The 128,777-nt window shown below is 40.6% G+C and overlaps 2 protein-coding genes across 4 annotated transcripts; both read left to right on the top strand.

Annotated features, from left to right (window-relative positions):
* Positions 1-21,181: 21,181 nt before the first annotated feature.
* On the top strand, positions 21,182-81,836 carry LPGAT1 (lysophosphatidylglycerol acyltransferase 1). The gene is made up of 7 exons (XM_086629238.1): positions 21,182-21,419; positions 47,527-47,645; positions 54,959-55,054; positions 58,196-58,469; positions 67,209-67,335; positions 76,864-76,970; positions 81,509-81,836. The coding sequence occupies exons 1-7, from the start codon at positions 21,182-21,184 to the stop codon at positions 81,658-81,660; spliced, it is 1,113 nt and encodes a 370-aa protein (XP_086485364.1). The 3' UTR covers positions 81,661-81,836.
* A 35,519-nt stretch (positions 81,837-117,355) lies between these two features.
* NEK2 (NIMA related kinase 2) lies at positions 117,356-125,365 on the top strand. Of its 3 annotated transcripts, XM_086629221.1 has the most exons (11): positions 117,356-117,451; positions 117,659-117,876; positions 119,002-119,239; positions 119,942-120,024; positions 120,245-120,371; positions 121,183-121,402; positions 122,326-122,380; positions 122,463-122,533; positions 123,192-123,194; positions 123,438-123,485; positions 125,111-125,365. In XM_086629221.1, the coding sequence occupies exons 1-11, from the start codon at positions 117,356-117,358 to the stop codon at positions 125,335-125,337; spliced, it is 1,386 nt and encodes a 461-aa protein (XP_086485347.1). In that variant the 3' UTR covers positions 125,338-125,365. The 3 variants fall into 3 exon arrangements, with proteins under 3 accessions (XP_086485347.1, XP_086485354.1, XP_086485338.1); XM_086629228.1 differs by lacking the exons at positions 123,192-123,194; positions 123,438-123,485 and having other exon boundaries at positions 125,117-125,365; XM_086629212.1 differs by lacking the exons at positions 123,192-123,194; positions 123,438-123,485.
* Positions 125,366-128,777: the final 3,412 nt, after the last annotated feature.

The raw sequence follows: 128,777 nt of genomic DNA, 5'->3' as shown, positions 1-128,777 counted from the left end.
CCAAAAAAAAAAAGGAATTGATTATGGTAGATTTCATAATATCTTAGTCAGGCTGTAATCCTAAGCAGCAAAGATAATTGGGATGCAAGGTGGAAGTAGAAGACTCACAAAAGTGATGAAAAATTCGCTCACACCCTTCTTAAATCTGATTTTGTTTTGTGCAGGAGACAAACTACCATTGTCTTTAAGCTAGCTGAGGAAAGTGTTAGTTTCTTTTTTCACGCTTTTATGGTTATACACTTAGTTTTCTGTGTGTTTATATATATATACAGCTATATATGCACACGTGCGTAGGTCTACCTATAGCTACATATAGTTATATGGTCCAGAAAGAGGTGATTCACAGTCTTGTGCATAGTCTGTCAGATTGAAGATCTGAACTGTTTGTGGTTGGGTTTTTTCATTCAAATCATAGATCAGTCATAACCACAACACCCTCCTTACTGTAATGCAAAAAAAAACCCAAACCACCCAAATGAAAAAACCCAACTGTTTGACCTCTTAATCTTTTTCTTTATCCTGCATAATAAATGTGTGTTTCTTGCTCTGTTATTGACCAGTATGTTGCCAGAAACCTGTGATGGCAGCATTCCAGAAACAACTCAGAAATTAAATGAAACTTCCACACTGGGGAGCAGTCTTTTCTCATAAGTCATATGATGTTCACAGTGCATAGCTAAACTTAGGAGAAGTCTAGTAGAAAAAAACTTCGTGAGGGAAAGCCCTGACCTGGCCTGAGGCTTAATTGTCTGTGAGCCAGTAAGATTAACCCTGCTGCAGTTGAAAAAATTGTTCTTTCTCCATACAAGTTTGTTCACGTGATCTGAGAGGCTTCTAGAACTGCAGGAACTATTAGCAACTTTGGAGCCAGACAAATAATAACTGAAGTCTGAAAATCTGGATGCTAGGCATGGGAGATTGAGGGGTGAGGGTAAATATTTTCTGCAAAATGGCAAGTAGTATTTATTGGAAATTAGCTTGTATAGGAAGGTGGCTTGCTGTGCAAGTATCTGAATTTCCAACAAATGCTGAAGGATTTCTCATGCTGGCTCACTTGCAGATTAGTTATATATACATGCTGATCAGAAAAGACCCTGGACCTGTTACTAAATTGTCCTTTTACATAACTACAGTGGTTTATGTTTCGTGGGGTTTGTAGTGAGGTTATTCTTTGGGTGTTTGTTTTATTTGTTTTCAAACATTGTCTATTTTTATTCCTATTAACACTGTGAAATACACTTGGCAAACAGGAACCAAGATTTTCATAGAAATCAATGACTCGAAGAGAAAAAGGAAGGGTGGTGTAACAGTTACAGCAGTGTACAGAAAGCTGCAGTTGGAGCTATCAGTAGTGAATGTGATCCTTAACTATTAATAGAAGCAGGGAGGTTATCTTGCTTGAATCCCACGTTCTGTTTCTGATGCCCTGTACTTGAAGATGTGCAACAAAAGCTCTTAGAAAGTACTTCTATGATATGGACCCAAGTTAAATCTCCTTAGTGTTTCTCAATAAACAAAGCAGTAACTTGATCACTATGCATAGCTGCACACTGATAATGGAAGACAATTCAGATGTTTTTCACTGACTGGCAAAAGAAAGAAAATATTCAGTGGCTAGACATTGGTCTTGGGACTGCTGCTAGGAATTCAAACAACCAAAAGTCTTACGCAGGCAGCTACATCATTATCTAGTCTTGATGATTAAGATACGCTTTCATCTAGCTTTGATAAATTTTTGGGCTGGGGAAGGGTGGAGATGATCAAATTAAGATGACTGGAGGTATTCATAATATGTGTGGTTCTGCATTAAGCCAATAGTAATTGGTGCTTAGGCCCTAGAATTTAATCTGGCTTCTCCGTGGGTGATGTAACCAGTTACCCTCGGAAGTACTTAATACTCACGTTCTTGTGAACCTGTGCTCTGACACATACCAGAAACTGTCATTTCTAGATTCCTGGCTGATCTCTTGCTTAGGGCAATGTGGAACTCATCAAGGGGTAGAGAAGGAATTTCCCCTGTCAGATTCTACCTTGCTCTGGAATTTAGAGTGTAATCTCTTGCGAAGGTCATTAAAGTGTGTTCCACAAGTGATTGCCTGAAGTTGCACTCGTTGTGGGTATTCACGGCATCTTAAGACTTCCCATTCTTCCCATTTTTGTTTCCTTGCATATGCTCTCCTTTTACCTGAGAACTGAAATGTCTTAATTTAGCTAAGGTTTTTGTATTTGGTAGTAGATATATGTGTATCTTTCACTTAAATACTGTGAAACTATATAGGAATTGGACAGGTCTAGAAGCAAGTTCTTTAAACATATGCCTAAACTTTAAAAAATATTTTCCTTATTGATGTCACAACTTAAAAAAAAAAACAAAACCACAACACTGAAATAATTTATAGGATTTGAATGAATTATGTTGTGTTCCTAAAATATCTTTTGAAGGATGTTCAGCATGTACACGTGTATGTATATAGAGATGTCATATAACACAGTATGGAACCATCTTGCCTTCAAGGAAGCTATATTTCTTTTCTCTCTTTTCTTTCTGCTGACCTACAGTGCTTTGCTGTTTTTTCTTGGTCAGCGTATTTACACATGTGCAGTATCTCCTCAAAACGGCCTGTTCCTTTTGTGGCAGTGCAGGTGTATTCAGGTACCTGCATTGTCCAAAGCAAGAGGGGGGGAAAAATAAAGGAAAGTAGGGGCAGGGACTTAGGAGCCCTGCCAGCTCACAAAGCAGTTCTGAGTTAAGTAAGGCCCAAGAGCTGGTGGTTCTCTCTGTTCCAGCTGTAACCCAGCATCTAGCACTGTTGAAGCTGCTCTTGCTTCACCCACACAGATGCCTCCAAGGACACAACCTTAGATGTGCAGCAAACAGAGACTTATCCAGAATCTTGCCCTATTAACTTCCAAAGCAGAGAGAATGATAGAGACAAAAGCACTTCTTGAAAGCGAGGGAAAAACAAGTGTTATATCACTTTTCTTTCAAGATATATTGTGCAGTGTTGCAGTTACTTTCTCCCCAAGTGAATTTTAAAGCCAGGTGCTGTTTCATAGTATTGGGAAGCAAGCCTGTCTTAGTGGTGACCCTAGATAGCTCCACAGTTCTTTGTACTCTAAGGGACATCTCTCTGACAAACAGCAGCCGCTCAAACTTGCTGTCGAAATCACAGATTACAGGTATTTCAGTGAGCAGTCATCCCAGTTGTTCTGCACACTTCAGGAAGTTGCTCTTCTCTGCCGATTGTCAGCATAGTGCTGAGAAATAGGAAATACGTTCTTGATGTTCTCATTTACTTTTAGGATAAAGTCTTTACCTCTTGCTTGCCCACCTCAAAGCAATGCTATCAAAATTAAGGACAGCTTGGATGTACATTAATGGAGTTTCCAATTAGCCTCAGCCTCCTGATCCAAGGATCTTAAGGTAAGAAGAGCATTGAATGAATTGTGAGAGAAAAATCTTTCTCAGGCTAGAAAGAGTCTGTGACAATGTCTTAAACTCTGTGGTCCACTGGACACCGAACTATAGTAAAAAGCTAACTTTTTATCAGTGCTGAACAAGAGACCCAGCAGAGCAGTCAAGGAGGTACTGCGCTCTTCTGTCAAAATAAACCTTAAGCCATAGCCACTTTGCAGTCTTAAAAATCATCACTTTTTTTTTCTTTTCAATGGATAGGGAGTCTTACATTCATGTTCCCTCAGATTTGAGTTTGATGTGGTTTTCAAGAAATCTTAAAACTGATTAATAAAAGCAATTGTTTGTATTTTTTTTATGGGTATCAGTAGTGACTACAAAGCTCCAAAGAAGATAAAGACTTCTGTGGGTTGTCTGATTTAAAATACCTTTGCTCAACAGTTTAAGAATGTGACTTGCTGGCAGTCCGTCTTAGATCCCTTCCCTGCTTACTAGAAGTACTAAATTTAGGAATGCAGTTAATTTGAAATTAATAGCTGTCCATCCTTAACACACAGCTTCTAACTACAGGGCAAAACAATGAGTAGCAGTTCAACTAGAAGAGACTGTCTGTGAAAATATAAGCTAAATGGTATAAAGATGGGTGGATTCTGCCAAAGGTGAATCTTCAGGGTACGATTTCATGCTTCACTTAACACAGTCCAGGTGTGTGGTGTTGCTGAAAGGGGCTGAATCAGCAGGTTTGTCTTGGCTGACTGTGCAGCAACTTGATCAACAGAGCCAGTACAATGAAGGTGCTGGGGAAAATGTATGGTGTATCTTAGAAGTAATAATCAACTGTTGCACTGACTGACCATGCATCTGTGGTGTATTTCTGTATTTAACACAAGTCTGGAGGGAACAATCTGTTCTTATACCTCTGAACTGTGGCATTTCTGCATGGCCGGTTTGAGAGGGCAGAGATCACTGCAGTAGTTACCAGCCAGCTGTCTGGCCTTCCCATCTGCTGTGAGTCACCACACACAAGTGAGGCAGCAGAAGGGAAGAAATGTCCTTGTGGAGCAGTGGAGGAGGCCAAGCGTGCAGTGAGTTGTCACTCTTTGCTCTGGAGTGGGTGAGATGTGCTTGAATATGTCCTGATCTGCCAGCAATGCATATGGGCAGTAGCCAACAGTTGTGAGCGATGACAACTGCCTGACTTGCCTTGTTTAACAAAATCCTAAAGCGTGCGGATGTCAAGGTTCTGATTTCACGTTATTTTTTAGCTATACTGGCATTATTCCTACATGAACACTTTGAAATTTTGGCTAAAGCCAGGCTTTTATCACTTAACCTTAAATCCACTGGTACTAGTTTCATGGGTACATATTTGCAGAAATCAGTCTGTGCAAATGACGATGTTCAAACTAGATCTTTTTCCACTGAGTAAACTGGAAAACCAACATGGATAGAGATCTCTTGGAGCTAGTCACTCACCTCAGACAGATAGGAAATTCCAGGAGTTGTAATAATTGACAAAAAATGTTGTCTGACCTCTTCGTAAGGTCTCTTTTCATCCTTCCATGAGGGAGGAACAAAAGCTTTTGTAATTAATTATGCTAATTGTTGTAACTCATTTAGTGAAGCTGTCACTCTGACACATTTTTTCCTAAGCAGTGTGAATTGATCCTGTGTGCAATCTACAAACTCTGATAGTTTATTTCCTTTGTGTTTCTCTATATGTCACTAGTAAAGAATTTATGTGCATTTTCATCCTTGCAGAAGGAAAGACTTAGCCTGAAAGTCTTCTGTGTCCTGTGAGAGAGATGCAGAACTTTTCCTTCTTTCACCTGTTGTAAGGGTTTGCGTGTTGATGTGGGCAGTCTTTGTGAGTTGGGTAGGAATTTCTCAGAGGACTAATTCTGAGTGCATCTGGGTAGTACAATCCACATAATGGATCCCCTAGAGAGATTTGTATTTCTGTTAGCGTGCATACGTTGTGTTAAGAACAAAAATACACTCTGATCTTTATTTTTTGAGGGAGTGGAGCACTATAGGTGAAACATAAGGATAACTTGAAGGCTGTAAGTTTAGTTGTCTGTCTGATACTTTGGCCTAAGAAAAGCATCTAATTACTGTGTGCTGGTTTTCCCATTTACACAAAAAAACCCCAACCTAACTCCTTATGCTTTGCTGTTCAGAGTTTTAGAAATTTATTGGTCCTATGGAAGTATGGAATACTGTGCCGCTTTTTTGTGGAGGGATATTTTTTCTTTTTGTATAAGAACAAGGAGATCCCAACCCACGGTTATTAAGTGTGTTGCTACACCTACAGTAGTTCAACTTAGCAAGATAACAAAACCAGTGCAGAACTTGCATGGTAATAATGCTTTTGAGGAAAACTATTTTAAAATGCCATGCTTATGAATCAATGTCTTCTCTGTTGTGTTTTTTTTTTTTATGGAAACTTTTCTTGAGAAAAAAACAGTGTTGCAGATCAGGTACTCATGTTTAGGTCTGTCCTTTAATGATATGAGTGTACTAAATGGCAGATGGGGATGTTGATGATTCACTAAATATATTTATGTATATATGTAAACATACATCTACCTCACCAGAAAGCAGCTTACCAAGAGGGATATGGTAACTTAAATTTGTTTTCAGTGAAGCCCATGCTGTAGTATAAACATAGTGAGCCCTTGCTGTGACAAGACAGATGGGAGAGCCCTCTGCTATGCCTGCCTAACCACCTGAAATGTGCCTGTCTGTTTTTTTGGGGCTTTGTGCTTTCTGGGCACTTCCATCATGACTAATAACAGCATTTACAGGCTAATAATCCACTGTCGAGTCAGCCACTGTTTACCTGTGGTGTAATGTAGTTTCTCTGATTCATGAGTTCTTACCTATGTCTGACCACTTATCTTCTGCTGGCAGACATGAGAAGATGCTGGGAGCTTGACGCCCTTTTCCTGCTGTAAATCTTAGACTGCTTCCATCAGCTCCAAGGCAGCCCAGGGAGCAATTGGCATTGGTCACCTCAAATACTCTGCTATGCAATCTGAATAAATTTTAAAAATGCCACTTTTAATCTCTTGAGCTTTTACTTTCAGCTGTTTCTCCACTATCATGATAGCCATAAATCATGCTTTGCATAATCTAATTCATCTTTTTTTATTTTTAGTACTTGACTCCAGGAAGCATGGCTTAAAAATAAGTAAATAAAAAATACCAAGAATCAAACGTTCAGTAAAATCTGTCCTTCTGACAATATTGTTAGACAATTCAATTAGCTTTGATTTGGTCTTCCAATGCCCAGTCTTGCTGTGCTTTGCCTGATGTATTTGACCATTCAAGGAGAAAAGGAACAACAGAAGAGGAAATTAACAGAAGTTATACAAGCCAAGTGTCTTCCACTCAAACCTGTAGAAAAGGAAGTGTGGGCGGGAGGTGGGGAGCACTGGTGTGAGCAAGTTGCAAGTTGACAAAAGTTGATTGCAAGTTGCAATTTAAAAATGTATCACTGTAATTATTACTTGTTTTATTTCTTCATCACCTTTTGGAAGACAAAAAACTCAGCACCCTCTGATTGTACTTGTAGAAGTTATTACAACTAATAAAGTTACATATCCAGTAAACTACAGGTTTGAAATATTTTGATCACTGGGAATAAAAACATAATTCATCTTTTCCTTTTCCTTTGCCTTCAGTGAAAGACTGGCCAGATTTCCAAAGCAGCTATGGAACCTGAGTTAGTCATAGCAGTTTAGCTGTTTCAGCACTGATTCATTTGTGCCTGTTCTTAGTACTAGTTGCAGTGTTGGTAGTGAAAAATTGATGGCTGAAATTACAGAAGGACAGAGATGGAAAGGGCCTTGTCCAGCAAGAGAGCAGCAATCTACAGCTGTGCTGCCTGAGACATAACTTCTTTTCCAGTGATTTGGTTATTTGAGAGGCTAGATGGATTCACAAGCCATCCACAGGAATCAAATTTCTAAACAGAATGTAGACAAAAGTTTCCTTCAATGGAGGACAAATCCTGTTAACACTGTAGTAGGGTTGACACAGGGCGCAGGATCTCTGCTGTGGTTCTGTATTGGACTTCTGTTAAAACAAGGTACATAATTCATGCTCAGCAGGGACAGTCGAGACCATGACTCATTTGTGCCACTCTAAAATATTAAAACTTCGAGGCACTTCAATTACAAACCTGGCAGGACATACAACGTGATACAGTGAAATATTTAGCTGTGTTATCCAGGCAATGGCAAAGAAATCCAGTCATTGCGAAGAATGCTACTTGTGATTAATGATGTCATTATTTAAATTGTTTCTTTCATTATTTTGACTACCTAGAAGTAGAAGGAGCTACAGTTGAGTGGTGTTCCACTTACTAAAGTAGTTGGAGATGCATGAAAGCTTTGTACCTTTTTTTTTTTTTTAAGAATTTAAGTCTTTAAAGTATTTGTGTGTCTGTAAGCAACTGCTACTTTGAAGGGGGAGTAGAAGAGAAGAGAAACGGGACAAATTTATACTTCTGTAATGGCAAAGATTAAAGATGAATTCTAAAAGAGAATTTGAAAAGGATCTTTGAAGTATTTGAGTTTCTGGGGGCGGGGGAAGAGATATTAATAGTGCATTTGAAAAATAGAGGCTTTCAACTAAAGTAGCAAGTACATAGGTTTTTTCTGTGACACTCAACACTTTCCTGTCGGAACAGAATATTAATTCATTGTATTTTGTAAGGATAATTCGTTTGTCATCTGTTTTTAAAGATAGTGACCAGAGACAGTGTGAGGTTTTCGCAGCTGCTGATCTCTGGACTACAGGATTGCAAGAATCACGTTGCAATTCAATGTTTTTATCTCTTTTGTTTTGATCGTAAAGTCAAGTAGTGGTGTTTTCTAAGGCCTCTGGTAAATACTGGTGAAGAATGACTGCTTCTGGGTGTGTTGGTTAAAGCAGTGATTTGCAAATCTTCCTGACTTCCTGCTATGGTTTAGGCTTCTCCAGAGTGTGTCATGTAGTATGTTTGAGCAATCTTATGTAAACACTTGATGAAAGTTTTTTCTCTACAATCTATTGCCTTCATTCTTCAAAGTCACAAGTGGATTTCTACTCAGTTGTGTCTCCATCCAGTTACTAACTTGCACCTTTTTATCCATCTTCTCAAGACATAATCCATAGCTTCTAACAGGCCATGCTGTACAACAGTGTGTGCACCCAGTCCTTTCGAATATACCTAGTGGTTCTTTTTTGTCATTCCCTTAAGTTATCTTTGCAAAAGCTGTGAGACTTAGGAATTTATGTCAGAGAGAAGGAAGAGCAGAGGGAGCTAGGAAATGAGGTCTGTGTGTGTGGTGGGGTAACAGTAGGGATGACTCTTGCTGTTTTACAGCAAGCAACAGCCTCTGCCTGACCAGGCTGTGTTAGAGCTGCTCTCTTCCTTTCTCAGTTTCCCTAGGAAAACTGAGTGGCCAAGAGCAAGTGTTAAGGTGGCTGGCAGCATAATGAATAGCAGAGATCTAAGTGCACTTCCTCACCTGGAATGTGAGCCTTTCTGCTACAGATTGGGACATGCATAACTTATGCTTGCTTGCAGTCCTAGATACTGCCTCTGCCATCCGTGAGGGTGGATCCTAGGGACTGGTTTTGGGTTTCTCAGCTTTGTTTGTTTGTTTTTAACGTGTACCTCATCCTTAGGGGAGTGATGATCAATATTTAAGGTATGTAACAACTCCTATTCTACCTCCACTTGGAGACAGAAGTTACCACAATAAGAGTGTGTGTTGTATGTGCAATATAATTTGCATGCTTCAAGTTTCTGGCCTCCACCCCAGTTTGAGACAGCAGTAGCTGATGTGGGACTAGAAGGTGGTGAGCCTCTGCTTCCACTCCTCCCTGCCTTCAGGAAAAGAAACAGTTTATAACTGGGCATGGTAGATCCTCCTGCAGATTCTTGTGACCAAGACGTTGCCCTAGCTAGGGTTGCTCCCTACTAGGCGACACTTGGTAGTCTCAGGCACCAAAATAGTCTGGGATTAAAGTACCATGCCATAGTATGTCCTGTTTCTTCACCACTCAAGCTTAAGAATTCTTACTAACAAGCTGTAACAAATCCAATATGATTTGTTCTTCAACTGCTGGATTTTATTCTTGTGTTTATATTTAGTAGTTCTGCTTTAGTAAGGGTCTGACTCCAGTCATCGCTGAGTATTGACAATGGAATGGAGGATGCTAGGCTGGTTTCAGGAGGCAGGAATTCCCTAAAATACACAAGTACAGAGAAAAGAACATTGAATAGTAGGTTCAATACCTAAGCCTACACTCTGCTGTATCTAGCTACTTCTCTAGCATATTACTGGTTTGATCCTTACTTACAGTCTGCCAATCAAGATGCGTTTTATAACAAGATAGCTTTTTACTTACTTTTTTCATATTCTTGCTCTGACTCGAACTTTCTGCTTCTCTGAAAATTTTTGGCCTAAAAGGTTTGAATTAATGTCTCCTCTTTAGACAGATGCTGCCATTTAGAAATGTTATCTAAAAGACATGCAATTAAATCTTGACCTCAATTAAGTCAGTACAAAGTTCTCACAGCTTAGTGTGATAAGCAGTTATGGTTCTATGATACTGAATTTGCTGTGATGTATCATTTTACCACTCAGCATTAACACAAGGCACATGTTGTTTGATAATTTTTCAGAACCTCAACACATCAGCCTGTCCTCTTCTCCCCCTGTCGTCTCATCCCCTCCCCCACCATCTAACTACAGTGGCTTTCACTGCCATCCGTCAGTCTTGACAATTATTAGTGGAAGCCTGAGTTATACCAATAATGAGACTTTATTTATCAATCTCACAACTTCATTTAACTAATTTAACTACCGTTTTTTAACCCTCAAAGTCGGGGATGCATCCCCATCTGAACAACGTGGTCAGTGTCCTGGGGTGAGTATGGGGCAAGTACTGTGTCCTACTCAAATATGCCATTAGACCAGGTTGTGCTCTTCTGCCTCCTTCTGCTCTGGGCTCTTTTGGCCCCAGCTTCCATTTGAACCCTTGGGATTATAGAGCACTAAGAGGTGAAAGAGACAGTTTGAGGCACTAGGCACAAAACAGTGGTAGGCTGGATCAGCCACAACTTGGGCCAAGTAGGATGGGCAAGGGTGTACGTGTCCAGAGGAGCTCAGTGAAACTGGGAATATTGAGGGCAGAGTATTTGTATAGCGGGGAAAAATGGGATAATAGTTTAGCAGATTTTTGAAAGGGTCTTTTCTTTTCCCTTGCATTACTTCTGTGTAGTAAAAGGAGTTTCTGTTGTGGTTTTGTGTAATCATTTTTTTCATGAAGACATAGTAGATTAATAAATCTAAGCAAAAGTAGCGTTACAGTTATGTCGTGATCATTTTGAAACCTTAGTTTTGTTTCCCTCTGCCCTTTTGTTATGAGATTTAGGCTGAGCAAATCAAGCTATGTAATCCCTTGTGGTCTGGCTGGATTCATCCACGCCATTAGGATTGCTTTTCTTAGCCACAGTTAACAATGGAGTAATGGCTTTTACAACATTTTATTAAGTTAAAATACATCAACAGCACTAATGATAAACAACTGTGGTATTTTAGGAAGAACAATTTCCAGCACTTACGGCACATGCCAACCTGCAGAGCTTTTGGGCAGCACTTGACTCTAAGGCATGAAAACACGGAATGTTTGTTCCTCACAAACATGTCTGTGCTGTGGCACAGACTTAAGGAAGCTGGTCTTGGATGTCTGTGGTAAGAAGTATATAAAAGCATTACTTTCTAGATTAAAACTCCTCTTTCACTGATGATGACTGTTGCTTAAGTCTTTGCTGCTAGCTAGCATAAATTGGGACAAAGTGGCCTGGCTTGGATTTGCTGCAGGGAGGGTGGGAAAGGGCCTTCTTGTTGATGCCAGTCATATGACATGGCAGTAGTACTGCAGCCTGCTCCCTTCCTCTCCCCTCGATGCATGTTGGGACTGTCCTTGGCTTAGGGTGATAACGTGAAACAACTAAGATGTGTAAGGAATTCAGCCTCCCCCTTCATCTTCAAGTCTGGAGGGGGGTGGGGGTGGGGGGGGAAAGCAGGTTACCTTTTCATATCTAACTAATAGCGTTATCTAACCTAATTAATGATTACTGATTAACCAGTGCCAACAATAGCTTTAACTGAACTTTTCCCAAGGAAATTATTAATTGCTGTTAACAACTGACAACAGTATTCTACTACATTCAGCAGAGTCAGCAGTATTGTTTTTCAGCTGTGAAACAAGCAGCTAGTGAGACTGCAGAGGATGTGGGTGAATGTAGCTTAAATGCAAATTATGATGCGACTTCTCCTCTTGGATTTCCCAACGTTGTGCTGTTTTTCTTTAGTCAGCTTCAGCTTGTGCAAAAACTGCGTAACTGGCTCACAGCACGGACATTTTCATCATTACCTTCTTTTGATAACCAAGTTAAACATAGTCTTGAGGAAGCTAAGCAAAAGAGTTGCAAAGCTGCATATGGCATCATAAGACGAGGTAGCATGCTAAATTGGGGGAGGGAAAACGAAGCATTTTTTGATAGACCTCGGTCCTGATCAAACTTCAGTGACGGTATTTATTTTACAATACCTACTTCCTGGAAATGCGGAGTGGACCTTGGATCAGATCTGATTAGTTTGTCTCCTGTTCTTCAGTCAGCTCAAATGGGATGAATCTTTGCACTTTGCACAGTGGTGTTTGAAGTCGCTGGAATTCAGCACATGGACAAATAGACTCCCCCACAAAGACAGCTGCTGTTGTTACATTGGACTCTCTACTTTCTTTGTCAACTAGAAAAAACACCACTTTTCTGAAACATCAATATTAATTTTAGCTTGTAATGATATAGAATCCAATGAACATAAGAAGGATGAAGTAGTCTGAATACCTCTTTAATTTTATAACAAGCTATTCACTAAGGATTTAAGTGTGAGAATCATCTTAATAACTGCATTAAGTATTTATTTAGCTCTCTTGCATTTGTGGTTTGATCTACAAACATTTACTGGGTGTTGATAAGAGTTTACCAAAACCCAAGTTAGTCAGTCTGGTAAATGTTCACTTGAAACGAACTTGAACAAGTTTGAAGCAAATAGGAGCTTCATCTGATGACTGACCTCACAGCATGTGATCTTTATGATAAGGACCATGCAGTGTAGTGCTTAATTTGCCAGTACAAATGGAGGAAAATGAGAGATTAATTCAGTGCAGTCAAGTCCTTGCTTTTGCTACATTCTTTTTTTTTTTTTTTTGAACGGCTATCGCAAAGCAGTGTGATAGCTAGAAAGCGTTAGGAGTCCCATCTGCCTAGCGGCAGGTTGGCTGCGTCTTTGTGTTTGTACTATGCTTCCATATGCAAACTTTATGGGCTTATAAAAATCTTGCAAAGTCCAAGCTTATATATAATCAGCATATCATTATTGCCAGAAGTAATACAATTTTGTAGATATGATTGAACTAAATAAATTTGTTATGGATAAAAGACTTCATAACCAAGCTAACACAGAGGTTAGATTCAATAAATAGTTGAAGTAACTCTAGAGTTCCTTCCTTTCAAAAAAACCCCAAACAAAAACACAAATAAGCCTCAGACAAACCAAAAGCAAACCCTCAGCTCAAACTTACCTTGGTGACAGTAGTGTCAATGTGTGAAAAACACCTGTGTAACCGAGATGGGAACCCAGCTTTGTTGTGTTCTACTTAAGCCGCCTATTGATGGACACAGGCAGCATGGCAGAAACACAGTATGTGCAGTAGCAAATGAAAGTGTTGCTCGCTGACCATCTGGTTGCATTGCAGTGTATCTGTTATCCATCTTTAATAAGTGGTCTCTGTTGAAGTCTTCAGTTTAGTTTTAATGAGAAATTAAACACCTCAAAACATCTGAATTATTCAGCTCACAGGTACAGGTGTTGGTATGGGAAAGCTTAGTATGGTGTAAAATGGCATTGTGATAGGAGGAACAACAGTTTCTGTTCCTGTTGGGAGACATATGTATCAGGTTACTGCAATGTTGAGAGTCACATCAAAATATTTATTTTGTTGAAACTGACAAAGTCACAAATCTGAGACTCAAGGCATTGTCCCTCTATGGTTAATACTAAGTTCTTGCTTATCTTATACCCTTATGAAAATTGTAGCCAGAAGAGGGAACTTCAGGTTAACTTCCGCATCTTTAAAGGAGACTGAAATATCTTTTGAAGCGTTTAGCTGTTTAAAAGCTAACCTTTTTTTTTTGAGAGCTAACCTCTCCGTTTTGAAGGTGATACTGATTTGGACAACTGGTGAAATACATTACAAGGAATCTTACTAGATCTGCATATGACTTACAGAACACGTAGCTGCAACAAGAGGACTTATATTCCTGATACGCTAGACCAAAAGCAACAAAAAAAATTACAAAGATGATTGTATACATTGTATGTAAAACAGATTGAGATGGAAAATCCAAGAGTGACATTGTGTAAAAGTTAACAAGCTCTGCCTAAGTGGAAAATTATGAAATTTGCATATAGCTAGTAGAAGAAAGAGATGGTTGCATCTGCCTCACCTTCTGCGAGTCTTGGCTAACTGGCAAATTGTTCAGATATGATGTATTCTGTTTTTTCACCTTTCTTACAAATGGTGAAGGTCATGAACAAAGATGAGTGTGCTGTACCTATCCAGCTCCAAACATCTTTGATTCGACTATGGCGTAGAAAGAGTAAGTACATTCAGACATGAATCTACCCACATTCTTTTGGGAGATCAGGATAGCCTTGACTGAAGCCTCAGAAGGCTTTGCATCCCCCTCTGTAGCTTATACTTAGAACCTCTTTAGATTCTTTGTGGTGAAAGTAGATACTGGTTGTCACACTGCTCTTGTGCTACAGAGGAAATAAATGTGTCCCAAAATAGTTAAAAAAACCCCCTTGACAAATCATAAATAACACAGTACTTCTAAATTTTAGAACATCATCTGCACCTGAAAAAGTTTACAGCCTTTCACTTTGTATATGTCCATATTCAGGAAATCTATTTTGACACTGTCTTGGCCTCAGGAAACCATTGGAAAAGACACGATAAATAAGAATTAGCTATCAAATGTGACAAAAATATATTCCTAGGGAGAGTGCCTAACTATGCTGGCCAATTAAATTGAGCAGCAGTAATCCAACAGATGAGCTCAATCTGAGGTGCAGAGCAGGGAGAGTGCTGTACACATGTTCCTGAGATAAAGATCCATTCTGCTACAGGACTTCCTAGACAGAGTGATGGGACCGTAGCCAGACCCAGCATTAGATGTGAGTGGTCTCTCTTCCCCTGTAGCACACTTGATAATGGGTACTTGTCCTGATTTAGCGTAGCTGTGTCTTCCATGTCATATCGCTTCCTTGGCTATGGCTTAGCTTGTTCTCCCCAGAAGCTCTGTGTCTAACTTTAATTTTTATTTTATGTCAGACAGAATTTCAAGCATTGTACTGGAGTGGAATGTGAGGGGATGTTTCCTCACTGGAGCCAGAGTTTTCTTCTGTCTATGTCTAGCTATACAAAATTCGCTACAGCAAAATTACAAATGCAATAATACCTGGTTATAAAATGTTTTACTAGGTCTCATGTAGGCTTACAAAAATTTTGGAATGAAATATTAACTCCAAGAACTATGTAACAATCCAACTTGCATAATATTTAATGATTCCTGATTAAAAAAAAACCAAAACATATTTGGAGTGGAACAACGTAACAGTGCTACTTCAATGCTGTTTCTATTTACTCATAAGAAATACCTTCTGCTTGTTTAGTTTATTTGGTTGTGTGTTTATATATATATAGACTCTTTGTTTAAAACCAGGAAATCTTCTTTGCCACCTTCTCCCAGGAAAAAAATGGCCCTAAAACAACTCAAGGCTTTAACTTGGCATCATGCAGTCCTGTTAGAACTAACGACTGTCTGAGGTCTAACGTCAGCTCAAGATAGTAGAGGAGGAGGGGGAAAGCATGCTTTTATCATAAGCCTGAAATTTTTCGTCACACTTATTACATATTTTCTCTGAGGCCTGTAATTTTTTAATGCAAAACACCTTATGCTCTCAGCCAAGAGCTTAAAATATTAGAGAAAATGAGCGAAAATGACAACTCTGTATGCCAGAACTGGCAAGGCTGACTTGGCAGCTGGCTGGTTTTGGTGAGGGATACTGCATGTGGGATAGGGAGGGGAGCTTGTTAGGGGGCTGAGCCCTCTGTCAGGTCAGTTAAAGCCTTTTTACATAAATTCAGGAATGTAACAGGTATTAAAGTCAATGCCACAATTTACTTCCATTTTAATGGCTCTTCATGTTACCCTGAAGTGTCCTTAAAAGAATTAAGATGAAAATAAAAGCATCTTTGACCTAAACGTGTGATAACATTTACTTGCCAGAGAAAAAACAGAAAAGGAAAACGGCCTGGTTTTTGCATTTGGTGTGTGATAAGTGGGTGTGAGTCTTCAAAAGGAATTCATGTATCTAAAAGATTACCGAAAGCAGAGCTTTTAAAAAGCGTGGTGTCCTGTTGGATGAGAGAAAGGACCCAGGAACAGCTTGCCGCTAAGATCAAGGGACTTTAACAAGCATGTTTCCTCCATTCCTCCTGAGGTACAGCTGGTAGAGATGGAGTGGCTGATACTGTCCTTTAAATTTAAGAATTACCTAGAGAATGGAGGTGGTTTTGCCTCTTGTACAGAGGATGTAATGGAAGGTACTGTTATAGAATATTTTGGAAGGTTATGGAAGTGTTATGAAAATGATTGAAATGCTTAATGTTCTGAAGACAGCAATGCAAAAATTCTCCACACCAGGGTATTTGACACCCTGTAAAGCAGCTCAGCATTGGAGGTTAAAATTTAATTCTATCTTTTTTGATTTTGTGGTTTGGTTTTTGTTATGTGTGTGTTTGGGGTTTTTTTTTTCTTACTAGTTCTTTTCCCTTCTTTCTTTATTGCAGCCTATGGAAAACATAGTTGTTAAGTTCTTCTTGGTGCTTCTTTAAACTTTTATTTTTCCAAATCCAATGCTAGCTACTTAATTCACTTGAGAGAGTTTCTAGATCTATGCTCCCTTGAGTGTATGCCCTGTTTCGTGTTATGTATCTTCCAGCAGTCTGTGCTCTGCACACGCTTCCATCTTTGTAGTTTCTCATGGCAGTTTGGTCTACTTTCATCTTTTCTGTCATGCTATTTTTTTAATAAAATTTTATACAATTTCTCAAGTAGCAAGTTGCTCTGGGAGGTTGGAAACAGCAATTGTTTTCTGCTCTGTAGAATTTCTAAGATTTCTCAGGGTATTTTCTTGTCTTTTCTCTCTATATGACAGGCCTTTACAATTTTTAAAGGCAATTTTGGTTTTAGTGTCATGAGCACAAGTGCGTCTTCCTAACCCTTTGCTCTCTGATCATCTGGCATCTGTGACTTCAGTTTGCTACAAGTAAAGCAAGCAGGGAGAGTCTGGTCAGGACAAATGAGAAGCATTTTATTTCTTAATCTTTGACCCAGACAGAGGTTCAAAAGCATTCCAAAACTTGCTGTTTCTGAACTCCAGAAACACATCTTTTAGCTGGTTTGGTGTTTATAGCTTTGAACCTGCATTTCATTATGGTTATCCAGGCCTCTGTGACTCGTGGACTACTTGAACGTCTGCAATGCATTCCCTCCTCACAGGTACGCTTGCGGGCGGCTCTAATGCTTCGGCAAAGTTGGAATGCAAATATGTGCCATTGAATGGTAGGGTATGAGAATGAGGGTGGCTAATGACTTCTTGAAGCACACCCAAAGACAAAAAACGTTATCTTCTTCCAAAGTCTCTCAAGGAATTCACAACTAAAACCTGACTTGAATCTTGCAGCCAGATACAGAGATCAAATCCAGCCTGGGTGAATTAAGAATCTTCCAGACTGAGCAGCTCCCTTGCAGTAACCTATATGCTGTTTAGGGAACTTTTTTAAGTAACTGAATGTAACAGATGTGTTTGTTTATCACTGTGTAACATGCCCACCTCAGTAATAACATGTTTTTCCTTCTTAGAGGCAGGAATAAGTCTAACCTTCTTTTTCTGTGTTTTTGGTTGGCAGGTTTTTCGGAGGTGAGTGGGAGACGGCTCCAATACTTATTTATCTGCTCCAGCAATCCTTGACATCAGTTAATCACCTAATATTACCAATGTTAGTATCTGTATCTACCAGTTAATAAGCACATTAAAATGTATTTTTATAATAATCTGTAGTGACATCCCTGGCAGTATTTTTGTGAGGCTGAAAAGACATAGTTACAAGAGGCTATTCAGTCAAAAAATATGTAAGCTTTAGAGAAATGGTTAAAAAAGCCACAAATTGACAGTTGCTTATATTTTCCTTTTTCCTTTTCTGCATTTATAATAGTAAAATGACAAACAATATATAATGAAAGCTTATGAAGCTCAGAGATTATGAGGAATTGCTTCCAGAAAACAGATTTAAAAAAAAAAAAAAAAAATCAAAACTAAAAACTAGTTGTGAAACTTCTGAGCTTAAGAATTAAGTTATTGACCAAATGAAAAAAATTTCTACTGCTTAGTTGTTTCATTCTTTTGTTTGCAGTAATGGCATATATACACGTACATGTTACTTTACACTAGAGAGGATTCTTCAGAGGCTCAGATTGGATGACAGACGGCAGGTTTCTCAAGATCCTTAAGGGGAATTTCATTGTTCACGCTTCCTAGGACTTGGGTTGTCTATGTGAAGGCCAGGAAATGAATAGGGGTGGGTCTTTGCTACTAGCTCATTCAGCAAAATGCTAAACCACAGCTTCCTAAACTTTAAGGCAGTCCCTCTGACAAAGGATGCTTTGTACGCCTGCTTCCCCATGTGCAATTCCTTTCTGCAATATAAATTGCCTAATTCATCAGTTGTCTAATGCAATTTCTGCAGTCCCTCATCTTGATACATCAGATTATATTATTCCAAATTGTACAATGTGAATAAAATTATTAAGAGATACACAACATTTCATTAAAATGAATTATAATTCGTATTTTTTCATCCTGGAATAATATATAAACAAGGCTTCATTTTGCTGTTGGGATGTAAAAACTAAAATGTAACTTTAATCATGGCCTAAAAATTGTCCTTTTTCTAACTGAGGATTTTGGAGCAAAATTTTGCTGAGAATAAGTTTAAGTGTATGCCGGAGTTGTTCACATGAGATATTAAAAAAACGTCAGCCAAACGAAAAAAATAAACCTCAATTCTTACTGAAGCTGGTAATGCTTCAGAACTGCTCAAGCTGACTCCATAATGATTACTGAGTGCAACTGTCAGATTTAACCTAGTAACAAAAATAACATAGAAAAACACCCTGACTTGGAAATGCTTATGCGAGGCATATCCTTTTTTTGTCAAGAAGGTCAGCAGTTTCGTTTTGCTCCAATAGAACATGATAGCATTATTTGGTTGTTTGCATTTTTAAATTCTCAAATGAAATTTATCTGCAATAACAACTTTGTTTTCTTCCTGGAATGGAGGTTGGGATTTAATTTTGTTGCTGGTACAGTCATCTCTGAAGACTCATTGTCTAGGAAACAGTGGACTAGCTTTTCGCATGGCACGGTTTGTATGTGAAAGTGATACATTTTTCAGTTTAAGTATTACAATTTGAATTTCTGTTTCCAGCACAAAAGACCTCCTAGCTTGTCTCTAAGTTGTAGTTGTTTTTTTTTTCATCTGCTTCTATTCCTTAAGAACCCAAACTGAGTTAAAATTGTATGCACAAACCATTCTGGTCAGTGTAGGTATTATAATAGTTGAACTAAGCTGTCGAAAACAGGCTGGTCAGCCCAGAGAGGGCTGGAGGAGGTCTGACCAGTGCTCCTCCAAGGCCTGTACAGAGAAGACAGGAGCAGACTTGTTTCTGACAGGCACAGTCAATGGACAAGGGGCAAGAGTCCAGTATAAGGGATAACGCAGTTACACAGAAGGCAAAAATTCATCACCCTGGAGTGTTTTTTTCGGAGTGCAGGTTGTATAGAGGGGGACTGTGAAGTCTTCCCCCCTCAACCCGCTCTGAGCTGGAGTTAAGCATTGCTGTAGCTTGCGCACCTCCAGAGGGGTTTTCTGGAAGTAGAAGATGGTGTTTGTGGCTGCAGGGAAGGGATGAGAGAGAAGGAGAAAGCTGGAGAAGTTGATACATAAAAAGCATGTGAAAGGGACTTAAGACTACAGGGATCAAACAAGCGATGTTGCTGCCGGGCCCGGGGAGGGTCTTTCTGGTGGTGCTGAGGGAACCTGTGGCAGTGTCCCCTCTTCCCCCTTCCCTGTTTCCGCAACATTTAGCAAAACAGCTGGGAAGGGAGATTAAAGCAGCAGGTCGCCAAGGGAGGGTGTGGGGCCGGCCCGGGCTGCTTCCCGGCTGCCCCGGTCTCGCCGAGGCCGGGCTCCGGGCCGGGAGCAGAAGCCTCGGGGGGCCGCCCATGCTTCTGCCCTCTCCGCGGAGCAGGGGTACCCCGCGGGCCGGTTCGGGAGGCACTCCCAAGGGCGGTGGCAGGCGCCGGGCTGCGGGGACAGCCGCGGCGTGGCCGACCCCGCTCCGCTCGCTGCTGCGGAGCGTTTGCGTGTGTGAGGGGGCGGGGGGCGCAGCCGCCCGCGCTCTCCGGCGGGGGCGGCGCTCGCTGCAGCGCCAGCCCCGCTCTGGGCTGCGGGCGGGCGGACGCGGCGGGGGCGGGGTGCGCGGCCTCAGCGGCCGGCATGAACGCCCGGCGGCCAGCGCTGCCCGCGGCGGGGACGGAGGCGGCGGTGTCGACGCTGAGGTACGGACCCTGCGAGGGCCAGGCCGGGCCCCCGCCCCCAACAGGTGCAGGGTCCTCCCTCCGCCCGTGGCACCCGCCTGTCCTTGCGGGGCTGGGGCTCGGCGCGGTCCCGTGCGCGGAGCCGAACAGGCAGGGAGGGGAAGGGGAAGACAAGGGGTGCCAGGCTCGGCTCGGTCCGACCCGACCCGGCCGCCGGCGCGGGAGAACCGAGGTGAACCCGCGGTCTGCGCCTGCCCGCCCGGCGCGGCGCTCCCGCCTCCCCGCTCGCCGGCCCCCGCGCTCACGCCGCCCGCCCCCCTCTCTCCGCAGGGAGCCGCAGGGCGAGTAGCGCTGCCGCGGCCGGGCCAGTCACCTCCGGGTCCATGAACCGCCGCCAGCCGCCGCTGCCAGCCGGGACTGCCGCCGCCGCCGCCGGGCCCAGCTCCCCCAGCCCTGCCGCCGCTTCCGCCGCCGCTCCACCGCCCTGCCGGAGGTGAGTCCCGCGGCCGGGCCCGCCGCCGCCCGCTCCCCTCAGCGCCGCCCGCGGGCCCCGGCTCCTGTCAGCAGCTGGGGCGGGGGGAGAGGCCCCCGGCAGCCGTGTTGGCACTCGTGACCTTTCGGGGCGGGGGGGGGAAGATGGAGGCCGGCTGGGACCGCGCGCGCGTCCCCCTCAGGGGAGCTGCGGGCAGGGGGTCTCCGGAGGTCGCTGAGGAGAGGTGGCCCCCGCTGAGGCGGCGGTCGGGGGTTCCATCGTGCCCTCGTGGGCTGCCATCGTGCCCTCCCTGCAGCCGGGGTAGTTCCCTTCCCCGGTGACTAACGGCGGAGGCGGGAGCGGGCTGGGTCTGGAGCCGGCGGGCGGGCAGGCACCCTCGCCTCGCCTCACGCCGCTCGGAAAGCGCTACCTGTGCCTTTATTTTTTGTTTCCCTCTCCCCGTAGGACGGTCCCGCACCCTCCGCTGTGGAGAGAATGGCCGTGACTCTAGAGCAGGCCCAGCGGGTGGGCTATACCTGTCTGAAAGCACTCCTCAGGTTCGCTTTTATGGTCGCCAATAACCTGGTTGCTATTCCGTCCTACGTCTTGTATTTAATTATGCTGCAGCCTCTCCGAGTGTTGGATAGTAAAAGCTTCTGGTATATCGAAGGAGTATTATTTAAGTGGCTTTTAGCTATGGTGGCTTCCTGGGGCTGGTGGGCAGGATATACAGGTAAGAATGCCTTATTAATTAAAATGTACCTATATAAAGACGTAAATAAGTGTTAAACCACAGATGTTTTATTTTGGGGACATGTAGGAAAATATGTAAACGTAATGGGTACGTGGGATGTTTTTCTTTCAGGTTTCTTACACAGATGCTTTGTATTTCTGGTTTGAGATGCTGGGTGTACTGAATTATTTTTTTTAAATCGTAGGTACAACCTTATTATGTGTTAAATAAGAGTTTCTCCATCAGTATTTTGTCTTAGGCATAATCAGAAACATGACTTTTCCTAAGTATCTTGATCGCTTTGCTTTAGTGTTACATGAAAAAGGTACATCTCCTCAAAAGAAGGTTGATTTGTGCTGCGCATGTAGCTGATAGAGCCAAACTTTTCTTTATTAAGTCTATGCGTCTCTAAACCATCTCCACTTAAAACTATCAGGACACAAGGCTAAGAAGTTTGACGGGAAGCTTGTGTCAGAAGAGTAGTTCTTCTGTTCTTTGCAACAGCAACTGTCTTTTTTGTTGCTTCAGATAACACAGTGTTTCTCAACTATATGACTCTTCATTTTCTGTTAGCAGAGCTAATTACAGAATCTGTAGGGTTTTTCCCCTCTGCATGCTTGCTTTGCAGTTATTGAAAATATTTTTGCTGGTTAGTATTCATAGGCTCATCAAGGTGATGAACTGAACTGAAATATTAAGGAAGGCTCTAGTCTTGTCCTCAAATGCACTGATTTTCATCCTGGCCACTGCACTTTGTGCAGGAAAACAGCCATCAATTCTTTGTATGTGCTTAGACCTTGGAAGGGGGAAGAAATGAATCAACTGAGTGCAAAACATGAACAGCCCTCCTAAAATTCTTTCCCTCTCTCCTGCCCAGGCTGCACCCGCAGGTCTTGTCCATGTAAACAAGGAAAAAAGGAATGGCAGCACACAGCTCTGGAGTCTGGTCAGACTCCTGGTTAGTCAGAAAGTCAGTATTGACCCAGATGGAACGCTCTTTTTGTTAGGCTACAAGAGCTGAAGCCTCTGTGGTAATGTGCTTTCTGGTACCCTGTCGTGTGCCTTTCCGAGATGCACAAAGTTTCTGTGGATACTCTAGGTGAGCTTCCAGTTCTTCTTAAGGAGATGGTGGCAGCAGCAAGCTAGATTCTGATCTATTGGGCTAGAACTGTCGCAACGTTGCACTGCTTCAAAATTGCCTTGCCTGGTACGGCTCAAGCTTTTCCAGATACGCTGTTTTAAAAATCTTTTTATATGTTTATATTTGCTCATTAAAAGAAGTCCACATAGTATTTGCAGCGGCAGGTATATTTTTGAAAGTCTGTTTTATGCCTTAAAGCACAAAGGCCTTTCAGAAGGGAGGATTGACTTTCAAGGTGTTGTGTGTATTATTAATTGGAAATGGGAAAGTTTATGGGCATGATGGTAATGTTGAAGTCATACAGCATGTGACCCCAGGGATTTGCTGTGTATATTGAATGTGCTGGTTAAAATTCAAGCCATTGTCCCATGATGATATGGTTGTCAATTTTTGAAAGCAATTTCCTTGGAATAGTTTTACTGCTGACTGCAGAACTGTGTGGTTTCTTTTGCCTATTGCTTGGAAAGTGGTCTTAGCATGATCTGCATATCCTAGAGTTGTCCCGAAGCATCTGTTGATTGGTGTTGCTGATGTATCTTGACAATTTGAAATCCTTTGTTTTACAGTCTTGAAATGTCGTAGTATGTTTTTTTGAAGTATCATTTACAAACAGCTACACAGAAGTGTTTTCTGGGATGATGTATGGGTAAGGAGGCCCTTCTTTTCGCTTTTCACTACAAAGCACGGCTTTTGTTTTGGGGAGGATTTTAAGCAAATGCTTGTACAAAGTCTCAGTTTAAATATATTTTATTGGTATGAAGACATTAACATGTTTTATACTGAAAGCTACAAAATAGCAAGAATAGCTTATTTCTTTGTTCTTTCTTTACCCTCATCAGTGCTCACCACCACATGCAGAACCGCCCTGGAAAGCATATCTTTCTGGCTTCAACATATTTAAACACAGTAATTTATGTGTCTGTTTCCAGACTGATAGATTTATAAAAGACTGTCACTAGGTCCCCTCTTTATAATTTATGGAGTACAACATAACTAATTCAGAACTGATATACTACTTTGTTAGAGTTGGTGTCTATAAGACTTGCAGTGGTGCATCTGAAAGAGACATTGCTCTAGAATTTTTCTGTTTTCAATTTCAAAAACTAAGTCAAGGATAGGCTTCGATACGTTGCATCTTCGCAAAAATAAGTACAAGATTGGTATACATGGGTTCATTGAGGAAGTTAAGGATTTTTCTTTTGAGTAGTAGAGCAGTTGACAAGTTGATTTTTTTTGTTTGTTTTTTCTTCTTGATTGAGAGAGTAACCAGCTAAATAAGTTTACTTGACTTTTAATTTGAGGTAGTGTTTTGCTTCAGTTGTGTTGAAGATGTGTTTCAGTTTTTTAATTTGTTTACTTTTTTCCCCTTCCTTTCCCCTTGGGTCATCTATTGGTTGAGAAGTGACATAAACCATTTGTAATTAGGGACTTAAACTCAGCCTGCGAAGTAGATTCAGGGCGGACTTTTTTTTTCCCTCTGTAAGTTTGTGTAGGAGAGAGCTCAACACCAAATGAAGAAAATATGGTGAGTGCTAGGTTTTCCTTCTGGACTTTGCTGCTGTTGCATAATTGTCGGTATGTTTTATTGAATAAAACTGGAAAAGCTGAGGAATACTCATGAACTAGGTCTGCCCTTCTCCTCCCCGCCCCCGCATAAACCTGCGTTTTCATGCTAGGATCCTAGAGGATTTGTCACAGAAATTACATGACCTGTGTCTATATCAGCAGTTTTAATCTGTGCTTTTTCGTAAACGTAGGTGTTTCTGTTTGCAGATGCACTTGATGTTACGTAAAGAGATAGTGCATAACTGGACAAGCAAAATAAAGGAAGGAACAGGGAAGAGAAATTGTAAAGGTCACTGTCTTTTCCCTAATCTTTTTCTTCTTAAGATCCGAGTATGAGGGAGAACTTGGGTATAATTGGTTGCCTTTGATTTTTAAAGGGCAGAGTATGATAAATATCTGTGTTGTTCTCTTGAACTCCGTAATGTTTCTTATGAAAAGGAAGAGCGAGTGTCTTTTTATGAAGAACGTTCAGATAGTTTAGCAATGTTATTTTATTTTTATATGCTTTCAGAAAAGCCTTCCTATAACTCTTCTAAGCCTTCTTTTTTAAGATTTTTTGTATAAATGTATTGCTCTTGTCATAGAAACTGTTTGGTGAGGACACTCGAATCTGCATTTTAGTGTGATTTGAAAGGCACCTTTGAATAACACTTCTAAATATTTTCCTGCATTTGTTGAAAGATGCATTCTAAAAAAAGCAAACTTGAGAGTGCTTGATCCTTTGTTGGCAAGTACCTCTTTTTCCCTACACTATAATCTGTTATTTAATATACAAGTAAACTAGAAACCACTAAACAGTGCAGTAGATGTAATGGGGGGGAGATGGAGCCTATCCACAGTGGTGAATTTCTGCTGACCTCCTCCTCACCTACGAAACTAGTTTTAAAGCAACCATCTTCTAGATTTGAACTTTTTTGGGCAAGTAACTATTGCAGACTCAAGTTTAATATCCCTATATCTAATCATATAGCTAAAAATATGGCTGCTAGAGAAAAACTTGTTTCCCTTAAATGTGCTTAGACAAACTGTTTTGTTGTCTTCTGCGGTCTAAATGCAGAAGTTGGCATCAGCTTATGATAGTGTTGTTGTGGTGTTGCAGTTGGAAGTCTCTACGACAGGCTAGCAATGCAGTCCTGATCCCCATGATGTTAGCTAATCTTGTGCTTCACTCTGCTCTGCACAGCTCGATCCCATTGCAGGGTGCGGTGGTGTGTGCCCAGCCTGTACCTCTGGCTGGGGACAGGGAGGAGCTGGTGGAGGATGAGCGTCCTCTCTTCGCAGCAACCCTCAGCGCTCCTCTGCCTGTCAGAGCACCAGAGGAGAGAAGTGGTGCAAGTGGTCAGCAGGGTTGTGTGCATCTTGAGAGGGAGTTTCCTGGAGACTTGTGCTTGGAGTATTTGGTACTCCAGCAGTGAAGAGAACAACTTGACAAACCCTTCTGTTTCAGCCTCGTGCCAACATATACAGTCTTGTAATAATGTTGGACAGGTTGCTGGGCTGTGGACTGATGAAAGGAAGAGTAATACGCCTCTGTTAGCCACACACAAAAAGTCTTAGTGGTGTGAATATGCTTACTAGTATAATGATGCAGTGCTTAATGAAGAGTGAACTAATCCTACGATTTTGCCTGTTGCTGTTCTGTGGTAGCTGGGAAGGTGGCATTTAACTAGTGTCTGTAAGAATATTCCAGTTTTGTTAAGAGAGGAGAATTCCCTTTGATTCGTTCTTTGTTATTCAACCAAGTAAAGTAAAATTGAGATTTGGATTTTTGGTTGTGTCCTCCCTCCTCTCCCCTCAAGTGATTTAAAATTTATTGACTGATTTGTATGTATGATTAAGCAGTGACTGTAATTTTCAGCAGTCATACTTTTTTTTCTTTAATTCAAATTCTTCTTTGTTTCCGTTTCATCAATCAACAGCCTCAACTCCTCTAATCTTCTAAGAATGTGAATATTTTTGTCTTCCAGAACTGTAAAAGATACAGGTGGAATTGCTGTGACAACACTTCCTCGGTGCAGACAGCGTGTACTGTCTGTGCTGCTTCTCATGACAAGTTGGCCCCTCTCCTTGGGCAGGAAGTGCAACAGAAGCTGGAGAACAGCAGATGAGATAATTTTTTTTCCTCAGATAAGGCAGGAGGTGTTATTTCAGGAGACCTATCTGTGCCTCTAACCCTGCATTTGCTTTTTACGCTCCTCTGTTTCTACAGTGTGATTTTTAACCGGCAATATTTTGATTTTGGGTCTGGTTACTGCTCAGGACTGGGCAGAGAGGGGCAAGGGGGAAACAGCTTGTGTTTTTGAGGTCAGGCAGTGTGTGAAATGGAGAAACAAAGTTGTTGTTTTGTGTTTTTTTTTGAATGTGCAGAAATACCTGATGTGTCTCAGTAGGTTTGGATAGCAACACACAACACAGAAACTTTCAGCTTATGCTATGGCTGTGTTGAGTTTCTAGGTAATCCCTGGCTTAGATGCAGCTTTCTCTGATATGTAGTTTATGCTAAGATCAAGCAGGGATCTTTTGATTTATTTTGCTGTTTGTAAGAGGAAGTTTGTGTGTAATTTGTGAGCTGTCTTGATAGGAAAAGGTCAGAGTTGAATGAGTTGGGGACATTGGAGCTGTTTCTACTGTGGCCTCAGAGCAAAGGCTCATTGTGCCTTTGCGTAAGAGGAGGTAAGCAGTACAGTGAACTTACTGTCAACTTCTTTGTACAAGTGATGTGTCTGCGTGTAAAGGGTACTATTCAGTGACCCTTGTCCTATTTTAATAATATATAAAATCACACCAGGAAATTCCTGTTTCTCCTTTTTGGAATATGAGTTACAGGCTTTACCATACTTCTTTGTAGTTCATCTAGTGTCAGCAACGCGTCAAAAGCAGTAAAGCTTATCTTTCGTTGAATCGTTTAACTATAAGGGATCATTCCAAAAGATTAGATATTGAGTTGCTTTCCAAATTTTGTTTTTAGAAAGCTACTGCTTTCTTCCACAAAACTTAGACTAAAAGCACACACTGTTAGGTTTTTTGCTAGTGATGTTTTTATTGTCTGTTACTATTTATGTACCCTTTTTTTTTTTTCTTTAGAGTGTTAGCGTCTGCTCCTGTTTCACCTACTCTGGATGATACAAAAACTATTGCAAGAATACCAAATCTGTCACATCTGCCTAAGAATAGTAAAGATGAAATTATTGAGGAATAACTATACAGAAAGGTGTGATTATTTACTTTTAAGTCTGGGAATGGCTGTGGGATCCTTCTGAATTAGCTTATGTGCTAACAGCCAAAGAAAGACATAGTTTTGGGAATTCCGAGTTCTATTCCTGCTTATGTCTGAGTTTGCTATATTTAGGATGTGTTTTCATCCTTCCTAGTTTTTCTGGGCCTTTGTTTTTAGCGTATCTATTCATGCTAGTCATCTTACTTCTCCCTTCGTTGCTGGTTGAGTGCCTGAAAGAATATGACTAAAAATACCTGAACGATGTCTCCGTTCTTTGTACCTTTTCTTGTTGTTTTTCTTGATGTTAGGCTTTTAGGAACCATGTGAAGTAACTGCAGGAAAGCTTTTGTCCCACTCTGTTTTGGAGAAGCTAAATCTTAGGGAGTTAAAATCTTTGTCCACAAATTCTTTGCAGAGTGTACAAAGGAGGAATTTTATTTCACTTCGACAATGTGATCGTGTCTGTATTGGAACGTATCAGACGTGATGCCTTTCTGTCAGAGATGCAATTTCTCATTCTCATTTAATATAACTGTTCTAAAGCATAGAGATTTTAGAGCTTTTCAAGAAAAATGGAGAAAAAATTGGATGTTTAATGTAGATTAACCCTATTTTCTCTGTCATTTTGTTCTGGGAAATTACTTTTTTAGAATGAAACTCAAACAGATGAACAGAATATGTCACCTTCCCTTTCTCTGTCATGGGTGTGAGGGACAGAGAAGTCTTGCCAGAGGTTAATTTGGCAAGGTTTTAAGCCGCCGAAAACAGGATCTTAAAAATGGAAGGGTTGTGCAACCTTAATTAGACAGGGTAGTTAGTAAATCCTTTATGGAATATAAGCTTAGTGGTGTAACTTTCCAGTGTGAACTGAGCCAAAATACAGCTCCAAGATATGTAATCTGCTTGCATTTATTACAGTGGAATATAAACTCTAATGCTCAAGATGACATGCCAAACGTGGATTGCGTAGGCATGTAATTGCACTGCTGTTGCAGTCACCACAGTTGGGGTAATAGTCCAGCCATTTGTATATGCAGTTACTGAAATAAATAAGGCTAATATGTTCACATTTCTAAAAAAGTTCCGTGACACCTGTCAGAGATTCTGCATATGAGACTGTATATTTTTTATTTTTTTTTACTCTCCCTGCACAAGCATTTCAAGCACGGAATGCTTCTGAAGAAAGCCAGTCCCAGCCTTTCAGACTTATCCTACTGCTGCTGCTTCAGTTGTATTGGCCAACGATTTTGATGATTAAGTGGTGATCTTGTTCATGGCCCCAATCCACACTAAAACTACCCACTCCAGTAGTGGGTGACTTACAAAACACAGTCCCTGACTCAGTTCATTTTGTGGGTATGGTAAAAGAAGGTGGGTACAAATAGAAAAGGGAAAGAGGAAGGAACTGCATCTTTTGGTGACAGTGCCAGCCTTAATGTATTTGTTGAACTACTGCTTATGGTGCCAATTTAAGGGAGAAGTCCTGTGCAGAATAGGGCTCTCGTATGTGAATAAAATGTCACTGAAGTAGACTTCTTCCACCTTTTCTTACTATTTTATTAGCTGGTTAACGTTGTTTAGATTGGAAAAGTGCCTTCTGCAAAGTTCCTTTAGAGAAGAAAACTAAGCATAAGGGGAGAACAAAGGGTTATCATAAACTGAAAACTGGGTGTTAAAGGAATAAAAAGACCAGCATTCATTTTGATGAAAGCTTAGCAGTGGGGTTCCTCTGAAGTTTTGTATGCATTCTGTTTGAGTTTGTCAGCTACAGAGACAATTGCAAAGCACGTCGAAAGTACTTAAGCTGCATGAAGAGCCAACAAAATGCAGAAGTTGTTCAGTGTTGAACAGTCCAAAGTACTAAACATTTAAGTGAAGCAGCAGTTGAGGAAAGAGATTAGTATCATGGTAGAGAGTTTAGGGAAGATTTTGTCTCAGTGCACAGCTATACCTTCTGTTATAAAACATGTAAAGAGAGAATGGGGAATAATACTAAAAATATCAGTCGTTCAACTTCACACTTTGCTGGTTTTGTCTCAGTTGTTTTAAAGCTATTGAAGAATTAAGAAGGGACTCTTAAGAGGGTTGACAGCTTCATTAGTGCAAGCTGAAATCAAATCAAACAATTTCATTCACAACGGAACTTGATTCAGAACTGAATTGGACAACTCAGTGATTCTGTTTCCTGGACAGAATAGAGTAGAAAAGATGCAATTTCCCTGCCTCTATGTAAAGAAGAAGGGAACTTTTAGTTCTATTAGAAGACAGAAAATTAAAGTCTTTGAGATTTAATAAAACAGCAGTGCTAGGGGTTTTTGTTTTTTTCTTAAATACTTTCATTGTGTCTTTTCAAAAATACTTACTTTGCAGGATACTGTCAATGGCGTTACTTGTTTTGAGTCATACAATGTGATCTGAAAACTTCTTGTTTAAACATTATAGTTCTAAAAGTTAAGGAATCGTCCCTATTTAAACTAGCTTAGAGATTCACCTTTCATAATTTAAGTAAAAAGGTAGAGGAAAGATTAATAGCTTTAATAAGAAAATTAATATTAAAGATTAATAGCTTTATTACTGCTTCTCACTTATGGAGAACTAAAAACAGAAATGGTGTTCTAAGACCAAGGGCCAGCGCTGTTACTGTTTGGGAGGAAGCAGGTTCTGGGAAGTTGAATCATTAGCATAATAGCATGAATACTTGTGGATGTGGTTTTTGGTGGCAAAAAGGAGGATTTTGTCTGAGGTTTTTTAATTTAGTGTCATTTGTTTTCTAGCATTATGAAGTTACAAGCATGTGCAATTTCTGTGAAAGTCTGTAGTGTCTGTGTTTGCTTGCCAGAACTGGAAAAAAAATTAAAATTAAGAATAGGTATTTTTGGTTAATTTAAGCATCAGTTATGTTTGAGTGTGGTGTTTAGGGTCACCATTGAACACCATTTTAGCGTAATACGGTGACTTGGGTATTTTATTATCTGTGTTGATAAATGTGACAGTGTTTAAGTGTAGTTTGCTGATGGGATTAAGCTACTCGTTTAACAGCTATTCTTTTGCCCCTCCCACACTTCTGATTTGCCTCCTTGCAAATTTGTCTGCGATTGACCAGATGATTCAGATTTGAGACATAATGGTGTGTCCTCAAGAGTTTCGTGAAAACTGGCAGCTGAGCGGAGGACAGAGACACCCAAGTTTGTGCCCCAGCTGAAGGTAACATAGGCAGATTTGGCCATTGTGCATCGTTTGACATCTACTGCATGTCCAATCAGTGCATTGATGGTTTTGGATTTGCCACAGTGCCAGCATATCTTGTCCAGCCCGTTGAGGAGAAAGAGGTTAGACAACAAGTTTTTGGGAAACTGGGCTTCGGTACTTCTGCCGCTTCTGGAGCAACACGTTAATCTGGTAGTGATAGTGTATGAAGCAGCGTCCTTTCCTATAGAAGGTATTTAGTCCACCTTTCTTATCATAGCCTTTTAGATCTGAAAGGCATATGCAGATAACTGTTTAGTCTTAGTATTAGGAAAAAGGATAAGGTAGTGAAAGAACTTAGAGTATTGTGTTTTTAAGACTTTCTATGCTGCATGTAAAACAGGAGTTGGCGCAGCCTCCTGAAAGAGTGACTGAAAGGGCAGCAGCTTGACTGAAACTCTCAAGAAGGAACAGTGATGCTCAGATGGCTGTAGGCAGGGCAGAGCAAAGAGAAAGTCAGTTCTGAATCTGACCCAGGGACATGTAGAAACGTGAGGCTTGAGGTGTATTTGAGTGCATTTGGGGAGACCTGGGAGAGACCAACGGTGTGGGTGGTAAGCAGCATGAGAGTCTGTCAGGTAGGGTTCTGTACCACCGTGTACCATGTGTGAAGGCATTATATTAGAAATATGGCCTCTTGAAGTTTTGTACCTGAACACATTCTATTTTGATATGCATAAATATATATAGATGGCTTGGCAGAACTCCAACTCTGGTAACTGCCAGTTTCCTTTCCAAATGCGTTCTTCTTTCATATCCATTTTTCTTTCCTGTGCTTGTCTCTGGCATAAAATTCAGTTGTTGTTCCTCCTAGCAACAGCTTCACTAGGAAAGCGATATAACTGTAGCCTGTGTGTACACTAATATAACATGAAGGACTTATGAAGTTCAGTTTACATTTGTAAAAATGTTTTCAAATGCAGATGTGGTTAATATAAATGTCTGTTAAGCCTCTTGCATGTTTGTATCATCAAACCTAATACTTTGGTCTTCTAACCTAGTAATGTAAGAAGGGAATGTGACAACAGCAGGGCCTTTGCCCAGGTAATTCTATTGTCTTGGCTCTATTTAAAGATCATTTGATGCCTACCTTGGGCTTCTGGAATTTGAGAAGATTGTTACAGGCTGGAGAAGCCCTTTTGTCCCTCATCTGTTTCAGAGGGAGAAAATACTGAAGCACTGAAGCATGCCTTCCCCCCCCCCTTTATCGCTTACATTCTTTTTGAATGTTTTAATAACCTACTAAGCCTTAAAAGCTAAAACACGGAGCTGAGTTCACGTAACCACTAGTGGTGTCGCCGTGCGTCACTGTAGGAAGGCCAAGGGTTGTTTGGGTGGCTGCTGTGGTGAAGAGAGACCGTAGTAGGTGGCCTGTTCCACCCTTTCCTGATACTTTGCAAAAGCAGTGTGGTAAATCTGAGTGTCTGGTCACTCCCTGGGTTTGCTTTGAGGCAGGGTTTCTTTGAGCAAAGTACAGAAGATTTAGTCCAGTAGGTAGAATTCAATGTTTGAAGTGTATTGACCAAAGCTCTTACCCTGTTGGGTAGAGCTGGAGTTTTGTAGCCTAAATAAATTTATTTTTGCCTAGATTTCTTTTTGTCTGTGGAAAGAGTAATTTGTAATACTTTTGGCAAGTGCTTCATGAGTAAGCCAAGGCACTTGTCGCCGCAGATCGTGACAAGTTGCCTGTGAAGTGCTTAGAGTGCCTATTGCTTCCCACAGACTTAGGAGTATTCACATTAATCATTTAATTGTAAAGTGGAATTTTGAGGTTCGTAATATCCTCTTGCATTTGTGACACATGGTACTGTATTTGAAATGGAGAAGTCCATTTCCACAGCCTCTTTCACAACTCTGTTGTTCAAGCCCTTTACTGGTGCTCTCCAAATAAATTGCTCTGCAGTGAAGCACTGTTTTAAATTGAAGTACTCTGAAGTCTGTTCTTGTCTTTTTTTGTTCCCCCAGGATTTGTCTGCTGTCATTTTTACGATTTGTTACCAATGTAGAGAAAAACTTTTTGATCTGAGATGTGGAATTTTTTTATTTAATGTGAAGAAGGAGAGAAGAGATAGGAAGAGATGCCTTAGTTACTGTCATTGCAGCAGCATATTTCAAAACTGGAACCTGAGTATTTCATTGAAAGGTACATTGAATATTAGTCTGTGCACTAAGGATGAAGGGTAGGTATTGGAGCCAGCTGTTCAGAATATTTGAATAAATTTGTTTGTATCGAGTCTGACCGTTTTATGTCAGTAAAAAGTACTACCGAAACTCCCAGTGAGACTGTCAGCCACAAATCCAAGGTATTTTTTGCAGCTATCAGCAGGTGTAAGAGGATTATTTGTTTTGTAATAGTAACGTATGCCAGAGAGCTAAACTTTTTTCAAAATTAGGAACAGTAAACTTTCTGCTGCTGCTTTGACATGTATCAGCTAGAATAATCTAATGAGAGAAGCTGTTTTTTCCTGCTAATTACTGAATTCGTGACAGTGCTGTTAAAGGTGTTGCTTCTGATTTTGTGATAATGGACTTCTGCTTACTGGCGACCTGCAACGTGGCCACATACTGAATTCTTAAGAGTCGTTGAACTGGTACAGGATAACCTGTGGTAAATTAAATTATGGTAAGATGCCTTGTTGGCTTGAATCAGTTGCTGCATCATAGCAACAAAAGTACGAGCTTAAGTTCCCGGCTAGAATTCTTGTTTCCCGGCTAGAATTCTTGTCATGTGCTTTCCAGCATGCTTTTCAAACTTACTGTGGCCTCTTGTTTTGATAATGAGACTTGCATAAACAGAAACATAAAACTGAATACAGGAATTTGCTGTTGTGTTAATCTGCATCATTAGCTTCTTATTGTTTGATGATTAGGTTATTTTTATTAAATTTGTGGTAACTGAACATCATTTTCTCCCAGCCTTTATAAAATCCATTATTTGAAAAAAAGGAACATAATATCTAAAAAGTCCAAGGAGAAATATTTTTACAGTTCTTGTCTATGTTATAGCTTCTTTGTTGTAAAGACACTTTTTTTGTAGTGTGGGTGAAAAGTTTAAAAGAAGTCCTTGAAATGTAATGGTGCAAACATTTAAGGCTTCTTTTAAAAGGTTTGTCCATCTGCTCCCTTGCATCTGTATCCAGTTATTTTTTGATTCTTCGCATGCCTTTCATTATTAAGTTTTCCTCTCCACACTGCAACTTAAATGTCCAATGACTCGATTCTGTTTTGTGGTATATGGCAGCACTAACCCACTGGAACTGGAGGATGGTGCAGAGATGTATGGGGGAAAGAGAGAATAATGCTGCAGCTATTTGATTAGTAGTCAGTTTTATTGCTTGTGGATGTTGATTTTTAGATTATGCTACTTTTGAAAACTCAAAATACACTGTTTGAATATGTATTTCTGTTCTTAGAGTCATTCAGGTGCTCAGTAGCTCTGTTTTTTCTGTCCAGAGTTGACTGAGTTGAAGAGATTTAAATGGTCAGTGTCCTTCAAATGGAGAGAAGCTCCTCAGTTCTGAGGTCACTGTAGGGAGACAGTAAATAAATGTGCAGAGTGGCCTTTTGCCTTTCTCATGTAGGCCATTTAAGAGAGAGAATCTAAAATTAAAGAGTTTTCCAAATACATCCAGTACTGCTTTTATGTGGTGATTATTTGTACTGTTGTCATGAGCTGGGCTGAAGAACTTCAGCTGTATAACAAGACAGCATCAACAGCGTTTTGTAGTAACTTAGGCAAGACCTGAAGAATATGAAGAGGTAACTGCAAAGTAACTGAAGTTGATTTAGATAAGCAGAAGGTAATGACAAGAGCTGGGATAGACGAGTGGTCTTATCACGTTGAGAATCTTGATTTCCAGTAATGGTATTGTTGGTTTTCTTGACCCGAACCTTCAGCCAGTGATTAAAGTCATGCAGTTTGCTTCTGTTAGGAGGAAAAAGTGATGAAGATCTGACTTTTTTTTGAATCAATATGCATTATTTAGAGGATATATGCAAAATCATGTTTTTCTGAGCCCAGTTAGATTTGAACACCGGGAAAACAATTTCCTTGCTCAGTTGTGTAATTATGGTTTTGGTTTTTTTTTAAACCCAGCACACTTTCTGAAAAGCACAGTCTTAGTTCTTAGCTATAGTCACTCTGGCAGCTTTTCTTCATATGTACCCTTTTGGCTGTAACCTTTGCCTGTGCTCAGTCCTGATGGTACAGTTCTAGAGCTAAGTAGTTGAATGCTTGGAGGCTGATCAGGTCTGTTCACCATGCTATTTAATCAGGCTTCATACGTAGAGAGAGGTGAATGCAAACTCTCACTTGGAGTTTTAGGCAAGGTCCACATCTTGTTTAAAGAAAAAGTAATGTTTGCTCACTTCTGGCCCTGGTTTTCTGGTTCCTGTATTTGATCAACCTAAAGGCACTTCAGAGAATTTAATTGGTACCAGACAACCCTAGATTTGTTGCCTCAGTAGCTATGATGTAAGTGCTTTATCAGCTTCATATGAGAAATTGCTCTCCCTCTGTGCAATCCAATTTTCGGTGTTCTGCTTGTCTTTTACCTGAAAGAGCCTCTTGTAAGCCCTCTGAAAAGTTTAGAGTCCCAAGATACACAGTAACTTAAAACTTGCAGTTAAAAATGGACATGAGACTTCCAACTAGCATCTTTTCATTGCTAGGTAGCCTCTCCAGTCCCTTGTGCAGTAGGTAATAACTAAATACTGTTGAGTTTTTCCACTGTCCCCAGAAAGACTTGGTATTCCACAGTCCTGGCATATTTTTTGTAAGAATACTGAATATGTCATATTATTTCTGCAGCTATGTTTTTTGGGAAGAACATCTGAAAAGCTTCTAGATGCTCTGGTTTCCTTGAAATTATACAGGAAGCTTGCAGTCTACAAATCTTAAAAGTAGAGGAAATGGCCATCGCTTCCTGAGCAGATGCGTTGCTACAAGCCACCAGTTACTTGCTCTTTAAAGCCGTATTTTGCACTGGCCTGACTTGGAAATCTAGACTAAGTAGGATCAGAGTCTTCCATATGGTAGAACTTTCCAAAGCCTTTGGCTTTCCAAATAACTCACTTTTTTTTTTCCAGTGAAGTCTTTGACCAGTTTCCTCAGTATTCGTATTTTTCTGGACTCGATTGCTGTTGTATCGAGAAGGAAGTTTGATTCCTGTGGTGTTGCAGCGCGCAGCTCTGCGTATGTGGCCGAACAGTTGAATGGAAACTGTGGGAGTGCTGTGGTTGGTCCTGTACGATGGCTTATTGATCATTAGTTTGTTTTAGCCAGCTTGCACTAGGCCAACTAGTTTGCATCGTATGTTTCTTCTGTTTCGATCAAGATTCTCAGAGTTAACAGCTGAGGCTGCAAAGCACATTTCAACCATTCCCCCTGCTTTGGAAAAGGTAGTCGTCTCTCTGGAGGAAACAGGACTGCTGTTTCACAAGTCGTTTACTTTGCATAGACCATTACCCTGATGGGATTTTTCACACAGTTGGTTTGGGTGTACTGTTTTTTGGTGTTGATTACACGATCTGCAAAGTATCCCTTTACTTAGGGCTATGAACTCTGGGCATTGTTTGCCCTGAAACCTGACTGGGAGGATCTGCTTTTGTCCTGTACCTGTTAGCTTTTTAAGGCTGTATGATATGGTAGCTGTAATTTTGAGCCACCTTGACAGCTGAGTGAGGTGAAGTACCTTATGAATGACTCTTTGGTATCACAGGGAATTTCACATCTGGAAAGAGGAGCAACAGGATCAAATTAGTAATGCATACCATTACCAGTGACTCAAAAGGAAACTGTAGTGATAGTATTGTAGTTCGCGATACTGCCCCTGGGTAGATTCTGCTGCTAGACAGTTGACTCTACAAAGCCAGCTCAGGTTATTGTTATGATGCAGTAATTTCACTGTGACAGAGGGCGTGCTTTCAGAGTGCTCTTTTAAGGAGAAAATATTTTATTTAATTTGCTTCCTGCAAACAAATCCAAAATGCACTGAAAAATCAAACAGCTGTCACCCTGTCCCTGCCTAAATAGCAGGTCTGTAGCGTCTGTAGCCCAGGGCTACAAAATTTTTATAAAAGGATGTTTACCTTTCCCTTTGGTACATAAGCTTACAGGGAAAAAGAGTGAGAGGTTGCACGTTTTCAACTTTTTCTAACGTTCTTTAAAAGAACAAAACTCTACATTTGCCATGGTCTAAAGTCCACGACATATCTAATAAGTTTGTTTGTTTAAAGAGAAATTAATAGCAATTTAGAAGGCAACTTAGGTGACTTGTGCTGGTTATGCTCTCCACATCGGGCCAACAGGACTTGCCTGGCAGGTCTTGCAGCCTAGCAGACCGCAGTTCCATAAAGATTCATTCTGGTCTAACTAGTGCTTTCTGCCCCATCATCCCACCTTCTTCTGATAGCTCTGATTGTGCTGTCTTGCTCTTCCCCCCTTCGCCCCCCTTTTAACCTGCACAGGTTGCAGTGGCTCTCTTTTGCTTCTCAAGTATTATACCAACTTGCCCCAAACAGGAAAAATAAGAGATGCCTTACATAAAGCTAGTAAGGGAAATAATTCTTTGCATGCTTTTTTTTTTTTTTGTTTATTTGCTTGTTACTACTCTAAGTTTTATGTTTAAGTAGGTGTCAGTAGCTATATCTGTGTTAAGTAGTAATTTGAAGGTCTTGGTGTTTGAGTAACTAAAGGTACCTTAATTTGAATGTAGCTGCTTGCATACTTCATGTTTAACATGCAGACAAAGCAATCACAATAAGTAGTGTAGTTTGCCATAGTATTTCATAATATAGCTAAAGATACAGGTAAAAATCTGAAGAGCTCAAGACTTTACATCAATGAACACAATGGCTTATTCTGGCTAAAGTGCATCTTTGCCTCAAGTTTGTGGTGTTGATTACTGGTCCCACCTTTTTGCCTGGGTCTCATGATCCAAGGTGAGTCATATTCTGATTCTTCCATGATTAAGGCTTGAACTATCCTTTGAATTTATGTCTTTGCTGCAGTTCTGCATCAGTAAGATAGAAAAACCTTCCAAGTTTGTATTTGCAGTATGTGCTTTGTGACTGTAAAGGCTGCTCTTTTTCATGCCACAGGATGAAATGGTAGATTTTGTTGTAGTTGAAGGTACCCACTAAGAAAGAATTTTGTTAACATTGGCTTTTTCCTCCTGGCGTCAGGCTGTAGATCACAGGACCACAGATTCAGAAGGGACCTCTGAGAATAATCAGGTCAAACCCCCTGCTCAAAGCAAGGACAACTAGAGCAGGTTGCCCAGGTTCATGTCCAGTCAGGTTTTGAAAGGACATTACACAACCTCATTGTGCAACCTGTGCCAGTGTTTGACCACTCTTATAGCAAAAAATTTATTGATTTTTTTTTTTCTTTTTTTCCTTGTGTGGAAGTGAGATTTCCTGTATTTCAGTTTGTGCTAGTTGCCTCTCAACTTGTCATTGGATACCGCAGGAAAGAGTCTGACTAAATCTTCTTTACTCCTCTGCCTGCACCCCCATCAGGTACTTACATGTGGCTAAGATTCCTCCTCCAGAGCCTTTTCTTCTCCCGGCTGAACAGTCCCAGCTCCCTCAGCCTCTTCTCATATGAAAGATGCTCCTGTCCCTTAATCATCGTAGTGGCCCTTTGTTGGACTTACTCCAGTAAGTCCGTGTCTTACGTTGTACTGAGGAGCCCAGAACTGGATCCAGTGCTCCATCTGTGGCCTCCCCAGAGGCTGAGCAGAGGGGAAGGACCACCTCTCTCCACCTCCTGGCAATGCTTTTTGTAATGCAGCCCAGGGTACTGTTTGCCCTGCCATGAGAATACATTTCTGACTCGTGGTCACCTTTCCCTCCAGGACCACAGGGCCTTTTCTGCAGAGCTGCTCCCCAGGTGTGAGACTCAGCTCTTCCCCTGTTGAACTCCCGGAGTTTCCTGTAGGCTCACTTCTCCAGCCTGTTTTGCATGCCTCTGAATGGCAGCACAACCTTATGGCATATCAACCATTCCTCCTGCTTCTGTGTTGTCTACAGACTTGCCTGAAATTTGCAGAGGGTGCGCTCTGTCCTACCTTTCAAACTACTAATGAGGATGTTAAACAGTACTGGTCCCAGTATGACCCTGGGGTACAGCCCTAGTAACTAGCCTCCAGCTGGACTTCGTGCTGCTGGAGGTGATGATTTTTTCTCCAACTTTTCTTCTTAAAGATCAAGTCCCAGTATTGACATTCTGAATTTCAGACTACCTTATCCCTTTTTTGTGCTCTCATTTCTCTTTCCTCCCATTTTATTTCTCATTCTTTTCAGATATATATAGAGGGGAGACCTACCTCTAACTCTTTCTGACTTGAACCCGGGAGGGAACCACTTCTCCAGCTCCAGATGGGAATTTTCATGAAGATGCTTATAATGTTTAAAGGGAGGGGACCAGCAGCCATTGCACTTATTATTGAGTTGTTCCTGTCTCTTAGTGTTGAATGTGTCAGACCTGTTTGTCAGCTCTATTGCTGCTTGGTTAGTTGCTCAGCATTAGTTATGGGGCAGATGAGTATGAGCAAAGTACTGTAGTAACCTGCTGAGTTCAAGTTATTAAAAACACAGAGCTGCAGCCAACTGTTCTTTGCTTGAAAGGGTGATAAAGGTAGCAATAACATCAGACTCTGTATTTGTAGCATTTTTTAGTTACCCAGCTGCACTGAGTATGTTTTTTGATCAGAGAAAAGAAACACATTTTCCTCTTGTCACTGCTCTTCTGTAGTACTTAACCTTTTACAAAGAGAAACGTTCTTGAATTGTTGTAGTTGCGTTGTATTCTGAAATGCCTTTGTTTTCAAAGTAACTTTTCTTTTTAATTCTAGAACAGCCAATTGTTTTTTAATAGTCGAGCTTAAGATGTATTTTGCATTGTAGCCATGCTTAAAATACTGTTGTTTCAATATACAGGACACTGAATATGACTCTTAAGACTGTGGTATCAAATTATGCAGATCTGATTTGGACTACCTTCTCATTAAGGGTAAACATCAATGTTATGGATGAGACTGCAAGAGTTTAACTCTTGCATTTAAAAAAAAATGGGAAAGTGTTCTGTGGATTTAGTATATAAAGTCACATTTAACATCTTTGTTGGTGACATGGACAGTGGGATTGAATGCATGCTCAGGAAGGTTGCTGACAATACCAAGCTGTGTGGTGTGGTTGTCGCACTGGAGGGAAGGGATGCCATCCAGAGGGACCTTGACAGGCTGGAGAGATAGGCAACCTTATAAAGTTCAACAAGGCAACTGCACATGGACTGGGGCAATCCCAAGCATAAGTACAGGCTGGGCAGAGAATGGATTGAGAGCAGCCAGAGGAAAAGGACTTGGGAGTGCTAGTTGATGAGAAGCTCAGTACGAGCTGGCAATGGGCGCTGGCAGCCCAGAAAGCCAACCGTGTCCTGGGCTGCATCGAAAGAAGCGTGGCCAGCAGGTCAAGGGAGGTGATTCTGCCCCTCTACTCTGCTCTGGTGAAACCCCACCTGCAGTACTGCGTTCAGGTCTGGAGTCTCCAGCACAAGAACGACATGGAGCTGTTGGAGCGAGTCCAGAGGAGGGCCACAAAGATGATCCAAGGGCTGGAGCATCTCTGCTATGAAGACAGGCTGAGAGAGTTGGGGCTGTTCAGCCTGGAGAAGAGAAGGCTCTGGGGTGATCTTATTGCAGCCTTCCGTACCTAAAGGAGGCCTACAAGAAAGCTGGAGAGGGACTTCTTATAAGGGTGTGTAGTGATAGGACAAGGGGCAATGGCTTTAAACTGAAAGAGGGCAGATTTAGATTAGATCTAAGGAAGAAATTTTTTACAATGAGGATGGTGAGGCACTGGAACAGGTTGCACAGAGAAGCTGTGGATGCCCCATCCCTGGGAGTGTTCAAGGCCAGGTTGAGTGTGGCTTTGAGCAACCTGGTGTAGTGGAGGATGTCCTTGCCCATGGCAGGGGGGTTGGACTAGATGACCTTTAAAGGTCCCTTCCAACCTAAACCATCCTATGATTCTATGTATTTGAGTGGTGAGAATCCATTTTCACTTGTAAAATCATTCTTGTAGAGAAAGAGACTAAAATGTAGGACCCACAGCCTTGTCTGACAAAAAGAGTCCATTTATGCAAATGCTGGACCTTTTTGTGTTGTCTGGTGTTGTCATCATTGTTACTGACCTGAGATTGAATGGCAGAAAGTGGAAACTGGTAGAAAAAGTTTTACGTCTTGATTCTTTCCCTTAAAATTCTCAAATCCGTAGTATCTGTCTAGGGAGCAATAGAACACGCGTTTACCAAGGTTTCTCAGGACATTTTTTCATGTAAGCAAGCTTGTGGCCCTGTGATTGTGGAAGCAGATTTCTCACCATGTAAAATTGCACAGTCTTAGTAAGCTGCAAATCTTGTCTTTGCTCTGGGTAACAACTTAGCTGAGATCCTTCTATTCAGAGTCTCTTCGATGCTTGTTTTACGGAAATATGTTCCTTTGCTTCTGTTGCTTATAGTGTTAGAGCTTTTCAGTCATCCCCAGAGTGTTTAGAAGCTTTTGACCAGCAAAAAGTAAAAGTTCATCTTTAGCTTATATACCTCTTTTGGGTTTATGGTCATCTTAAAGGCAGTCCTGAAAACTTTGTCTTTATTTGATGATACTGCAAATACACTTTTTTTTTTTTTTGAACGTAGATTGACACTGTGTGTTTCTACAGTGTAACTGGGAATGACCAAAATGGTACTGAAGATGAACTGAAGTGATAGCAGTTAGTCTGAAGTATATTTGCTCTTGGTTCATACTCCTCTGTCTTTCTGGGGCCTTGGTGACTATGTGCTTATAACTAGGTAATTTTTTGTGCATACTTTGAAACTCCTTAGGATTTTTAACTTTCTAGCCTGACTATTTGGTTTTAAGTATCCCTTAATAACTGTTCCTTGTTGTTCTGATGTTTCATTTCCTAAGTGTGTTAAAAATGTAAAAAAGTATTCTTTGGTGAGAAAAAATTGCAAGACTGCCTCGTTGTTTTGCTGCTGCTTCAAAGCTTCAAACAAACTGATTTTTTTTGTTTTTCCTCTGGCCATTATAACATCTGCAGTATGTAAGGTATTAGAGCTTTAGTATATTAGTTCATGAATGCATTGATGTTCCTCTGGGTAGTTAATACTTAATGTATTTTATCTGTCATCGGGGAGGAATGTGCTGTACAGCTTGCTCCATCTGCGAGTGGTCTGACTCATGAGCTCGAGGTACTTCAAAAGGATTTCAGCAGTCCATCCCTTTCTTCAGTCTTGCAGTTGCTTTTCTAATAATAGAAGCAGCAAAACAGACAGTGGAGTTGCTTCTTGGCTGCTACAGTTTGTTACCAGTATAGTCACGAAAGCTGACATCAGTTGCAATCTTCACATTTCCCAGTCAACGTTTGCCTGTGTGGCTATGAGCACTGTGTCTCCTGTACCACTCCCTGGAAGCAGTAACCACCATATACATCTGGGGTTCCAGTTTGGATGATCAGAACTATGAGCTGTGGGACTTTGGTGCCTGTACAATTCAGTTTTGTGGGAGCTGCGTAAAATAGCTGTTGGAGACCTCCAGCAAAATGTGGAGCGTATGTCCAGTGAAAGATGTCTTCTTGTAAGACTTAAGATATGTTGGAACTATTCCTTAAATATCTGTAGTAAGCATAGCTTGTGTATTCTGATAGAATTTGTTAACTTAAAAAGTTTTCTTATCATATAAACTGCGTGCCTAGCGTAATTGCAAAGAGGTGAAGCTCTTAAAATGATATTGCCTGTACTGAAGTGAGTGGAAGAAGTTTGCTTCACTGAAGGTAAGCTAAGGTTTTGCTTTTATTGATTCTCTGTCACATATGGGTAAAAGGAGCACTCTTCAGCCACAAGCATCATCTCTTGTGCCAGTGAATTATTGAGCTCAAGCAAACTGTGCCCATCAGGTCCTGAACAGGCACTCCAGGAAAATTATCAGTCTTCAGAAGTAGTCATTGCTAGGGCCTGCTTCCAAAAGGAACTACTGTACTTTAGGAAAAATGTGGTTCTTGGGTTGTTAGAAAGATGAAAGAGCCAGGGTAATTCTGTTGGAGTTGTCTCCTGTTTTTAACATCTCTTACTGTCAGTTAATTGCAGTGAGAGCGTGGGTTGACTTAGGGCATAAGTATTGTTACTGCTAAAGTCCTCCACAAAGCAGATGTGTCTGTAAACTGCAGAAAGAGAGGGTGGAAGCTAAGAAGAATGGAACTGAAAGCAAAAGGAAACGTGTGCTGTTTCCTACAATGACGTGAAGAGGCGCGCAAGATGGTTTGTCATATTAAAATGAAGATGGTGACTCGGACATCTTAAACCCAGTTCTTTTCTCCAAACTAGACAAGCCCGAAGTCTTCAGCTGCTCCTCATAGGACCTGCCTTCTAGCCCTTCCATCAGCTTTGTTGCCCTCCTCTGCACACATTCAAGTCCCTTAACATCCTTCTTACTTTGTGGCACCCAGAACTGCACAAGTGCTCAAGGTAGGACCGCACCAGTGCTGAATACAGCGGGATAATCACCTCTTTTGACAGGCTGGTTGTCCTGTGGTGCGCCCCAGGACATGGTTTGCCCTCTGGGCTGCCAGGGTGCACTACTGGCTCACATTGAGCCTGCTGCTGACCAGCACCCCCAGATCCTTTTCTGCAGGGCTGCTCTCCAGCAACTCCTCTCCAGATTTATACTTGTGTCCAACGTTGCTCTGCCCTGAATGATGCTAGTATGAGAATTCCATCTGATTCCTTCACCGCCTGTTTCCTAAGGGCTATTGAAATTTCTGACAGGAGGCTTTTTTTCGTTTGTTTGGATTTGCTTTCCAGTTTAGTAGAGAAATAAGAAATTAAAACTCAATACACTTTTAAATAATAACCCCAGGTATTCATTAGAACTTAAGTCATTAAGATGCCAATAAAATTTATGCCTATTCTTATGGCACACACTGTAGTGAAACTGTTAACTATAATGAAGGAGACAGGGTCGAAAATTCCAGAAGACTTTTGAAATTTTAAAATGCAGTATGCGAAATTAAGTAGTTTATATTAATTGCTAGGCAATTGTGCAGAATACTGCACTGCTGTTCTTGCCAGGTATATTCAAAAGTATATAAAATAAATCTACTGAATTATTAGTTAGCTGAGTAGTCATTTACCCAGCCTAATGACATACTGCAATTTAAGTGCTTGAATATTTATTTGTAGCATCTCTTACGTACACACAGTTATGTTAAGGACATGATTACAAAGCAGCCAAGTATTCTGAGAGCTCTCAATAGCTACATTTAGATATGTAATAGTTCAGTTAAAATATGTAAAAAAAAAACCCAAAAACTTTTAATTCTTTATTTTCTTCTTTAGGCTCTGCAAGGATTACCTCATAAAAAGCTCAGTTTGCAGCTCATTACATGAGGTATTTTCTTGATGTTTTAGAGACTTGTGTACATCTTGGACATCTTGTTATAGGAGAAGGATAAATCCTTCTGTCTTATGGCATGCAATTACAAGTAAATGTGTCTTCATCCTTTCCTGGAGAAGCCTTTTGCTCACAACACTGAGTCACAAATGAAGTATCTCTTACAGCTAAACCATTTCTGTCTGGATCTTGTGGGTAAAAGATTTCATTACTAACCAGGATTACCAGATTTTCTTGATTCTGAGTTTACCATGATTTCAAACTACCAGGTTAAACTGATTTCCTGCTCTTTCCTTCCTTTATGTTATTTCGCTATGTTGAACCCTATTTGCAGAAATCTAACTATGGTGAGGCCGTAGACACAAAACCAGTATCCTTATAAAATGTGTCCTGGCAATAGAAGGAAGCTGTGGAGGAATGTTTGCTGGTTCTCAGGCCCCTGAGTGACAAATACATGTCTTTGAGCTATTTTTTGTCTTGTTACAGTGGAGCAAAGCAGTGTTCCTGGTTCTGCAGCCATGCAGCTGAGGTTTTGATTTGAATGTTTCCAACGGCAGTGGACAAATGTAATAGCACAAGTATTTCTTAAAGCAAAAGGTGCTCCTTTTGAAAATTTCCATGCAGTGAGAAAATTGAAGACAGGCATTAGTTTCCCCCACTGAGTTTAAAGGGACACTGTGAACTTAAAATTTTTGATATTTGGGTGGGTTTTTTCCCCTTTAAAAATTTGTGGTAGTAGCAGTGGTTTTTCTGCACACTTTTGTGGTTTACTGTTCTGTTTCCAATCCAGAAATGCTCCGTGAAGGACTTGCTCAAACGGATTCTTTTCTCCTTGATAGTCAGGTCAATCAATTGACCATAAAGCGTTACTAAGCGCAAGAGACAGCCTGATAGCCTGAGGAGAAATGACAGAGGGAAAAGAAACTAGAGGCCGTCCAGCTGAATCACTAGGACTGAAGAACTTACTACCTGTCAGCTGAGCCACGGAAGTTGAGCTATTAGTCTGACCAGTTGATAGATGAAATAAATTGAGTAAATCATTTAAAGAATTAAATTAAACTTTTTTTTTTTTACCTTGCATTTGGAGTGGGATAACAGAGCCCATCTTTTTACTACTTCTCAGCTGAAACTTGTTAGTGCATTGTAAGCTCATTGTGTGTTTTTAGCCTCTTATATTTAACAAGAGTAGGTGAAATAGGTAACAATAGAAGCTTTTTTCCTGTTTTTCTTTGACTGTGGCCTATCCGAAAGTTTCAAAGTCGGACATTAGTCTTCACCTAGTATGCTAAAATGTACTTTTTTCTAGCAAATTAAGCTTCATAAGTTCTCCTCTTTGGTTGTGTGCTACTTTTCTCATGGCTTACATTTTGCAGTCATGAACTTTATTTTAATCCTTCAGAAAGTTAGATCTGTGAAACATTTTTGAAGATTAAAAATAGTTTCTTTTTAAACTGATCTACAGGAGAAATAATTAGTATAAATTGATATATTCCAGGGAAGTATACTGTAGAAAGTAATCAATTTTTTTCTGAGTGATCTAGAAATAAAACAGTTTTATTTGGAAATAATTAGCTACTTGTGCGAAACCTTGTTTTACAGATGCTTAATGTACTTAGTATTTAGTTTTTATTACTGTTGGAAAGCCACAGTTCAGTAAGACTACTGTATATTGGCTGCTTAATAAAGACACTGAAGTAATAATTTCCAAATCAGTGCATGGTTGATTCGTTTCCCTTTAAAACGCTTCTTGTTTCATCTTAGTTTCTTGCCTTGCGGGGTACTGCCATAGGTAGATATATGAAATACTTGATAAGGAGGGTGCACAGTCAACTATGACTGCCACATCCAGGTGTTTTTCCAACTTCCATGGAGTTAGAGAGGACATCAGAGGGAGTTTGCACCTAATCGAGGAAGAGGGATAAAGAGGATCATCCAAGTTCAGGTTGAGAAAAATAGGAAAGGATCTGTGCTTAGCTTGCCCAGGGAAAGGAAAGGAGATTGAACATTATGGAATGAATAGTCTTTTCCACTCGTATATCTCTAGCGTAATTCCATCTATTTATGACTAAATACAGCATTTTATTTTTTTACTTTGTGTTGAAGTCTCAATTCAGTACTGATTTGGGAACTGTTAGAAAGTAAGAGAAGTGGCAGTTTTCTAAGGCGTGATGCTTACTGAATTTCTGCAAGGACAGGGAAGCTATGCATGGATTGTTGCTTCTTGTCTTTAGTGTGTAGCCTGTTGCTTTTGCATCAATTAAACCACTGCTTGAAAGACAGATATTAGTAAAGTAAGTAATTGTCCTGTGATGAGAGTTGTTCACTGCCTGTTAATAACAGTACTAAAGATTCAGTAGCAGAGGTGAAGTATTTCCTTTGATGTCAGAAATGAAAATAATAGCCAGTAAGAACCACTTAAGATACCAAACAAACACGGAAAAATAATCGTATCCTACATGCATGGGGAATGCATCTTACTTTTCCTTTTGAACTTCACAGAGCCGCTCTGCCTGCCCGTCCTTTTCCTTTACTCTGCGTTGCAGTAACCCTCCCTTTTGCTGAAAAGGGCCAGACTCCGCTCGCTTGTCTCTTTACCCCAAAAACAGCGTTAGACGCATTCTGGTCTTTGAGTTACAACAGATTTTTTCTAGTTTTCCATCCTGTGTTCTTCTGTGGAAGGCGATTTTCTCTTTTCCAGTTACTTGCTTTGTGATGATGGGGCTAGCGATTTTAACTCCTTTTCCTTACCTCAGCATATTTTTGCTAGTCAGCGTAAATGTTGGATGATCAACAGCTGTAGCTTCCTCCTGACATCATTCTTGCCACTGGAGTATCTGGTTTCTGGTCTTACAAATAGTGACTAATCGTTTCTGTCATCTGAGCAGCATTTTCTGCACCCACTTTCTTGCCTATAGCTAACTTGTTTAGATTTGAATGACTGAGTTTGTTTAATGTAGCATTTTCAACATAATGATTCAACTACAGATTTTTTGTTTTGCTTTTACCAAAGTAGTTAATAACAGTAAGTGTAGAAATGGAACAAACTTGAGAAGTTTAAAAAAACAACGAAAAACACTTTTGACGACATGATTTTTTTTTTTTTTTTTTTTTTTTAATCTAATGAGTTGAGACAGTTGAATTTGAAAGCTGGGTCAAAAGCTTATGTAATTTTAAGACCCTAAATATAGAATGGTGTCATGACACAAAAAGATCAATCTCTGTGCACATGTTCTGGTAGAGTATTTTTGTTTTGTTCCTATTCAGCGCATGCAATTTAAAACTGAGCTGGATACCCTGTGCTTGGAAAAATGGTCTTGCTATTATTCCTACCTTATGCTATGTGCCAATTTAAATTGACATGTAGCATGTAGGTTTCTGTATTATGATTGTCTGGGTGTGGGGTCTTTGGGTTTTTTGTTTTGTTCATAGTTAAATTTTCCTATGTCGTTGTAAAATTTACCTTTTAATTTGTTTATTTTTAAATAGTAGTGGAATGGGGTGATGACGTTAAAGCAGTATCAGAAGATGAAGCCGTGGTGCTGGTGAACCATCAAGCAACGGGTGACGTCTGCACTCTGATGATGTGCCTTCAGGATAAAGGCACGGTAGGCTACAACCTGGGAGCGGGATAGCTTCTGTGTATGCGATCTGTTACCTTGGCTGTGCTTGCATCTGTGTGCAGTACCCATGACTTGACTTTTGTATTTGAATCTAGCAAAATACCCACTCAATCTCCTATTCCTCAATAGGAAGCTTTTTGCTTAGATTCGGTCTACTGTGACAGCCAGGAGGTTGAAGCAGGTTTTAGAGCATAAACATTGCTTTTGAAGAAGGTCAGATATGAGCTGAGTCAATGTGCATCCAGTCTAGGTTAACGTACAGGGAAGCAGATCTGCTTACAGGTAATCATCTACTTGGCTTTTTCCTCTCACCTCATTCCCTCGTGCAGCTCATTTCAACTTTGCTTAAACCAAAACAGATCTAGATTCTTGATTATGACCTTATTCCAGCATGGAGTTTTTCTCAAAGTTAGAAGCAAGTTACGTATCGGATTTTGGTAGGAGTTCAGAAGCTGCAAGTGACTTCCCTATGAGGGCATGGCCAAGCTAAGCTGGCTAGCTAAGGTCAAATTTGCTTGAGCTCTTTATTTCACAAACTCTTCAGCATTTCTTGGTGAGAAGTGCAACTATTGTCAATTGTTTTGCATACTGCTGATCGGAAAATTGTCATCTAGAGAGTGTAGTGCTGGAAACTAGAGCATGGCATCTAAACAGGGAATTAAATTTGTGTGCAAATCAAGAGGAAGGAGGTCTGTATGATTAGGTTAACAAAGGGCAGGAGACATACCTGGCAAGCTGAAAACATGCATCAGCTGTGTCTGTCTTAGTGTCGTCTTCTTTCTTGCAACCATATGGTGAAGAAACAAGGAAAACAACAACTGCTTTTTGTTACATCTGCACGATTTGTAACTGGCACTGTTTTTCTTAGTGTATATGAATACAGATTGTGTATACACTGTACCTCTGCCAGTGATGTAACTTTTTTTCAAAGTTTTCTTAGATCTTACTTATGGCAGCAGAGCTGATTAAAAAAAAAACAAACCTCAAACAAACCAAACTCAAAAAAGAAGGTATGAAAATGCCACTTAAGATTGAGCAGAGACTAATTTCTTTCTGTCAACTGTAGCCTAGGGAAGACTGTTTTAAAAGGACTTTTAATTGCTTTAATTTCTTTTGGAATTAAGGAAGTTAGGTATATATGGTATTCTGTGCTGTACCTCATTGAGGAGAATAACAGAATAAACACTCTTTAATTCTCTTCGTCAAAATTACAGATAGGACAATCTCGTAATGAAGATATGGCTGTGAGAGTATGGTCCTGTGGATACGTACTGCATATAATCTTAACTATTGATGTCCCAGGTGTTTTACACGTTTATACACTAGTGTATATATAAATCTAATCAGTATTTATCCTGTTTGACTCCATAGCTAAAAAGTTCCGGTCAAGACAGAGTAAGTTTCAGTGAATGGAGAAGATGTTAAAAATGGAGGAAGCCATTGAGATGACAAATAATCTTCACCATGGAAGCCATTAGGTTTCAGGGTTTTCAGAAAAGCAGAACATCCTTAAAATCAGTCAAATCAGTTGCAATCATTGCTCTTGGAATATACATGGCCAGAGCCTAGTATGGCTTTAATGTTTTTAGCTAATAAAGACATAAAAAAAGTACGAGCTTCAACACATGCTTAAAATATAGCATGAGTAGTATAAGTGGCTAAAAATAATGAGAAAGATCAGGATACTTTATCCTTGATAGAACTTGCTGAATCAGGTGGTTTTAAATAGTGTGCTTCATATTTCTGAACAGAAAAGAATTATCTTTACTTTCAGTGACTGTGCCAGCCAGAACAGACTGAAACCAGGTGTAATCTGCAAGCACTTACTGTTTAATGTTGCTTTTTAAAAAATGCTAATTTAAGACATCAGAAGTGTTTGATGTAAAGTTCTATGTATTTCTGTGTTATGAGGTAGAATACTGAAATGTTCTTGCAACTTGACAGTGTCATGTCAAGGGCTGTGTCAGGAGCTGTGATGGTATTTTTTTTCTAGTCTTTTACAAATTCTTGCATACAAATGATAGTGTAGCCTGTTTTAAGCAAATTTAATCTCACTAAGCAGTAATCTAAAATACGCACGTCAAGATGTTTCTTGTCTTTCAGATTCACTTGTGTGAATAAGGAAAGCATGATCTCTTACTAGGGAAGTGGAACTTAGCTAAAACTTATAATTTTAATGGAAAGACCAGACTGGTATTGTTTGACCAATATATGTTACCATAAGACAAGCCACACAGAGCAAGGTTTCAGCTGGATTGGAAGTGACCTAATTACACTTTTATATAGTTCCAGAAATTGTTCCAATTTGTTTGTGAAAGTAAATGTTAAAACAAACTTAGTAAGTTAGTGAAGGTCTCATAAACATTAAAGGTTATGTGTTTAACAAAGAGAAGTAAGTTAAAATGCTGCTGTTACTGCTTTCTGACTGGGTTAGGACTGATAAATGTGGCTATTTTTTCTGATTCAAAGCAGAAAGCAGTGCCAGGAAGGATGTGGTGGAGAGAAAGAAGTCGAGCTTGCAGCTGGGGTGCAAGTTTCAAGACATGCATTCCCAGGTTTCATTGCTAAGTTAGAAGCACTTGAAAGATGAAAGTCAGTCTTTCCATTTTGCTTTGTTATGAAATCTATGTAGAGTGAAATGAAAGTGGGCCTGTGAATAGGAGGCACCTAGATTTTTTGATAAAATTGGTGAAAGCTTTTTCTACATCCTGGACATACTTAAGCAGGAAGGATGAAGCAAAAAGGACCTGAAACAGTATCCACAAATTCTTTCAATCCATAAACAACTATAAACTGTGCACAAGACACTTGAATGTCTTTGCTTAAACCTACTTGAAATGCAAGTGATGAGAGGCTCATCTGATAAGCGTTGTCTCATTCCCGAGGATACTAAATGGAAGAGCCACCACCAGTATCTTGCAGTGTCCTCTGTTCTGCCCTTGGTAGCTGAACAGAATGAATATCCATTAATCTAGTTTGGCTTTCGATTGCAAACAAGATAATTGTGTTCTACTCTTTGAGCTCCTCCTTTTTGATTCTATGTGTTAGTGTGCGTGTATATATTCATTAATTTACACATTAAAATATTTGTATTTACGCTTTGTACTTCTCACCACTGCCTGGATTTATAGGCAGGTTTGTAATCACTGAGCTCTGAAGTTTGCCTCTTTGTATCCCACTTGCAGCAAACTGCCTGTATGTCTTGTCCGAGTTATAACTTGTATGTCACACTGATCTTTGACATAATCGCATCACTCCTCTTCAGAAAGACTGAGGAAATTCAGGGATGGTAGGTAGAAGCCCTGTGCCACCTAAAACATGGTGAGATGGCCTTAGACTCTGAAGAGCAATGATCAACTTCCAGGATAGACCTTCTGTCATCTAAATGCCCAGCTGGTACATGAAAATAAAGTGATATGGAAGGAGAGAAGCACCAGCATTGCCAGGCAAGAGTTCTTCCTCTAGGATTGCTGTAGAACATTTAGGGACCAATGTTGACTCCTCAAAAGATGCAAACCTTTTCTTTTCAAGGAAGCAGATTATTAGGCTTGCTTATCTCCCCCAGTAACATAGATTATGTTGATTTAACTTCTACTTGATATAATAGAACAGTATTTGCCAAAATGCCAAAGTAATAGATGAAGAGTCATATGGATACTGTTGCAGGCTGAATCATCATGAGTGGAATTTTGGTGGTGCTTTTGTCAAAGGATATGGTTCTCTACCCGAACTTGTCATCTTTGGGCTGGGGTGTTGGCCATGAATTTTTGATATTGTAGTGCCTTGAAGAGCAACACCACCTCTCATTTTTTAACTCCTGTCCTTAGGACACACTTTTTCTTTCTTTCTTTTCCCCTCCCCAAGGCTTTCTGATTTACTGAAATGGAAAGAGTATGAATTTCTGCAGAGAAGAATTTTTGCTTTAAGATCTTCTCTTTTATTTAACACAGGCCCAGGCAGAGCTATGTGAGAAACCATTTCACCAATATTAGTCTCGAGTGGGGAGTTATAGCTGGGAACTAGTTTTTCTTTTACCACTCACAAATACATAGTGTGTCTTTGTTTCCTTGGATGTGTACCATCTAGTAAGAAATACCACTGGCAGACAGGAAGGGATGCTAGCATGTCGCAGAGAAGAAATGGATGCTTGTTTCCGAAGCAAAACCTTTCATATCCTCCTGGCGACTATGCTAAGGCACATAGAAAACAAGGAGGTGATTGGTGACAGCCAACATGGCTTCACTAAGGGCAAATCCTGCCTGACTAATTTGGTGACCTTCTATGATGAGGTTTACAGCATTGATGGATAGGGGAAGAGCAACTGACATTGTCTACCTGGACTTATCCAAAGCATTTGATACTGTCCCACACGACATCCTTATCTCTAAACTGGAAAGACATGGTTTTGATGGATGGACCACTCGGTGGATAAGGAATTGGCTGGATGGTTGCACTCAAAGAGTTGTGGTCAACGGTTCAATGTCCACGTGGAGACCAGTGACGAGTGGTGTTCCTCAGGGGTCGGTACTGGGACCAGTGCTATTTAACATCTTTGTCAGCAACATGGACAGTGGGATCGAGTGCATCCTCAGCAAGTTTGCAGATGACACCAAGTTGTGTGGTGTTGTGGACACGCTGGAGGGAAGGGATGCCATCCAGAGGGACCTTGACAGGCTGGAGAGATGGGCCTGTGGGAACCTCATGAAGTTCAACAAGGCCAAGTGCAAGGTCCTGCACGTGGGTCAGGGCAATCCCATGCACAAGTACAGGCTGGGCAGAGAATGGATTGAGAGCAGCCCTGAGGAAAAGGACTTGGGAGTGCTGGTGGATGAGAAGCTCAACATGAGCCGGCAATGTGCACTGGCAGCCCAGAAAGCCAATCGTATCCTGGGCTGTATCAAAAGCAGCGTGGCCAGCAGGTCGAGGGAGGTGATTCTGCCCCTCTACTCTGCTCTCGTGAGACCCCACCTGGAATACTGTGTTCAGCTCTGGAGTCCCCAGCACAAGAACGAGTCCAGAGGAGGGCCAGGAAGATGATCCGAGGGCTGGAGCACCTCTGCTATGAAGACAGGCTGAGAGAGTTGGGGCTGTTCAGCCTGGAGAAGAGAAGGCTCCGGGGTGATCTTATAGCAGTCTTCCAGTACTTAAAGGGGGCCTACAGGAAAGCTGGAGAGGGACTTTTTACAAGGGTGTGTAGTGATAGGACAAGGGGTAATGGCTTTAAACTGAAAGAGGGGAGATTTAGGTTAGATATAAGAAAGAAATTTTTCACTCAGAGGGTGGTGAGGCAGTGGAACAGGTTGGCCAGAGAAGTTGTGGATGCCCCATCCATGGAAGTGTTCAAGGCCAGGTTGGATGAGGCTTTGGGCAACCTGGTGTAGTGGAGGGTTTCCCTGCCCATGGCAGGGGAGTTGGAACTAGATGATCTTTAAGGTCCCTTCCAACCCTAACCATTCTATGATTCTATGGTATCTTTGAGAGCTGTCCTTTTCTCTCAGACATGGTTTCCTTTTCCACTTTCAGTGATTGTAGAAGGTTCAGAAACTGGTGCTCTTGGCATTATCCAAGGTCTTCAAATAGAAAGTTTGCTAGTATTAAAACACTACAGAAGTTGAGGTGTTTTTAATGCTTTCTTAGCCAAGGATAGCTAGCCTCTAAATGTGACGTCTAGATGTAGCTGGGAGATCAGCTGTATGTCTGAGGCAGTAAAGTATCTTAAACATTCTTTGGCAGGTCTGTTCTTGCAAGTGTGTAAAAACTTTACTTTGCTGAGCATCCGGCAGCAGTTGTTTAAGGATAAGTAAAAGAAACAGGGTATGTGATAGTTACCTTTCTGCAAATATGTAACCCAGGATTCATTTATAGCTTCTGTGGTCAAAAAGGAGAATAGGTAATCAGAACACTCCAAGAGATAATTACATTTCTTTGGAAGAAAGATATACTGATACATGCAATTCCAGATACAAATTGCAAATTATTGAGCTGCTTTTACAAAACAGAATTCCTGCAGGAAATATGATTTACTTCTTCCTACAAATTCCATGTAGACATGTGAAAATGTGAAAACAGGTAAAAGTCACCATCCTCCACTGTATAAAAGTATTTTGTTAGAGGTATTGTTGGAGGCGTTTCAGTATTTCAGATACTGTGCAAGCCTCTAGTGTTTGGAGAGAAATGCAGAGTACACTTCAGAAGTAGATGTAATCAGCTAATAAATGAACAAAGCATTGTATTTTCTAGAGGAAGTATTGGGGTTTTGTTTTCTGCTCTATTTCTGTCTTGGCCCCAAATTATGTATCCAACTGAAAGATGCCAAGCAGAAAGTGCCTGACTACTGGAGAAATATCTGGAAATAGCTCTATATGTTTTTTTGATTGTGATGAATGGAAGAGTCCTATGTTACGTGACTTAAAGTTTCACTGAACTTGAATGTCTTGGTGCAGCTGTATAACACAGGGAAGAGTAAAGGCAGCTGGCCTCGTGTATGATTGAGTGCATGTTAGAGACACTGGATCTTCTGGTTTTGGAGAGCCAACTCCTACCCCTCTCAAAATCTACGTGTAGGAGCTATAGAGGGGAAAGACCTTGTGAGAGAAGAAGCTTTTCCCTTCTGTTATTTGCCTCTTCTGAAGTAATTCTTCTATTTTAAATCTCAAAGGGCTGAGCAGGTGTAATATCTGCCTCCGTTGCTCAACCTCTATTTTTGCCTTCTCACCATGCTTCTTGCCTAGGACAAGGAGCATGACTTAATGACATTTTCAGGGATGCATGTGGATGCTCTGCCATGAGAGAAGTCAGTATGACATGTGGGCTGTACATAGGTCTCAGTGAGTGCTGCTGTTCAAAGATAGAGTGAGCATGTGTTCATCAGAAGCACAAGAAAAACATGATCTCATCCCCAAAATCGCCAAGTGCAAAAAAATATAAGCAAACAAAAAATAAGGATCTATATTGTTTTGTGTACTTTAACAAGCACTGATTTTAGTTTGTAACTGGCTTAAAATTGTGGTGGTGTACTGATAAGAAGCATCACACTACCTATGTGAAAAGACGGAGTAGAAATTAGCATATGGCTAATAGTGTAGAAATGTGTATTATATTACAAAAAGGCAGCTATTTAATCCTGCTTTTGAGGAAGAAGTGTAGAACTGTGCTGCTTTATACTTTGGGGCATAAATGACTTCATTTCATGTATTTGCTAGTTTTATTGCTGTTGCAAGGATGACAAGAATGTGACCTATATTACGTAATTCCCTGCACTTGATATTTACTAAACTTTTGGGTTTTTAACTTTTCAGGTTGTCCGTCAGATGATGTGGCTGATGGATCATATTTTTAAGTATACAAACTTCGGCATTGTGTCTCTCATCCATGGAGACTTTTTTATAAGACAGGTAAATGGAAACACATAATAGTGCTTTGATTTATCTTTATATTTAGAACATTGTGGTGTTACGAGACTTAACTCATTACTTCCTGGATGGCTTGCAGGATGAAACAACTACGTTGTAACATGTATTTGGGTAGAGATGGATTCTGAAACTACTTTTTTTCCCCCAGCTTGTTCTATTATTCACCTAGACACAAATGTTTACAGAACCCAGTTACGATGGGAGCCTTTTTATGAGAGGTGTACAGCCAAAGTGCACGGCAGTCTTTTTTCTCTCCGCTTCTGACTGCTCATTGCTTGTGCCTCTCTTCTTTCCATAGTGACCTTGAAGCTCTGCAGTGAGTCTGGTTAGGTCACTGTTCTGACTGTCAAAGTTTCACATAAGGAAAGGCAGGACCATCCATTTTGATGGTGACGTGGTAGTAAACCAGTTTAAGGTGGTGAAGGACCTGCATAAATCATAATTAATTGATTCTTGAAAGTTACATATTACTTGAGCATCAGGAAAGAATATGTGTTGAGCCCAACATCTCAAATGTTAAGGAGTGAAAACCTCAGATTAGTTCTTAAAACCTGGGGTTTTTTTTGTTGTTTGGTAGCTTTGTTGATCAAACTGTGCTATAGAAGCTTAGAAGTACAATGTTAAGCATGAACCTGCTGCCAGTTATGTGAACTGTGACATCCAGCACACACGTTTCTTTCCTTTTTGTTTGTCTAGACTTAAAATGTATGGGCAGCAAGAGAGAATTAATCAATTTTCACTTTACAGAGACGGCGAAGCTAATTTACTTAGAATGAAATAAGGAAATAATCACAGCTACACACAGCTAAAGTGAGATTTCTCACTAAGACTAGAGGCATGGTTAGAAAACCTCAGGCAAAATTAGATAATAAAATAAAGGTCTCTAGAGATATACAACTGTGTACTGTGAGAGTATGGAAAGGAACAGGGTTTGATACTTCGTAAAATATAAATCGATTTCAGTAGTTAAAATTCACAAGATACACATTTTGAGGCACGCATGGCTGTCAGCTTGTGAATTGTAATTTCTGAATGGGGTGTCGAAATTATTTACAAAACCAAATGATTGCTTAGCTGCAAAAACTAAGGCGCTGCCTCACTTTATAAAGTGGCTGAGATATGCAACATCACAAATAAAATGACATCATCATAAGTCTAAATATAGACCAATTTAAAAGCAAGTGTGTCTGGGCTGTTAGCCTTTGGGTGTAGCAAAAACACTTGGAGTGAGTAATGATCCTTTGCCTAACTAGAATGGCCCTAGGAATGCTAGGAATGTTTGGATGAGCAAATACTTCATTTCTTTTTCCCCTGTAAAATAATGTAGTTTGATCATGGTACAACACATCCTATTTGTACCGTGTACATTGTACCATAATGTACGTGCATTAGCCTCATTTTCGTGAGCAGCACCAGTGGCAGTTTTAGGAATGCTTCTCAGGCGTATTAGAAGTTGACTAATGTTTCGTCTTCTGCCATTGAAAAGCGTATTGGAAACGGAGACTGTCAGTAACTTGCCATGTTGGTGGTGCAAAGTGCATGGCATCCTAAAGAGTTTGCCAGCAGTCTGCTGCTACCTGTTTTCTTTCCTCAAAAGGAAAGAAGGCTGAGCCACTTCCCTGTGATGGCGATCAGCTAGCCATGGTCTTCAAGAATTGGTTGCATTAAGGAGCTGCTTCTGCTTCTATATAACTTACTTTCTCTTCTTTCTGGACAGTATGTTAACTGTGTTTTATCTTCCAGGACTCTTCGATATTCTACTAGTCACGGTTGCTTTTAAACACTCCTCTCTTTCCCATTAGTCCAGTATATTTTTCTGTATGGCAGCAGCATCTTAAACCTCACAGTATTTGCTAAACTGCAATCTATACACCAGTCATATTTGTTAGGTTTGTTTAGGTTTTGGAGAGTTCTAATATCTAATGTGTGAAAAATTTGTTGTTCACTGCTCTTTTCTTAACTGCTGTGCTATCCTGGAATCCTGTGGTTTGAGAAAGGACTGATTTAACTGAGGAACTTTTATATTGCTCTTTAATTGCATTAATATGAGCAGGCAGAGCTTTTTCCTTCCCTTTCGTGAGGTAAGTGGGAAGTAATTGTAATTGTGAGATTTCAAAATCTAGGAGAAACACTTTCACAAAACTCACCTTCAGTAAAATACTGTTTCCTGTCTTCCACTCAACCCCAGTCTTTCCTCTTCTTCCCCCTGCCAAAAAAAAAACACCAACCAGCAAACAGTGAAAGGTTTTATGGCATTTTTGTTGATGTTTGAGAGAATTAAAATCGCCTTGGCTGAGGAGAGCTTAAATTTTGGGCTCCTTCGTCTTTTGGGTGATTTGACAAAGTCACTTTGCAGCACTCAAAACGCTAATGGATGTAAATTAGTTCCTGTGAAAATTTGGGTAGCTTGCGCTTGCTTTGTGCAGAGTTGGGAATAGAAGAGATTGTTGTTGAAGATATCAAAGATATTTCTGCAGTAATTAAGGACGAATCTCACTGTCTTAAGTGAAGTTGTGCTAATACATCAAAGGGGAGAAATGAAAAAGTCTTTCAAGCAGTACAGGTTTGGGTGAAATCTGTGGTTCTGCTGTGGTAACCCAGCTCGGGCCTGGTCTTGAGATCTGTCTATGTCTGCTGGTACCTCTGCAATTCTAATATGGGATGGCAGTGGGGGGAGAGGTGCACAGAAGATAGTGTAAGCAAAGATACTGTTTGGTTTGTAGAAATTACTGATGATACGTAGACCTCCAAATCAGAGCTTGACCACTAGCCTGTGTTTGCAGAATTCAGTTTAGCAAATTCAACTTTGAACCCACTAATAACTAGGAAATTCTGTAAATACATCCTCCTGTTATGTGAAGTTCCCACTTACAGTCTGGACGTCCCTCTTGCAGAGAAGTCATCAAATTGGGAGCTTCAACCTCAGTTTCGAGGGCTTTTTTTTCATCCTTTCTGTAAAGTGGCATTAATTAGACCACCAGTAGGTAGTCTGAGGAGAATATTGTTTCATATTGTCTTAGGAGCTTATTTGTATCTCTGAAAAGAGAAAGGTAATAATTATCCATCTATTGTTATATCTCTTTTAAGCATTCATTTTGTTTAGGTGATGTTTTATCCTTACAGGGAAGAGCACATCGTGACCAGCAGCTTATGTTACTTAAGGAGCACCTAGAAAAATATTACAGGAGCCGCAATCGGAAATGGATTGTTTTATTTCCAGAGGGTGGTTTTCTTAGGAAAAGAAGAGAAACAAGCCAGGCATTTGCCAAGAAAAACAATTTGCCATTTCTTAAACATGTCACCCTGCCAAGAGTTGGGGCAACACAAGTCATTCTGAAAGCGCTTGTAGCACCGCAAGAAAATGGAACTCCGGCAGGTGGAGACGCAGTGATAAAAGGTAAAGACTGTTTCACTCTTGTGGATAAAAAGCAAGTTGAATGTCCAAGATTTGAGTTAAGCAAAGCATTTTGTGTTGAACTGGTCTCCTTAAATGTCAAATATTTATTTGCTTTTAGTTCAACTAAGTTTATTTTTCATGTTGAGACACACACAAAAAAATCCCGTTAGTTTTAATTTGTTTTAGTCTACAGTGCGGCTGCGTGAATTTTTTTCTTGGTACACATGATGGGTAGAGCAGATACTGGAATGAGCACCCGGAGTGAGCAAGAAAGTGGGCTGCTCCTTTCAGCGCAATGGATGGTTTGCACTGGTTTATGTAGTATGGAAATATAGTAAAAGTAGTTCTGGAATATGCAAACTGTGTTCAAATTTTTATTCCTAGCTTTAAAAGTTTCTTCGTATCCAGTACTGTATACTTCATTCCTCTTCTTGGACTGTTTTCTGTTGAGTTCAACTTCTATTCTCTACCTGTTTTTATGATGACTGTCCCTGTTGTTGCTGGAGTTAACTGTCACCGATGACTAGATTTGAAGGATTGTTTTGGCTGTCTTATGTTAGAAGAGTTATGAAGGAATAAGAATGTTCCTGCAGCATTATTGTTCTGGGACACCTGGAACTGTAGGAGAGAGTATAGCTGGGATATAAATAATGCCTGTAGTTAAGGGACTTGGTGCTTTCAGTCTCTCAGTTTTTAAAATTTAACTTCTTGGCACATCAAGAGAACAGGGATAGATTTTACTTAAACTAGTTGTGGATTTCTGTTACTTATTATAGAAACAATGGTTGGGGATTGTAGAGGTTTCTTACTGATTGGTGGCGCTGGTATTTCCATAGCCAAATTATTATAATAATTTAGCAGTTTGAACCAAAGATCCATACTAATGAAGCTACATATGCAGGTGATGATGTTTTTTTTGTTTGAAGTTCAAATTTCAGGGTTAGCAGGAATCCTCATACAGAAATTGCTTCCAGATTTTTAGTTTTGAAGCTAATCTTGTCAACATAGGAAACGAGTGGAGAAAAGATTTTAAATGAACTGAAAATCAAGCTGTGGAATGTATCAGTGTTTCCTTTCAGGCTACATTCAAAAAAGAAAGGCTGAAGGAAAGCCCTTGTTGTCTTAGAAGGTTTTAGGTCTAAAAGAGAGAAACAGAATACCCCAGTCCTTGTTAAAAGTTTGGGTTTTTTTTTTAAGGAGAAAAGTTTGTCCTGTTCTAGTTCTATTTCTTGCTGTCTCAAAGGCAAAAAGGTATGAAAAGTAAGAAGTTCCATGAATGAATTACAGGCCTTCTTGTTCTGGAAGAGGACCAAAAGCACTCATCAAATACCAATTTTGTATTTTCATACTCTTAGATTACTATCAATTTAGCTGCTAACATCAAACCTGGCTACTTTTTTTTTTTTTTTTTTCAATAAGTGGCATTATTCAGACTCCAGAGGAATGAACATTTGAAAGTAGTTGACCTAACTGGATACTAAAATAAAGGAATTGTCTCAGAAATGCAATAGAACCACATCTGTCCATCCTACTCAAAAGACAAAAGGAAAGATAAGTAGACAAAAATAGGAAAGAAATATGTGGGTTTAGCTATCATTTTTTCAGAGTAATGAACATGAAAACATAATAAGAGATGAAAAAGAGAAGCGAAAGTAAATTTTATATGCTAGGAAAGCATAATATTTGATACTGAATGAAGCTGAGGTATTTTGCTGACAACAATGTTTCTAGCACGGTAAAACTTCCTTGTCAGAGATGTCGGAAAGTTGATTCTTGGTCTATGTCTTGTATAAAAGACGCTTCCTCTAATGGTCTGCCTTTCGAATGCTCTTGCTGTATTCTTGATGCTTTTTGAAGAATGTTTGTTGAATGAAATATAATTGTTAAATTGATAAAGTTATATTATAAAATTAGAAGCCTAACAAGTTAGCCATCATCTTCACTTTTTATCTCTTCTATCTTTCCCTTTTTTTAACCATGTGAAAAAACCCAGCTCAGTGAAATCAGACTTGCCTGTATACTCTTTGGGTTGCCGTCACTGACTTGTGGGTGCCAGAACTAGACGCAGTACATACAGTAGAGGTTTCACCAGTGTCTGGCATGGAGATTGCCTTTAAGCTTATTCCTGTACTTCTTTGCTTGGAAAGCGGCTTTTTTCCAGTAGCATCGCACTTGAACTTCATGGTTCATTGAAAACATTTTTCCTCTGTGCCACTTCTTCTTGTGCTCTGTACTGTCTTATTTAACAGTGTTCCTGGTGTCCTGGGTTACCAAATTATTCAGCGTTCTATAATCAGCTTTCTGCTCCATTATTTATCAGTCTCTCAATCTTTTAGTTACCTCCAAGCTTTAGTGGTAACGATGGGAGTTCACCTCCCTCCCCCACCTGATTTTAGTTAAATTGGATTAAGAGCAGCTCCTCCTCATCAAAAATTATGTTCCCTTGCTTTTGAAGTTTCCTGGGTAGCTGTGTTAGGGTGAGTTGCAATGCATAGTTGCGGTGTTCGTGAGTGCTGTCATTTTATTAGTACTCAGTTCATTTAAAATGATCCTTGTAGCTTTCATACCTTCGCAGATTTTTATACCATTCTACTCTCTCAGCTGGAATGGTGTATGATACTGGGTGAAAGAAGAAAAGATGACAAAAGCAACTATAGTAAAAGATGATTCATTCTTAATACACCTGTGCACTGCACCCTAGTTTGGTACAAGCCCATTTGCATACAATTGTTTCATCATGTCACCCCACTCCTCCCCAGCCCAGCTTGCTTTTCTACATCAAGTGTTACTGGAGTTGTGGCCTTCAAATAGTAGTTCAAAGATTGTGCAACAGCTAAATAGCTACATCGTCTGCCCTTCATCTATAAGGTCTCTGATCTGATTTCTCTCATCCCTTTGGTGGAGGTGCGTTTATGTTGTGAAGTGCGACGTTCAGTAGCCACCCCAAAATTTCATTAGCCTTAATTATGATACTAGTATTCTTAATATCCAATCTCCTTTTTGGTTTATTTTTGTACTAGTTATGAATTTACCACAGTTAATTACCTGATTCTTCCTCTGTAAAGTGATAGGAAAAACAAATATTTCTGAGCTAGATGATCAATACTATGTGGTCATTCTTAAAGTGATCAATTCTTTATTGGTTACTTTTCCAAGGCAAGCAGCCTCTATTGTCTTGATTTCCTCTTCCCAAGAGTTTTCCAAGCCTTCTTCCATATTTAAAGTCCCAAATACTAACCTTCATCAGGGTGAAGTTTAACTTATTGCCAGTAAATACTGAATTAAATGGCTAAAACAGTTTGTTGCTTTTGCTGCCTTTTGAAACACTGATTTAATTAAATGAAATTGTACAGTTTTATTCTTAAATAAATAGAAGGCTGGAAGAACATACCAGAAAGGTAGTGCTATCACTTGATGGCTTGAGTGCTTTTGAAGCTAGAAAGTACAGGCAATGTAGTTAAGTGGTGCCTGTCCCCAAAAAGATGGTGTAAGTTAATTCTGGTGTCTGATGAAAGCATCCCTCTGGGCAAATGTGCTGTGTCCCCCAAACAGAGCACTGCTGCCATCACCTGCGTTCCAGGAGAAGGTTTTAGAGCAGAATAGAAATATGGGCAGCATAAAAATACTAGATGTGTAGCTGTCATCACCTTAACCCTTTGGGGACTGATGTGTGTGTAGGGGAGTTATTTTATGGTTTAGTTTGTTTGCTTATTTTTTAACAGAACACTTAGTCTCTGACATAGTTGCAAGTACCATGTGTCTTCAGGTAATAAGAATTGATCTTCCTGTGAGTTTTAGAATGAGCAAAATGTTCTAAATGCCAAACAGCTGGCAATTCAAATGAGTTTGGAGCAATTTTTCAATGAAGATATGCATTCCAGAGCTTGTTTTTTGATGAACCTTGCTCTAGTATGTGGGGTTTTTTTAAAAAATTCTGCTCTATTTTATCATGCAGCAATATTTTGTCTCATAAGAGATTGCTGTGAGCTTTGTTGGAGCCATATTGAAATCTTATCTTACTGTTTTCAAATGCAGCACAGTACACTCAGTTCTGATGCCTTTTCTCAGAGGAATTCAATTTTCCCTCTGCAGAGCTGGGCACCAAACGTGTTGATTCACTGTTATATGAGGAATGTGACTTGAATAACGTGGGAACACTTTTTTTTCTATCCTGGAAAAGGGACGGCTTATTTCTTTCCAGGTGATTTGTTACAGAGAGACCTTGGGATGATGAGTAAGATGTTCAGTCTGAGAGCTAACCTTTGGGGAAAAAAGTTAATTTAAGGTCAGTGGTCCAGCTGATCACACAAGGACAAGTAGAGAAAAAGGAACAAGTTACAAGAATGTGTTGCTGTGCAAGGGGAGGCAACAGCCTCTTCTGACTGCATTTAGAGTGATGTAAGTGTTCAGGAAACCACACCTGAATCCTAGTGAATGCTAGTAAATATTTTCATTTTCAAGTGGAAGCTGTGGTCCTCAGGTTCACGCCTGGCTGGTGCTTTCTTTTCCACTCCGGATGCAATCTGGCAGTGTCGCACCTTCTAGAGCTCAGCTGGAGGCGAGGTTTCCTACTGAAACCTGCCTCTGTAACTTGCTGTTTTTCTCAGCGGTAAACACTGACGATCTACTGGCGAGTTTGAAGAGTCCTGTGCATAGTCAAATCCAGATTTTAGCATTGCTTGAGAGTAACCCCAGTGAGGACATAGAGGGGACGAAGAGAAGCTCTGAACCCCATTAAATTCGTGATTGTAGACAGTCAAGTGTCTGCTGTGAGAGGACCACAGAGGGTGGTGGAACATTGAATGTCTTGAAGAGGCTGATAGTAAGTTGCTTCACAACTGAATACGAAGCAACTTACTATCACTGAATCCACAGCTGGAAAAAAATACGGAAGAAAACAGTTATAAAGATTTGCCTCTGCTGGTGGTTTTTAAACAAACGGTAAGTTAGGAGACTGTTAAAATTTATTTTTTATTGTTGATCTAGGCCAGAAAGCTACTGTTACATGTGATTGTTCAGTCTTATCTTAGCGCTCATAAGGCAAGTATGTACCATTCATACTAAGGTAGGTCGTTATTATTTGGTTGGGATGCAACTGTGTAGGATAGATGCCTGCAGGCCTGTTTTGAACATTTATGTCCTGTTTAAAAAGAATCAGGCTGCTCATATTTTGAGGTGATTTGAGAAATCAAAATCCTCCACATGTGCTGGAAGTGGCAAACAGGCTGACACCACAGAAGAAAAACTAGTCCTCAGAGACATCAGCTTAAATTTGGCTTCTGCTGCAGTCTTTGGCACCAGGCTGCTCGATCTTTCAACAGGTACTAGACATGAAGGATGCGGGTCTCTTTTAATGGTAGGTAGAAAGTTCAAAAGGGTTTGGCTGTCAGAAACATCTGTGGCTGTGTTGGCCAAGCCAAACCTGGCTAGAAGAGCTCTTGAACAGGTATACTCAACTGCATTTTTTTCAGCTACAAGTGCCAGACCTGAGATTCACACCATGTTACAGCTAATGTAGCAATCTTTCTGTTCTGAGTTCCTGGTTGTGTGCTCCATTTAAAAAAAGAAAAGGGTTTATTCTTCTTCAAAGGTCTGCTTAGGCTTGAAAGCAGCATCCTTGGCCATACTGAGGTCCTACGTCTTTGTGTGGTGTACGGTTGTCTGCTGCTTTTTCAGTTTCAGGATCTGTTAGAGCTTTGTGGCTTTAAAATAAATATGCTCATCAGCAGGGCACAACACAGTATAACCTCCCAAAAAGGACAAAAAGATTTATTTCAGAATTAATTTTCTGAAATCCTTGGTGACTTAGGGTTCTTTGGCACTGTGAGATCTTGGATGATTATGTAAGTGTTATTTTAAACCAGACCATGCAGAAACATGCCGGTGACTGATTTGATAGCACATCTTGGTAATGGCATGTCAAGGTAGTTGCACTAAGACCTGCTTGCTCTAAAGGAGGGTTTGTGGAGACTGTCTTTATCTTCAGATTTTTTATTTTATTTGTCTCTAACCTGGGATGGTTCCTGGTGGGCTGTCAGAAGTGGGTTTTTCTCTCTGCCCTGCCCTGTCAGGGGCCAGAGGTGAGGTTGGAGCTGTTCTGAGGAATCCATTTAGTGGCTCTGCTCCACAAAAGCAGAAGGTAGGAAATCAGCACAGAAGGGGACTGTAAGAGTCTTCCTGCACTGAAATTTGAACCATTATCCACTGAAAGAGTAGTTTGAAATACTAGCTAAATATTTAATAAATGATTTTAAAACATTCTAACATTCTACTGTAAATAATAAGATACTGTGCCCATATTCATCTGGCACTTTTTAATTGCAATTAATGTTCTTTGTTGCTTACTCACTTAGACGATTTACTCGTCTTTATCCATTCTTACTTACATCTAGGAAAATAATAAATTGGCTTCGTTCTGAAATCCATTTCTAAATGAATACATCTGTGGATTTACTATTAATTTCATATTGGCTTTTCTCTAATATATTGCTATTTTTAATATGAAGGACTCTGTAGTTAGTGCTTTTCTTAAGAGAGACTTGACAAGCACTCTGTCATGATGCTGGCAAGCCTGGAGCCTCTAATGGGACCTATATTTTAAAATGCTCTACTTCCAGAAGGTGACACTGGATGTTTCAGCTTGACCTGTGTAGCTTGCACTTGGTTAAATTTTGGAATTGCACGCTACTAATAACTCATAGCCTAAGTATTGGGCAATACTGACTGGCCTTATTCAGGCAGTGTATTTGCATTTGTAATGAAGCAGTCCAGCTCCATTGTTGAGTAGACACCATGAGAACACTAGCAGCTTGCTAAAATAATTAATAGATATATATGATAGCTTTAATGTAATTGTCTTCTCACAATTAATTAAATTAAATGCAAATTAAATGAAATGCAGGTAGAAACTCGCGAGTCAGTCCTTGCGCGTTCAGGTACATACTAGTTGGTATTAATGACTGTGGCTTTTAGAGTGTGCTTCAGACTACGTTGCAGATTTCTTCATGCATGAAGTAGCTCTGCTCTAAAATTTGAGTGGCAATTTTGGGCAAGTCCAGACATCTCTAGCCCAGCATCTTCTCTGTGACTCCCAAGTGGATATCAGAGGAGGCATGTGAACAGAGCAAACATGCATCGTACTTCTCCCGCACGCTCTCCTAGCTTCCAGCTGTTTCCAGTGTGGTAGGTTTCCCCAGCCAGATGGGGGTTTCTGCCTGTTTAGTTAACCCTTCAACAGATTCTTCCATGTACTTGTCCAGTTTCCTCTAGGACCCAGCTCTTGGCATCTTTGATGTCCTTTGGCAAGGGATTCCCCACAGTTTTATTCACCTCTGCACTAGGAATTATTTCTCTCTGTTTGCTTTGAAAACTTTTCCTCTTGGCTTCATTTTGAATATGTCTGTTCTTGTACTGAGAAGGATGGTGAGCAGTGTGTTTCGATGCCCACAGTGTTTGTGTCAACCTCTGTCACATTTCTTTCATAGCAATCTCAGCTGCAGGCTTGAAGTCTCGTACATGCTTCTGCCAACAGGTGCCTGCTTTTCATAGTCAGCTTCTTAAATACTTTAAGATACCGCTTAGTATGATGTAAGCATATACTGGTGTATTAAGCATTAAGTCACGGTTGGACTTGATGATCTCTAAGGTCTTTTCCAACCTAGAAATCTATGAATCTATGAAAGTAAGCATGTTACTGTACTAACATGAACATAACGTAACCTCAGACACAAGGCAGCTCCAGTTCTCACAGACTAGATGTAAAATTGATAAGCTAAACTCAAAGTGCCATCTTAGCAATGTGCCCCTCCTTCCTGGTTTGCTTTCCAGACCTGCTGCTCTCCCTCTTTGCACACCTGTGAATTGAATACATCTGGAGAGGTAATGGCTAGGTTGATATATCTGACCTTGACTGTTGCTGGTAGTAACCTATGTTCAGGTTTAAATTTGACTCTGCTATTAATAATCCTGAATAATCTTCATAGCAAATATTTTCACCTCCTTTGATCCTTTTTTCAGTTTCTAAATATGCTGAGCAGCATGTGAACATGTACCGGTATCAGTCTTTCTGGGACCTTGTGGATGCAATCTCCACTCCATTGTGAAAACTGACCATCTTCCATGTGTTACTTTCTTATCTTTAATACTCAAAGTGGTGTATTTCCTCTTTATCCCGTAACTCAGATTTTTAAGAACCTTTGAGGGATTTCTTTAAAAAATGTCTTTAAAATCTAACTGTCCTGGTATGACATAAATCACTTCTAGCTGCTCGCCGTAACCCAGTAGTGAGGCTAGGTGCCCAAAGGGATCTGTATGGCTGTTGCTTCATCAGTGATCTGCACCTGTGAGCTCTTCCGAAGGCCCGGTTGTAAATGTGCTTAAAGTGCAGATCAAGAAAGCTGGATTTTTATTTTTGAAGTTTTCCTTTTGGTGAATGGGAGGAGGCACCTCACATTTGGGCCAACAATGTTATGTGACTGTTCTTACACCCAGTGAGTGAACTTTGTTCTGTTCTGTGCACTACAGTGTGTAAGAACAACAGAAGTAATCGTGAAAGTAAAATCTTGGTCTAGCTGAAGCTTGTTAAGAGTATTTCTGTGCACTTTAATGAAATTTGGATTTGATTTTTGGCTGTCTTATTTTATTTGTGTCTCATAAAGTAATATAAAAATGGAAAAACTATCAAATGACTGACCTGTGCTTCCTGATTACTGTTAATATAACATTTCTTTTTGTTCCTAGAGAGCAAATCAAAAGGCCCCCAGTGGGTGATAGATACAACAATTGCGTATCCCAAAGGTGAACCTATAGACATCCAAACTTGGATTCTTGGCTACCGACAACCAACAGTTACACATGTACATTACAGGTAGGAAATAAACCTTCTACTCTTAACATTGAACTAAAACATTAAAAAAACAAGTATTCACAAATTAATAACGCCATGTTTCAGGATATGGGAAGTCAGTAGCAATGTCTTTTTTATGTGCATCTCACACAGGTGGGCAACTCATATTATCTAAAAAACCACAGTTTTCTTTTGAAGAGTTCAGTGACTGTTCCATATCTTAGCACGTTTAAGTTTTTGACTAATGTCCTGTGGCTGAATATAGTATAGGGAATATATTTGATGGCTAGGTCATCTTTTCCACTTTTAATGTTAAAGTAACTGGTAAACCCAACTTGATTTTTTTTTTTCCCCTTAAATAATGACAACTTAAAAATCACAGTGTTACTTAATAACAGATTTCCTGAGAGATTATTGTATATTGTATTTAACTTTCTGACAAAGAAATGTCAGGTTTTCACTCAAAGCATACTCTTAATAGCTGAGCAGAGCGGTGCTCTGGAAGTAGTAGCAAATCTCAGTGATGCCTAGGATGGGATGCTATTGAAACTTTTCTCCTCAGCAGTTCTTTATCTCAGGACCTAAACTAATGGAGAAAGAAGTTGCATTTTGCTTTTGGTTTGCAGTTAATTGCAAGTCTGGTATCTCCAGAAATATTTTAACACTTCTTTTACCAAATAAGTTGATCACATTTTATCCCAAAATTGCATTGTTTTGTCTAACGTCCCTTTTGCTGATTCGGGGAGCTTTTAGACTTTTACAGTAAGCTTTCAGATATCCTTGTGTGGATGCCCTGGGTGTCAGTTTAACTGGGAATGACCTTCTCCAGCATCACTGCTGGGTCAGTGTTGTGTGATGCAGAGTACAGGCTGCTCACTGGAGCTCCTTTCCACAGCCATGTTTAAATCTGTCCCTGCTTTTTATAGAAATCTGCCTTCGAGTTTTTCTGAAGGTGAACATACCTACACCCTAATTATGTAAGATATCATGAAACCTGTTGTGCTTTATTCAGGTCACCTTAGTACTCTCTCAGATCTCTGAGATAATTGCAAGTTGAATGTATTTAGAATTTTACTGAAGAGTATTTCCAAAAATACTTCCTTTAAAAAAGAGAGAAAGTTACCTTGAATTAACTTCCTGCTTCTATATTCAAAACCTATTTTGAGCACGAGCATAAAGACGATGTAACCTTCCTTGCATCGAACTTAAATGTTACGGTCCTTGTAGTACGAAAATTCTAAGAAAAAAATAATAGAAATTGTTTATTGTTGGGTGTGGATTTATTGTGTTCTTCCAGAGGGTCTAAATCACTGCTTTAGTAGAGAGTGGCAAGCCTCTTTATTTGATTTACTTTTTTCTTTTTCTTTTCTAAATAACCTCTAGTTCTTATGGCTGACCCTGTAAAAACATTTGAAGCATGTCCCAAATGGAAACTCCTGCAGCGGCATGTCTCTGGAGGCTCAGAGCTGGATAGAATACCTCTGAAATGAGAACCGAGTGTCTTGGTTCTAACTGGAGCTTTGGCTGACTTTCCAGCCCTGGTAATTCTTAAATTGGCACACCAAGTGTAGGCACGTGTCCTCTGGGCTGTGAGGGCATGAGTTGGCTGCAAGGCAGTGGTTCTTAAAGACAGCTTTAGCAAAGTGCCCTGGGTCTGGCAGCAGGCGGTACAGCAAAGGGGTGGGAAGGCAGCCCCTGCACCATCCATCCCTCTGCGCGGGCATGTGGGGTCTGTAACGTGTTCTGAGCGGGCGTTGGGTCTGGATCACTCTGTGGTCCGGCTCTGGTGGAGCTGACCTGCGTGAACTTGTCTAGTGCCATTTTTAACCTGCTTATTCTTGGACTTCTACGATTTCCTGTGACACAACACGTAACTGTTCTTGAGGGTGGCAACTGGAACCGCTTCCTTTTTGTTGTGTTAAGTTCTCCATCTGATGCCTTCAGTGGGTGCACCCTGTTCCTCGTGTCCTGCCAGCAGTGGCTGGATCATTCCTCAGTGACTCTCTCTGTGACCCCTGATTTTACAGAACTTTCTCATATCCTGCCTTAGCTGTCCCCCTTATCCCTGTCCCCCTCCCAGCCTGACAAGTCTTGATCTGTTTGGTGTCTCCTTACACAAAAGCCTTTCCCTGATTATCTTGTTACTTTTGTCCACGCCCTTTCTAGTTCTGCTATGACTAGTTTGTGAGTTGACTGACTGACATTTTGAATTCCCAACAGTGATTTCGGGATCACTTACCGGAGTAATAGTAGCTAATCGTAGAGGCCGTGGCAGTGCATGTGTAGCTGCTGGTGCTTTTTCCTTCCCCAGTGCTCATTGCCTTGTGTTTACTGGGATTTCATTTCATCTGCAACTATTGTCAGGTCCTTCGGCAACTTTTCTTTTCGACTTCACAGAATAATTGTATACCAAAAAAGTCATATTGGTTTTGTATCCTTTTTTCCAGATTTAGCATATCATCTAGCTGTGATGTGCTAAGACTTTTTAATATATCTGGAATTAGAGCTGTAGTTTGGAATGAATACAGTGAATTTTCACCTTCAGTGTTTTTGACAATAAAATTTATTTTTAGATATTTTTATGTGGCTTTAAAGATATGTTCCTGTTTTATGTAAAGGATATATTTATCCATGGCAGGATTAGCAGAGAGCAACTGAACAGCGGGTGTACATAATTCACTCATGTTGCATCATCTTTTTCTATTGCTTATACAGAAATTTTCCTGTTGGATTCCCTTCAGGGCATTACAGCAACTGATTATTTTTTTAATTATTATTTTTTCCCAGTTCACCTGACTTTACTCATTAAGGTTCATTTTTTTAGCAGAATGGTGTAATACGATAGGCACCTTCAGGGTTTTGGCAACTTTAAATCATGTATTGATGATTTGAACAGTTGGTGCCACTGAGAACCTGTGAAGACTGGGTATGTGCCTGTGAAACCGGGGGTGGTGGACAGGGAAGACTAGGGAACAACTCTTCTCTCCTGGAGGGTTTCTAGTGTTAAAGAAAATCTTACAGCTCTGCTGTTGCTTTGTTGAACCTTCTCCAGGATTGAGAAGCCGGATAACTGAAGCCCAGTAGGCTGACATCAATTTCTTAGAGCTTATTTCTGAAGTTAAAGGTATGGTCAGTGGAAAACTGTCTCTCAGAAGTTTTCTGTGTGTGCCTCCTAGGTAGTGTCCTCACTTGTCCAGAAATGTCTCGAGCCTGTTTCTGTGTCAGATCAGGAGCAGTTCTGGAAAAACACCAAAACCCTTTACAGTGATTAAACAGTGCATGCTACAGCTATACTTGGTGACCAGCCAGCTGATCCTTGCCATGTCACCCTCCTTCTTCTCATCCCTGGCACTTCTGTTTGAAAATGCAGAGCTGCCTTTTAATGTGCTGAAGAGTGTTCTGGGAGGTTTCTGTGCGGTGTTGCTCCCTGACAGCTGGTCAAGCTGCAGGGCAGAGAATGAAACACCAGACCTGTGTAGCTGTACAGCTTGAACTGGAAACCTAGACTACTTCTTTAAGTTCATATTCCATGTGGAGAACAAAACACTGCTGTAACGGAGCCATTAGAGTATCTGGGGTTGTCAGCTGGGAATGCCAGTGCTTATTCTGCAGGTCACAAATATGAGGTGGTTCCTCAGTAATTTTTGATTTTGATAACAATGGGACATTAGCTACTCTTTGTCCTTAGCAGTGCAGGCAAGGATTAAATCAGTGGCTGAGGTTTGAAAAGGCCTGTCCTGTGTTGAGCCCTGAGATGTCCCTGGTAAAGTTGGCACATTTCTGTACCTCTCTGAAACAAACTCAGTTACAAAGGAAAACCCAAGGCAAAGCAGACTTTGTCTTTAAAAAGATGGAACTGTCGGAAATGTCTTCCAAGGACAGAAAATGTCAGAGGTGTTTCTGTTTTTCTGCATTTGACATAGATGTCCTCTGAAATTTTCATTAAATATATATTGAGTATGCCTGGGATTGTTGTTATTCCCTCTTTTCCTTCGTTTAGCGCAATAAAATTTTGCTCATTGTTTGTAATTTGGAATATCTTGGGAGATTACATTTGAAATAAATTTTAAATAACTGGGGAGAGAGAAAGTTCTGCATGAGTCTCTGTGTTCCAGTGCACTAGTTTCTCATTTATCATTTCTTTTAACTGAGTTACAGCGGAAAAAAAAAAAAAAAAAAAATCCGCCTTGGAAAAAGTAAAGAATAGTTTTGACCCGGTGCTGTCTCTACTGGATACAAGGAGAATCAGGATTTAAACATACTTTTCCCCTTTTAGAGTAGTCTAGAGTGAGGAACTGATGCATGACAGCAGTGGGGCAAAAAGCAATGTTTTCTGTGCTCCTGGAACTGGAGCAGAGGGGCCTGCAGAGCCTCTTTTGTTCTGGGTGCTCAGTCGGTCCTTTCTGCTGTTCTCCTTGGTCACAACCTGTCCCTTTCTGCCTTGCGGTCTTTCCAACCTAATGTTTTCTTTTTTTCGTATCCTGTCCTTTTACTGCAGGATGATTTCTTTTTCATCCTACTTAGGGAGCAGCAGAGGAGCGTAGAGGATGCAGCAAGCAGCCTTATGTTTTCATTTTTAGATGGTTTTCTAGCTGATGGAAAGGGCAGAGAAGGTTCGGTTTAATCCAGTAATCTCTCTCTGTTTGAAAGCTCAGTTTTGATAATGAGATGAAGCTTGCTTTTCAAACTGCAGTTTTCTGTACAAACGACATGGTTTTCAGAAGTTCGTAATTAGACGAAGCTGTGGTCTGATTTTCCTCAGGATGTCAAGACGCTTCCCTAGAAAACAGGAGGATTACTAAATTTCAGATTGTTCAAAAGACAAAGGTGTGAGAACTTACCCTTTTACCTATCGGATAATTTTTTGACCCCAAGAGGTTTGTCTAAAAACTCGTTGGAAAGTGCTGAAAAACTGGGTTTGCTCTCTGAAGCATAACTACTGAAGGAAAATATCTAATTAAGTTCTTCTAGGTCAAATGGCACTGGGATTTTTTGGGGGAAATTTCAACCCATCTGTTAAAGGAGTAAGCACCAAAAAAAAAGGCCTGGAAGGTGCAAGACATCTCTAACTAGAGGCATCATTATGAGACCTGCCTTTTAATGAGTCTGTTGGAGAGGTTTATTTTCTCTTCTCAGAACGGTTTAGCTTTGTGCTTGGGTCACTTTGTGCCATGCATTGACCACAAATCTAGATTCACTGCAGCCACGCTCGGCAGAAGTAAGCCGAGTGGCTCAGTGTCTGTGTAGCAAGGCTGCATACTGGCTACTCCTCTCAGCTCCCACCGTTTCCTCCACAGTCAGTTGAGTTTTGGGATTATTTCTTTTCCTCTTATACCAGTCACTTCTTTAGTCTAACTGGTTTGGTGTTTCTCAGATGGTCTCCAAGTTTCTCTAACAATAAGATTTCCCACGTGCTGCAGTTCTGTTGTCAAAACCCAAGAGTTAACAATTGGAAAAACCCCTGGGTATGCAGTTTGTTGGATGCGTAGCCTCCCCTCAGTCAAGAATGGTGTGGGGTTGGGTTTTTTTGCCTTAGCTTCCCGCTGGCTCGTGCCTTTGTATGACCATCTCCCGCATTTGCACTGTGCAATAAGGACTGTGGTGTGGAGGCCCTGGAGTCAGAGGCAGCCGCAGAGGATACCTGCGTTTACGCTGCATGGAAGTACCGCGCCGTTTCCAGCTAACTCAGCTATCCGTGTGCCGTAATGCGGATGAGTACGCTGTCACCTTTCTTCCTCGTACCAGTGTTTGCGCTGTGCTGCTGTTGAAACAAGCTTTCAGCTACTGAGGAAGTTCTTTTTTCGTATCTACATTGATAAAGATTTATTGAAATAGAGTAGGCTCCTGGCTATAAATAAGCTGGAATACGTTGTGGTTGCTGAATGAGTTTTGCAGAAATGTCTATGAAGGGCATCCAGTTTGGCAATATGTTGTAATAGGTTTTTTTTATGCAAGTAACTTATTTTTGGCCGTGACTGAGATCTACCAACAACCTACCTCACGCTGAGTTTATTGAAGGAGTCATTGAAACAGTAAATGATACTGTGATTTAGAAGGTGTAGTGGGAATAAAGAACTTTTAATTCAGGGTAGGACAGATGATGAATGGCAATTAGTACTTAAAGGTAGTATCTGTGGACTTTACAGAATTGGAGCTTGTTTCTCCAATAAGAATCTTTTAAAAGAGATTAAATGTTTGTGAAAATGCTGTGTTTCTGAAAATTATTCATTCGGGAAGTGGCCTATCACTAGGTAAGTCTCCACAATTTCCTACATATGCCAACCTGTCTTTGGCAGTTACATGTCCTTTTTTTAAAAATCCGTTCATCTTCCCTGGACTGTCGTTTATGATAATATATTCTGGTCTGGGACACAGAAACACATTTGTGTAGTGGTTTAAGAAAGCTGCTGTCCCTCAGTCAGCTACGGGGAGTGTCCCATCGCCGTTGTCACCTCACAGCTGCAGATAGATAACCTCCAGCTAGAAGGTAGCACTTCGTTACCGAGACAGCTTTGCAGACTCCCATCAGAGTACATCTTTGCTTCCATTGCAACTTTTCACTTCTCAGGGCACAGCCTGTGGCGGCACTGCTTTTATTGAGGTTTAGCCCCTTCCCCACCTCCCCGTGATGATTACAAAGGGGCTGTTCCCTTGATGAGAAATGAAAGAAGGAGGTGTTTCCATTCCACTTGAATTTTATGGTCACACCAGGAACAAAGACATTCTTCTTTTTATGCAGTGTGAGGTTAGTTTTGTCCAAAAGCTAGAAAGATTCAAGTGCCCAAGAGAATCTTGAAGCTTCAGATGTAGCATGTTGACCTTGATTCCTGTCAGGACAGTTCAATGTGGCAATAACATTTTATTTTCCTGATGACATCAGCAAACTGTTCACTTTCAGTGGTGTTCCTGCTGCTGGATATCCAAAGGTGGGGTAGAGCCAAGATGATGCTTGTGCTGTGACCACATGGACAGCTATTTATGTATCTCATTGAAAAGAGGAAACTATTTCCTGCACCTTTTAACAGTAGACCTGGCAGACCTCACAGCCAATGGTTGTAGATGGTCCTGCTGCAGTTAGAGCAATGGCTTTCCGCCGTCGTTCTGAATCATTTGTGTAGAGAGTTTTGTAGCATTAGACTTTCTCAATTTCCTTTCCTGAACTCAGTCTCCTTAAAGAGGATGTTCTTTTAAAACACAGATGCTAAAGGAGCCCTCCAATGGGCAGAGAATGATGATAGTGGCAGCTTGTTTATTATAAATAAGGGGAGGAAGGGGCTAGCTTCACCTTCTCTAGTACAGGAAGGACTTGTTGCCAGAGTTTTAAGGATTTTGTTAAACATTTAATCTCTAATTTAGCTCGGTCCGTTAATAAGAATGTCCTGCTTGTAAAAATAACTCTGGATAATCTGAAAATATCTTTGAAAATGCTGCTAAATATACTAGCATTTACCGTTGCTAAATTGTGGCTACCGTTGTAGCATTATTGCAAAACCAGTTTTTTTCCACTCGACGTCGATATTCATTCAAAACAGATGTAACGGTCATCGCTGCTTAAACTTCTGAGAAGTGGAGTTTGTGTCCCGAGATTGAAGTGTGCTGGTGCTGTATCGATTCATACAAGAGCCTGGATGGATTCAAGCAGGGAAGTGGTGTGCTGCGTTCCATTAGTCTCTCACAGGATTGGTATCACTTACGCCATTTTGCTACTCCATTAAAGTGCCGGCTCATAAATTGTTTCTAATGAGTATCTTGTCAAATCTCGTGAGAATGTTTTCAGACTAGTAGGTATGTTCTTGGAAAACTACCAGGCTTAACTGGGTTGTTGAGCTCTGGAGTTGTTACCCATCAGGTAACCAAGAAGTGAAGGTGAGGAAGGTATTCCCAGGCTTCTGTCCTGAGCCCACACGTGCGTTCTGTTAGTTCTGAACCATCGTCAGACTTGCGTAAGCAAGCATCTGTCCTTCAGAACTACACTGTGAAACACAATATTCCATTGCCGAGTCCTTTTATCTCTTTGCAGCAGATAGGCAGAAGTGAGTAAAAATAGGGCTTGGCAACTGAGTTGTGTTTGGGGACAAAGAGTAAATCCTTCTTCGTGTTATACCCTCGAGGAACATGGTTCTTTCTCTGCGGGTGTGTTTTTCACTTGCCTCTCTGTGTTTTAATTTTGATCTGCTGTACGACGTCTGGGCTTTAAGATAAAGCAGTTCTTTATTACCTGTCCTTGTCGTTGTTCTTAATATGCACGCTGAGGACTTGAGCTATTTACTGGGCCTTCAACTATTTCGTGATATTTTTCTTTGGCCATATGCTTTTCTCCAAACTGTGTTTTGCCTGAGGTAACAGTTGCTAGTTTCTGGTTACTGAGGCTGGCTTTACTAGAGCACAGAGAACTCCGCAGTGCGAGGATGATGTAGGTAGAAACGCTACAAAGGCTGCAGAAATACCTGAGTTCATGTTGATGCCATAGTTGGAAAATAAAGTTGTTTAACTCCTTAAACTGAAGTTATCTGTGTACACTGAAGCACCGTTATTTTTAATTAGTTCATTAGAGCAATGCTTTGCTGCTTTCCTCCTCCTCTTACAGCTTATTTTTCCATGCATCAAACTGAAAGGAGGAGGTACAAATGATTTGGTGACAAAGCCAGCAAAGATGTTGAACACAGTAACAGCAACAAAAGCATTCTTCACAAGTGTCTTATTTCATGGCAGATACATAGGTTCTTGTATGTATCACAAGGCACTTAGGGTCTACTGAGGAGATTAACAATTATTGTAAGAGTTGAAACTCTATTTTGGAAAAAACCCAAAGTGAAGTATAGTGGGTTATTTAGGAATCTCTGTATGTATGTATCTTGGTGATTTCTGCCCTGAGTATCTGATTTTTCTAAGTAGACCCAGTGTTCAGTGTAGAAGTACCAAAACACTGGTAATTCTTCCATTTGGGTTTTTAAAATAGAGCAGCAATATTTGAGTACACTTACTTACATGGTCAGTGCTCAGTGTAAAACTTGCCTTAGAAAATTCAGACCAAGATGCTGGCATCCTTTGAAAAGCTCACAGGACTCGTTTTTCTGGGATACAGAAGAGCTATTCGTACTTAGAGATGTTGTTACGTAGCTTCTGCCTGTTGAAGAACTGTTTCTTCAGAACCGTGGATGAACCTTCTCAGTCTTTTGTTTCTTTCTGTTTCAGTGCATGAACTTCATAGTTTCTTGGCTTTATGTTGGTTTTTTTTTTGAGGATAGTAATATAGTGTGGTGGTATTCTATTTAAAAAAAACCAAAATAACAACTTAGTACCTTAATCAAGAAGCTAATAATGCCCATGTCTTCTGTGTGCATCTGGCTGGTAACCTGGAATATTCCGGGTTTGTATCCTTAGTACTTGTGTGATCTGTGAATCAACGAAAGAATGAAACATTCAGTTAGATTTACACCAAACTCTTGTTCTCTATGTTTTGCGGTGGGCTGGGGCAGAAGGGCAGAGTTTTGTTCTTCCTGTACAGAGTGCATTTTCTGAGTTTAATTATGTTTGTTTCTTTGGTAGGATTTTTCCACTTAAAGATGTACCTGTAGAGCCTGAGGCTCTTACACACTGGCTGTATCAACGATTCATTGAAAAGGAGGATCTCTTGACACATTTCTACGAAACAGGTAGGATGATATCTAGCAAAGAGAGTTGTCCTTTGCTAATGTGTTTTCTTACAAGGATCTCAAAATGGTTCAAGAACACATATACATACTTCATATGAATACAATAGATACAATAATCAATACTTCTTATGTGGCAAAAAAATTATGATAAGAAATGGTCTAGGAAAGCTAAATTAGCCAGGTAACATTAGAATATGGCGGTGTTTGGAAGCTGGAACATTCAAGACAGATCTAAGGAAATACTCTTTTTTTTTCTGCAATAACATACAGTTCAGCCATGAAACTTGCTGCCACAGGATTTCATTGAGTTGGAATAATTTAGCAATATTCAAAGAGGTACTGACCGTTTCCTTGCATAGCAAAAGTGTTCAGAGCATATGTTAAGTTTGGAAGGGACATAAAACCTTCAGGGTTTAAAATGAGCGAGTTCTTGATTAAAAGGGATTAAATACGGCTCTTATGTGAGGCAGGTCATTTTATCTGCTTAGTGCAGCTATTTAACATGTTCCTCTGGCACTTGTACTGTTAGAGAAGACCAATCTAAGCAGCCTACAGGTCTAATCCAACACCATTGTCCTCCTCTGTTTCCTGTTAAACTGAACAGGAGGATGGTCTGACTGGAAGGATCTGTAAGAATCACATAGCACAGAGTCTCTGGAGTCCTGGTCTGCAGCCCTGTGCTGTTGGTACTGACCTCCTTGCTGTGACATACCGAGGATCACTTCCATCATAACACACTTTTTCAGTGTTAGTGGATCAGAGGAATCTAAATAAATTTATGGCATTAATAACATTACTGAAGGGATACTGGCAAACATGTAATTTAAAGTATCAGGTAAATGCTATAAAACCATAGCTGGAGAGTTGTTTCCTCAAGGCTCTTTTTTTTCCATCCAGTTGTTGATACTGAAGCGTGTCGTCTGCCCTCCAGCAGGTGCGGGTGTGTGTGCTCAGAATACGAAACAGAGGAGTTAATCGTCATTAAAAAAAAGAAAAAAAAATCCAGAGAGTTAAAAATAGAGTTTTATTTAGATGTACAGGAAGGGAAGTATATCAAACACAGACTGAGTAGGAAGACTCCAGATGAAATGATGCAACTTGTCTCTAAAGAAAAATAATCTCCTCTTTAGCAAGTATCACAGTCGCTGAGGGGGAAAAATATTCATTCTTGTGAATCAACTGAGGCCATTGTTCCAGAGCGATGACATTAAACAAATCTACTTCTATTAGATGATCTATTGCAAAGACTGCTTTAATTTAGTTTTGAGTGCTGAGTTTATCAATTGCAGGGCTTAAAAAGATTAATAGAATTCTTTAACAACCCAGAGCTGTATTTTGCTTTATGAAATACTGCTGTCACTCATCCATCATTGATGGCAAAAGTCAGACCCTGCCATAGAAATTGCATCTAAACGCGTGTATTGGACTTTAATTATTAGACGAATCATAGAACCATAGAATGGTTAGGGTTGGACCTCAAAGATCATCTAGTTCCAACCCCCTGCCATGGGCAGGGACACCCTCCACTACACCAGGTTGCCCAAAGCCTCATCCAACCTGGCCTTGAACACTTCCAGGGATGGGGCATCTACAACGTCTCTGGGCAACCTGTTCCAGTGCCTCACCACCCTCAGGGTGAAAAATTTCTTCCTTATATCTAATCTAAATCTGCCCTCTTTCAGTTAAGTTTGTGAATCTGTTTAAAGCTCCAAGCAGAGTCAATAGGCGCTAAGAAATTCTTATTATTGAGACCTTATTTCACAAATACCGTTAAAATAAGTCATACCCCCAAAAAATCTTAACTAGACCAGAATTTCAGACAGTGTGATGAATATGATCAGATTTATTCATTGAAATGCACTTCTAAAATAGGATAATTAGTTATAATTTGCCAATGTAATCAGTATGCATTAATAGGACGTGTTTTAAATGTAAATGCTATGACATAGGGCCTTAGTAGGCATAAATTAGCATAATTTAAAGTTTCTACTATTCACGCCAGTTGAGCACTTGCCTGCATTGCTTTCCTTGGCTTACTGCAAAAGTGCCCTTACAGTTTCTGGAAACTCCCTGGGAAAGTCCTGAGGCCTAATGTGAGGGGAATCCCCAGAGCTGCTCAAGAGCCAGCTTTGTATTGACATGTTAACATTGTCTCAAGTTGGCATGGTTTTAAGATTTAGGGCTGTTTCAGTGTTCTGATTTTATTTTTTGTGTGTTGGTTTTTTATTTTTTTTAAATACGCGCCGCTTAGGAGCTTGTCTCAGTTTCTGAAGCTTACCTCATGAAGCTGGAGTAACGTGCTACGTGAAACTTTAAAAGTTTGTATTGACAGTGTCATCGATAGGAATATATTCTTTTGGCATATTTTTATTTGGGAGGAGGAAGAAACAAAGCCTAAAGCACCTTTTTCCTTTTTGCCATGTTCTTAAGTGTTAAGAACTTTAATGGATCTGGGGAAAACCTGTAATATTAGACCTGTTAAAATTAAACAAAAAAAGTGTCTGCCTAGAATTTGGATATGAAACCGTCCCCTCCTTTCTTACAGGTGCATTTTACACGTTTCCTTTATAAAATTAAAACCGTTTACAGTTAATACCTGTAGGTATAAGCAACACAAAGACTCCTCTTTTAGCAGTTAGTGGAAAGCTCGTGTTGGCAAGTTCATGATTTCTCTGAAGTCTTCAGCAGGACGACCTTGAGCACTGCAGTAACACAAATGAGATTATGTTTAGCAGGACAAAAGCACTTGGAGACTAATTAAAAAAAAACCCTATAAACTCAGAGCTTATCAGTTGGAAATGAGTAATTATGTACTGAAGTCATCATGCTCCTCGTTCACTCTGATCATGAGCCAACTGGTGTGATGTCACTAAAAGAGTAAGCAATGTCACCCTGCAGGGCAACAGGAGAGGCTTTTCACCAGTGCTATGGAAATACTCTTCACTGTACCAAATCTGAAACCTCATCTGGAAATTCTGCATGCAGGTCTGTCATCCCCGTTCAAGAGAGATGAGTTGAACTGGGAAGAGAGACAGATAACAGGTGCTGAGGTGATCAAGGAGAAGGAGGAGTCGTTACTGTGAAGGACAACTAAAAGTGCTTGGCTTGTCTCAGCTGGGAACGTGCGGGAAGGTTTTCTCTGTAAGATACAAGTCAGTTTGGGAGAGGGGGAAGAGACAGTTGCTATCTGTACCAAGGAAAAAGGAAAGTTATTTAAACCAAAGGTCTGTCTTGGTCCAGGAAAACAAATGGGCCGTGGAAGAACAAATGTAGCAAGAGTGGACCAATAGAAGCAGCTCAGCAGTGAGAATTACTGGGGAATAAATGGTGTGGCAAATCTGCCCACGTGTGAAAATACATATCAGTGAGAGGAGGATGGGACTCATCAAGGGATTTTTTAGGTTTTTGGGGTGTTTTTTTAGGTGGGTTTTTTTTTTTACTTAGGAGCATTCATACAGGAATAAAAGCTTTGTTTTAAACGCTTGATTGCAATTCCTCTAGTGATTGCAAATGTGAAGCGTAGAGGTAGGTTGCTGATGGTGTCTAATTGCCAAAATGGTGTGGTTTTAAGGTTAAAAATTGACACTGCTGTATCTTTACTCTTTGAATCATTCATCTCTTGTTCTTTTATGAGTAGTTGTGACTCCATAATGCTGCAACAAGTACATAATCTTCTTCTCTGGTATATTTAGAGTTTTTATATCCACTCTTCAGGATTACCAGCAACAATAGTGGTTCATATCATCTAGGCTTTGTGAGTCCCAGTAAAATGTAACGCGAATTATTTAATATGCTGATGGTAAATACGTGCAAACAATTTGCTTATGATCATAACTCTCAGATGTATTCAGACACACGTAATTTAGTTTTTTAAGTCAGAAAATGTCAAAATAGGGAAAAATGAACTTTTTAATGGTGTCAGCTGTATCTACTGTCAGTCTTTCTCATCTAAACAGGCATTTCAGTAAAACCTTCCTGGAAGACTGTGTGGCAAATTACAACACTTCCTTAGTCTGTATCACTGACTGGCCAATGAACAACATGTCGAAACTGTTATTTGACAAGAAAGTGTGCATGTGTATATGTTTATATTTTCAAGAGGAACCTTGAAGAATGTATATGTTTTCCTTCTTCACAGTATATAAAACCATTACCAAGCAGCTGTAAAATTTAACATGGAATCCATTCAACTGATCATACAGATGTTGATAAAACCTCAAAAATAACACAGAAAACTTAGTCGAGGGTCGGATCTCCTGGCAAAGCTCGAATACAATGATGATAGCTGCTTTTAAGGAATGTTTTGAAGTTTATGCTTAAAGTTTATATCCAAATGAAATGAAAATTGTTCTTAATATAAGTTTGGGGTTTTATTATTTTTTGAAGATAACTGATAATGCCAGAGAATCTTTTGAAAGTTTAAGAGCACAATTTAGAAGTAACCAGTTGTTTGTGGGCACTGTTTCTGGGACAAACTGTCATAGTAAAGAATCGTCCCTGCTGCAGAAGCGTTGAATGTGTTTTCTTTTCTGTTTTAGGAGCTTTTCCTCCACTGCAGGGTCAAACAAAAGCTATTTCTCGGGAGATGACCCTCAGCAACCTGTGGCTGGTCGGCATACAATCACTTGCATTTTTGTCAGGCGGTATGTGGTACTGCATCTTTCAGTATTTTTATCATTGCCTATTTTAAAAGTGGAATGGGACCTGAGGACAAAATGGGAATCCAGGCTCTTGCAAATGAGTATCATGTTGTATGTGCAAATGTGAATATTCAAGAGAAAAGGAAAATACTGGACGGACTCTTACCTCTCTTTGGGGAGATTTTAAACTCCACTAAAAGTGAAGATCAGTAACATAGTGACCTGATGATGTATTATTTTAAGAATTGTCTGTATTTTTAAAAATGTATACTCTCACCCACACTTAAGCAACTTCAGCATTTGGACAAAAGGTGCAATTGTACAACCACCGTAGAAGAATGTCTGTGACAAGAAAGCTCTGTAACCACCAGTATCTCTTGGCATTGTAGTTAGAGCTCAGAAATTTCAGCAACTTGTCTCTTCAGTAGTCTGTACAGCGTTGGTGTGGTAGAGATTCCTCATTTGCACAAACTTGTACTTTATTGCGACTCATTGTGCTGGAGTCAGAGATACTCGGCAGAGCTGGCGGCGGTATCTTTGCGGCCACGCAGCCGGTGGTTCTTGTATTAGACACGTTGATCTAAAACCAAGACCCAAATGAGGTCCAGTGTCAGGTGCGTTCCGTGAGGCATCAGTCCTCAAAAAAGCATTGCAGCATCATAGTGTGATTAAAAGCTGTCCACTGATGAATCAGCCCATCCCTGCTGTGGTCTCACCATCAGCTTGCTGAATTCCGTGTGCTACCAGTATCTTGTATTATGAGGAGACTTGGAAAATACAAAGTCACTGGTTTTATTTTCCCTTTTTGTTCTAAATGTGTCTCAACCATCGTTACCAGTTTTCAAAATGCACTTTTAAAGGTGAAAACACAGTGAAGGAAAGACATAAAGCTTAGACAAAAGGGGAAAGCTTTATTTGTCCCACATTGGAAGACAGAGCAGTTCTAGCTGTTTCTGAAGGTCTGCCGGTGCTGCTGGTGATTTTTAGCCTTTCTATTTTGTATACTGCAGTCCAACCAAGGTGACCTTTGAGTGGTTTATAGAGGCCTTTTTCTCCCCGCTAGTTGCAACAGCGCTGCATATACTTGTGGGAGAGTTTAAAGAATTCAATGCCAACCATCTTAATGTTTTTCTAAGGAGTAATAGAAGAAAAACTAGTTTCTTAAAAAGAAAAAATAGGTATACTTACTATCATAAATCTATAGGAAGATACTACTGAAAAAAAAAAGTATGGTAAATACTCTGAATACTGCATGGAGGACAGTATTAATTAGCTCACCACTGCTAAAAATCTTAGTGGAGGAAGGATGAGCTGAATTTAAAGGCAAACTGGAACAGAAGACACCTTCAGATGTGTAACACAGGATACTTTTGAAAGGATGTCTACGATGTACAGGCTTACTTCTGGCAGGTCTAGTTGGCATCGTGTTTATGTGATTATGCACAGATTTGAGAGAGCTGTTCCTAAAATAAAACTAATCTCTCTAAATACTAGCAGGATAGCCAGAACTTCAGATGTTGGCATGCTGCCTCTTACAGAGTAATTTCACTGAGAACAAAGCAAGCCCTCAGTAGTTTTGGCTCTGAGATAGCGATATCGATCCACCTGCTCTCTCCCTCTCCTGCTATGTGCATCACAGTGGGCGGTGTGCAGAATACAAAACCCAGCCGGTGCTTCCTTTGCGAGGGGAGCTAAGAGGATATGAAAAGATGAGGCAATGCCAATTTCCCTGACTTAATGGAAAAACACCTAGCACCCCTATCATCTCAAAAGCAGTAGTTTTATCCTAAGGTAGCTTAGTGGGGATGGTGCAAAATGATACACCAGGTAAGTTCCCCTGAACTGCAAGTCCCTTCATGGACTTGAAAGAGCCACTGCAGCCGGGAGGCAAAGGACGGTGGTTGCCTACAGCGTGACGTTTTAGGTAAGATACTGTTTGTAAATCCTGTCTCTTTACACCCAGTCACACACCTGAATTTTTGTGTGACACAAAAATCCGTCTAAAAAAAGGTATTCCCTGAGAAGGAGGCAGTCTTGGGAGAATTTTTTTTCCTGCTGTTCTTGCTAAAGTACGGCTGATGGAATGAATGTATTTAATCTGCCGTTTTACAGGAGGGTGTTGGGGCAGCCCAGTGCCGTTACCACATAAGTGGTGACGTCTGCTGCACGTGGGCGTAAATGGACTCTCAAAACTGCAGAATGCAGATGGCAAGCTACTCATTTCTGTCCTCCACCAAGTGGTTTGATGAGAACCACAGAGGTGCCCATAGTACAGCCAGTTTTGTTTTGAGCTGGGACAGACTGGAGCAATACAAAAAGGGAAGTTTATAGCAGATTGCACAGCAGTAACTCACATCGGGAGGTTGTTCTTTATAGACCCTGTGAACTCCATGGCAGAGCACACTGTTTTTCCAAATGCAGTACGTTTTGGTTTTTTTTTCCAGTGGATTGCAGTCAATAGCGAGTGTTCACATGCTGCCTAAAGAAATTAGTAACACGCAATAATGTTTCAGATAATCATTTGACTGATCTGGTCCTGCTCATTTTCAGTTTATTCGTCTGTAGTTGCTACTATTGCAAGACATTTGTTTTCAAGCACTGATTGTTGTTTTGGTAGGGTGAGTAAATAGTATTAGGTCTTAGGCTTCTTGCCTGCCTGCACTGGATAATGTGAAGAGAGCCTGATGTTTTGTCTCCTTATGGCTGAGTTGCTGTGGATGACAATGGAATGAAACCGTTGTTCAGAAACTCTGCGTTACCCTCCCAGCGTGAACTTGGATGCTGCTTCACGAAAGAGAATGCATCGAATAAAAGAAGCTTTTTCTATTAAGGGAAAAACACAAAAAGTATACAATATGTAGGAAATTCTGTGCTAAAAATACCGTGCTGGTCAAGACTGTTCGGAGTGTAGCAGGCTGGTTTGCAAAACACAAATTCCTGTCGGTTGCAGTTTGATTCTACCTTCTGGCGGTTGGCCAGCATTATGGTCGTGGTGGGCATTTTGCCACGCCATCCACGGAAAGCTTCCTCCTCTGAAGAGTTCAACGTGCGTTTGACAGAAAATGTTGGTGTTAATGAACCATACAGTTGATCACAAAATGGTTGATTAATCCAACTTTGAATTTATGTTTGGAGAAATATAGTGGAAGAATGTATGAAGTGATACCGGATTAAAAGATCACAGAGAAATGGCTGACTGAAAGCTGTTGCGCACGGATGTGAGAACATGGCGAGTTAGAGCATGTTGCGGGTAAAGACGGTTCTCTGCCGGGGCTGCACACAAAACGCCCGTACGTTTCTGTGTTCAGTTGTTCATAAAGAAGTTGTTACAGTCGAAACGATCTAAGTCCTGATGGCTTAACGTTACTGCTCTTCGGATCCTGTTCTCTGAGGAGTTCCTGCCCGTTCACGACCAGCAGTGTTTTCTTCAGTGCCCTGTGGCGAGTGCACCTTCCTGACAGGTTCTCTAGTATTTTACGTACGCCTCTATCAAGCTTTTCAACAATGATGTCTCTTGCAGGAGGGCTATATATTTTTTTTTTTAAGTTGCTTTCATCAGATTTTGAAAAGCAAGATTTGGATTTACCATGCTCACTGGAAAAATTAAACGCTTCCTTCTCCCTCCTGCACCCCCAGCATCAAAAATCAGATGCATCTTATTGCAGTAAAAATAGAATGAACACTGTGGTACTGCTCGTTACTCACTCTTTTTCAAACAATGTAACTGGTTTTGTTCTGTCTGACACTGCCATAAAGTGCTGTTAACTTTTTTCACCTGTTTGTACAAGATAATGCAGATACCGATCACTGTGTGTGACAGGATTCAACTGCTCCACTTTGCCTTGACATAAAATTTTGGGACCAAAGGTACTTAAAACTGGGATTTCCGAGTCATGAGACCGGGGTTAGGTGCATTCTCTTGATAGTCAGCTGGAGATTTTGTGGTGATCTGACACAATCACGCAAAATAATTATACATCTGGGGTACTGTATTGTTTGGAAATAATGGAGCCATATGAAATAAAGGGTTATTTTGCAAAATTGCATATTTGATAGTTTTTACACTTTTTTTTTTTAAAGAAAGAAAAAACACAAAACATTTGGAAGAGTGAAATTGAAACCATACTCTGGTTTAAAATGCCTGCATACATTATGAACACTTCTGAGCAGCTTTATTTTTTCTGTGTAAACTGTAGACTACGTGGCTGTGATACAAAAGAAGTCTTTAAAAGGATTCTATGCATTTTAAAGCTAAACCTTTTATTTTATCATTGGATAATGAAGTAATTATACACTAAACAACTGTCCTATTAAAGTGAGTGAGTTCCTTAAAATTGCTTCACAATGGTGTTCATTTTATATAGTAAAAACTCGTTTTCTCGATACCAGTTATATTCCCCTCCAGTTTTCTCCTTCCCTCCTGTATTACCTGCATTTTTATTTTGCACAGTAAAATGAATGCAGAAGCCTATAGTGACTCAATGATTTTGCAAAGGGCTGGTTGTGTTTGGAATTATTTTACTGAATTTACTTCATTGTTTTTTTTATCAAATCTTTCCAGCAGCCAAGATGTCTTTCAGAAAGGTAGACAGATACCAGAAGCAGGATTTCTCTACGGAGATTATTAGGTGTCTTTTCCTTTTTTTTTTTTTTTGTGCATGTGTGGCAAAAATAAAGTTGATTTTTTTTCAAGATTATTTCATGTGCTTCTACTCCTTAATAGATGAGATTATTTTCTTTGGTTGTATGTATTGTGCTTATTTCTAGTAGATACACAGTCTCTATTGTACTTAACTGTAAACACAACAAATAGCAAAACAACGCTTTGGTTCACTGTTCAGCTGCGGCGTCAGTTTGTGGTAGGTAATGTTGCTTCTGAGAGCCGTCAACGGGAAGGACACACTGTTTCTATGCCAGAAGCGGAAAGGGGAGGAGCGGAGGAGTGGGGAAAGCAGCTTCTGCAGCCCTCCTTCACTCCCAACACCTGCTGGAAACTTTGCTGGCGCTCAAGCTACAGAGTTTCTCCGCAGGTCACTGCATGGCAATGATTCCCCTGGAAGTTTGAGAGCTGAGGGCACCCCACGAGCAGAACCTGGGCCCCACTCAACCCCGGACTGCCGCTGTCCTAGAAGGATGTGCATCCAACCTTTTTGCAAGCAAGGCTGTAACCATTTTGTAGTTATGTGTGGTTTTTAACAGTGGTCTGTTCTTAAAGTGCTTCCGCAAGGCAAAGCGGTACCGCGTGGAACAGCGCCGCTCGTTCCGTGGCCCTGGCGTCTCGCTAACGATCGCCCGTGGCTCCGTGTCACCTTTCGTGTTCACTGCTGGTGCGTAACACTGGGACACAGATGAAAGGAAAAGGGAACTCCTTGGAGCACAGTAGGACATCTTGCACAGTTTCCAAAACAGCTCCATGGTTGTAGTTACGTCTACCTCTTTGTTTCCCTGTTGGGTTTTGTCTTGTTCCTCTGTGTGGTGTTTTTCTGTGAGGGGTGGGGGAATCAGGGAGGGGGAGGGAAAACTTGAAATCTGAATATAAGGCACTGGTGGGGGATCCAGTGCTTACCAGCCGTGTTGTCATATTGAAAAAGCCATTGTTTTTAACTCCTGCCTAGTAAGAAATGTTTGTTTTAAAAATCCTTCCTGACGGAAAGAAAAATGTATTTTTAAAAAGAAAAAAAAAAAAATCCCTCTTTTGGCTATGAGAATGTCAGCTGTATGAGTTGTGACCATATCATGACATGCTGATCAGATATAAATAAATTTTTATCTCTCAGGCCTCTGTCTTGTATTGTTACTCTTCTGGCAACTGTCACAGGTTTTCTGAAAGGATGCTCTGCATTTTTGAATCTCACTGATTTCAACTGAGGCAACAAATAAAAAGGGTATCTGAACGTCGTGTGTGCATGCTCCGGTTTACAAAGAGTCGATTTAAAAAAAATGCACCTTGCTGAAAGGCTGCAGGTTAGCTCAGGGCACAGGGGAGTTGCTGCTGTGAGGATCCAGTTCCAGGTGTTTCCCTGCCTCCTCCTCCCCGTGCCGCTCTGAGCACTGCAGTGAGCTTCGCAGGTACCATAAAATAGCATGTGATATTTTATGCCCGTGGGGCATACGGAGAGAGTACAGAACGTTCCAGCTGATTGTGAATGGGCGGCTTCTAGTTAAAGAAGTTGTAGAGTAACGGGCACAGCTGTGAGAACGGGGCTAACAGTGGACCAGGGGTCTTCAGTGCGGGCAGACACGGGCACCTGGGATGGTTGGACGTGTTAATGTTCCCTTGACTTTGGAGATCGCCGTATCTCCTTTTGAAAAAAAAGTCTTTCTTGTTGATATCTTTATAGATCAACTTAAATTTTCCTTATGTCCTTAGGCTCTCTGTGCAATAAGGAAGAGGTCTCTTTGGTCAGTTGTCCTTTCTAACATCAGTCTGGTTTTGCACTGAGTTGGCCAGTTGGTTTGATGAAGACTTTTCCATGAGATCAGAGAAGTGATACATTAGGAACTTCAGAGCAGCTAGTGCTACCATCTAGTGCAGATCCATAAAGGTGCTTACGTTTTTACTTAAAAAAAAAAAAAAGTAGAATTTGTTGTAAATGATGCTATTGCACAAGCACTAAAGGCCGACAAGAATGGACAGGTTGATCCGTGCGTATTAAAGATGGTGAGGAGCCCACTGGATTGTGATGCACAGGGTTTTTTTTTTAAATTGGGAAAGTGGGTGTTGTGACAGATGAAACTGCAGGTCCATGCAATGAGTAAACAAGAAGCCAACCTCAGTACAGCCAGCCAGCGCAGCTTTGGGGAAAAGCAACAGTGGCTTTGCTAAACTCAACTACCGGATTAAACTTGGATGAGATGGCAAGTGCGGCTGATTATTGTGTGACGGAATGTAGCTGAGGCTTTGTACTCTCACTTGAGAATCTGAGAAGAAATATAAAAGGTCAATTTATATTGAACTGCTTTTGATGAGAAAATTTTCCATTTGCAGTTGACTAGTATGATTCTCTGCAGATCTGTTCAACGATATTCAATATTTTCATAAATTATATTAAATAAAATACTTTTTTATTCTACCAATTTGTTATTTATGAGGACAAGTCACTGAGGAGTCCAAATCACTTAGTGAAGAGTGTTTGACAGTACACATCATAACAGAGGCAAAAGGAAGGTCATCTAGCCACAAGAGTTAGATGAAAAGTCTATCAGGAGGAGAAATTGTCCCAGATGACAGTGACAGTGAAAAGAACCAAGGCGCTCTGGAGGCTGCATGAGAGTTTCCATTGTGAATAAATAAATATATATATATATATATAAAAAAGAGTAGATCTGACCCTTTGAGCAGATACACCAAGTAGGAGCAGAAGGCAGTGGGATTTCTGTCTGCAGCACTAGTGAGACCATACGTTGAATATTGGCTCAAAACAGCTAGGCAGGATGGAAGAAGAAAATTTCTAAACCAGTGTCTTGCTCTCCACAGTGCCCTCATGTCTAAGCTGGGTACAGCTGGCCGGCTGACCTTGAGTTGAAAGAACTGCTGCCCAGTCCCTTAGTAAGGTTTTCTTCACTTCTGAGGAGTGGCTGGCTGCTCACTGCTCCTTCCAGCTCTCTTGCCTTTGGTGGAACTGTACGCTCCCAGCTCTGAGCTATGGCTCTCTCTCACCAGCTTGTTACACCCTGGACCTTCTTTTTTTTTTTTCCTTTGCCCCACAGTCTTGGTTGGTTTTTAAGGAAGAATTGTTCCTCGTCATCCACTGGCTCTCCCCTCAGAAGTAGGAGACTCCATCGCACAAGAGGTTAGAAGCTGAAGCTTCGGGTTCAGGTGCAATGATGTTAAACACTGCTGCGAATTAACTTCTGTCACATCCTCACCTACCTCAAGCAAGTCCAGTCAGCCTGTTTCCTTTTTCTTGCACATACCTCCTTTACTGAGGAAGAGGAGGTGATGGGTACAGCAGCACTGTGAAACCCCCAGCCTGCCAGTGCTTTTGTTGTTGTTGTTGTTCTTGTGTTCCCTCATCTCTGTGTTTCTCTTAAGCCGACATACTGGGTCTTCCTCATCACCAAGTATGTGAAGAGGAGAAATCCAGACCACTAGGTCTGGATAGGAGATAGGAGCTGTCCCTCTGCACCTGCATCTTGAAGTGCATGAGATATTGTTCTGCATCCTTCTGAAAAAGAAAGAAGATTCTCTCCACTGGACAAGACAGTAATTTTCCTGCAATGAAAATGGCAAACTTAAAATCTGTAGAACAGAATTGATAGGTTGAGTTGTTGGGTTTTGTTGGGGTTTTTTTGCCACTGCTTTGACTAGATGCTCCCTTGCAGCTGTAAAAGTGGTGGAACGTTTTATGTGCAGTGCTCTGCTCTGTTACACCACAGCCGATGACTTCTGGGGCCTACGCTTGGCAAGCACAATTTCAAGAGCCTTCAGAGCTGAACCTCATATGCTGTAACTAGGGTGGAGTTGTTTTTCCAAGAAGTTTCTTAGCCAAAACTGATGAAAAAATAAGTATAAATATTATTTTAATAGACCAGTAGAGTCTTAAAATTAAGTTCTATTAATTGCTGTGATACTTGCTGAAACAATGTCAGTTAACCAGTGCTGGATTAATTTCCGGCAAATAATTTTTTTCCCACTTCTGTTTATTCCAATATCGAGTATTGATTCCTCTATCCCTTAAAGTTGTAGCTGATGGGATTTGTCTCTCCAGCCATCGCCTTACAGCAGTACTAGTAAGATACGGTGTGTGTTTTATGTTTGTACTGTAGTTATCCAACAAAGTGTTTGCTCCGCAGACAGAAGAGCACGTACGGGAGGAGAGTCTCCAAAGGCCGCCTGTAACACCTGCTGCCGTGTGCCCCTTACGCACATCTCGGGTGTGTTGAGAGAAGGATCGAGATTGATTTTTAGCATCAGTCATTGAATAAACCTTCCCCCTGCACGCACACGAAATGAAGCTCTACCAGCCCAACCCAATCCAACCCCTAAAAGACCCCAGGCAGAGCCAGTTAAAGCTGCAAAGGTAATCTGGAAAAACTTACTTTAGTGGAAGAATAAAGTCTAGTCTGCTTAGCTTATCCAAGGGGAAGTAAAATACACTTCTGTTATGTGCAAGTACTTGGCAGGTGCTGCCAGTCATGGGCTCCGGGATGGAGGAAAAGATGGAAGACGCAGCAGTTCAGTGCAGGATGCAGCCAAGTTAAGAAGTGGAGGGGGAGGAGGGGGAGAGGAAGCCCCAACTTGGGCATGTGTTATGTTCTCCATCCCTCAAGTCTTGAAATCAAAACTGTCGTCTTAAATATTTTATTACAGGGCTGAAACAGGAGTAGGTACCGATTAGTCTAATTACAGTGGGAGGTTTTGACCCATATTGTGCGGGTAACTAGAGTAGACACTTGTCATGCTGGTTTTTGGCCTGAAAGTCTAGGAAACTTGCAATTTTATTAGTAGCTAGGTGGCAAATTCTTTTTTTAGGCTTTTAACTTCTCAACACAATGTTTCTGTTTTCTGCTCCAGGCTTGCAAAGGCCCTGATTCTGCAAGAAATGGCAACAAATACAATACTAATTTTTCAGACTACTCAACAATTTTAATATTTGGAGTAACTATTGAAACGCCTTCCTTACTTAGGTAAACACAGATGTTAGGAGCTGCATAGAGAATCAGGCCCCAGTTATGTCTGAGCCATTATCCTCACACCCAGAATAGCCAAGACAAGTGCCTCAGGGAAAATTGTAAGGATCCCTGGAGTGGACAAGCATTGAATATCCTTGCTATACACAGGAATTTCTTCCTTAGCCTTCCATTAGAAGCTGGCTTATGTCCTGGCCCACTGAAATTTATATCCCATTTTTGTTTTCCTTTTAGTTTGCCTTTTCGGTGTCCGTTTTGTTTTGTTGCCCTGAAACATTTTTGAGCTTGGGGAGGTTACTGAGCCCTCAGGCCACTTAAAAGCTCTTTCAAAAGTCCACTTTGTTTCAGAAAAAGCTTCATTCATTATAAATGTTCTGTCTTTGCATTGGTTGTTCCTTCCCTCTTGTGCTATGAGAGGTTTAAACAACAACAACAAAAAAATCCCTGAGGTAGCTTTTTTTTTTCTCTACCTTTCCTGGTTTTATATACCTCTGTCAGTCTACCATGACTGAGGATTTCTCTGAATTATTTAAGTTTCTGTTCCCACTCTGGTAGATCCATCACCTGCATAATTAAGTTCCTTCCACTTTTTGTTATAACATTCAGAGAATTGATTCTATCAGTATAATTTATTTAAATACTTATTTAAATACAGCTTGATGGTGAGAGGATTAGATTTATTAATGGATTTACCATTAGTGATTTCCTGACTCCAGTGAAACACATATAAATCAAACAGTAAATATGTTAGCAAAAAATCTACTGCCAATAGTTTTTCATTTCCTGCACAGAAATACATGCGTTTAATTTTATTGTGTAGTGAAGAAGACTAAAAAGATAAAGCTGTTCCATAAAGTGAAGTGAGCAAACAGGGAATTTACTTCCTTCATCCTAGTCTGTCTGTCTGTAAAAACAAAACAAAAAATACTCCAATGAGGTTAAGCTTAATAAGCTGCTGCTCGTATCTCCCTGAAATCTTTGAGGCACAAGCAGGTGCTGCTCCCCTGAACCAGAGCCACTGGCCGAGAGCTCTTTGGGGAACAGCTCTGACTCCCTGAAGGATCTGTGAAAAGTTGGCCTCTGATTTTCATTTGTGGCCTTTTATTATATGAAAATAAATCCAAAATATTCAGTTATGCCAAAGGGCGAGGATGTGGAAAAACTACGTATTACTATGCAAAAAGCTCCTGGCCTTTATTTTCTGGTTTGCATGTGTCTCTCCAGCACTTTGTTGTGCAAGGAGGTGTTACGTACGCTGAGTATGGCAGTGCAGGCAGCACCGCAAACCTGAGTGCATGAAGGGTAGATACCATGAGGTCAGCAGTGCCAATTGCGCTAATTAGTGCAATCCTGACTAAGAACGGCTGCATGACTTTATTTTTAATGAGCACAAGGATTATGGGAATTTAGATAGAACAATAATCTATTTTTATCTCGTATTTTGTAAGCTCAGAAGATGACTCAGGAATAAACTGCATAGTAAGAAAGGCCAGAGCCACGGCTAAATGAGCAAAACTGCAGGAACAAAAAGTTCCTTGCTTCGCAGCACTGCATGGAAGTCTCCAGGTTCTGGCAATAACCCTTACTTGATATTGAAAGTATACATTACCGTGACAAGGTAATGTGCAAGTGTTCTTAGGCACCCACCTCAGAAATTTAGTATGACAAGATTTTATTTTTTTTAATACTTCAGTGTTTGCAAGTCAGGAGAGAAAGAGAATACATTTTGCTAATAGTTGATTATACTTATTTCTTCTAATTGCTACACTATTGAAGGTTAAGAAGGCTACTACTGTTAAAAGAAAAAAAAAAGGCAACAACAAAAAAGGAGCTGTAGAAACTGCAGCTTTTCAACCGATCAGTCTTCCTCTGTGCCATAACTTGGCTTAATGTTTCAACTTCCTCAGGGATTCTTTAAAACCAGTTGCTGCTTGCAAGGAATAAGAGATGCCCCATCTGTAAGTTGGTCAATTACATCGTCGTTGCTGTATATGGCGCTCGATCAGAGAACGCTCCGAGGTTCCATAGGCTACAGGCTGAAAGCAAACCAGAACACACTCAAACAATGAGGCTCCTGTGCCTAAAGCTGACAACTGTGTTACAACTGGGAATCCACTTCTGGCTCTTGGTAATATGTTCTGTCGTGCTTCAGGTTGCATTGATTTTTAACTATGATTCTTATAAAAATAACTAAATATTAATTATTACATAATTTTAAAACATTATGCTTTCATGAAGGGACTAAATGTTAATCCAAAATGCTTTATTTAACACCTGTCTCTTCCAGAATCAGGATGCAAGATAGAACACAGACTTTCTTCCTGGAAAGATGGTGGTATTTCCATTTAAAAAGGGGAAAAAAAACCCACATCACATTTCTCTGAAATTGGAGCCAATGTTCTTAGATCACTGCTGTAAACATATACCTCAAAGACAAAGTTGGGTGTCAGTTACTCCAGACCTACTACTGTGATGATAACTCTTACTTAAGACTAAATTAATGAGCAAGCAATAAGGTGCATGCAGGAGTCTGTGGTACGTGTTTCCATAAGGAGTAGGAGCTGACTTACACATTTATGCAAAACATATGCTCTATGTATGGAAAGGCTCCCCACTGAGATTCGCTTATTCTCTTTCCTGCCTTGTGCACTGACTGCTTGTAATTAAATCAAGCATCGAAGATGGTATCTCCTTTTTTGCCAGGAAGACATTTGCATTTCTGAAAAGCTGGAGGCAGACAAAATCAAACCAGTGGGAAAGTCGAAACAACTTTCTACATCTTGAGAGATGGGAAAGGGGACTGGTAGCTTTTAAAGGTTCATTAAATCTCATTCAGAAAAGGACAAGGATAGAAAGCTAGCTTGCTTCTTCCGCCTGGGGTACCTCTGCCAATGCAACCTAGCCTGGGAAAGACACGCGATGTTACATGGGTAGGCCTGGCATCTACAGTTTGTCAGCTTACTGCCAGCCCTCGAATTGAATTCAGGATTGGGTTCAGAAAAGTCAAGTGTGACTCTTTCTCCTGCCTTTACAAAGCTTTATAAAACTTTTCACGGTTAATTTGCTTTTATCCCTAGCTGACCAAAGTTACGTGCGGTTTTAGGATGACTGGATCTCATGAGGGCAACATCTCCTTGGATATTGTGATTCTAAAAACTGAAGCACTTTGGTAGGTCGCTGTATTCCAGTACATTTTTCCAGGGAGTTGAAAAGATAACAAAGTGCACCCCCACTATGCTCCAAGAGCTGGTTGAATCATTTGCAACACAAGCATTGGTGTGGACGAAATAGTTTCTGATGATTAATCTTACTTGGGAAAGTAGGGTGAATCTTGGTATCCCCTAGGGATTTATAATAACAGTTGATAATTTAGTCTTTTTTAGTTACTGCCTTTTCAGGTAAGACACAGATGGATTTTTCCTGTATCAGAATGTGGCATTAACATCACCAAAAGTTAAACTGGGTCTGATTTGAATTGTGCTGCCCTTTCCTCAGTCAAGCAAATCCCCATGGTACTAAAAACTGGGTGAGTTAACATTTGGATTGCTATTTCATGCCCAGGATCTTGTTTAGGTTGCAAAACAAGAAGCTTAAGAGCACAAGGAGAAACGAAAGTTCAGCGTGAAGGATGAACTGATGGTTTCAGCTGTGCACAAGGCTGAGGGCTGCTTGCCAGCTGTCGTTTGTTCTTTGTACTCCAAAGGTTGCCACAAACATAATTGCACAGGCCAGGCTGTGGAAGGGTCTTGACTTCTGGCAAAGTCCACTGTTCTTGTAAGATGGTAACTGTCCCTGCTAAACACTTCCCAAATGCAAAATCCTTCCAGAAAGTAGCTGCCCCTTCGAGAGAGAAACCTGCTATTTCTGTCTAATTTTCATTTGAAGGCTGTGGAACATCTCTAAAAGAACAGCTCGTAGCCACCAGCTGCACCTGGCTTGCTGAACACCCTACTATCTGAATAGTGCACAATGGCAGTATTGCCTCTGTCGTGGTTTAGGCCACTCCGGCAACCAAACCCTACACAGTCACTCACTCACCCTCCCCCAGCCCCAGGGATGAGGGAGAGAATTAAAGGAGAAACGGGAGACCCGTGGGTTGAGAGAAGAACAATTTAATACAGATAAGTACTACACAGTGTAGATGCTCACCACCCCCTCTTATCCAAAGCCCGTCTTGTCCCGAAGCTGCAATCCCAGACGAACGCAAGGCCCCGAAATAGAGGGTGAGAGAGAAATGGTATTCCGAGAGTGGGAGTACTGGGGGAGAGAGGAAAAAAAAGGCAATAGAGCAAAAGCGCAAAAGAGCAAAAGCGGCGAAAGAGCAAAAGTGCAAACAGCCCTTCTTCCCGGCTGTCCCTCACCTTTATGCTGGGCATGACATGCATGGTATGGAATACTAATTGGCCAGTTTGGCCCTCAATCTTAAGTTCCACCACAAATCACAAGGGGAATCGTGGCCCCCTTGTCCCAGCTATGCTCCCCCTTATCCTGCCGTGCCTCTGCACTCTGCCCAGAACACGGCACACTGAAAAGTCCTCGGAGTCTCACTTCCAACTACAAACATCAGCTTGCTATCAACATTCTTCTCAGAGTGAGCCTCTGAGTAAAACCAAAACACGGAGCTCTTCTAGCTGCTAAAAAGAAGAGCTAACTCTGTCCCAGCTAAAACCAGGACACCTCACCTGCCGTGGCTCTGCAGAGACTCCGCTACCTCAGTCCTTCCAAACACTGAGTATCTTCCAACTTCCATCGTCAGTGGACGTTTCCAGTACTGAACTATTTGAGTCCTTCAGCCCCTCCAAAAGCAGATATATAAATAAGAGGATTATTACACCTGTGCTGAGATTTTTCGAATGGATTTTAAAAGATTTTTCTATTTTAAAAGATCTTTCAAACTGTTTGATGTCATTAGTTTTCTGTGATAATGTAGCAGGTTACTAGTTATGTTACGTTCACCTGTGGTAGTTATTAGGTATTTGCTAAACTATGGATTTACTATGAAGGACTGGGCTTCTGTGGCATTGGTTTAGCATCCGTATCGCTCAGTGTGACAGGAGTTTCTCAGACCAGTAGCTGTGGGATCTTGAGCTTATGCTCAAGTAATGACTGAGAGATTTTACAATAAATTTTTCAGCTAAAGAGCCAACGAGAAGTTGCTCTCTTATTAGCCTCACTTTCTCCCTGCCCATGTGCCATCTCAGAGCTGGGGAAGAACTCTGCTGATGGTGGTGTCTGGATTTTTAGCGGAGTAATGGCTTAAGTATCACATGAGGAGGAAGCTCACTTACTTATCTCAGGACTGCACCATATAACACAGAAAGTAAAGAGGTGGGAAGGTACTTCTATTGAGTCGTGTCACATACCAACAAGAAAGATTTAGAAGGACATTTAGATATTTCTATTTGCTTTGACATTTGCATAAAAGTGGAAAGCGAAGGCAGTTCAGTGTATGTGTGGTAAAATTAAAAAGAAGAGCGGCATTTAGAGCTGCTTAGTTAAAAGTGATGAGTAAACATGATGCGAGGGATGCATTACATTTTTGCACTGTACTGGAAAGTCTTCTCTTCCAGCTTATGTTATAAAACATGAATTTGTATGTTTTTGTTGTAAGTCAGTAGCAATCTAGGACCAGCATTAGTTATGTATAGAGCAAATGTTAGGGCTAGCAAATGTATTGAGGTTTAATTCCTGGTTCATATTGTGCAATGGCTTTTTCTCAACAGAAGATATGTCAGGGAGTGAATTTCAAAGTAAACACCTGAGGCTAAAGTTGGGGTACTTGGTTGCCCAACTTGGGTGAGATGCCCCATGGAAGAGTACTGCTCAAACACAACTGGTCTCGGTGCAGCTCCAAACACAATCTCTCAAACCAAGTCAAGTCTATGTCACTGAGTAGTGTTTAAAACCCCATCTACAGTCGGTTCCTCGTGGTGTGTGTGCAGTCAGTGAAAAGCAGCCTCTGAAGCTGCTTGTTCGTAGCAGTGCCTCTCCTATCTGCAGCACTGGCTTCCCCCAGGTAGGGGGCACTGAGGTCTTAATTCATGGTCCTTATCTGATCCCACCGGATGGGAGCACTGAGGTCTTAATTCATGGCCCTTATCTGATTTATCTGTGACAGGCGATGAGCTTACCACTGTGCCTTTCAGTTTCTCTGTTGGTGGTGACCCCTGCGTTCAGAAGTTGTAGGTGGAGGGTGTGCCTTCAGATGCTAAGTTCAGAGTGTAGCATATTGACTCGAATGGGCCCTGATTTCAGTTTGTGTTAATGCACCATGCCAAGAACTGAGGCAGCATTTCCTTCTCACTGCGTTGGCTCAAGAGGTAACTGAGCTAGAGGAGGACAACTTTCTCCACTGTTCTAATTAAATGCAGGTGGGCTCACGAAAAAAACATCTTGATTCGATGGTTTAACCACTTTTTTTACCTAAGTCGGCTCACGTCTTGGCAACATGATGATAAAAGTGCAGATAGTCTTGTTTGTAGGAGTGCTCCCATCGCCACTAACAGCAGTGGAATTGTGCCAAAATTAGCAGGGCAAGGAAAGTTCAGGGAATAAAAAACAAAGAGTCTTTAGGACAAGGGTCTGGTGAGCTCACTACTGATGACTAATGAGGTTATGGGACGAGTACTTTATGGGGGTTGGTTGCCTATTCAGCAGCAAATTCAATGCTCTGCCTTGCCCTCTTTTGAACTGTTCCTTGCTAGGGGAGACATAGTATTTGTATTACAATGTGTCTCTTGCTGCCTTTCACTCTTTTCTGATAAAACTACCTGACTTCTGGCTTGTTCTTTCCAAAAATCTGAAGGAAAAAAATTACTTGACTGAAGCAGTTAATTTGAATGTCAGAGATAGGAAGCAGCTTTGAAATAATTCTGTACAGCTTACAGTGGTTTAATTAACCTGGCTCAAGCACGTGTAAGCACTTTTATTTAGCTGTAAGACATAGCTTCCACAGTTCCTCGTAAGTCTCCAAATGCACTAGTTGTATTGCTGTAAGTAGTATGTCTTTTCTTGAGCTGGTGCTACTGTGCAGCTCTGCATGTAGAGCTGTTTCTGCCTTTTCTCTCCTACATCTGCTACTGCAAAAATAACACCAGGAATCAAGAGTTGTTGTAATGGTAAAATAGCCTGTTCTGACAAATTATATCAAGCTTTGAAAAGAGATCAGCACAACCAGAGATGACTTCATTCTTACTTTTAGGGAGAACGTGAACGATGCCTTAAGAAAACCAGGTCATCTGCTCCTTGGACCCCCATTTCCGTGGGGATGTCTGGTCATATCTCTGATGTGATGTGTTAACACTAACGTTGATCCCCAGAAGCGTATGCCTCTCGTCCTCACTGACTAATGCACACTAACAGATACTGTGGGTGAAGCATCGTTATGTAATTGTGCTTGTGTTGCAGGCATTGAACCTCCCATGACATAACAGAGCCCGTATTAAAGACAGAAGCAGCTTTATCCTAAGTATTATTGCTCATGTGAACAGACCTAAACATGAGCAGATGCACTGCTGAGACATGTGATACTGTGCCAATATGCCATTAATAATTTTCAATTAAAAAAAAACCCATATTGTTTAGTTTGTATATAGAGAAAAACAGATCCTTGGGTTCTCAAGCTTGCATAGTTTAACATCTGCGATGTTATTAAGTCAGTATTAGATAATTGTAAGATGTACATTAAGCAGCGTATTTTGACCTTGACTACTCAGACCTCAGTTGTTCAGCCCTTCCGGTTATTATAAAAGAGGTCAGGTGCTCTGATGTCTACTAATTAAAATAAAAAATGAAAATGTTCCAAATTAATCTGAAACCTCAAAACATATTTAGTATACCAGCAGAGAGAAAGAGATTAAAAATGTGGAAGGGGGGAGGGAGAAGAAAATGAAGGGCCCAATTAATCTGAATACTATTTATTTTGACACTGAAATCTTGGAGGCCATTTCAATATTTTAAACTACACGATGCCTTGTGGTCAGTCCACTGGCCTGGCATTGGAAGAGGTTTGGAAGCCGTGCCCCTCTGGCCTACCAAGTGACTCTGCCTCCCTGTGCTTTTGTGATCTGCACTGAATAACACTGACAAAAGCCTTAAGCCCACCCAAACCAACACTGGTTGTGTTCTGCCAGCACGATAGGCTGAATTAGCTTGTGGAGGGATCAAACAAATATCAGATTCCGTGATTCTGTGTTAAATGAAACTACAGAGGCTGGGTAACAGGTCAGTGTTTCCCATTGGATGTGACCAGTATGACTTTCACCTCCAAAACACAGGACTAACAACTCCATTTCAAGCGAGGTTTAAACTGGGGTCCTGCACCTTGTGGTATGTCTCCTAGACCTCCTCTTTCCTTGTTGCACGTCCCATGCAACCACAAACTGTATCCTCAGATCTTCTAGACACTGATACCTTATTTTCACTCAAAATTACAAGCTATCTTACTTTATCACTCCAGTACACCAGTACTGTTCAATCAATGAATACTAGAAGACATTGCTATTTTTCACAAGGTTGAAGCACAGACAGCTAAAGCAGCAATCTTCATCTGAATTTTTCATTTAATAAATGAAACCTTTCATAGAGCTGACTTAAGCTGTCTGTGTGAGCCAACAGGCAACAGGACTGATTGATTTCTCAGGGACTGTGCAGAATTCAGTGATCTGTACCACTGGGAAGCACAGAGCAAACGGACATGCTGTTACCAAAGTTACTGAATTAAAGCCATCGGTTTGGTGCAGGGCAGGGCAGCACATCTTAAGCAGAAGAATTTGGAGCCAATTCTCATTAATTAGGAGTCACATAATAACTACATAGTATGTTTTTCCATTAAAGACATTAGGAAAGGCCTATTAGGAATGTAAATGTATTTTACTAGACTGAATAATAAAAGATGCTGTCTCTTCCTACTGTCTTGCTTTAGTCATAACTGTGTAGTTGCAGTCATCTTATAGAAAGTTAAGAATCCGTTTTTAGGTTCTTTGACACAATATATAGCAGCAAAGCAAGCACGAAGCTTCCAGGAAGTGTGCTGCACAGTATGTCTGAGCTGAACATGCAAGGAAGTGATTGAAAGGCAATTTCTAATAGACACATTAATGTCAGAGAAATAAGAAGTTGTAGTGATTTGTACCCCCAAAAGTTCACAACAAACGTCTAATGTCTATTTAAATTGTGCCCTTGCTCCTGTGTTTCTGAAGTAAGTCATTGGTCACATCCATGGACACACTAACCTGTCACTTAACCTCCAGAAGGAACGTTTGTGCACTGGCTGACATTAACTAACTGAGGTTCTCTACTGCTATGGTACTTCCACAGCAACGCTTCTCCCTTTTGGTCTGTATACAGCTGTAGGCCTTCCTGGGGCTCACCGTTAGCTTCTAAAAAAGCACACTCACAAAATGCCCTGAATTTACCTGTGACCTTCCTGTCCATGCTAACATTGTAAGCACAAATGCGCTAGACTAATTCTCCTAAACAGCACGATGCATTAGAAAAACTATTTGGACTGTCTGCAGTTAGTTGGGCCAAAGAACAGGCTGCTGCTTGTACTTTTACCTACAATTTTTCCGTTGGCCTGTGTCTTAATGGAAAATGGATTTTAAGACCGAAAAGCTAGATTCAATTGTAACAAAGGACAGTGCTAAAATTAGGCTCAATACTGTTTTCAAGGCATTAGAAATGTAGTTCATCCATATATGACGTTTTTCATTATGAAATTTATAAACAAAATTGCATTCCCCATCCGCTCCATCATATTAGCAATTTGCAATTTGCAATAAAATATGCTGTAGGAATGTCGGATTATCCCAAAATCAAAATGTTTTAAAATCTAAAATGATTATATTAAGATATGAGATTATTAAATGCTTATCTAGGACATGAAAAAGGATTCAGCCCTGTCATGACAACATAGGGAAATTATCTCTAAACCATGAAAATACCTTTCAAGTATCGTATTACATTTTATTGCCATAAAACAGAAGGCTGTCCGAGAGTCTTCATGTTGCATTTCCATCCCACACATCAGAAATGGGAGAAACGTCCCCAGTTTCCTACGGGGAGATATTTTTTGAGGTTGATTCATCTGTTGTTACCCTGCCCCATAGCTTTCAGGCCTATTGGCCGTACTCAGCTGCATTTAAATCATGCAGAAGTCTCAAATACAATCCTAAGAGGGGTTTTTCTACTAAAAAATTGATAGCTGCGTGGAGGGCAGACTCCCCAGCTTAATGACCCCCATGAGAAAAAAGCAGGCAGAATCCAGAGGTTTTACATAACCTGATCAGCTGGCGCGTCTGCGGATGGCTGCACAGTAACTGCAGCATGTGCTGTCTGTGCCCCGTGGGCGTTTCAGGGGAAGATGCAGCAGAGCTACTATTATGGGGTGGGCAGCAGAGTTTAAGAGACAAAGAACTCAGATCTGTAGAAATCCAGCATCTGTTGGCTCTCTTGCTCATGAAACAGCTTGAGAGAATCTTCTACATTTCTTTGAGGAATAAATTACTTCAGGATGAATGTATGAGAATATTAATAATGCAAGCATCTTGCTCTTCTGTGCTGCAACCCACCAAAAGATTAAAATCTTGGTCTGTACCTGTCTGCTGTGAAGTTGGTAGCAGTGCTCATTTCACTCTAGAGAAACAGAAGTGACATGCAGCCACTGGGCCTGACTTGTCCATGGCCGCACAGGAAAACCAACAGGGAGGGTTTCAGTAAAAACAATCCTCTCCATTTTTAACAGCGGCATGTGGACAACTGGCATTCCTCTTGTCCTTGTTAAAAGGAATGGAAGGATTTACTCAAAACTGGAGCTAGAAAACTGTATTCTGGCTGCAGTCTACTGAAATAATTGCTACCTGGAAGTAGCAAACATGTTGCTTGTCAGACCAAGTAGGCGACTCTGTTGTTCTTGTAGAAGTTACGTTTATAGAAGCCCCCTGAAATCGTCTTTTTTCCTGAAGCTTTTGAAGTATCATACTTAAACTGATTTTTATAGATGACGTCTTTTTATTATAGTCTCTGTGATAGAGGGCCAGTCACTAGAACAAGCCCAGACTATCTATTCAGAGTGAAGTCGGAGGTGAGGCACCTATTGACTTGAATAGAGCTGAGACTTTGTGTTACTGCCTTGGTACAGCATTAAATTCTGATTTTACAAATTCAGCTGTTAAGATATTAAAAGTTAAGGAAATTTCTTTCATCAGCTGGGCAGGAACCTGTCCGTGGTGTTTGTAAAAATATTAATAGCCCTAAAACACTTTCTGACCTAACAGGAAGATACTGGGTCAATGGCCTAGGAGCAGACTGTGCTGAGCCCTGTTCTCCTCAACCCTCTTGCCTGCCTGTCCCTTGCTTGTAATGCCTGTCCTCACACACCGTGGCATTCCTGCCATGTTTGAGTTTCTTCAGCGGCCTGCTCCAGCATCAGCCTTTAGCTTGGATCTCTACGGAAAGGTTGGGACCAAGGAGAGGCCATGTCTGAGGAACTGGCAGTGAGCCTAGAGCAGCTCTGTGCTACACTTACTGTGGGTGTTTGTAGAAGAGTAGGTGGAATACATCTCTCTGGTGGGTAGAGGGATCTGGCATGGCAGGAGCCAAGCTCACACCATGTAGGTTGAAATCACATTTCTTTTTTTTTTTTTTTTTTTCCTTAAGGCAGAGAGATGACAAAGGGAAGGGAGGCTGTTTTAAGAGGGATTGCAGATCGGTTTTCTTCACCCTAGGCCATTGATTATTTCAGGACTTTGCCCTCATTCTAAGGGTTGCAAGACCTAAATCACTGTGTACACATTACTGAATCAAATCATTGTAGACAGGGAGAGGATCCATTGATACCGTACAGGGATTGTCGCAAGTGATGTCTGGTTTTATGACTATATTGGCCTCAACGCTATTCATTCTGCATTGATCCCAGTGTTAGAAAGAAAGGAACTGTCCATATTTTAAATTTAACTTGTAGTGTTTTTCTTAGCTATGTACACAGAATGCATCCTTTCATCTCCAGTTTCTTTTGGGAATCGTTAGTGGAAAATTATCCAGAAAGAAAATAAAAAGTCTTCCTGTTTCCTGATGGAAACAGCCTTAGATGTCCTATGATTTGGGCAAGGTGTTGGACCACGTGATCTCCAAAAATCCCTTCCAACCATAATTAGTCTATGATTCTATGCTGGCGTCCTGTTTAGAAGAAATTGCCACTTCCTGTGGACGACCTATATGTGTTATGCGCTTTGTAGCTCCATGATGATTGTTTTCTATCTCCAAGCTAGAGCGGCAGCTTTGTGGGACTTTAGGGCTCTTGCACCCACAGAGGCTGTCAAGTCCACAGTTGCTGCTCTGCCTAGACAGCAGTGTATACAAGTAGGCATTGTGTATGGGGTTGTCTACTGTGCAGAGATTCCTTGTAACACCAAAACTTGTGAGTGAGGGGAGTGAAACGAGGACAGGATGACAATGTTCATAGCAGAAATACCTCACAGTAATAGTTGTCATCTCCATTACTGTCAAATTAATTCTGAATTGTTGCCCATCACACACTGTTTAGCTTGAGGGGAGTGAAATGGTGGCTTCGCTTCAGGGGCAGAAATGAGAGTAGTTCAGCCTTCTGAGGAGCCTTGCAGAGCGGCAAAGGAAACGTCAAATATCATTTGGTCAAAGAGTGTCTTTAAAGTCCTCTGAGGAACAGTCCTTGCTCTATATGCTTTATCTGCACTATTTATATAAACCAGAGAAACAGAGGGAGCTTTTTATCTAGAAAATATCAGCTTTCAGACAAAGTTTGGAGTTGAGGCTACATTTGGACTGAGAGGTAAGTTTTACAGACCAAATCTGCACCTTCAAGCAGCTATACTTCAATTTGTGAGCAGCAAGAATAGTAGATGGGACAACAGACTGAAATTCAGCATTAGCAGGCTCAATTTTTGGATCAACAATTAACTTGTCATGTGACACCAGGCAGGTCCATGGCGCTGTCACCACTCCTTCTCTAATCCAGCACAGCGAGAATCAGTGCAGCAGACCTTCTAGTCCAAACTGTCTCCATATTTAAACTCTTAGACAAATCTAGGCACGTGTTTAGGCACTCTGATAAATGAGATCGCATGACAATGAGTGTTAAGTATCTCAATAAATTAAAGAGTATCTACTTATATGCCTAGCTAGAATTAAAATCCCCAAAGAGGTTTGTTTCTACCTTTGTAGTGTACACATTATGTCTAAACAGAGGAAAAGATGATCCTATGCTGAAGAGAAAATGAAGGAAACTGATCCCTCAGTGTACCTTAACCAGTTTTTCCCTGGATGGCCTCTCTATAAAGTTTCTGGTTCATTTAAGTTTTTCCTTCCCTCACTTGAAGATCTACATGTGCTCTTCTAGGATCCTCCAGCTCACTAAATTGAAATTTGGTGAAAACATATTTTGAAGGAGAAGATGGGAAAGTGCAACGCAAGTTCCGTCCCTAAGAGCCAGTTAGAGGTCTTGAGAAAGAAGCTAATGGTGCTGAATGAGTTTAATGTGGTGGTCTTGTCTAGAAAGCACGATGAAGCTGAACGCTGCTGGACCTGCACGTTAATACCAGAACTATCTTAGAGGTGTGGAGCATGTGGTAACCATTAGGCCTTCTGGTCTATGATGCTACTGGTGTCCTGCACTGAGAGAATTTAATGTTTGAAAGTCATATACTTGAGGTGATTACACAAAACCTGGATTATTTTCAGGGGTCAAGCAACTGCTATTGTTGTGTAAGGCTTCACAGATTAATGGTCATTCTCCCTCTTGCAAAGTGACCTTAAAATTGCAGTCAAAAATGAACTTAGACATTATGATGACGGTCTGCACTAATTACTCTGTGTGCAAGTAGGTACAAGTAGTTTGCTACAGATACATTTTATATGCCTGGCTAAAAACAAAGCAAGACTCTCAGCAGGAGCTGGTGAGAAAACAGCTAACGGGAGCCCAGGTGCAACCAGTAGAATCACCTCAAGGACAGAGCAAACCCTGTAATTCCTGGCACAGTTTAGCAACTCTCCGGATTTTGCCCTCTCCCTTGCTTTCTTCCCTAGGCTCATCATGGTGGCTGTGTGGCTCCCTGTGGCCAGAGGGAGAATCACATTTTCTGTGGTGAGCCAACTCCAGCAAAGATTTTACTTGTGGGGTCACTTTGACATAATTCTGGGAGGTGGCATTGTAACTTTTGGCTGTTAAATGCTTCAGTCTATTCCGTATAAAGCTTTGGAGCATGACTAATTGATATAATAATCACCTCTAGCAGAGAACACATTAACTGCCTGAACTCTCAGGACTTAGAATATCAGAGAGAACAGGTTGGAAGATGCTGGGGAATTGAATTATCAGGTTCTCAGGATGGCAACTAGTAAGGGACTTCATGCACTGGTGTGCGGTGAGGGACAACCTTCATGCCCCAGGGACCCAGGCAAAACTGCTGTCTTCTCTAGGATTACACCATGTGGGTACTTCCCTGGGGACAAAAGGGAATGAGCTCTGGAGCCTTGTATTTATTCAAACTAATATTCTGTGAATCAAATGATCTAATTGACTAAACGTGCATTTGACCACAAAAATGTTGTGTTATTTTTAGCTAACATCGCAAACCTGCATCAGGGTTGTTTCTCTCACTGAACCTCTGCATCTATTTTCCACAAACTTCCCCTATTTTTCTGACTTAAGTCATCAGTAATCTGTGGCTGCTCTTGAATTTTGATCCTCAGAGCCTGTTATGCCTCTTCATCCTTTCTAATGATGAGATAAGCTTCTAACAGAAAGAGAAGTAATCAGGTTCTTTGAAACAAGCTGTAACAAACAAGTTTTCAAGTAGAAAAGGAGAGGGCAATTACAGATCAATGTCATCCACAAAATTACATTCCAATTTGGATTTTTATTACAGATTTCCAGGCTTCAGGCTAAGCTTGAGGCGACACTGAAATCACCAAAAGGGAAACAAATAAAGTAGTCTCAAATTCTGAGCTTCAGCCCCTCCAAAACTGAATGAAGTATGGTAGAAATCATATCTCACATTCAGAGCAAGAAAGTCGCGATGGCCTTAAGTATTTGTTTGTTGCATACCACAGTAACTGCTATCATTTAAATTTTGCGGATTTGGGGGCTGGGGACTGCCTGAGGTGTCTGCAGCCACCAAACTGCTGCTTTTAGACTGTAGCCATTAACAATATATTGCCCTACTCTGAACATTGCTGCAACATTTTGTCCCATTTGCAGTTTCCAGAAGGATGATAGCAATCTGGAAGAAAGAAAATGTGATCAAAGGCTGCACAGATGGTTCTGTAACAGCTGATAGGTAGCTGAGGTTGTTGAGGAGTATTTTGGAGGTGACAGATAGCAAGGGTAGAGAAGGATTACCGCCAGCGTTTTAAGGGACTCTGCCAGGTCGCAAAATAACCCTGATGAAAGAAATGCTTCAGAAACTTTTCGATGCTGAGATTTTGTAAATAGGAATAAATGACCCAAAAGACAGGGACACCTCTCTCTTCCTTTCGGTAGTGGTTTGTTTTGTTTGTTTGTTCGGTGTGGGTGTTTTGTTTTTGTTTAAAGACAATTTCAAACTGTGCTGTGCAGTAGCTCTCAGAAAATGTGACCCTGCAAACACAGATCTCTTTTAAGTGTCGTGCACAAGCTATTTGCTGTGTGCTGCTGTGAACGGTTACAGAGTTACCTTCTGTTGTAACATGCTACCTGTAGTGTCCTGTAGGAAAGAGCTTGTGTTGTAACAACTAATAACCACAGTTCCTAGTAAGTTGGCTTTTGACAGAGTACCAGTCATGTATTACTGCAAAATGCAGAAAGGGCTTACTACAGAGGCTGTTTGACACAGCAGGCAGATCTTCAGAGTCTGTTAAGAAAAGCCTTGATAGGCACCATGAGGCCAAATCCAGTGCTCCTGGATCCAGGCCCAGACAGTCAGTCTGGGACTGCAAGAAAGCGTGCCCAGCAGCAGAGGATGGTGCCCAAGGCATTGTGAAATGCATGGCAGAGGCTCAGGAGCCTGGGGCTACCTGGAGTCCTCTGGGAACAGTGCTACAGGTCTGAACCTGCAGATTGCACCTCTTTGCTACACTACCATATTTAAAATCTCAGCCACGCAACCCTCTCATTTACTGCACAATGCACGTCAGTTGCAGGAGGAGGCAGGCTACGTACCACCTGGACATGCCAACCAGCCAGACTATCCCAAATTATTGGATGTATGATTAGACAGTTGTCATGAAAGATAAGCATGGTTTCAGTCTTGGGTATGTGTGAAAAAATGAAGTCCATATAACTTGAACATGAGAACTCAGGGCCTGATTAGCAGCAGTCAGGGAGATATTTTCTTGGAGCTTGACATATCCAAGGCTACGTCCTTCTCCATAACCCCAGCAGCAGGTTGACAAGGTGACTGTCAGATTCAAAGGTTAAGAGATTTCTAAACACAAACGTGTCCTTAAAGAATGAAAGGGGTACTGTTGCTCCACCAGCAGAGGTGTTTAAGGCAATTGGGCCTTTCAGCAGCTTGGGGGCTGCCACCCACAAGAAGACAGCTAAGCAGCCAGCATCTTTTACACAGAAGATGTTTCACCCACTTGGACACTTGAATGATGGGCCTTGGGGTCTTTCAGGTAGGCAAGTCAACCTTCGTCTGTCTTGGGAGGAGACGGAAGAGTTCCTCCCCAGAAACAATCTCTGAACCCCAAGACAACCTTACGGCCTTTACCAAGTGACGGGCTCAGGAGTGGGAGCAGAGCACTAGCAAGCCACTTTTCGTGTTTCCCAGTCATCCTTAGCAGTGGGATATGACAATTAGATTCTGAGATAATGCTTTGAAACATTAGGCAATGAATGACAAGGACTGAAGTTGGTTTAGAATGCTGTCTTAGGAGCTGATCCTAGCTCCAAACTTCATAGTCATTCCTGACGCATTTAGCCTCTTTAGACAGTTCTGCTCTTTTTTTCCCCTGTGGTCTGCCACAGGGCTGACAGCAAACAATCCTACTGACTAGATAATCCCTTGGAAACCTACATCAACCCTGAATAGAGATCTTTCATGCAGCAGGTTCTCCCTCTGGTCCCAGATATTTCTAGGTAGCTTTTGACATTTTCTGTTGTTGGATTCGCTGAGTGCCAAGACAGCTCTCCTCTGAACATGACAGGAACAGCTTCATTGACCTGGAAAACTATGACCTGTTTCTTCTCTTCCACTTGGAAGATTAGCCTTAACTTCTGATACCTGCCACCAGCAGCAAAGTCTCACTCTTTGGCAAGTTGTGGTGAGTAGCATGAGTCACAGTGCTATGACTTTAGTGCTGAGCTTGCTTGATGCCTATGGCTATATGGAAACTGCAGAAGTTCTCCCATCTCTGATTTCAGGTGTCCTTAGCCCACTCACTGAAGAATGACAGCATTCTCAGCCTGATTTCCCAGTCCCGCACTCACATCTCTTCTCTGCAGTGAGCTTAATGTGTGTCTAGGCAACACATTGGTGTAGGCTCTGAGAGGATAAATCAGGCTATTGCTACAGGATGATATTCAGGATGATGGGTGAAGTACAGAAAATTCAACTACACTGTCAGTATTGGAGAATCCTACATTAAAGGGCTGCCTGTGCTGCTTTTAAGAAGCAGCCTGACTGTCTCCCTCTGAAGGCAACCAAATTTTTGGTTGCACAAGAAATATATATAATTTTATTTTGAATTGTGTCTTCTCCAGATATTTCTATATGAACAAAATCTGAAGAATAGGACAAGATTTCATAACCATATTTGCTGCATCAGTCCTGCAATAGCTGGCTTCCTGTTTTCTCCAATTAACCAGTATGTCTGTCTTTTCCATAATGAGTTCCACTCACAACTTGGTGTTGCATAGGCAAGAGGTCACACTGATGTCATTAAGTCTCTTCCTGGAAGCCTCCTACAGTAATAAGACTTAAAAATGTGAGGAAAAAAGTAAAGTGGCCACCTTGCTCTTTAAAGACTTATGTGTAACCACTATATATGTTGGTTGTTTCAAATGAGGACAGCTGAAAATATTTAAACATATTTGAGCATGAAAGCAAAATTTGTTAAAGTGTATCTTTCAGGTGCCAAATGTTCTACAGGCATCTAAAATAGATGGGCCCTGCCTTACCCAAAAGGTACGCTGAGGCAGCGAGTTCTTCAAACAGTTATATTCAGACACGTTATTTCCCTTCTGTTATTTCCACTGATGACAGTGGGCCTTCTCTACAAGCTTCACTGCCCACCTCTTGCTTGTTGATAAAGTTAAAAACAGAAAGAAACATGCTCTCATGTGGTCTAACTTCCTGACTAGAAGATTTCACCCTGCTATTATGGATAGAACTTGATAATCTGTATATGACTAAAGTTTATCTTTCAAAAAGAAACACTGTGCTGATTTGTAAACATAAAAAAATCAGAGGGTCTCCACTCACATTGGCCTCCTAAGGCCAATTTTCCTCTAATTTGCCTGACTTCATCTTCTGAAAATCAGTTCACATTGTGCCTTTCTCCATTAAAGAGCTTCTAAGTACCAGGCGTTTTCTCCACATGAAAGCACTTATTCACTATAATCACCGTACTGCAATATAAGTAGGACTGGATTTTGGTTTGGTTTCAGAATGATGCATGGCAGATTAAAAAAATGTGTATTTCAGTAAGTAGAGGAGCTAATGGAGCTTGTTTTCCTGTGGATTTGTATCTCCTAGTTAGATTCTCTGGCATCTCAAGAGCACACATTAGTCAAAAGTTTTCGCAGCAGTGAGTCAATATTAGTGTGAACACATTCATCATCATCATCATCATCCATGTGGATTCTCTGGTCTATAGTTGAGCTCTTTAGGATGTTACTTCTCTCTCTGCTGAGTTATTTTCTTGGAACTTGTAGGAGGGGAAAGGGATAGAGACTGACAGAAACATATAGATAATATCATCAGTTAAGTTCCATTTCCATAGGGAAACAAACAAAAAAAAATCAGTGCTATGCAAAGTAAACACTGGCTTTTAAACCTTGGCAGTGGAAAATGCCACTCCAGATGGTTGCATTTGAACTATCTTGTTTTTAAAACCTTTTTTTGGTATTGTTGTTGGGAAACCCACATACCAGGATCCCCACTAAGGTAATGGGTGTCGCATTTGTAAGGCGGCTCCAAAATTGAAATGTTTCCTGTTGAAAATCAGGCAGCCAGTTTCTTGTAATCTGAACTTAGGGACACCAGGGAGTTCTGTACCATATGGTACCAGAACATTTGTCTTCTGCCAAAAATTTCTGTCTCCCCATCCTCTGCTCAACCACATGGCCTTTTTTTCCTTAACAGTCAATTACATCAGATACAACTGATATTCTTGGCACAGGAATTTATTCATGTCCTCAAAGCAAAGGATTGTTATGAGGTTTCTGCATGTTTCTACATGGAGCTACAGTATGTCATGTACTTGTACTGTCAAGAGTCCCAACAGTGACAGGTGCCACCTGTTAAAACACTGCTACAACTGTTTATGGATCTTGCTTCATGGAAAATACTGTCTCTAACCCATCTATCCAATGCACTTATAACCTTTAACATTACAAAATCTGAATGCATATTACGGGCAGTGCCTAAATAAGAGTAGGCATTGTAACTCGAGATCAGTACAGTATGCAAACAGATTCCTTTGGTATCTGCTAGAAAAAAATACCTGAAGCAGGTACTCTACTTGTAATAAATAACTAAAGTTTTCTCTTCTGCATTTGCCACTAAATAAACAAAATATAGGACTGATGAGGACTAAACTCTGCCTATGTCTAAATAGAATTGGAACAGGGGTGGCACTGTGTGTCTGTTGGCAGTCAGTTTTAAAATTTTGGTCAGTGAGTGCACGCTTCAGCCAAAAGATGTGTGATGTGAATGAAGCTGGAGAGGGCTTGGCTGCCCTCCAAGCTTAAAAGCTGAGTTATCAAGACACTGCAGAAGCTGTTGTGTCATTAAAGAGTGCCTCAAAGTATATCGAAGCCTTCCATTTGAAGGCTCTGCTGCTTGTCTTTCTAGGCATGGTGGCTTGTAAGGCAGGAGATATTTGGCAGCACCTGTGTGCTATCTTACTGCCTTAGCACATTCTGAGTGTATAGAAAGGTCCTGGATTCAGAGTAAGCCTCAACTGTGTGTGACATTTTACAGGTGCGATGAGCTGGGAGAGAATGTGGAAGAGATTTTGCAATCATTATTAGTGATTTCACTTTAATGTGATTTATGTACATTTTTCTCCTACAGCAGAAACAAGGCAGAGGAAGATTTTTATTCTTACAGATACCATGTCTATAGACATGAGGGATTAGAGAAACAATGGCTGGCCTGGTAATGAAAATATCTGTGACAATAATGGTGCATGTACATCTGGTGATGGCTGTACTTGAAAACATTTCTCCCAATATATCTGAAGAGACTGTAAGTACAAATAAATTAATGGAAAAACATTTAAGACTGACTGTTTCTCAATAAGAAAGACTAAAATTGTTGCTTTTTAAAAAATCAGGTTGCTCAAGTGAGCAAAGTATTTTACTTATTTTATCACTTAAAGCAACTACCTATAAACTTTAATCTGAAGGTAACTATACCATTTCCCTTTCAAAAGAGAAGAAATTGAGGCACAAAGACTAAACTTGTCTACCTTCCGAGGAATCAGCTAGTAAGCAAGCCCAGAACAGAAATCACAGATCATCATACTAGAGTTCTTGCTTAGAGACAATTCCCGTTCTTCAGATTTTGATGAATTTAGGACTTAAGGTTGATCAGGAATTTCACTTTTGTAGTTCTGTGCACCTGAAAAAACGATCTCCTAATCAGTTTAAATAGTACTCTTTAAGATCAATTCAAGCCCCTTCTGTTCTTAAGATAAACGAATACTATTTTGAAAATTAGCATATCTATGAAGATATATAGAATAGATAGGGCTGTTAGTTTCATTTCAAGATATACAGCTAAGTAATTACATACTTTCAAAATGTCCATCCATGTATTTACATATTTCTTCACAGAACATAAGGAACAGATGAAGCGATTCTGGAGTCTGTAGAATTCATATGCTCCCCTCTCTGAATGCAAAAATGTGTCTTTTCTGCTCTCCTCAGTCTCCTCCTTCCCATGCTGTTAGCTTTTTGGTTTTCAGTGCTTCACATAAAAACTTAACCTGCTGCCGAATTTGATTTAATTTCATGTAGGTTTACGTTTTCCTCATTTTGATGGCTTGCAGTCCAAAACCATAAAGGTACGGCTGCTTGAACAAACTCCCTATTGAAGCTTGCCTGCGGCATGTGTTGCTCTCGGAGTCTAACTTGGCTTTGAATCCTAACATTACAAAAAATGAAAAAAAGCATGGTCTAAAGCACTATAATTAATGCTTCTATATTCTGTTCCTTTGCTGTCCTGTCCACAGCTGTGTTGTGCAGAATTTCTTCAATGAACATGTTCTTTGTTTCCCTCCCAAACCAGTACAGGAAAAATACTAGGAAATTTTATGCTCTGTGCCTAATATCCCAGCATTTTTTATGTTTTTGTTAATCCTAGATATGAGTTTTGACATTAAAGTCAGCAACTAGAAAATTAGAAAAAAAAATGGTGTCATCTGTTCACAATAATCCTGAGTAAATGTAAAATTTCTGTGCATAGACCAAATGAGAGAAGGTGAGAAAAAAATCTCCAATGTGCATGAAGATATGTAAGGACAAATGTAATTGAATATTAAAAAACCCAAACCAATTGTGTTGTGAAAATGAACTAAAATAAATAAACTCATGTCTCAGTCACTCCAATATTTATAATTCCTCTTGTTATTTAAAAGCAGATCTCTTACCTTGCCAATATTAGATATGCAATTCCTCCTTTTTTTCTGGAAGACTTTGGCACATTTCTGAGATCCTGGAATACGATTTTACATGTCTTTCACCTCTTTAAAAAGAAAAACAGAGATTTTTTCTCAGATATTTTTCTAATTGTCTTTATAAAGTGCATTTATTTTCATTATTCATCCTTTCTGTGTTTATTTTCAGTAGTTCTCTGTTTCTAACCTGTACGTCCGTAAAATTTTCTCTAATTGGCTAACAAAAAAACTTGCCAGCAACATAATTTAATTTGCTACAGTACTTTACCATACCTTTCTGCTATTAATCTATATAATCATGCTGCGTTGGACTCCCAGTGCAAAGTGTTAGTCATTTCTTGTTACGTATTTCCATGCTGTATTTGGTTTGCATGGCAAGGTTTTGATAGTGGGGGGAGCCATAGGGGGGCTTCTGTGAGAAGGTGCTAGAAGCTTCCCTTATGTCCCATAGAGCCAATGCCAGCTGGCTCTAAGACGGACCTGCTGCTGGCCAAGGCTGAACCCATCAGTGACAGTGGTAGCACCTCTGAGATAACATATTTAAGAAGGGGAAAAAAACCCCAAACCTGTACAACAGCAACTGCAGCTGGAGAGAGGAGTGAGAATATGTGAGAGACTCAACTCTGCAAACACCAAGGTCAGTGAAGAAGGAGGGGGAGGAGGTGCTCCAGGCACCAGACCAGAGACTCCCCTGCAGCCCGTGGTGAAGACCGTGATGAGGCAGGTTGTCCCTCTGCAGCCCATGGGGGTTAGCACTAGAGCGGAAAACGACCTGCAGCCCCTGGAGGACCCCATGCCAGAGAGCAGGTGGATGCCTGAAGCAGGCTGTGACCCCATAGGAAGCCTGCACTGGAGCAGGCTCCTGGCAGGACCTGTGGACTCATGGAGAGAGGAGCCCATGCTGGAGTAGGTTTGCTGGCAGGACTTGTGACCCCGTGGGGGACTGACACTGGAGCAGTCTGTTCCTGAAGGACTGCACTCTGTGAAAATTACTCACGCTGGAGCAGTTTGTGAAGAAGTGCAGCCCGTGGGAAGGACTCATAGTGTAGACGTTCATGGAGAACTGTCTCCCGCGGGAAGGGACCACAGACTGGAGCAGGGGAAGAGTGTGAGGAGTCCTCCCTCTGAGAAGGAAGGAGCAGCAGAAACAACGTGTGATGGACTGACCACAACCCCCATTCTCTGTCCCTCTGTGCTGCTGACAGAGGAGGAGGTAGACAAATTGGGAGTAAAGTTAAGCCTGGGAAGAAGGGAAGGGTGAGGGAAGATGTTTTAAGATTTGGGTTTTATTTCTCATTATCCTACCTACTCTGATCTGATTGGCAATAAACCATAAATAAACTCATTTTCCCCTAGTCGAGTCTGTTTTGCCCGTGATGGCAACTGGTGAATGATCTCTCCTTGTCCTTATCTCAACCCACGAGCTTTTAGTTATATTTTCTCTCTCCTGTCCAGCTGAGGAGGGGAGTGATAGAGCAGCTTTGGTGGGCACTGGGCGTCCTGCCAGGATCAACCCACCACACATGCACAAAAAAGAAAATACCTAAGAGAAATATCTACCACATTATTTATCTTCAGCATTTAATATTTTGTCAGATAACTAGGCCCTGGAATAAGGGAAAGGGTACTCCTTACAGTACAGATGAGAGTTGTCACAAAAATTGCCAAACTTTGGTGGAGAACTACCAAAGAATTTGTGTGTGTGTGTGTGTGTGCACATGTGTTAAGTTTTGGCAACTGATTAGTGAAATTTGATGTAAAAAAAGCAGAATAAAATATTTGAAGCAATATTATAAATAGATGATCGAAAACTATATGGTAACTTTCAAAGACCTGAAGTCAGCACACGTATTTTCAAGACTAGAAATCTAAGAGTTGCTCCTGAACTAGAGATCAGAGTTGAAAACACAATACCTGATAAAAGGGGCCCCCATTTCAAACTTGATATATATTTTTGGAATCATTGGACTCTGGGTTCTCTGAAATGGTCAGTGTGAAAATCAGAAAGAAAGAAAATGGAGTGCCTACTGAAAATTTTAATGACCACTTTTAGAAGTGCATTTTTCTCAAAATTACCCAGGTCTTAAAAATTAAGTACAATCAGAAGCAAAATAACTGTGCTGCTGGCTTTTGGAGCATGACATTTTGATGTTTCTCTGATTCAAACCACCATTTCTACAGAAACTTTCAAGATAGTCCCTAGATGAAATACAGTACTGAAAACCTACTCTGTTTCTTTTGAAATATAAATAGAAAGAGTCCCATTGATAACAGTGGGAATTCATGATGACCTTTTGCTAATTTGAAAGTACAGAAGCTTGAAATGGAGATATTTGAAACTAGAAATGAAGCTTATAGCCTGAATAATAAGTACTGTACTTTTTGCCATTTTTACTGTATAATGACATGATTTATTTACTATGATAATGGTATATGTGAAGATTTTTCTTTTAAGGTAATTAAAATCTGAGATAAAAATGAACCATTTAGAACACGCCGTTACTCACTAACAACTAAGCCAAAATGTATTTACATTGTATAATTAATTTGCTTATTTCTTCCTGTAATGAATAGACATTATCTACAGATAGAAAGCTATAGGAATTTTTATAACGGGTAATGGGAGCTTTTGTGCCTCCTGATGATGAAAGGAAAGGCGCAGATTTTTCTAAAGACTAAGAATCTAAGAATATTTCATAAATATTCAGTAATATAGCATGACACCTATGCCCGTCAAACTTTTTCTAAAGCCTGAAACAAAATGGGGAAATGATTAATGAGGCCATGTGGAGATGCGATATGAGAAACTACTCTGTCCTCTTGCTGAATTTCTAGGTCAACAAATACAACTGTTCCTTTTTGTACCTGATTCTACGATTATACAAGAGCGTTACAATTCTTTGCTGAGGAACCAGTTCTTATTTCAGCCATAGCCACTTCCGCATGGGGAGAGATAAAACTGAATCCAGAACTGCACTCTGGTATCATTCTATAATTACCCTAAATGATGCTAGAAAATACAGTACATGCTTCTTAAAATTCCTGTGATGTTATTTAATTGTGGTGTTATTTAATGTCATTTAACATAACAGTAATAATTACTGGTTCAACTTCCAGTTATGGATCCATACATTCCTGTTTTCAAAGCTACGTTTTTAAACCATTTTTTTATTTAGTTTATTTTCAGAAGATGTTGTGTATGCGATAACACAGGTGTTTCATATATGGTGTAACAGTAAAGCTGCCATGCCTTTTGGAGTTTTTAAATGAAAAATTTCTCGAAGAATCACGAGGAATTTTCCTCATTGGTTTTAAAGGACGTTTTTCCAGAACAGATTTCTAGTATTTTAAATAGCTTGGATTTCTTCAACACTTCTCAATGTTAAAAAACTGTTAACATCTTCCCATTTTCTATCGGTATCTGTTCACTACACATTAAGTATTCCAGGGAAGGGGATAATGTATTGTTATTTTTGCTGAAAAACAAACAAACAAACAAACAAACAAACAAAAAGATGTGTATTTCCGAGGAGCTACGAGACAGTTACTTATCTACACCTACACGGTGAGTTTATCCAACCCCGCCAGGCTCTGACCGACCCCTTTCTGAGCGGCGCTGACAACGGGCCGGAGCGGGGCGGGACACGGACAGCCCTTACGCAAATGTGGGTGCGGGTCTGGGGCCAGGAGGCTCGGGGGGGTGACCACCCCCGCTGTAGTAAAGAAGGGATCCCCAAGAGTTCGTTCGCTGCTCGTTTCAGACCTTGTTCTCCTCAGAACACCTGAGCCAAAGGAAACCGACAGCCGCCAGGCCGGCGGAACCCCGAGGGGCCGCCTAGTGCCTCACCCGGTCTGCGGGGAAAAACGGACACCTGCTGCCCGCCTCGCTCTGGGAAATCGCCTCCCCGGGGAAGGGGGCTGCCCGCCTCCGGGGTGGCCCCCGCCGCCGCGCCGCGCCGTGCAGGCAGCCCCGCCTGCAGCCCGTCACCGGGCAGGCGACGACCCGCGAGCGGCGCGCGGCGAGGCGGGAGCAGGCGCCACCCCGCTCTCGCGATATCTCCCTGACGACACCGCCCGGCGCTTGTAACGGCCGTAACCCGGCAGTCGCTTGTTTACGGCGGCGCAGCCAATGGGAAGGCGAGGGGGGCGGGCGGGGTGGGGAAGCGCGGCCAATGGGAGGGCGGGGCGGTGCGTTTAAACGGCGCGGGTGCCGAGGCAGGTCCCCTGGGGGTTAGTGGCGGTTGCGTCGCCATGCCCGGCCGTCCCGAGGACTACGAGGTGCTGCTCACCATCGGCGCCGGTTCCTACGGCAAGTGCCGTAAGGTGCGCCGGAAGGCGGACGGCAAGGTGAGACGGGGGAGGGGGGGAGGGGGGAAGAAGCAGCTGCGGTGGGGGCTGAGGCACCGCAGCGTGCCGTTGCTGTCGGTTTCGCTGGACGCTGGTGGCTCTCCGGGAAAGCGAATGGCTTTGGAAGCCCCTCTTCCCTCCTGCAGAGCTCTGGCTCTGGTGTAAGTCACTCCCTAAGGAGTTTTTTAGGTTTTTTTCCCTCTTCAGATCTTGGTATGGAAGGAGCTTGACTACGGCTCGATGACAGAGACGGAGAAGCAGATGCTTGTGTCAGAAGTGAATTTGCTTCGTGAGCTGAGACACCCCAACATCGTCCGGTATTATGATCGGATCATCGACAGAAGCAGCACAACGCTCTACATCGTGATGGAGTACTGCGACGGCGGTGACCTGGCGAGCTTAATTGCGAGGTGCACAAAAGAAAGGCACGTGAAATCTGCCTGTGGCTATTTCGGAGTATCTTGGGCAATCAAAAGAAAAGTGGAAAAAAAGTGAAATGTATCTCTTCTTAACAATTTTAGGTTTAATACTTCGGCCCCAACAACTCTGAAACGTGAAAGGTTTTGTACGAAATTACAACACCGATGAGAATGGTGCTAATGAATACACCAGCTGATTGGATGTTTATGTCAAAATAGTGGAAAAAAAAACAAACAAACAAACAAAAACTGAGCTCTCTTATGAGGCAGAAGCTGTTGAAGGGTTCCTGGATGCAATGCTATACATGGGGTTGAAAACATAAACCAGCCAGTCATAGTTCTTGCAGACAGGTAGCTTGGTCTGTGGACTCTTCTGTCTTGCCCACCAGTAAAGCTACTTGTACCCTATATTTTGTTAGGATACCAAAATACATGGAAGGGAAAAAGTGATTTTAAACACGATGTTAAAAGTTACTTTATGTGTCTGCATATAAAGCTTGTGGAGACACCAAGTTGGTAAGACTTCACCTTGGTCTATTTTTAGACTTGGCAACATACTTAGTAAGTGTAATATTAGTTTTCACGTTCATAGGTTAAAGAAGACATGACACCACGTGTGTTGGTTTGTGAAAATAGCCTGAAATGGTACTGCAGCTGCCCCCAAAAATCAGTGTTTTCGTTTAAGGAACATGATATTAAAAATCAGTCCTGTCTTGGCTCTGTTGTTGTACGTTGCTCATTATGAACAGCCGACAATATATTGTTGTCGTAAGTGATCAAAAGGACAGATGTCATCACAAAAGCATTAAATTGATATTTGTGTTGTAAGTAATGGAAATGCTACGTATTCGTTAGACTCTTTGGGAGGGGAAGGAAATATTACAGGGGTTCTGCAACGAAAGTCTAGATGTCTTCCAACATATTTGGGGTGATTTTTAAAAAAAAATTCAATTTTTAAAATAGCATATGTAGATGCCTGTTGCTGTTGGTTTTCTTTAAAGGTGCTGGTTGGGTCAGTGATGTTTTACAATAGTAGTATTAAAAAAGTTACAGAACTAAGACTGGCAGCAACTACTTAAACTGATGTATGTTCAAAAAACACATTTGTTAAACAATGTGTTCATCTTTCAGGCATTACTTGGAAGAAAACTTTGTTCTCCGAGTATTGACCCAATTGACATTGGCCTTGAAGGAATGTCACAGACGGAGTGATGGTGGAGTCACTGTGCATCGTGACTTAAAACCAGCAAATGTCTTTCTAGATTGCAAGCAGAATGTGAAACTTGGAGATTTTGGCCTGGCTAGAATATTGCACCATGACACCAGCTTTGCCAAAACATTTGTTGGAACTCCATATTATATGTCTCCAGTAAGACCTCCCTTCTGTGCCTTATCTTCCCTTTTGTCCCTCTAAGACTGGTTTTCTGTAGCGTTGGTTTTAGTGTCTGTGAATGTTTGGGAGGTTTTAGTAAAGAGTTATTAGTCTTAAACGCAGGTGACTTTTTGTAGAGTGTTTATGTTCTGGAGACAAGGTTATTTTGCAGTTATTTTCATCTCCTTTCTTCCCCACACTGTCACTGCCTTCTAATTAAAGTTGCTCTTCATTGTATAAGTTTTGATATGTTCTTGGAATATTAGAGATATGTTGGAGTATATTGTTCCTGAAAAGGAACAGAGAAGCTAGAGTGGTTTTATGTTTCATAGTGTTAAGGTAAAGAGCTTATTAAATTACCTCTTGATGGTAGGATTTTAACTTGTAGGGGAAACAAGACTCAAGAACGAGTTATTTCCCTGATACGGTGCACTTTGTGTTGGTAAGACTGATGCTGACTGAAATATGGAGTTGTATCAACTGAAGATTGGTGCAGCACTTCAGTCTTCTACAGTGTAGTACTGCCATATCTTGTTAGAATCCTGCCAGTAAGAGTAGCTGTGGGGATTAATCGAGATGGAATCTTAAAAGTAACCGCAGCAAGTAATGGCTTAATTCAAGTTTGAACAGTAGCTGATTATCCTGCAATTGTAGAACAATGTCTTAATTAATAAACCTAAGATTGTTCTCTTTCTTTAGGAACAAATGAATCACATGTCATACAATGAAAAATCTGACATCTGGTCTCTAGGATGTCTCCTGTATGAATTATGTGCTCTCTCGTAAGTATAGTAGCATGGTAATGCATGTGGAAACATAGCTGTTAATGCAGGTACGATTCAATTTTGTGTAGATGAAAGCTTAAAGATTTCGGAAACTAGTCCTAGATTTTTATTTCTGTATTGGTCTTGACATTAGGTAGTCAAAACAAAAATAATACTGAAAATGAAAATAAGTCCTGTAACACTAGTCAAAGAATCAAAGAAAAATGCTGTTCTTCAGGCCTCCATTTAGAGCTTACAACCAAAAGGAGTTGGCAGAAAAGATAAGGGAAGGGAAGTTCAGACGAATACCGTATCGTTACTCAGAGCCGTTGAACGAACTTCTCAAAGAGATGCTGAATGTAAAGGTAAGAACCAATTACTAACTTTTCCATGTATAACTTGGACTAGTACTGAAATACTAGTTTTTCTTCTGAATTACGAAACAAACTGCTCTGAAGTAGTGGTTGCCATCACCTTGTCACTGGCAATATCACTTGTAGGGGAAGGAGGGAGGATCTGTGCTGTGAGACCATTAAACAAAGGCAGTAGCTCAAGTGTTATGCCAGATTCCCAGGATGCAAAATGACTGTCTCAATTTTGCCTTATACAGACTTTCCTAACCGTGTGCTTAACAAGGTCTTATAACTTCAGGGTTAAAATGGTTCCAGTGTGTTTGGAAGTTGGAAGGGGTTGTTTTGTCTTCGTTTTGGATTTTGCGTTATATGGCTGATGTATAGCTCACCCCCCATGGCTGGCATGGGAGTGTTGAGAAAAATACCACATGGGACAACAAAGCTGTAACAAGAGCCCGAGTCTCCAACAGGTGTGGATCCTCCAGGAATCAAGTGACGGGTAGAGATGCAGAGTGTTAGCTCCAGAACCTACTGACAATTGCCTCTGTAAGCTCACCACCCCATTCTGGCTCTGAAAGGAGTGGATGCCTGGGCTGGTTAAGCCAGACTTGCAGTTTCTGGAGCTGAAGGCTGGTAACAGCCTCCTCCCTCAGCTTTTGTCATCTGATTGCACTACCCCTTGCTCGCTCCATTTTTCTCCAACTTCTCCTTCATTGTATAGCACCTCAGCTGGTTTCCATCTGTGTTGGGCCTTGCTTGGGAATCCCTGGCCTTAATGTTTCTTGTTTACAGATGGAACCTGTTGGTAATGTCTTGTCTTTAGGATTATTGCCGACCTTCTGTTGAAGATATTCTGCAGCACCCCTTGATAGCAGACTTAGTGACAGAAGAACAAAGACAAAATTCTGACAAAAGAGGCCAGAGATCATGGGAGCCAGAAAGGCTGCAGCATTCAGATGCTGCAATGAATGAGCTGAAACGGAAGGAACAACAATTACAGGAGCGAGAACAAGCCATTAAAGAGAGAGAGCAACGTTTGGAGCGTATGATATTCCACTTTGGGAAGGGGGTGGCAATGGGATCCTGATTTAAAAGAATAAGTGTGGAGGGAGCAAAGGTAGACAGTTGTCAAAACCCTCATTTGAATGCACTAGGATATTGTACACCTGCATTCACTACTAGAATTCTGTCTAAAGACTAAAACAAGAATGGTTGGGCTTACTCATCTATTCTTGCTCTTGTTTTAAGTTACTAAGATCTAATTGGCAGTTTGGATATAGAAGTCTGGTTTAGGAAGATTATTAAACATGAGCAGCAATTAGGAAAGAATACAGAAAAATAGGGTCTGAATATATTGTTCTGCACTGTGCAGCGTAGGTTGCTTTTCTCCTACTCTGTGTAAGTTAACATTGGCAATACTAATGTATTACCTAAGGCAAGCCTGATGTTGGAGCAAAACATACTTGAGTAAACTGTCAGCTGCTTTTATAAAAGCTACACCCTACAGGTAGCTTATCTGTGAAACTGTATAGATGGCTGGTCCTCAGCTGTTGGGATTTCCTGCCCACATAAAATATTTCTTTACCTATGCAGTAGGCTCTGCAGATCTCACAGATTTTAACCATATATATTGTTTTCTGAGCCTGAACAATAGCTGCTGCTGCTGTAAGCAGGGTGTTTAGTCATAGCTGAATTAGTGTCTGATATCTAAAGATTTGGATCCAGTGTCATGTGTGCCGTGAGTTAATGTGCAGAATAGAAAGCTGCTATGGCTTAATTGTTGCAGATATGGCAGAGTTTGGGGAGGGGAAAAAAAAGCATGTTATCTTTTAGAGCCATAGAAGCAGAAATATGGGTGCATCTGACAGGCTGTTACTGCTGTCTTTTTCTGCAAGAAAATCCATCATGCGCAATCACTCTAACATTTACATTTTAACACTGCATACTACCATATTTGTACTTCCAGAGAGAGAACGGGAACTCTGTGTTCGAGAGAGACTGGCAGAGGACAAGCTTGCTAGGTATCTTACTAACCTACCATTGTCTATATTAGAAACTCTACAATCTCACAACAAAAAGCTTAAACTTCTCTTTTCAAAACAGAGCTGAAAACTTGACGAGGAACTACAATCTCTACAAACAGCAGAGGACATTAGCTTGTGCAGATGGTCCAGGTATGAAAACACGCAAGAAGCCACTTGCACTGATAAATGTAGGCTGGTATGACCAGAAGAATGCCCCTGATGCTCAACACGCTGTACCTAGTCCCATTGTAGCAATACAAACCCCAATTATCTCTGTGTGGTTGGGAAGAGACTCTTGACTTTCTGCTTTGCAAAAAGACTTAAGGAATGATGCTCAACCATGAGCACGAGTTACCACTGTCAGCACTGCAGTCTTGTGCTGTTCTGAAAATTAGGCTCTTGTGGTAAGCTACTGGAAGCGCTGATATGTAACCCAAACTTTTCTCAGAGCTGCACTTATTTTACTTATGGATGTCTTTTTATAGACCTTTGATTTAGTTAATTTTAATAAAATTGCACATGTCTAATCACTTCAGTTTTATTTCAACTTCCAAAAACTTCAAGGTAGGAAATAATATTTGTTGCAAGTGACCCAGCTGTGATTGATGCATCGTTATAAGCTCTGAAGAATACAAATTGCTATTATCATACTCCAGTTTAACTCACCAGGAAACAAAAAAATCACAGCTTTGAAAAAGTGCTATAATGCTTCCTGTCTATCTGTAGTCCAATCTGTTGTACATAGTTATTACCCCATAAGTATTTGACACTCACTTTGGTCTTGGTTGTTCAGTCCTCACTATCATAGAAGGTCGTATCATCTGTTCATTGCCCCCATCTTTTAACAGTAAAAACGATTCAAGTATATAAATGCATTTTGAAATATTGGTAGAATATTACATAGCTGAGTCCTAAGTAGCACTCTAGAACAAAGAAATGTTGAACATTCTTAACATGCAGCAACAATCTCTTAATTTAGTTTTGGCCAGATAAAGCAAGATTAAGCATGTCACTGCCTCTAATACAAATAAAGCTGAAGCTGAATTTTTTAAAGTGCCTATCACAGCAGAAAAGAACACAAGTAAAACGGCACCAGAAGTTAGTGGTACTTGAGCTATTTCTAACTTTGCTGTAAACTTTGAGATTCTACCTGTCTCTCAACATATTTTCTGACTTACACATTAAATAATAGAAAATGAAGAATAAACTTGCCTTGGGCTTTCTGATATTGCCTCTACCACTGGATGACTGAAGATAAATGAGCTTCAGCATTTGCTTCTGTTCTCTTCTGCATCTGCCACCTCTTTACATGACATTTTCACCTTAACAAAGGTATTAGTTTTTGAAGATGGGCAAAACCACTTTGAGTAGTTAATGCCTCAAGACAGACAATGCAGAAAAGTTAATATTGTTATTACAAGACTGGCCAAATCTTGCAATATCTGTAGATCACTTGATTAAACATTTGTCACAATGTTTGGCACTCTTCCAGTTCATTCCATGGTACTCTTGAAATACTGTTTCTAAAGTTCTCCCTCTTCCAACATGAATGGGCTATGTGTTTCTCCATTATGTTACCAAGATCACTGGCTTCTGTTATCTTAGTTCCTTGAATATTACTGTGTTTTTCACAACTGGAGTGCGTCTCACACATCTTAGATCCCTAATTTCTCCTCAGTCAATTGTGTGGTTCACTTCACAGTAAAATGGAGTACCAAAAATCATGGTTTCTAAGACAGTGCCCCAGATGCTACCCTATTTTTGCAGGGTTTTTCTGTTTCTTAGGGAAGGATTTAATGTTAAAACAGATACAGCTTACCGATATGGAGCTACAAAATGCCAAAACATTCACTAACCTCTTCAGTTTGGTCCTTCTTGCTCTTTTGTGATTATTGCATCCTTGCTCTAGCATAATATATTGAAAATCAAGGCTTCAGCAGTGTTAAAATTAGAATAGTTAGACCTTTGATTAAAAAAAATAACTAAACCCCAAATAAATCACACTTTAAGTTGAGCCTTGTGAAATTGGCTCTTATGAGAGGCAACTCAGCTGTTTTAATAGCTTTTGATGGTAGTTTTTGTACCCTGAGTCACTTAAAAACAAAACAAACTAACTGCTTTTTGATTGTGGCAGTCCTATACAGCTAAAGCATAGCTATACTATGAAAATTCCTGTGCTGGAGGCTGCAGTGAAAGTAACTTGTTAATTTTTAGTGCACCTAAACTCATTCATCAAGTTGGAGCCTTGATTGTACCCTGTTGACTTAATACAGGGACAGAGTTGGAACAATGTGGGTGATGTAGAAAAAACACTGGACAGGTTGGTTCTGCCCCTGCTATGAAGGAAAGACAAGGTTTTTTGGTAGTTGAGAGCCTAATTCTCCATTTTCCTTCGGAACTGGATTATGTTAACTGCTTAATTTCTGTCCTTCAGAAGAAATGCCATGTCTTTTCTCCTTATGTCAACTAATATTTCCTTAGGTGTTGGAAGGGGCACCCTAGAAACTACAATAGCATATATCCTTTTACCACAATCATTTAAAAGCTTTGTTTTCAATTTCCCTCAAAAAATGGAAAAGAATTGTTGCTATGAACTGAAATGCATTTAATTAGATCACTTAAAGCCACAGGTAGGTAACAAAATGGGTAACAGGGTTAAAAGACATAAGCTAAGCAATAAATGCTAAAAAATGCACTAATTCAGTACTTATTTTTTTATTTCTTAAGATAAAGCACTCCTGCTCCCTTTTTCTACAACCAAGAAGAAGGTACACTTTGATGGAAGTGAAGAGAATGCTGCGCCTCCTATTAATTTGGAAAACTATCCCACTTCCAAAGGGAAATGCTCTGATCTCAAAAAACGTCTATATGCTGCAAATCTACGGGCTCAAGTACTGTCTGAACTGGAAAAAAACTATCAACTAAAGAGCAGACAAATCTTGGGCATGCGCTGAAACTGTAACATAGATGTAAAGTATTTAACTTTTAAAAATTGATTAAATGTAGAGGAAGATACTTGTGCCCCTCTCTTTTAAGCTGGAACCTACTGAAAATTTATTTTAACGGTTGTTAAACAAACCCTTAGTCTATGATATGTAGTTCATGATAAAGAAGTAAGAGATTATATTATGAAAACAGGCAGTTTTGATACCAAATCAAACAAACTGAATGAATTATATTATTAAAGAAAAAATATTGGTCCTCCTTCTGTTTACCATACATTACTCTTCTGAAAATATATAGAATGAATATTGTAAACCAGATTTTTTTAATCTGATGTGAAAAACTTTTCAGATGAAAAATGTACAGATTCACAATCTGTAGGTTAAAATGGTGCTGTATGTAATGTACAGTACTTGATAAGAAAAGTATTGATATTTTGTGTATGTGGAAAAACAGTGGCTTTTTGTCTGCGTTTGTGAATATTTTTTAACTATCAAAAGAGTAAAAAGAGATTTTATGCTATCTCTTCCTATTAAGTAGGTGACCTATCAAAACAGACTACTTTTAGTTTAATGTCTTTGACTAATGAGTGGGATGTCAGCTTAGCATAATCGATGAGTTTATACTCCTTTCTGCCTGGGCAGCTGAATGGCTTGTCCATCAGCTCCTGAAAGGTTTGCTGCAGGGCATGGCATTTGAAATAACACCTCCTTTGGTTTGCCTTGAAACTGTGTTATAAACTGGTGGTCATTACCCAGCGCTAGGTGTGGTCGAAATGTCTGGCAGGTATCCACAGCCAAAGTAGCTGTACCATATGGATCTGTGCAGCTTTCCTTCTGCATTCTTTCATATCATTGAAGATTCTCACGTGTATTCGGAGGGTGAATCTCTGCTTTCTCACTGTGTTTGTACATTTGGATTTTTCTCTTCTGTGCCTCAACCGGAAAAGATCATCTGGCCTTCATGTGGATCTTCATTGTATAGACCATAATACATCAAAGGGTAGAATATGCAGTGGTGTTAGTCTAATTTAAAAAAATATGTAGGATACAAGAATTTTGTTGTATGCTTTGTCATCTGCAAAATGCAGGTACTGATTAGCGAAAGGAGGAAACCAAGCAACCAAGAAAATAAATTAGTAATTAATGATTCAGAAAAGACACTGTATTGTGAAATGGCTAGTGTTTGCATATGCTTTGCTTTTAACAAGGCCAAACTAAGGAAAATGGCTTGAGAGACTCTTTTTTTCTTTTTTTGTTTTCTTGGAACATATAGATGGGACAAATAATTTCTGCATGTAAAATTCCTTCAGAGCAATACGTGCAGCTGTCCTCCTCCTTTAATTCTCTAGTGACCTCGAGATGGCACTGTTGCCCTGTAATTGTTGGGAATTTCCTTTAGTCTATTGAACATTCAGCCCAAATTTAAGATTTGATTGAAATATATTTTTACCTGATTTGTTTCAGAAAATCCTAAGTTGTTGCTGCAAGATGCTGATTTTCGTAGGCTACAGATGCTTTAGCACTTGCTGGTGCAATTGTAATTATCTCCAATTTGCCATTTTGCGTCTTTCATGCATGTTTTACGAAAATAGTTGAATCAAAGTCGTAGTTAACAATTACACTATTATGAATAAGAAATGCTACGGAGAGTGCAAACTGTATCAATCACAATGGCAGTAATAAAAGAGAATAACCTAAGTTACAGCTGTAGCATTGAGCTATTTAAGCTGTGTTACTCACAATGTCTTCTTGAAGTATTACCACTCTAATACGATAAACACAGTATTTCTTGATGTTTTTGAAATAAGAACTTCCTATCAGTATGTGTCAAACATAGGGAAGGCATCCTGGAGATGGTCTTCACTCCCTCTCAGGATTTGTGCTTTGGAATCCTGAAATGCACATTTTCCTACGAAGGCATAATTGTTTTTCCCAGAGCCCATGTGTAGCATTGGAATCACATTCAGGATGTAATTTTAAAATATATTCAAGAAAATAAGTAGAACATTTATGGGAATAGTGACTGCTTATAGAGTGCTTGCAAAACACTGCCATCATGCTGATGGCATTGGGGTTGGCTGGTGGGTATTAAAAGTGATGGTAAGTTTGTACGTACGTATATGGTACAGCTTAAGCCTTACAGGATGATAATAATGTTGTATACTGTTGAATGTTGTGAGATAAAGTCATTAATGTTTAATATAGATATTAGGTATTTTAATAATATGGATAGTTGTGGGCACACAAATGATATATAGAAGTCACCTCTGAAGTTACGTAAGTTTTATATGCATAGAGCATAATTAAGTTCAAGGATAGACTGGAGAGGAAGTTGCATCATCTTTGAAAAAACAGATCCCTGATTTTCAGCCTTTGTATATGACCTTGATCAAGACTCTGTCCTGGGCCTTAGGTTCCCATCTGTAATAGCTCATCACAGAGGGGTGCTCAGAGATAGCACTGGGATCCTGTACAGATCTTCTGTACTTCGGGGAGATTTTTGGTGGTGGTGGTGCAACCACTTTGGTCTCCTACTTTGGGCAGTTGTGCATGTACTAGGGAATGGAATTTACTGGGAAAATAGCGGTGAGTTGCAAAAGTAATTTATTTAATTATTAGCCTGGTCAACTGTCCCCTCTGCAGCCAGTTGACCAGGCCATTCCATGTGACTACGGTGCTTAAACGATGTGAAAGTGCTGGCTAGATGGGCAGATAAAATGCTCAGAGGAAATCAGGCTTCAATATAGAGGACCAAGCTTCTTCCTAAACATAAATATCAATAGGTCATTTAATCTGTACTGTATCATTGAACAGGTGGAGAGATAAATCCCTCTGGAGCCATTATAAAATACTTTATCATAGGGAATTTCACGGTTTTGCCTTCAGTGTCGGTGAGTAACCCAGGAGTAAGTGATCTGGTTCTAATAAAGGCACAAGCTGGTTCAACAGGCGCGCACAGCAAGAATCAATCTCCCGCAGTTTCCCACAGGTACGAGAAACAGTGCAGAGCAGAAGCTCCCTGCTATTACTCTTGTCACTATCCCAAAAAGAGAGATTGCTCCTCACTTATGCTGCTTGTCATCCTGGTGCCTGTGTGTACCTCTTGCTGTGCTGATAGAGATGAAGTCCATTTCCCGGTAAGCAATGCTTCTAGCATTCACAGTCCAAAATACAGTTGAACTCAGTAATGGTACAGTGACCATCTTTGGGCCATGTCTTTTTCTTCCCTTGTGTAATTTATGTGAAGCTAAAGGAATCCTAGCATCTATAAAGCTGGTGAATCAGGTGTAGAAGCTGAAGCCTCCCCTGGGAGCCTGCTTAATATGCTTTTCTGCACCATGGAAGACTTTGGCCTAATTAAGGCTACATACAGTATAATCCACATCGGGTATTAGAAGTGAGCATTATTTATATATTTACCCTAAAAGTTAGCTGAAAGTTAAATATTA

The sequence above is a fragment of the Tauraco erythrolophus genome, chromosome 2, assembly GCF_009769465.1.
Source record: "Tauraco erythrolophus isolate bTauEry1 chromosome 2, bTauEry1.pri, whole genome shotgun sequence".
NCBI classification, from domain to species: Eukaryota; Metazoa; Chordata; class Aves; order Musophagiformes; family Musophagidae; genus Tauraco; species Tauraco erythrolophus.
Note: the sequence above shows the minus strand (reverse complement) of the source record. Positions and strands in the feature narration are given on the sequence as shown.

What these genes read in the sequence shown, in the direction of transcription:
- LPGAT1 (XM_086629238.1), top strand. Translation starts at nt 21,182, where the DNA reads ATGGCCGTGACTCTAGAGCAGGCCCAGCGGGTGGGCTATACCTGTCTG. An exon ending in CTGGTGGGCAGGATATACAG is followed by an intron (nt 21,420 to 47,526) that starts GTAAGAATGCCT and finishes ATTTTTAAATAG; the next exon opens with TAGTGGAATGGGGTGATGAC. An exon ending in GTTACACATGTACATTACAG is followed by an intron (nt 67,336 to 76,863) that starts GTAGGAAATAAA and finishes TTTCTTTGGTAG; the next exon opens with GATTTTTCCACTTAAAGATG.
- NEK2 (XM_086629221.1), top strand. Translation starts at nt 117,356, where the DNA reads ATGCCCGGCCGTCCCGAGGACTACGAGGTGCTGCTCACCATCGGCGCC. An exon ending in CTCCATATTATATGTCTCCA is followed by an intron (nt 119,240 to 119,941) that starts GTAAGACCTCCC and finishes CTCTTTCTTTAG; the next exon opens with GAACAAATGAATCACATGTC. An exon ending in TATGAATTATGTGCTCTCTC is followed by an intron (nt 120,025 to 120,244) that starts GTAAGTATAGTA and finishes GCTGTTCTTCAG; the next exon opens with GCCTCCATTTAGAGCTTACA.